General features: G+C 46.1%; 1 protein-coding gene across 1 annotated transcript; it reads left to right on the plus strand.

The window, feature by feature from the left end:
• Positions 1 to 16,328: 16,328 nt before the first annotated feature.
• On the plus strand, positions 16,329 to 78,242 carry LOC128332382 (uncharacterized). Its single transcript, XM_053266667.1, has 16 exons — positions 16,329 to 16,431; positions 19,400 to 19,553; positions 65,017 to 65,339; positions 65,572 to 65,733; positions 65,965 to 66,129; positions 66,345 to 66,472; positions 67,316 to 67,447; positions 67,889 to 67,968; positions 68,606 to 68,705; positions 69,188 to 69,385; positions 70,741 to 70,845; positions 75,666 to 75,801; positions 76,286 to 76,380; positions 76,859 to 77,011; positions 77,125 to 77,221; positions 78,096 to 78,242. The coding sequence occupies exons 1-16, from the start codon at positions 16,329 to 16,331 to the stop codon at positions 78,146 to 78,148; spliced, it is 2,184 nt and encodes a 727-aa protein (XP_053122642.1). The 3' UTR covers positions 78,149 to 78,242.
• The last annotated feature ends 65,937 nt before the right edge of the window (positions 78,243 to 144,179 follow it).

Consider the following 144,179-nt stretch of genomic DNA (forward strand, 5'->3'; position numbering starts at 1 on the left):
AGACTGGCCACTGCTGCTGCCCTTAAGGGATTATATGCATTTTTTAAAAAAAACCCTCCTGTTTTTGTATGCTTTTGTTTTCAAACCAAAAGGTACCCAAGTTGCCTTCAGCCATATGGGCCTGATGACAAACGTAATCTACATGGACCAATAAAAATAAAGCCAGAGGCAATGTGTATCAAAGGACATTAAAGTCTGTGACAATTGCCTTGATCATAGATCTAAAATCTGGGTTTAAAAAAAATGACAGCCAAGACCAATGTTCAAAAACAGATGGAACAAATGCTATTCAGTGTTGTAGGGATGCAATGTGCCCATATATGCCCTGATGTGCTCTTTTTGGATGTTTTGATTTATTGAGCAGATAAGCCAGATGCCAGCAGTTGACTAATCGATGCAGAATTAGGGCCAGCTGCTGTCCCACTAAGAAATGAGCCTGGCCATTGAAGTCCCAAGAGCAGAGCTCTCCTCTCTCCTCTGCCTAAGCCAAGGAGCTGCTGACCGATCCACTGTATGAGGCTATCGGTGGCTTTTTATAGGGCTGAGGAATTAAAACTGGGGATGGATTGTAGAGAGAAAAAACCCGTGAGCCACTCCACTGCTAATGGCCTAAGACCTTCATTAGAACCGGAGGGCCCCCTTGGCCTTTAATTTATCATTTCCTGCATTAATATCAAATAGCCTTTGGCTTCCTCGGGTAGATTACTATTTCTGTCAAAACTGTCCCATCTAATAGAGAAAATGGATAAATAATGAGCATTTATTCCAAGCTGGTGCATTGTGATTATGGTTTTAAAAGCTCCCACAGTAGTGGGTGACTTCTCACCTATTCACACTGCTGGCCATGCCCATTGTTTGCATCAGGAGGTATGTAGGAGAGTCATATACTTGCTGGTGCTAGTTTTATAGTTTTACCTGCTTTGGGGTGAAGGTTTGGACACCTCCTTTCTAAGTGAAAGGCAGAAAGTAGCTCAGTGAACATGGGAACCTATGAATCTTCCTGTTGGAACAGGCCACCACCCTTCCACTCCAGCATTCTCTTTCCCTCTAATGGCATCTTATTGGGTTTCCATGGAATATTCTCCATTTCTGAAATTTTCACCAAATCTAGAGATTTTGGAAGAGTGGACAATTCTTCTACAAAATACTTAAGACTGTGCAGCCTTGCTTTATCCTGCCACCATTGTTTCCCTTTGCCTTCTGCTTCTCTGATGCTCTGCTTTCCATTGCCTGTTGCTCAGGGTGGCCCTTTGATGAGGCAAGGTGAGGCAATGACCTCAGGCAGCAGATTATTGGAGTGGTGGCAGGGAAGTAAGATGCTCCCCACAGTCTCCATCAGAGCAGCTCTTTGGGACTGATCCGACCCTTGCAAGCTTTACGAGGCACACCTCTCCTCATACACCTTGCAAAGCTTGCAAGAAGCAGAAGTAAAGAAGAGGAGGCTGCTAGGACCTTCCCTCCTTCTTGCCCCCCCACCCCCACTTTCAAAGCTTGCAAAGGTTACAAGGGTTTTGAAAGGGGGCTGAGCTCCAGCATGTGCATGGGCAAAGCAGCATTTTGTGCTGTGCCTCAGCAGCCACAATACTGTAGGCCACTCCTGCTGGTTCTATGAAACCTTTTATTCAGAATAACCACAGAGGATCAGCCAATCAGAGAACATTTAGAGAAATGGAATGACATAACAATGCCAGACTTGACTGTGTGTTGGTGTCACTGATGGCAAATGAGGGTGATCTTAATGAATACATTAATATTTCCACAAGGAGTACAGAAAACTGGTTGGAAAGGGGGAGGGTTGTTTTGTTTTGTTTTTTACCGTATCGAGAATGTTCCCCAAAACAGTGTTTTTTCTCTCACTCACTTTTACATCCTATGTAGGGTGGATCCATTATTCCCACATGCCGGAGAAGCTGGGAAGAAGAGGACAACAGCAAGCTATTTGCATCTGTTGAATCCATGTCCTAAATTTCTGGATTAGACCTATAACCAGACTAGCCTGTAATGAGCAGCAGCCTGTGGTCTGACAGATATGCAGCAAATTGCCAAGCTCAAAAAACACTGCATTGTTTGGTTATGAAATTAATGGGATGAGTTTTTCATTGTGTGCAAGAAAAAAACAGCAGCCACAGTTTTTAACTTGAGGAGCTGAAGAAATGCCGTCTGACACTGGCGCCCGTTCTACACTGAGTGCTTCCATGGCATAGTCAAAAGCTGTCTCAGGGATGGTTCTAAAAATATACCATTTAGGCACAAAGCTCCAGGGAAAATCCAAATGAAGAACAAGTGCAGCAGACACAGAGAGAGTGTTCACACATGCATGTTTGTCAGTTGATGGCTTGCATGTGTGAATGAAACATCATAGATCAAATAATACAGGTAGAACTTTCATATCCTCTCATATACCTTTGAATGTAATGCTTTTCAAGGGAGTTAGTTAGTTAGTTGTTTATTTATGATCTTAGATCAAACATACTTCCCTTTTCAAGGGAATCCATTCACACATTCAGCTGTGAACCATCACATGATGAGAAACTGAGTGACAGACCACCTGGTGTGAAAGACTCTCGAAATGCTAGAAATGTAGTTTTGTTTTGTTTCTAACATTTTAAAAACATGGCAAATGTAGTTAATGCAGCATGTAATATAGGAAAATAACCCCTTGCCATGAACAGTCACTTGAACTGCGGCTATTTCATTTGAGAGATCTGGAAGAAACAGACTTTCTTTCCTGTAAATAGTTGTCATCTGAAACGCGTGTGTCACCACTCTCCAGGTGCTGTTTGTTACCATATAGAAAGATTGCAGCTAGATTTTCCTTGGGCGGGGGCGGTGGGGGCTGGGTGAGGAGTTTGAATCTCTCCCACGTTAGGAAACAGTGACAGAGTATTTTTAAAAGCATGAAAATGTTAACAAAACTGTGTAATGCAGGTTACCGTGATTTCATCAAGCATACACAGGAAATGTAAAAGCCACTTTCAGTGCATCTTATGAAAACAGACGTTGGAAGAAAACCAACCTAATTTCAAGTTCAGACTTTGATGTGAAGGCACATCCCTTCTTAACATACCTTCTTAAATTGGGCTAGCCTGGTTCACATAATTATTCCAGTCTAGATTTAAGTGTGTTACTGATGTTAGTGTGATTGTGTGAACCCATGCCAAGGTGGCTTATAACCCAAGATGAATCTGAGATTCCTGCCTTGGCATGGAGTCACACAACCATGGTAATGTCAGTAATGCACATTAAACCTAGATTGGAATAGTTGTGTGAACCAGGCTGATATCTTAAGTCAGCACCATGATTATATGCAAAAACACAGATCTGTCATATATTTTTAGGGATGGGGGTTAGATACTATTGTGCTTTTCAGCCATTTGTTCTACCATCCAGGGTAGAGAATATTCATTCTGCTACCGACCTCAGGGCAAATGCATGCTAGGAATTCCCCCCCACCCCGCACAGGCCTTCTGACCTGGTTCAGTCATGAAAGAGAGGGAATAATGGGTGCTTGTTGTATTCTATCCAGTGAGGCTGTACACATGATTGATGTGTAGAGCCTTACCGGGCTCTGCGGGGAGAGCGGGCTAACTGCTCTCCCTGTATACAAGCAGGGAGCCGTCCCTGGGCATCTGGTTTGACTGCCCACATGACTACCAGCTCCGTCATGGAACTGGTAGGGGCAGCGGGGATAGGGGGCCGCCCGGCCCCTGGAAGTCCTAGGATGGCCCTTGCAAGTATGCCAGGCATTCTGGGGAGACCCCCAAGGCCAGAAGGTTTGTTTTAGCCTCCCAGTCAGGGGTGTCCTTGTGAGTCGCCGTGGAGCAGAGCCGCGGTGCGGCATCTCACAATCAGAAGCATGAGGTTAGCAGAGCGCTTGTTCCACTAACCTCGTTTAAGGGGAGGGGTACTTACTGTGGTTTGCTGCCGGGAGCCATGTGGCTCTTGTTGCAGTACATGCAGTACAAGGCTAGGCTCCCTTAGCCCGCTTTCCTGCGGTTGTGAGGATAGCCTCAGGATCTTTTATGTTTTGTTGTTTAGAAGTTTGTCCCAGTGGGGGGGTGGGTCCTGGAGAGAGAGAGAGAGAGAGAGAGAGAGAGAGAGAGAGAGTGAGTGTTGGGGGGGTGGAGTCAGAAAGGAAAGGGGAGGAAAAAGAGAAAATGGAGTTGTTTCTGAATAAACTCTTGGATAAATTTATGAAAGATTACTTTGTGTTTGTCAGGGAAGCAGCTGTAAAAGTGCTGCTATTAAACAATAAGATCTATTTAAATAATAATCCATGAACAAGAGAGAACGATACTGTGTGTAGGGATGTGAAAGCCAGCTCGATTTGAATCACAGTTCAAACTGAACCAGCCTGGTTCGGCTAGTCTGAGTTTGAACCGGACCAGCCCTGTTCTGAACCAGAACAGTTCATACTGGTTTGGGGTTCTACTGGTAAAGGGAAATCCGGTGAGGATTCCCCTTTAGCAGTAAAGGGGCAGGGGGGCTTCCCTAAGCCTAGAGGGGGCAGGAGGGGAGTCACAAAAAGAATTGGCGGCAGCCCCAGAGGGGGCAGTGGGGAGTGGCAGTGGCTTTTCCTCACCTCTGCCAGCCTACCCCAGAATAGCCTGGGCCAGTGGCGGCCTCATTTTGGCCTTCTCCAACCCAGATTGGACCTCTGCACACACATGGAGGCCATCTTCGTGACCTCTAGGCATGCATGGAGCCCATTTGCTCATGTCTCTGTGCATGTGGGGAGGTCACTATAATGGCCTCCACATGTGCGTAGAGGCCCAAACTGGGCTGAAAAAGGCTGCCCAGGCAACTCTGGGGAGGCCAGGGAGGGGAAAGCACCCCGACCCCACCCCCAGTGGCTGCTGCCGCCAATCCTTTTTGTGAGTACTACTGACTCCTTTCCTGCCCCCTCTAGGCCCAGGGAAGCCCCCCTGCCCCTTCACTGCTAAAGGAGAAGCCTCACCAGATTCCTCTTTACCAGGAGACCCCTGAATCGGTTCGTGAACCGGTCTGGACTGGTCCTGTGGTCGAACTGGACTGGGTCCAGTTTGACCAGAATGGGCCGGGTGTGTTAAATCCAATTCAGTTTCAAACCAAACCAGAAAATCCAGTTCCATGTACACCCTTAGCTGTGTGCTGTATAAAACAGCTCCTTCCATACAGAAACTGATGAAGCTTTTGAAACAGTATCAGGTTGTTCTCATGACATGAGCTCTCTGGGTTATCCCAGCAGCTACTGGCATCTGGAGCGCCTGGAGCCTTCTGGTCCCAGCTGCTCCAGACCATTGGAGCCCAATTTTGCTACCTGGCTCTTTACCAAGGTAGAATGAACTGATGGTTTGTTCTACCCTGGTAGGCAATCATTCGAACCATCGCCCTGAGTACAGGGCTCTTGACCGGCCTGCTTCCATTTTAGGGCGGAAGGATAGAATGAACAGAGCGGAGGGGTTGCTATACTAAGAGCAGCTGCTCCACGGCTCACGGGCTGACTTCTGGGTCCATGGAGGACGCATGTGTGTGGGTGAGCAAGCGACAGAGGTTTGGGAAACCTCCAATCATCTGTGGGGAGACAGGTAAGAGCCTGCCTCCCCGCCCTCCCTCTCCACCTCCCAGGTAAGAGGTTGTGAGAATGACCTTTAGGTCTCAAAGTAACTAACATCCAAACTAGGGTAGATGTCTATTGTATGCTTAGGGCCTGTGCGTTTATTGTTTAACATGTAAACAGAAGGTGTATGAGGCCCATCCAGATTGGGACCACAGTGGGGTGAAGAAGCACTTTGACCCATTGCCACCATGCAGTCCAAATCTGGATCAGTTCCCCTGCCACTGTGGCTGCTCTTTCTTCAATACAGGGGAGGGCAGTATCTGTAAACCCCACAATAAGCATAGCATACAGGCCCTGTCCAGGCATTGTACAAAGTAGGGACATTGTACTCAGCATACTTGTCAATCCCATCCCTGTGCTGACACACTCTGAACCCCTTGCCCCTGCTCCAGGCTTACAGCATTTGTCTGAAGAGACTAATGCTGTATGCAAGGAGAGATCTCGAGGTGAGAGTGGTAGAAGATGTCTGATCCCAGGTCAGGCAAGGCTGGAAAAGCACAAGCTCTGAATGGGAGTCCTTGAACCAGTAGAAGGCTGGTGCCAAATGAGGACTTACGTAGCCACCAGCAACCGCATCACTTCCTGAGAACCTGTTCCTGAGAACCTGAGTTGGCTTCCCCCTCCTTCTGAGGCCATCAGGAGGGAGGCCCCAAACAGCCAGGTGAACATTCAAACTTTAGAGCCAGAGCTCCACTCAGGTGCAGCTTCGCCTCCACCCCTGGGGACCAGGGAGTGATGGATGGGGTTCCAAGGAAGGGGCAGGAGCTCTGCTGGGGGGCATTGGGTCTTCAGGGCTTCATGATCCTCTAAGGAGGTGACCAGCTGCTCCAGCCCTGAAGGATCTGGGGGGAGGTAATCGGGCCCAAGAGCAAAGGCTGGGGTGTGTTCCTCCTCCTCCTCCTCCTCCTCCTCCTCCTCCTGCTCTGATGGAGTTTCCTTCAGTCTATGTCCAGGCAAACCTTGACAGGGGATAAGAGAAATGGCGGAAGCTGCTGTGCTACCACTGGTTAAGGATAGGAGGGCACCAGGAAGCCGCAGACCAGCAGACATGGTGTGGCTGACAGACACAGGATGGTCAGCAAGCAATGCATGAACTGAGGTAACCACCTCACCCACCCTCATTAGCAGGTCAGCCCGGAATAGATGTATTTAAATAGTGGCCTCAGGCCATTGAAGTAGCCACCGGAGCAGGCAGATGACATGCAATGGTTTTGTGAAGGCGCCCTGCATGCAAACCCTGGTACAGATTCATTAAATCATGGATGGGTGTTTATATTCTGCCCCCAGATGCTCACCGCCACAAGTAATTTCCATTGATTTCAACTATTGTCTTAGAGTTAATTGATCCATGCTTTGTGCTTGCACACAATAAGTGGCAGAATCTGGCCCTCAGCCAAAATGTGAGGGTATGTGAAAGGCAACAAAACAACCGCTGAAACAAAAGGACCCAGTCCAATCCAGCAGCAACGGAGATAGCCTATTATCATGTAAATGTTCTCCATGTGCCTCATCAAAGCATGGGGGGTAAAACAGCTGTGAAATGTAGCTCATCTCTTCAGTCATTAAACACACTCAACTTCAGGCTCTTAAAACTATTGATGGGAAGATTGGGTTAGATAAAGCAAGAGCCAAGGAGAACCCAAACTTCTCACAACAGCAAGCACTCAAAAACTAAGCAAGTGGGGAAAGATTCAAAATGGTTGTTTCTGGTAAACAAAGTTCAGCTAACCTTCAAGTAGTACAGACTTGCAAGTGGAAATTTCCCATCCTCTGCTTGTTATTTTCAGCAGCATCAAACTGACATGCGGAGCAGGCTATCCTGTCTATGGGGTGCAGGAAGCACACTACCTGAGGACGGCCTAGAGAAGGCACTTGACACCAGCTGGGCTGAGCACGATCTTTGTACTAACTGGTTCAAATGCTGCAAATGTGGTGCGGATCAAGTCAGCTTCCTACACTGATGGTGAAGTTGCAGTCAGATCCAAACCCAAATTTTATAGATTGTTACACAAATTACTGGGATTGCTTTGGTTCCTTATCCAGTGACTGTTTTATTGAGTTGTGTCAACAATCATTGTCTCCCACCATCTAGATTACTTATTATCAATCTGTTATTGGCAACCAAAGCAGTCATTGCTAGACAATGGAAACCCACAGTCCTTTCCTACAATTTCAGAAATATTAATTAAAATGTCTGAGATCACTGAAATGGACAAACTGACTGACACAGTTCAGAAAAGAATCACCAGCTTTCCTAATAGCAAAACGCACTCTGCTCTTAATTTATTGGAATACATACTGTAAAGTCATTTTACTGTTCTGGATTGAAATGTCTTTTGAAACATGGCTTTTGCATATTCTTCGTTTTGCATATGCATAAAGAAAAAGAAAAAGATGTCAGAGAATTCCATTCCTTCTTATGTGCAATTGTGGCTGCCACACAAATACAACAAACACCTGTAATCTTGTGCACTCCCCCCCCCCCGCAAAAAAACCAATCGCATGCCAAGCAGCATAAGGATGCATGGATAATTGTTCTCAATGGTTGTGAACACCCAAGAGGCCTGTAGAGAGTCTTTATCGTCTCTTTTATTGACTGTATATTGTATTATTGACTCTTGACTGTACAACCCTTTACTGTTCACACACAGTCTCTTTTATCCACCTGTTCCATTTAGTCATGCACTGGTACTTTGATGGTTCTCTTCTATCCACAATGTACTCATTTGTGAGACCACCGTTTCTTAGTGTTTGCATAAGGATCCTGATTAGGATCCTTATCCAAATCCAATATTCACTAAAAATTCACTGACTAGAAATTCAACTCATGTGCAAGGTGCCTCCATCTGATTTTGGCAGATCTACCGTCACTCTGTAACCTCCCATGCCACATGCCGTCCTGTTCTCAAGGGTCTCCCTATCCTGAAGAATGGCTTTACAGTGGTTTCAGGGGGCAGCTGTGGAGAGGAGCAGTGGGAGTGACCCCTTCCATGAGCTTCCTTCTGCTCAGTCTTCTCTGGATCCAACCCATTAGTCTTTAAGAGAGTTGGATGTTGTTTAAGATAAGATTCACTTCCCGGGTGTGTAGACACATATTTTCTTTGTCACACTGTCATCTCTGGTCAAGTAGGTGTTGCAGGTTTTGGAAACAGTACAAAACCTGCAAAACCTGTTTACTCGAGGCAACATTAAAGTGACTGAACACAGCATGGGCGGGCAATGATCCCTCTTTCAAAATGCGTCAACTCTGGACAAACTACCCTCTCTCTGCAGCATGCATTTCTTTAAGGCCATCAGGTAGAAAAGGGGCACAGTGAAGGTCCTGGCTTTATATGTACATGGGAGGGAGGATTTGCTTTGGTAAATCAGATTAAAAGATAAAAGGAACATAACTGATGACAAAAATGCTTTCTATCAGGGCTGATTTGGAGTACTTTGGGACCCTTGAGCAAACACATAATGAGCCACTTAAAATATTAATTCTTTTCAAAACTGTGCCCACCCATCCCAAACCTTATGGCCAAATGAGGGAGTGGTGGAGGAAGAAGAAGGAGTGTAGCTATAATTGAACAGGGGCACACAAATATCACTGGGCCCTTGTGGGAGAGGGGCCCCACTGGCTGAGCAACAGCTTGCTTTTCACTCTCCACCTTTTGCTTCTCCGAAGAAGAAGGCAGGGAGGTGGGAGGGCAGGGGCCCATCTTCACTTTATATCCAGGGCAAATCCAGCCCTGGGAAGCAAGCTGAGTGATGAAGCATCTGTCATGGAGAAACCATCTAAGAAATGGCTCTGAAATTTCTCCTTGGGACCCCCCCCCCCCACTGAAATATTCTTTGAATTTCTATTTCTCTGAGGGAGAAGCACTTCACTGTTTACTTTTTGCACCTGATGACCATAAAGAAGCACATGCTGCAATAAATTAGGCTTTAGAGAGAATGGCCGCATTTACATGTAACACGGAACTGCGGGTCCAATGGACCACAATTCTGCACCCCTCCCTCTGCTCTCCTGTCTCTCCTGTCTGCACTCAGACATTCAGGAGAGTGACCTCTCTGCAGTCAGCAAAACTGCAGAGAGGCAGGGGAGATGGCTGTGCGGGCTTCCTTCTTTATAGAAGGACAGCCCACACAGTCAATCAGGGAGGGAGAGAGGGAGGACTTCTCTCCACCAACTTCAATCCAGCCACATGCAGCTCCAGTGCTACATTTGGATGAAAAAGAAGCTCCCTGGATCCTTGGTTTGGAGCAGCAAAACTCACTCCAAACCAAGGGCTCAAATTAGAGTCTCATCAGCACAACCTTGGGCTGCGCTGCTGATGGGACCAGCGTTGGCTGGGTTCAGATGTAACAGTATGGAAACTGTGGGTCCCTCTAACTCCAGTCCCCCATTACATGCTAATGCATCTAATCTCTGAGAGATGATTGGTTGTTGTTGGTTTGTGGTTTTTTTTTAGGGTTGAAGAGGTTTGAAAGAGGGACTGTGTTTCTCCTCCTCTTCTGCCTCCACTCTGTTAGCTCAGTCACCCTCACCCCCACTCTGGTGGAAGATATGTAAACAAGGGAAGGAGCAGTGACAAGGAGAAGGAGGAAGAGGAGGAAGAGGAGCACACATTAATATTTTAAAACATATGTATCTTGCCTATCTCATCCCGAGGCACCCAATAACCAAAAGAACAACATAATCAATTATACTCTCCTCCTGCACCACCACCATCACCACATCCACAACAGCACCAGCACCAAAAGACAGCAAAATCAAAACCAGCAACCTAAAACCCCAACAGAAACAATACCGTAACTATCTCAGCCACATTCACAATGAAAAAGCCACATTTTGACTTATCTGCCTGAAGGAGCACAGGGTGGTGCCCAAAATGTGATTTTTGGCTGCTGCTGTTGTTCTTCTTCCCCCTCACTTTTTTGCTTCATTTGTTCACCTGCCCCCTGCGGGTGCAAAGGCCCCGCTAAATGTTGGCAATGCTGGGTCTGCAATCCATCGCCATCAACAAAATCCAGTCACCCAGTCAATGAGACTATTAATGTAGATGGGCTTGTGGATATAGATTTCACATACAGTTGGGATACAGCCTTACCCCGAATACATTAAGCACTGGCACACAATCGGCCACCTTAAATTTTAAACAGCATTCAATCATACCTAATGCAAAAAGACAGATGCTCGTTTATATGGAATCAGCATTCAGGATCCTTGCTCAGATGTGGACCTGCTCTCCACTCACTGGCTCTGAGAAACAATACAGTAGTGGCTGGATAATTTCTGGCCAGCAGTTGCTCCTGATGAGAAGTCGCCCAGGGCCAATGAAACAGTTTGACCCATGTTTACCGAGGAGGAAGCAATTGTTTCCAGACATCACACATTTGTTCCCAAGTGACTCTGTGTTTAACAAATGAGTAGCTCAACCTGGGCTGATTTGGCAATGCAAGAAAGTGCTTTAAATCAAAACAGACATTCTTTTTTCAGAACTGGATACCCCCCCGCCGCCCATCTCTCTCTCTCTCTCTCTCTCTCTCTCTCTCATACACACACACACACACACACACACACACACACACACACAATTTTAGCTTCTCACCTCTGCCTGTGTGTTTACAGATAAGCTGTAAAAAACCACAGCCGAGGAATAAGGGGTGGGTGGGAGTAAGACAGCCATTTCCAGGACTCAGTCAATGTGCTGTAAGCAACATGAAAGGACTGAGCACCAGAGCTGGCCCATAGGTGAGCCACTATCTCTCAGTTGATGAGGACAATGCTGGCCAACCTCACAGGGTTGTTGCAAGGACTGCTGATGTTATGTATATGAAGAGCTTTTTGAGCACTTAAAAGAAGATGCTATATAAATAGGAAGAGCTACCATTATGGTTCACTCTCTACCTTTCGCTCGCAGCAATTCTTTTTCCTCATCCCAGCTCTCTCCTCCAGATGTCAGCACAAGACTGCCAAACCTCTCTCTCCTTTCCTCCCCCACCCCCAAATATCCATTCATAAAGTGGAGACTGATTTGTGGGGCCTCCTCCCCTCCTCCGCGCAATTGTGCCGAAGAGCAGCCACATCTTTGCTTGTCTACCCCATAGATTTGTTTTCCTAATTTCTTTTTACTTGAAGGTTTACCAACTGCTTTATTGCCAGACTGAGCTCTCCTTGCCGTCTCTCTTTTTGTTCCTGGAGACAATCTCTGTCTCTGGTCCCAGCTGCCACTGCTGATTTTTCATTACCGTTTAATTTAAAACTGGGATTGGAATGGAAATGTCTTTTTGCCATTTGGGGGTTGTGAGGCCTGTGGTTTTATTGCCAAAGTCACAAATGTTAGTTACTACTGTTTTTCCAGCATGTAAGTGATCGGCGAGGGGGCGGGGGCTGCAGAGGGGATCGGCTAAACAGGGGAATCCTATTGGGAGCTGGGGCAGGATGAAATATGGGGTAAGGTGAGAATCCTGTCACAGATGACCCATAACTGGGTTGGCTCCATAAGCACATATGCTTGTGTTGGGGGTAATTACTGGGAGGGAACTGTAGAGTCCAAGGCCAGGACTGGATGGTGTAGCAGATGCATGGTTGCTGCTGAAAAGAATGTCTCTTCTGCTCTTCTCTCCGATGACGGCAAGCAATATGCTCTGCTTCATTGGCTGCTGCTTGTGGGGACAGAGAAACAAATAGCACAATGTTGTCATATAATGAGGCAGGGGCTGCAGCTCAGTGGTACAGTATTTGCTTTGCATGTAGAAGGTCCCAGGTCCAATCCCTGCAATCTCCAGGTAGGCCTGGGAAAAGACCCTTGTCTGAAACCCTGAAGAGCCATTGCCAGTCACTGCAGACAATACTGATCTAGATGGGCCAACAGTCCAACTCAGTAGAAGGTAGAGTTGCCAACATTCCATTGCCTGAATAAGGGACACAGGTCAGGGGGGTGTCTGGAGTGGGGCCATCTCAGGGACGGGGCCATTCATAAAAAACAAGTGCAACACAGCATTTTTAGGGGGGGAAATTACACACGCCGGACTGAAAGTACAAACCAGACAGTCTTGATTGGCCCTCCTGTCTGCCCCCAAGTAACCAAGCGCCATGTTGGAGCAACCAAGCAAGCAGCTTGCAGACTCCCCTCCCTTCCCCACAGAGGCCCTCAAGAACGTTGAGGCAAAGTGCGTCCCACCTTGTTCGAAACCTCATCAGCTCATAACAAAGCACTACTGAACTGCCCCAGCATGCTCCTGCCACCCCAGTGATGGAAAAATGGGCATCTGTGAGCTCGCATTGCACTGCGCACATGCGCTGCCAAAATGTCCTTCCTCCTATTGATGGTGCGCTCAGGGTGATGGAAAGCTGTTCCATCTCCACACCCTGCATCTTTTGCATTGGCCAAGGAGTCGAGGGGAGGAGTGGAACGTATTGGTCCATCCCTCTTCTCTCTTCAGGACTCCAGGAGTATTAGTAGTCATCTAGGTCAGAGTTGGCTTGGCTGTGTAAGATGCTGGGTGAAAGCAGCAGGTGTGGAAGCCTGAAAAGTGAAGCTGCCATATACCGGGAAAATGGTGTCCCAGACGGGATGACCACTTTTCCCCAGAAATATGGGATGCTCCAGCTAATCCCTAGCAGAAGGTAGGTCCATACATTCATGCATTTTGTATCACCAATTATTACCACAGAAAGAGAAATACAAGGTGTGGGGCTGCCATTTTTGATCGAAATCCTGCATCTGTTGCAATGTCTAGTTCCTTCCATCCAAGATAAACAGCTTTGTGGGGGTTTTTTTTATTAAGAAGCTGGAAACAACATTCCAGTCCAATACTAGGCTATTTTCCATGTAAAGTTTGCATTTTAAATAGCTGCCATTCAGTCTTGATATACCATGAAAACAGAACTTCAACTGAATCTGTGTCCAGAGCTTCCAAGATCCACCTAACTATCTCATAAAAGTAATGTTGTGAGCACGCCTTTGGTCTCATTCCTGAGCCTACCACAGTGTGAGGGAGATTTTAAGAGCCCACCCCATGCCCTTTATGGAGACCCCATAACTCCTGCTAAGGGGCTAACATAGATAAATCAATGATGTTCGCTGTTTGCTTGGTATGCCTTTGAATTTTTCTTTAAGGTTTTTTCTCTTCTTTTTCTCTCATCAGCCAATCTATGCTGAAATGATCACAGGGAGGAGGAAACGGCAGAACTATCTCCAAGCTTAAAATTAAATTAAGCTAAGAGGAAATTCAGCATCCCCAGGGGATGGATGGATGTATGGATAGAGGAGGAAAAAGGTTGGGCAGTTGTATTCTGCAATTTAAATATTTAGCAGCAGCAAAGGAAGCTACTGTTTCCAGCATGGCAGATCATAGAAGGGAGGCCTAATCTCTTATCTGTCACACTAAAAACAATTATTGTCTCCCCTCCCAACAAGAGCCTTATCTTTTCCGGGCACTGCTGTTTTGGTTGTCAAACAGAATTCTCCGCTATCTGTATGGATCATGCTGACTCTTCACACTTCTTACATTTCATCCTTCTCTTCTTTCCCCCTCCTGCTGCCAAAGCTGGCCTTGGGCTGCTTGGGATCTTGAGAGGTTGTCTGGTACTGATACAGTGACTCATTGCCAGTTCTGGAATGCATTGTGTGTGTGTGTGTGTGTGTGTGTGTGTGCGTGTATTTGCATAGAGACAATAGCTCTTTCTCCCGTTCTCAAGCATCTTCTTCAGTTGCATCTCTCATATGTGAAATATGTTTTCAGTTACTTTCATGCAAGCTCACTTCAATCAGATCATGCGGCTGTAAAAGCAGATTTGGCCACCAACCCCATTGTATCAAGATCAAACAAAACGCTGCATAGTTTCCTTTGAAGTAATGAATAATGCCTTTATACCCAATGGGCTAAGCAGACATTTGAGAATCATAGAATTGGAAAAAGAGACCAGAGGTCATCCAGTCCATTCCCTCCGAAAGACAAGACCATCCATGCATCATTATCCCTCGTGCATTGCCTGGTGTACTTAAAAAGTAACATGAGAAATGGCCCCAGTTATTATCTGAGATCTCTTCCTGCTTGCAAAGAAGCCCTACTCAACAGATGTATCAACACCACAACTTAAATTGGTTTAATAGGTCAGGCTTTGCATATGGCCACCATAAACTAAAATTGTTGTGTAAACAGAATTTACACAACCATTTTAATGTGCTGGTCTCAGCTATCATTGACTGAGTGGAACTGACTTGTACATACATATGTGTCTTGTAGCAAGCACAAATTGTCCCCTTTGCTAACTGCTGGCATTGGTCCCGATCCTGTTGGGGCAGCACCACCTAGCCTGGCTTTTTAGCCCAGCTGCTAGTCTGGGTTGAGGGAGCGAGTGCTCCCTTAACGTGGGCTCTGTGGTCATGTGTCTCCTTGGGCTCCACATTGCCTGAAACGACACTGAGATGGGTGCCTAGAGCGCCCGTCCCCTGCAGGATTCCCCCAATGCACTGCACTCAGTGTGCACTGCATTGTGGGATACCTGAAGGCTGGAATGCATCATCCTGGCCTCCGGAGCTTCATGCTGCCCGGCACAGCGCTGCTCATCTGGAAGCACTGTCCACGATCCGAGCAACCTTCAAGGGATCATCTGGGGGGAAAGTAAGGTTCGCAGCCTTCCCATCATCGGACCTCCCGCCTTGTCATGTGAATACCCTCAATTTCTAAACAGTTGAGTCTTTAGAATTTTTGGTCTCTGAGTCCTGTGGCCCATGACCAAGCAAGAATCATATCCAAACTTTTCTATACACTTTGCCAAAGTAAATTCAAAAGAATATGAGGATTGAATGATAGTTGTCCTGTTTCTCATTTCATCTGCTTCATAGCAGATATTTCTCTGGTGACAGCATACAAACCCTTCTATATTTTTGTTTTGATTTGCATTGGAGAGGGAGGGAGGGGGCGAGAGATCCATGGACTTGGTTGGGCTTTTGGAAACCATAGAATACAAAGTACAGTTATGATATATAAGTAAGGGCTTTTTTTTTTTTTCTGGGGTGGGGGGAGGTGTTAAATCATGTGGAACACTCAGATTTTTTTGGCAAGAAACCCAAGCTGCCCTGCTTTCCTCTTGTGCATAAATGCAGAACAGCAAGCCATTAGAGAAAGGTCTCACGCAAAGCAAGGCACAGGAACACCTATGAACTCAGCTGATTGGATACAGATTGAGCTTACCACATCTTCCAAAAGGCACTGAATAAGTACATACACATGTAAATACACTCTCAAAACGTTGCAGAAAACTGCACAAAAAAGCTAAAAGCTTTAGGAGGCTATTAAACAATCACACACACACACACACACACACACACACACACACACACACACACACAGTGGTGTTTCAGTTCTTCTACAGCTGACAGCCCTTTTGCTCTCTGGGCATCTACAAATATATCACAGTTTCCTGCCAGTTGCTGTTATGGCCTCCCCCCAAAATCCTGGGAAACTGTAGCTTGGTGAGGGATCTGAGAATTCAGCTTGCCCTGCCACCCTCAGAGAATTACAGTTCCCAGAGTTCTCTGGAGGAGAGGAGATTTCTCTGAAGCCAGTAAGTTGTGGTATAGATGAGCTCATTGAGTTGGGCTTCTTTGCAAGTAGGGAGGGATCACAAACAATAACCTGGGAACTGAGAGTCCTTTCTCAAGTTACTTTTAAAATACACCATGAGGCTCTACACACGATCAGTGAGTAGAGCCTTACTGGGCTCTCCCTGCAGATGAACAGGGAGCTCGCCTGTGACTACCAGTTCTATCACAGAGCCAGTAAGGGCAGCGGGGATGAGGGGCCTCCCGGCCCCCAGGAGTCCCAGAACGCCCCGTGTGAGTGTGAATAGACTCAATGGTGTAATGCACACCTTAAACTGTGGATATCCACCGGAAGTGCATTTCATAGGCCAGGAACAGCTACAGAGAAGGCCCAGCTCCAGGTTGCCACCAGACATACTGGTGGTAACTGGAGACGGACGGACCTCTCCAGATGACCTCAATGTGCGATGGGGAACATACAGAAGAATGTGCTCTCTAAGGTAGCCTGGACCCAAGCTATTCAGGGCTTTAAAGGTAATAACCAGCACTTTGTATTTCGCCCGGAAACATATCGGCAGCCATAGCAACTGTTTTAAAACAGGCATAATATGGTCTCTCTGGGTTACCCCAGAGACCAATCTGGCTGCTGCATTTTGAACTAACCAAAGTTTCTGAACTACATACAAAGGCAGCCCCATATAGAGCGCATTGCAGTAGTCTGTCAGTATCGGGCTACCTGGCAGGGAAGTTCACAATACCAAACGGAGCTGCAGAAACAAGATACGGCTCGGACACAGTTCTTCTTTATCGGGCTTGGCTGCAAGCTGTCGACACGAAAGTTGACAAACGTTGCTTTCCAGCAGTGAATAGAAAGCGGGTGACATAATTTATAGTACAAGCGAGAGCTCCCAGCTGGCAGGAATTCAAGGTTTATCAGCCCTCTGCAAGAGCCGTTTACTCCTCCTGATAGTTTCTAGCTGTGTTCTTTGTCTTGTAACACGCCTCTGTTGTGGAGTCAGTGGAGGTTGCTTGCATAGCTCCTCTTCTGATTGGTCCGTCACGGTTTCTGCTGTCTCAGGTTGTTGTGCCTGCTCTGAATCATCAGCCAGATCTGCCTCAGCCATTTCTTGGAAGCTGACAGCCGGGCTCTGCCCCTCAGACACCCCGGCATCGGCTGGAAAGTTGACAGCTTCGCCTTCCTCCTCACTGTCTGCGATCGAAGGCGTGACATAGACGAGCCTGGAGGTTACCAGATGATACACCACTGTTTTGAGAGCAAAGAATGGATGCAGCTGTCAAGTCACACACACACACACACACACACACACACACACACACACACACACACACGGGTTTGGATAGCTGTATGGACATGCCACTGGTAACTCTACAAAAGCATGGTTTCTAGTAGTGTGGATAGAGCACTCCATAAGGTTCACATGACCTTAGCTTCTAGGGCTGGGGGGGGGGGGGGCGGGGAACAGTGTTCCCTGTAAAAGGGAATCCCAGATGTTGTTGTCTATAGCTCCCAGAATCTCTAGTTGCAGTGGGCTTTGGCTGAGGATGCTGGGAGTTGAAGTAAAGAAGAGAACATCCGGGATTTTCTGTTAGAGGGAACACTGCTGGGGGCAGGAGCTTACCTGCTTCCGTCCCTCTGAAACAATCTTTACTGCTCCCGGCCCCATTGCACTGCACACCCACACAACTGATACGTGAGCGCTCCCATAGTCGCAAGGCAAATGGGGGAAACCTAGCTGCATCCTCTGGGATTACCAGTGGATTCTAAAAGCTGGAATGGGGCAGTCCATATCGGGTAATCAAATATCACCATTTTGCTAGTCTGCATCATAAAAATGAAAAGGGGTGGGGGTGGGGGAGCCTGCAGTTTTCAGAAGAATGACTAATCCTACAGGATTGTTTGATAGCAAGTCACTAATTTCTTGTCTGAAACTGTAATACTAAACCCCAAAGAAAGTCTGGGGAAATGCCTGCTAATGAAAGTTTAATCCACAGCAATAAGCTAGAGAATTTTGCCTCCTTGGTACACTTTCGCCCAGATCCCCGTTTTTAGCAGTTATGTTTATTTCTTCTTCCTCTCATTTTAGCTGTTGCAAAAATACACAATATGCTTTTGCATATCAAGAAAGCTGGCCCAATCCAAGAGGCTAAGGCAGGACAGGCTGCTTGCTTCCTGGGCTAGCAGGATTTTAAAGATTGCAGAGAACATATTTTGGGGTGAACACAATCCTCTCCTGCCCAGGCTCTTGGGACATGGTCTGAGGCATTTGCGGGGGGTGTGTGTGCTTCTGCTCCTCTCTTGCCCAGCTGCACCCATTTCCCCTCATTCCATACAGGTGAGCAGAAAAAGTCCCCTCCTTTTGAAACAAGGAAAAGGGTCTGCAATTGGGAAAATTTTCCTCAAGGAGGAAACTCAACACATAAGGTTACAAACAAGAAAATGCATGAGGTGGGAAGCCCAATTTATATTTGCCTAGAGCAGCAAAATCACTTGAGCAGGTCCTGTGTATTAATGTACATCCACTTAGAGGAGCTTTTTTGGTCTTGGATTACCACATTCGGAAAGCTAGCCAGTTCCATTGTGACATATGCAACTTTCTGCCAAAGCAAGCAGCCCTTTCTAGTAATGTGGTCCAATGAGCACAGAGTTGGGGGACCAAAATTTGCCTTCTCTCTGAAGTGGGGTTCATTGTAGGTCAAGCCGAACAACACTGTAGTTGTAAAACTGGCTGCAAATTAAGGATATAATCCTGCTCATGGTGATGTGAAAATAAGTCATCCTGAAATCAGTGAGGTTTACCCAAGTTTACTTGTGAGCAGAATTGTGTCATCATAAGCTCCCAACTCTTATTTATTATGGACAGTCCATGCTTTTGGACTCTGTTCACGGCAAAGCACTGCCCCTCTGTTGTCCCATTTCCCCACTTGGGGATGCCTTGTTCAAGGCCTCGAAAAACTGAATCTCCAAGTGTGTGGGAGGTATTCTGTCTCTTGTGCACCTGAATGTCAATGGGTGCACAACACTAAGGTGCTATGCATTACACAGAGAGTAGAATCCAGTCTTCAGCAATGTGTAATAACAGGCCGGGGGCGGGGGCGGTGCTTGGGCAGTAACCCTTAGTATCAGTAATGGCTGGTGCAGGTGCTACGGGGGGGGGGGGGGGCACGGCAGCGAGAGGCACCTTTAAGTGTAAATTAATAGGTGCTTACCTCCTCTACCACCACATCTGAATGCTGCTTCTAGCAGCAGTGTACCGGCCAGCACCCTCTGCAGTGGGGGATGCCACTCACCTGGCCTCCACGGGGCAGACCCCTGACGGCAGCCAGGTGAGTGGCGGAGGCAATCTCCTACTGCAAGGGGTGCTGAGTGGCACACTGCTGCTCGAAGCAGCGTTCAGGTGAGGAAGAAAGGAACATAAACTCTGGCAAAAGAAATGCAAGGGCACAATAAGAGATGCAAAGAGAGGGTTTGAGGAGCATATAGCTAGAAGTGTCAAGGGAAATAACAAAAACTTCTTTAAATATATCAGAAGTAGAGAACCCGCCAGGGAGGCGGTTGGACTCTTAGATGATGAGGGTGTGAAAGGGATTATTACGGAGAATAAGGAGACTGCAGAGAATCTGAATGAGTTCTTTGCATCTGTCTTCACGGTGGAGGATATTGCCCATATACCCGCTCCAGAATTGAGTTTTTCAGGTTTAGCAGCCGAGGAACTGGGTGAATTTGAGGTAACAAGGGAAGATGTTCTAAACTGCCTTGAAAAGCTAAAAATTAACAAATCGCCAGAGCCAGATGGCATCCACCCAAGAGTTCTGAAGGAACTTAAATATGAAATTGCCAATCTCCTAGCAAAAATATATAACTTGTCCCTACAATCAGGCTCTGTCCCAGAGGACTGGAAAGCAGCCAATGTGACTCCAGTTTTCAAGAAGGGATCCAGGGGGGACCTGGGAAATTACGGGCCGGTCAGCTTAACTTTGGTGCCAGGTAAATTGATGGAAAGCACACTTAAGGACAAAATTGTTAAACATATAGAAGAACAGGTCTTGTTGAAGGAGAACCAGCATGGCTTCTTCAAGGGAAAGTCTTGCCTCACTAACTTTTGGAATTCTTTGAGAGTGTCAACAGGCATGTGGATAAAGGTGGTCCGGTTGACATAGTATACTTGGACTTCCAAAGAGCTTTTGATAAAGTTCCTCAACAAAGGCTCTTGAGTAAACTTAGCAATCATGGAACAAGGGGACAGGTTCATGTGTGGATCGGTAACTGGATGAAGGACAGGAAACAGAGTAGGAATAAATGGACAGTTTTCACAATAGAGGTAGGTAGGAAGTGGGGTCCCCCAGAGAGCGGTACTGGGATCAGTGCTCTTTAACTTGTTCCTAAACGATCTAGAAGTTGGGGTGACCAGCAAAGTGCCCAAATTTGCAGATGACACACTATTTAGAGTAGTGAAACCCACAACAGATTATGAGGAACTCCAAAAAGATCTCTCCAAACTGGGTGAGTAGGTGACAAAATGGCGAATGCGGTTCATTGTAAGCAAGTGTAAAGTGATGCACACTGGGGCAAAAAACCATCACATATATGCTTCACTTCACTTATATGCTGATGGGATCTGAGCTGTCGATGACTGACCAGGAGAGAGATCTTGGGGTCATGGTGGACAGCTCCTTGAAAGTGTTGACTAAGTGCGTGGCAGCTGTGAAAAAAGCTAATTTCATGCTAGGAATCATTAGGAGGGTTATTATATATTATAATGCCCTTATACAAATCTATGGTGCGGCCACATCTGGAGTACTGCATACAGCTTTGGTCACCCTATCTTAAGAAGGATATTGTAGAACTGGAAAAGGAGCAGAAGAGGGCAACCTTCCTTGTGAGGCTAGGCTACAGCATCTGGGGCTTTAATCTTGGAAAAGAGGTGACAAAGGGGAGACATGATCGAAGTGTATACAATTGTGCATGGAGTGGAGAGGGTAGACAGAAAGAAGTTTTTCTCCCTCTCTCACAACACTAGAACCAGGGGTCACCCCATGAAACTGAAGGTTGGGAAATTTAGGACTGACAAGTGGAAGTACTTTTTCACACAGCGCATAATTAACTTATGGAATTCCTTGCCATGGGATGTAGTGATGGCCACCAGCTTGGATGGCTTTAAAAGGGGTTTAGACAGATTCATGGAGGACAGGTCTATCAGTGGCTACTAGTCTGATGGCTGTGGGCCATCTCCAGCCTCAGAGACACGATGCCTCTCAATACCAGTTGCAGGGGAGCAACAGCAGGAGAGAGGGCATGCACATACCTCTTGCCTGTGGGCTCCCCAGAGGCATCCAGTGGGCCACTGTGTGAAGCAGGATGCTGGACTAGATGGGCATTGTGCCTCATCCAGCAGGGCTGTTCTTATGTTCTTGACATTGTCTACACAGACTGGCAGCAGCTTCTCCAAGGTTGCAGGCAGGAGTCTCTCTCAACCCTATCCTTGAGATGCCAGGGAAGGAACTTGGAACCTTCTGCATGCAAGCATGCAACTGCTCTTCCGGAAGCATCCCCATCCCCTAAGGGACATAACTTATGGTGCTCACACATGTCTCCCATTCAAATGCAAGCCAGGGCAGACCCTGCTTAACAAAGTGGACAATTCCAACTCTCCTATGGAATTTCTCAAAGCCTGTCAAGGGATTAAAGAATCTTTGCTGATTAACTGTAAATTAAATTTGCACATCACCATAAGCTTGGTACTAGAGGTTTCTTCCAACTACTCGATCAAGTGAGATAAATTACACTTTAATAAACAAAAACTACTGCTTATTGTTAGAAGGAGAGGTTATGGGCTGCCAGCCACTGGTTCCCAGGAAGCATGCGCTCCTGGTGCAAGCTGACAATTCTGGTCCTGCTGTGTCATGTGAACCTGCCAATGTCGGAATGCCAAGCCACATTTCCCTCCACCACCCAGTATCTGCCACTTGACTTCAAATCTGGGTTTCAGATGGCTGGCAAAGGGAAGTGCAGCTTGGCAACCCAACACTGGGGCATTTGCACGATACACAGGACCAGAAATTGTGACTCGTGCCAGCAGCATACACTCCCCAGGACCTGGCAGTTGGTGACAGCCCTGACACCGTCCATCTGAACTTACCTTATCTTTAATGTTTTTTCCTCTTTTTAATTCCGTTATATCAATTCACTTAAGACAGACCAACAAATTAAAATTAGTCCTAATTCAAAGCTTTAGGCACTGATCTGCTAACACTAGTTGTTACGATTGAAACCCATGGGGGTGGGGAAAAATAAAGTTAAATACAACGAATCTAAATCCCATTGTATTCATTGGGTGTTAATCACAACTAACTTTAATTGGATCAATCTGTTGCCTATCCTATTGATTGAAGATTTTAGCCTTAAGTGTTACAGATGGCATCCAAAAAAGCATAATAGGGATATAAAGAAAATGGGTGCCAAGAAGTGTCTCTTCACTGACCTCTGCTTCACTAGGAATACTGAGAGAATACACAGCCTACAGTCTCAGGTGAGATGTAGCCAGAAACTGCCAGCAATAAGTACTCACAGCCAGAAAGATTTAATTTTTGCTAGATTTTTCATCCCTGAGAAATTTGAACTAAGATTTGTTCAGACATCACCCTTAACATTTTCCCCATCCTTAGGCAATCTTTCAGCCCTGCTAACATAAAGTACATATTGGCCCAGATTACAAATAGAAATGAAATCTTTGGCCATATTAATTTGAGGAATTCCTTACTCCCCCCACCCCCGTCTCATAGTTAAAATGAAAATTACCTATTCACTTTAAATGCCTACCACATGTTCTGTCTTTTGTCTTTGCCTAGGAAAGAGCAATGCATTGTCATAACAAGGATGTCATAAGTGGGATTGAATTTCATACTCTAAAGATGAGATGGGAAAGTTGGCACAAGTGTTGGCAGCATTCTGGGTTAAAAAAACACACCACCAAATGTTAAGTCTGCTAAACATTTCCTCCCTTCAATGTTTTAGAAGTATGTTATAGGATTTCACTCCCTTCTGAGCAATAAAAGAACTGAATCCAAGGATGCCCAGCCTCCGCACATACTCTTTGTGCTAACCTGTGGGAGGACACACAGCTCAGTGGCAAAGCACATGTTGTGCATGCAGATGGCCCCAGCTTTCAATCCCTTGAATCATCAACTAACAAGAAAAGGCTGGGAAAGACCTCTTGCTGAAGCTCAAACTCCACATCATCTAAGGTCCATAACCATTTTTAGCCACTTTCCAGTAGGCTTATGAGATCACCTGGCTTTCCATGTGTGTGCGTGTGTGTGTGTGTGTGTGTGTGTGTGTGTTCCCATCTCCCTGTCTCAAAACTTTGCAGTGCCTGGACTTCGCTCTCAAATGGGACTGTGCGACCCTATTTGAGAGCAAATACCAGCCAATGCCACATTCACAGCGTGGTCAGAAGCTGCTCTCCCTGCCCCATTTGGGAGCGAAGCCATGGCCCCTGCATCTGACATCAGACGCAGGGTGTGTGGCTGGGGTGCCAGGCATGGCCTCTGATTGGCAGTGGCCCGGGTTCTTTGAACCCATCCGCTCAATGGTGGCTCTGTCCGAAATCGAGTACAGTTGTATGGACACAGAGGGACACCTCAACAGCATAGCTTGTGATGATGTCATCCACCCCATTTGAGGCGCAAGTGAGTTAGGGTTCCGGCGAAAGTTCCATTAGATCCAGAGTCCTATCGCGCGTGTGCGCGTGCCCAAGGCCCCAGTTGGGCCTGAGACTTTGGCAAGAGAGGAGCTCTGTTCGCGAGCTCCTCTCTTTTTTTGGCAAACAATGTGGTGAGCACTCGGGGGGGGGGGGGCGGCGGGTGGGAGGGAGGGGGCGGGAGGGCGGCAGTAGCTTTCCTTTGCCCCTAATCCGCTCGAGGGGGGGGCGGAGGCGGCTTGTTTCCAGCACCCCAATTATACAATAGAATACGGGCGCTGGAGGGGGCAAAGAGGCGGGAGGGGTAAGCAAGCCCTCCCCGCCCTAAAAGGAAGGCCCCCCTTCGGTGCTGGTCCGGACTGCTCCAGACCATGCACATCCCTAGAGACTGGGACACATTGTCCCGGCCTCCAGAGCTGCGCACTGCGCCACATGACGCTGCTCATCTGGGAGTGTGGTCTGCATTCCCAGAATCATAACACTGCTCATCTCAGGAAAGGTGAATAAAACAGGCCTTTCCCAACTGGTTCTTTTCCAGCAGCAGCAACAAGAGCAACACCTATGGCAGAAAAGATACCAGCTTCATAATTCCCCCTGTACCTTTTCCCCATGGGGCAAATAGCAGCTTTGCAGGGAGGTGATTTTGACTGGAACATACCAGGGGGAAGGGTTATACCCACCTCCAGCATCACGGCCCCAATCCAATCGCCTCAGCTGCTTTTAACTTTTTTTTTAAAAGACCATGCAAGACCATAATCATGCCCTTAGCTTGAGTCCTTAGGGAGCTGCTGCCAATCAGAGTAGATAGAACTGGGCCTGATGCCTAGACAATACAAGGCAACCTTTTATACCTTTATAAGAAATGTGTTTCTGTGTGTGAAGTTAGAAAATTTTTGAAAAATAGAAAAATAAACTGCTTTAAGTATTTAGCTTTACATCCCATGGAATAAGGGAAATGGAACAAGAGGTACAGAAAAGCAATGGAAGCCGGGGGAGGGAGCATGAAGCTGTCAGATACTGAAGGTCTTTCCTTATAAACACGCAGGGCTATTTTTAGTTTTCTCATGTAAAAAGTCAGAGAGATGAAGAATGAAGTGATCCGTTTCCAGCAGAAAAACCGGTTGAATCTTCATTAATAATTCCTTATAGGAGTCTATGTGTGCCTTTATCTGACAGCCTGACAAGCCATACTAAACAACAGCCACTGCAAAAATGTGAAAGATACCATCTCAGCACTGGGCCTCGCTGAGGTTCCATTGTCATGTTACATGAAGAATGGCGGAAAAGGACCCATCTTAACAGATAGACACCTTGACACAGAGTTATTCTATCCGGACTTTAAGTAAATGTAAGTGTGACATTACAGATTTAGTTGACAGGAGTGGTTCCTTTTTTTGCCATGGTGTTTTGGATGCTTCATCTGATAACCACCCTGTTCCTATTAAAGCTGTTAAAAACAAACAAACCACCCAAAATACTTCCTTTATCTTACCTTGAATCTTACCTTGAACTTTAGAAAGGGATCCTAGCTCTGAATAGAATATATACAACAGATGACTATGAGGCAGCATTGCCCAACAGGCAAGACAGTGGACTGGAAGTTGAATAGACCAATTTTATTTTCTTCTTCCCACCCTCTATATTGAGCATGGTGTTTCTCTACAATTTAGAATACTTTCAGACAGGTGCTATGCACCCAAGATGATCTGAGCTTCCGTGCAACACAAAGTGGTTCCCCACATCTATTTACACCTAACTCCTGACCTTGTTGCTGCATTACACCTACAGTATATGGATGTATAGATCCAGGTCTGTTCCTGGTTAACCAGAATGCAAAATTATTTTTGGTGAATTTTCTTCATTCTGTACACCAGCTTTGCACACCACGTTGGATAGTACAGTGCTATAATGTGGACATAAAGGAAAGGAAAGGTTGTGCTGTCGAGTCGGTGTCAACTCCTGGTGACCACAGAGCCATGTGGTTTTCTTGGTAGAATACAGGAGTGGTGGACCTACCCAAGTTAAATCTTATCTTAGCCATCTTGATGAAACACCTTAATGAAACAGACCGAGACAAGCAACTATATGCTTCAGCCTCAGGAACATACTGTGCATTAGAGGGGAAGTGGATGCTTTACACTTCCATTCTGAGTTTTGTATGCCACCCTCAGATTCTGGCACTGGTGAGAGGAGGGGGACTTTAACCCACACTGGTTTTGATCTGGATCAGCTCCCTGATGGCTGCTATTTGACAAGGGGGAAAAGCTCTTAGCATCAGTGACAAATAGCAGCTGTATGTGTGGGAGTCGGTTTCAGACTGGGACTGTGGCAGGGGTAGGATTAAAGTTCCCAATCCACGGGGAGCCAATCTGGCTGCTATTTATTCTTGAAAAACCAAACATAGATATGCTAAGCATGCAATAACTGTAAGATATAGTTACCACCATCGGCTAGGAGAGCTGATCTTGTGGTAGCACACATGAATTGTCCCCTTTGCTAAGCAGGGTTCATCCTAGTTTGCATTTGAATGGGAGACTGACTATATGTGTAAGCACAAGATATTCCCCTTAGGGGATGGAACAACTCTGTGAAGAGCATCTGCATGTTTGCATGCAGAAGGTTCCAAGTTCCCTCCCTGGCTTCTCCAAGATAGGGCTGAGAGAGATTCCTGCCTGCAACCTTGGAGAAGCTGCTGCCAGTCTGCGTAGACAATACTGAGCTAGATGGACCAATGGTCTGACTCAGTATACAGCAGCTTATTGGAACATGTTCCAATGTTCCATATGGAGTAACTGGCCTACTTCTTTTAAGAACTATTGTAATAATGCATGGGATAATATAATTATTATGGTAATATATGTGGAGAACTTAGGAAAAGCTGTATGTAAACTGTGCATTATTATAACTATGAGTAGTATTTTAATATGGCATCTATGGTCTAAAGCCAAACAAGAAACCCCATCTGACCATACAATGAGACGATTCACGCGAGCAGCAGAAATCGGACTAAGGGAGCCCAGCCTGGTTCCTGCTGCTTGTGTGCAGCTACAGGAGCTGTGCGGCTCCCAGCGGCAAGCGCACCTAAATGCGCCTCCCCTTAAAAGAGGTTAGCAGAGCAAGCTTGCAGCCATGGTGGACACAGTTGGGGAGGGGGGACCCCAGGAATGCACCGTGCAATCACACAGTGCATTACTGGGGCTCCGGGGGGCAGGGGCTGGAGCGCTGCATGGCAACACTTCCCTGTGCTTGACCCCCGGAGCTGCTGGACGGGCCACTGCCGGGCACAGAAGTGCCCGAGCAAAGCCGCTGCTCATCTGGGCGGCCGATTCCAACAAGAGGAGATCATCTGTGGGGAGATCATGATCATCTGTGGGGAGAGCAGGTCAAACCCGCTTTCCCTGCAAACTCCCTTACGGCTCTTCACACTAATTGTGCGCTCAATCCTCGGAGCTACTGGATAGGCTGCCGCTGGGAGCAAGAGTGCCCAGCAACAGGCTTCCCTGTGCTTCCCTGCACTCGATCCCCGGAGCTGCTGGACGGGCTGCCACCGGGTGCAGAAGTGCCCAAGCGAAGCCACTGCTCGTCTGGGTGGGTGATCCACCTGGCCAGCAATAGGCTGGTGATCATCTGTGGGGAGAGTTGACCAAACCCGCTCTCCCCACAAACCCCCTTATGGCTCTTCACATGAATCATGTGAAGAGCCTCAATGACTACTCTGAGCTTAGATTTCAGCCGACACTCTCAAGCCCAAATCCATGTGCACATGCTTTGTACAAGGTTGGGCCATGGCCTGTCTAGCCCAGTACTACTTATTCTCCCTGACAGTGGCTCTCCAGTCTTAGGTGGTGGAGGGGTGTCATTCCTTGAGATTTATTTTTTTAACTAAAGGTGTCAGAAATTGAACCTGGGACCTTCTGCATGCAAACTATGGCTTCTTCCATTGAGCTATGGCCTAGTCCTGTGTTTTCTAGACCACACTGACACCCCCATCTGACTGATATGCGGATATAAACATACTAATGTCATTACTTTATTCATAGTTCCTAGGGTTGAGACAATGCCCATTTTGTAGAAGTGATAAAAGCAAGGGATGACTATATAAATGTAAGGCTGAATTTGACCCAGTTTCAAAACGGTGCAGGTATCCTCTGCAGCAAGTGAATGGCTGGTTTCCTCCTGATCTTATCAGTATTTCCTAAGCCGTGTCTGTCATGAGTGGTTTTGTTAATAACCTTCTTGTGATCTCAGAGCAAAGGTTGCCTGGCAGCTTTCTCCTCTTCCTGCTGCCTGTCAGGATAGGAAATCACAACTTTTAGGAGACTATGACACAGAGGGAACTGGATATCACACAAGGGGTCAAGGGTAAGAATGCATGAACTGAGAATATGCAGACTTAGCAGCAGCTGCTGCTTCGACAGGAAAGGCAGGCCTTGTGTCTGTCTTCCTTTGTTTACTATCTTTGGATGTCCCAAGGAAAAAAAATGTGGCACTAAGTTAGACATCAGAGCCATGTAGCAAAACCAAAATAATTGATGGTAGACTGGACTTGTATCAATTTGGCATGCGGAAAAGCCAACAAAATGATTCAGACTGAGAGAATCATTCACTGCCCTGCCTTTATCTATCTATCTATCTATCTATCTATCTATCTATCTAGCACATTTTTATATCGACCATATGCAAGTCACTGAGCAATTCACAATCTAAAAACACAATTAAAACATTAACACAGTTTAAAATACAGATAAAAACTCTAAACTTTAAAACTTTAAAACTATAAACTTAAACCAATATGCTTTCAGGTTCTTTTTAAAAACATCCAGAGAAGGGGAGACTCTGATTTTGTTAGGAAGTGCGTTCCAAAGTCGAGTCATCACCAAGCGAGGCAGTGGCAGCTGCAACCGGACCTAGTCCCCACATGATCTTAGTAGGTGGCGGGGTTCATGAAGAAAATCTAAAATACCTTGGGTCCAAGCTATTCAGGGCTTTATAGGTAATAACCCGCACTTTGTATTTCACCCGGAAACTTATTGGCAGCCAGTGTCATTCTTTTAAAATGGGTATAATATGATATCTTTGGGTAACCCAGGAGACCAACCTGACTGCTGCATTTACCAGCTGCAGTTTCCAGACTAGATACAAAGGCAGCCCAACGTAGAGTGCATTGCAGTAGTCAAGTCTGGATGTTACTAGCATATGCACCAACCTTAAAGCCTTCCAAGGCTTCTTGGAATCCTATTGCTTCCGAGAGCCTTTGGGTGAACTATCCTAATAGGTCCTACACCCCTGCAGAGGACGGTTGCGGCTGTGAGTCCAACCATAACTAGATGGTGGTCCATCCATGACAATCGGGAAACTGCAGGAGTTCCCACCCATGGAGCCTGATCAGAGCAAAAAACCAAATTGAGAGTGTAATCAGCAACATGCATTGGTCCCGAGACCACTTGGGATAGGCCCATACTTTTTATGGCCACTATGAACTCCTGAGCTGATCCTGACAAATTGGTCCCAAAGTGAACATTAAAGTCCCCCAGAACTCAGTCTGGGAAGACTCCAGTGCCAGCTCTGCAACCAAGTCAGTCAGTTCGGGACTCTGTTGGGCAGCAGAGTGAACATTACACCAACAGATGTCCCAGTATATCCTTGGTCTCCAGGCATAGGTACACATACTTAATTTAGGCCAATTCCCTGACAGGAACCCTGGTAAGGGAGATATTATTCTTATACACCACAGCCACTCCTCCCACATCCCACCCACATCCCACCCACATCCTCTCACCTGCTCCACAACAAAATATCCTGCAGAGAGAAGCTGGGCCCAAACTGGATCTGTAGCCCCACCCCATCCACGTCTCTGTAATACATACCAGGTCAGCTCCATCATCCACAATCAAATCGTGGATGGTTTTTGTTCTATTTTTGAACTGACCTGACATTACAAAGAAGCAAGGTGAGGTTCTGTGGGAAGTTGGTACTGCTCCTCAAGGTCAAGGAGCCGGCAGGGGGGCAGGACTGGGTAAGAACTGTTAAGTTTATGATCTGCCTTTCCCTGTAATGGTCTGCTACGATGCAATGCCACATCCTCCTCTGTTCCCCACCACCAGTGGAATAGCCCCAGCTATTGAACACTGATCTCCAGTTACACTGAAACACACACCTGTATAGACCTAGTTAATACAAAGAGAGCTTTTGAAAACAACAGCATGGCTTGCCCCAGCCCTCAGATCCATCCCCAAAGCCCGCTCCCAAAGCCCAGACCTCTTTGGTGCTTATCTACAAGTGCTCGCATAGCGGCCCACTATCAGCTGTACTGATGGCTGTTCCTTTGGCACAGCCCTCACCTTTATAGCTACAATGGTGGCCAGCCCCTCTTTCTAGCAACAGAGCCAGCTGAAAGTTATTACAATTAGCCAGAAGATAAGTAGCCCACAAAGTAACAGCAAAAAGCACAGCAGAGTCTCTTTGCCGGCAGATCTTACAGTTGTCCTTGGTTGTCAGCAGATGAAAAACCAATAAAGATAAGCTGGTAAATATGGCTCCCAACACTGCTACCTGTTATTTCTTCTGCTCCCAGGTGTGATCGCTCACAGGAATTAAAATAACTTAGTTACATCTTTGGGGCATCTTGCTTATTATCTATGTATCTGTATTAGAGATTAAGACAGATTTCTGTAAAAAGGCCCCAGGAAAGCACATCAAGGGGTATTTGGGGTAAAAGGTGAGAACCTGACTTAATATATACAAAATATATACATAATACCAGCATGCATTTGGGTTTTACCATTTGGGAACCATGTCTTTTGACATCAGCCCTTCCAAATAATACTAAAAAGTCAGATTCCTCAAACATATACGTCCCTGTGATGAAATGGTGCAGGACTATTTTCATGCAAATTGGCTTAGAATCCTTTGGAGCTGTCAATCATAAGAGGCAGTAAGAGAGTGACAGACGGAAGTGAAATTCAGTTAGAGTGGGTATTTGAGTCTGGGTAAGAACAGTCTCAAAGAGGAGTTGTTCTGAAGATAAGACAGTAAGAAGTAAAGGGCTAGGTTATTTGGACAGTCTGTAATAAAGTCTGGGTTGTGAAGTACAGTTCTGGTAAGGAACTGGGTTCAAAGTCGAAAAGCCTTATTTTATGGGCTGATTTGTCATGATCTCTGAGAGTGGTGGCGGGGGGGGGGAAGCTCCAAAAATCTTATCTTCTCCCCAGACGATCAAGGCATTTGTGGTAGGAGCATGCTCCCACACAAGCAGCTCTGCTTTGTGAAGCACGGTGCAGGGCAGAGGGATCCTCCAGGGTCAGAACTTCTTGTTCTGGCCTCCATGAATCTCACAATGCAACACATGGCACACACATTGCATTGAGGGATTCTGCCAAGAGACGGGTGTGCTGGGTGCCCATCTCTGAGTCCACTGGGGCTAAACATAGCCCCAGCAAACATACAGGCAGTTAGCCCAGGGTAAGGGAGCCCGAGCGCTAGGCTAGGCGGCACTGCCCCACCAGACAATCAGGCATGGGCTTGGAGGTTCTCACATGCAGCCTAACCCGGGCTGGGCATCCCTAGCCCAAGGTAGGTGACGCATGAGAACAGCCTCATTGTGTGTAAGGTAACTGTTATTAGATCCACTCCAGAGTGCTTGGCTAGAACACGCCAAATATACTTTTAGGCTAATGTGGGGGATCAGTTTGACTATGGGGGAGAGTCTATCATAGTTTTAATTTGAGCAGAGTTTTGGTCTGAAAATAATAAAGAGGCAGAAATGCAGTTCAAGGATTTATTTATGGATAAATGGGGATACAGGAAATGAAAAAGGTTGGTGTGGCCAGCAATAAAATCTTAAGTAACAGTCTTAACAAGAATTTCACTAAGAGGAATTTTAGCTTAGGGTTCAAATTGTAAATAAATCAGCTTAAGGCTTGTCATAGAAAGGGCTTGGATTCAGAAATGGAGAGGAAAGAGAAGGGAGCAAGGAAATCTAGAGGGGCGTGGGATTATTTATTTATTTGATTGATTGATTGATTGATTTGATTTATATACCTCAAGAGGTTAGTATTACCGATTCTGATCTGGTGGTGCATCCAGTACACTTGTAGATGGGCAGCAGAGCATGTCTCCTCGCAGGGGGAAGGCAGCAGAAGAGCGGGAAGGAGAAAGGGCAAGTGGCATCGTAAGCTTGAGAACCAGTATGGTATAAATTCAGGCAGAGCACTGTGCAGGTCCCGATGCAGGTTCCAGTATAGATTCCAATACAGGTTCTGAGGGCATGTGTTTGGATCTGAGGTACAAGTAGGCAACTTCATGCCTGGGGCCATGCACAAGTCACACAACCTTGCTGGAGGGGATGAAACGTAGCTTGAACAAAGAAACTCGTGGCTGCATGAACTGATCGACTTGAGTGTAAACCCACTGAACAAAAGGCTGAAATGGCTTGGAGGAAGTCTTTGTGGAAGGTTGAGTGGCTGAACCTAAAGCTTTATCTGGGCAGGACGGAGATGTGTCTCTCCAGGTATAAAGATAAATTTCCTAAGTTTTAGAGTTTATCTCCTTCTAGTTGTTTGCAAGCTCATTAGCTGTTGACAGTGGGGTGGGGAGACGTTGTGCTTATATTGAGTTACTGCGGAGAAGATTAGCTCATGCTATTTCTCTTGTGAAAGGGAGTTTGTTACTTCCTTAGAGAGTTTTTTTGACTTGGGGGTCTACTTTGCCAACTTCCTTCTCTTTGACAGAGAGACAGACATGGAGGCTATTCACATGATTGCAGAAAATCGGGCTAGCCTCTGCTAGCCCAATTTTCTGCAATCGTGAGAACCACCAGGCTCGGCTGCAAGCCCACTACTAAAACCAGGTTTGTGGAATGAGCGCTCCGCAAGCCCGGTTTTTTAAAATCATGAGTAGCCACAGTGCGGCTACTCATGAGGAGACCCCTGGAGGGAAGGTGAAAAGCCGTCTCCTGGCTCCGGAGGTCTCGCCAGCATGCCCTGTGCACTCGCGCAGGGCATGCTGGATCTTCCGGGGGCCAATCGGCTCCCGCTCCACCCAGCCCCCGCTGGCTCCGTCATGGAGTTGGCAATCATGTGGGTGGCCAATCCAGCTGCCCAGAGCTCCCGTTCTGCTCATGTGCGGGGAGAGCAGGCTTAGCCCACTCTCCTCGCTCACTCTCGCAAACTGGGTCTCACTGATCGTGAGACCTGGCTCAAAGAGAGGTTTTGTGGATGATTCTCTTCCAGTCTCCATTATTATCATGATCTCGGGGTAGCATTGCCTCATGTTTTGCTTATGCTAAGCAATAGGGGTGTGCACGGAACCGCAGAGCTGCGGTCCGGCGCTGTGTGTGGGGTTCCTTTAAGGGTGGGGGGAGGATTTACTTACCCCTCCCACCGCTTTCCCCCCTCCAGCGTGCGTATTCTATGTAGTAATTGGGGCGGCAGGATACCTCCCTGCCGCCCCTTCTCCCGCTTGAGTGCAAAAGGCTGCACGGAGCCTTTTGTGCACGCGCATGCGCACATCGCGCACGTGGCCACACGCACGCATGCATGTCACGGAGACGTGAAGCGTGCGCACGACGTGCACGTGCGCAAAAGGCTCCGTGCAGCCTTTTGCACTCAAGCGGGAGAAGGGGCAGCAGGGAGGTATCCTGCCGCCCCAATTACTACATAGAATACGCACGCTGGAGGGGGGAAAGCAGTGGGAGGGGTAAGTAAACTCTCCCCCGCCCTTAAAGGAACGCCCCACCCGAACCGAACCAGCCAGGTCCAGACCGGTCCGGACGCCTTTAGAATGGCCTCCAGACCGGTCTGGGCCCATCCCTACTAAGCAACCATTTGCAAGTCTTGCCAAATATGGGCATGTGCAGAGTCCATGATCCCGTGAGCTCAGGCATCCCAAAATGGAAGCTGTGATCCCACAGTTCCAAGCATATGATGGGGTGCTGTTTGCAGCCCCAAAACAAAGCTGTTTTAGCAACATAACTAAGTGTTGTGAGAAGTTCAAATCATCAACTTCGTAACCAAGCAAGATTTTAGCCCTGTTAATCAGTAGTGAAACCAACCAACTTCAGATAATATCTTTAAATACATATCCTTCTTGTTTTGTTTTTAAGTAATCCTGACTGAGTGATTTTGGTAACAAACCTCACGTCTGCAAAGCCATGTTATCAGGGTAAAGCAACCAACAGAGTTACAGAGGTATCATTTTATAATTGGTGGCAGCAGAAATATAAGAACCCTTATACAAGCCAAAGTAACATCTAAGGTGAAAAACAACTGAAAATAAACTTTACTCACATCCCTGACTTAGACCAAATGCCACAATCCCTCCTAGAAATCCCCCCTTTTTCAGAAATCCTGACTGCCTATCATAAAAGAGCTTAAAATAGAACCAATACCACACAAAATTTCTCAACTTTTAGAATTAAACCTGAATTATACTTCTTAAGTTTAATCAACCACACATTTATAAGAGCAAAAATCTCTGTGGCACATTACAGTTTTTACAGGGCAGCATGGGTCTACTTCATACAGATGAAAGAATCTGGGCAGGGTTCAGGTAATGCTATAAGGAGGAAAGTCATTGCAGGAGACTTCCATTCTGGGAGAGGCTGCAGCATATCAAGGCATCTGAGGCAGGTGTAGCAGGAAATGTCTCCAGTCCTGCACACATGGAAATGTACTTAGAGGTTGTTTTCACACGCAGCCTAACTCAGGCTAGGGAAGCTCAACCTGGATTAGGCTATGTGTGAGAACCACTTGATCGGGCCTGATCCCAGCGGGCCAGTATCACCTAGCCTGGCTTTTTAGCACAGCTTTCAGTCTGAGTTCAGGGCACCAGCGTACCATTAAACCCGGCTCCCTGATTGTGTGCATGCTTGGGCTCACACAGCCTGGCCTCACACAGAGATGGTTGCCTAGAGTGCCCATCTCCGGGGGAATCCCCCAATGCACCACATTCAGTGCATGGTGCACTGTGGGATACCTGGAAGCTGGGACACGGCCTCCCGGCCTCCAGCGCTGTGTGTTGTTGGGCACAGTGCTGCTCGTCTGGGAGCGTGGTCCATGCTTTCAGCAACATGTGTGTGATTGTCTGGGGGGAAAGTAGGTTTGCACAGCCTTCTCCCTGCCTGCCCACTCCCCCGCCTGCCTGATCATGTGAATAGCCCCTTAGTGAAAGATTGATCTGTTGATTACAATGAGGGGATTCTCACGATTGGGCAAAAGCAGGCTTGGCAGCAAACCGTCCTAATTCTCCCTCCCCTTAGACGAGGTTAGCAGATCGAGCACTCCGCTAACACCGTCTTTTCGATTCTGTGTTGCCGCACCGCGACTCCACACCACAACAACACACAAGGAGATACCCCCGCCAGGAGGCTGAAACAAGGGGGTATGTGCAGCCCTCGTCCCCGCTGGTTCTGTGATGGAGCTGGCATTCATGTGGGCAGCCGATATGGCTGCCCAGGGCTACTTTCCTGCTCGTCTGTGGGGAGAGTGGGCTAAGCCCGCTCTGCCTGCAAACCCCTTCCCGGCGACTCTCACTGATCATGAGACTTGCTTCTATAGGCTACAGCTTAAATGTAGAAATACATGGAGGCTATTCACACAGGCGTGCAAAACCAGGCTAAGGGAGCCCAGCCCAGTTTTGCACATACGTGTGAACCACCAGGATCGAGCCGATTCCAGCAGCTACACGGCAGCAAACCTACCTATTTAGCCACCCTATTAAACGAGGTTAAGGGAGCAAGTGCTCCCTTAACCCCGTTTATTTGCTTGTGTGTCAGCCGTGGCTGGCACACTTGAGTAGGTGAGGGGGAATCCCATAATGCACTGTGCACTTACACGGCGCATTATTGGAGCTCTAGGGGGCGGGGCGGGGCGGGGCGGGGCGACACTCGGCAGCACGGCCCAACACCCCAACCCCCAGAGCTGCAAAGGGAGCCATCACTTGTCTGGGCGGACAATCCGCCCACCCAGGTTAGGAGAGGAAATTGTCTGCGGGGTAGGTAGGTTAAACCCACCTTCCGCACAGCCCGCCCACAAGGTCTTCTCACTGATTGTGAGAAGAGCTCAATGGTTTTTCTAATTCATCAGTCTTTTAAAATTGAAACATAAATTGCAGGGGGTGGAGAGCTGACATTATAAATTGACCTTGGCTGGTAGGGAAATATCATACCTTTTTTGCAGAAGTAGCTCTGCTGCTATGACAATATATGGACATCTGTCTGAAATATATTCACAGTTAGATTTTGCCATGAATTGTCTTGCTTATTCAAGGAAATTCATGACCGCAGGGCAGGACAGGAGATCCCCAAACAAGGAGGTAACATCTGAAGTGGGGGATGTACCTCCCTTTTCTTTCACTTGTGCAAAAATACAGATGTGAAATCAAGTTGGAATGTTTCCTTTCAAGTCCAATAAACTGATGAGAATGATAGGAATTTCATTTCAAACTATTTACTGAATACAATAAATTCAAATATTTAAAGGCAAATTCTTATCTGGGGAAAACAGATCCTGCCTTAGGAAAAAGATAATCTAGATTGCATTCTTTCCCAAACTGACTAGCTACCCAGTTTGAAGACTTGCTGCACCGGCAAATAAATGGCTAGCAGCAGCTGTACTCATTGCAAGGTGGTAAGTAAGGCTATGTACGTGCACACACTCTTTGACAAAGCCCAAATTGCCAAATATATAATCAGGGCAATCTGAGTCTGGAATCTGAATCCTTGACCTTGTTTGCAAAATAGAAGCAGGGATTCTGATCTTTCTCACCTGCTCCCCTACTAGTTTCCCAGCCAGGGGCGTAACTATGGGGGGGCAGGGGGGGCACGTGCCCCGGGTGCCACCCCGGTGGGCCACGTGGGGGGCGCCAAAAAGTGGCTTCCCCCCGCCGCCCCCCCTGGATTGCCCACTGAGTGTGGCAGTGGGCATGCGGGCGGCAATTTGGCGGCGGGTCGCCCACCGAGTGGCCGCGGCAGTTCACCCGCCGCGCCAAATGCGGCGGTAGCTAGTGTGGTGGCTGGCCTGGCGGCGATGGGATGGCCTCCTCAGCGTAGCTGTAGCGGCCGAGCGGCGGCACGGAGTGCAGGCAGCGACGCCGAGCCTGCCTTCTGGCCCGGCGTTGCTTCTGCGCAGGCGCACCTGGCGCGCCTGCGCAGTTGGGACGCCGAAGCGTCGCTTCACAACTGCGCAGGCACGCCAGGTGCGCCTGTGCAGAAGCGACGCTGGACCAGAAGGCAGGCTCGGCATCACTGCCTGCACTCCGCGCCGCCGCTCGGCCGCTCCAGCTATGCTGAGGAGGCCATCCCATCGCCGCCAGGCCAGCCACCACACCAGCCACCGCCGCACTCGGCGCGGGGGGCGACCCAGACCCGCCGCCGCCACTCGGCGGGCGACCCGCCGCCGCGGCCCGCCACATCGCCGTCGCACGCCGCCACCAAATTGCCGCCAACGCCGGCAATCTGCTGCCTGGGGGGCGCTGGTGCCGCCGCCGGCCCAGGTATGTGGTGGTCGGGGGGGCGGCGCCATCTCAGGGCGCTTGCCCTGGGCGCCGTTTCCCCCCGATACGCCACTGTTCCCAGCACTCCACAGCTGTAATAAATATATGGATACCCACATGTGTCTGACTAAGAACAAGCTACACTGCACCGTCACATCTCTATTTTCCTAAACATATTCAACATGCTTGCTCAATCCATTCTGAATAGCCATTGTACCAAAACAAACAAGGTAGTGACCCATGTTACACAGAGCCGAGAAAATAATGGGGTTATGTGCAGGAAGGCTGCATGTGGCAGCAAGCTCTCAACCTCTAAACGATGGAAAGTATGATACAGGAACCTATCTTTTTTAGGGCTGAACCAAATGTTCCTGTTTAACATGACATCCTTGTTTGCAGGCTTCAGACTTGTACTCTCACTTTGTTCATACTTCAAGAGAGTATGAAATTCACCCATGGTGCCATCTGACCCTCCCCTTCCAATTTACCCTCACTTGATTTCTCCTGTTTACAGCCATAATGATCACAAATATTTTGTTGATGTAAGCCTTTCCTTCCAGCTCTGTGCTTTGCAGCACAGTGCATGAAAACAAGAAAGAGACACAAGATTGCCTAGACAACTGGGTGGCTTTCTTCCAGCAACGAAATGGCCTCTATCACTGTGTCTGTGAACAGCCACAGAAGAAGCAAACTTCATAGTAAATTGGGTTGGGGGGATTTAACACCCCAGAAACCGCAAATTGTATCCCCTACATTTCTGCTAGGTGATACTTTAGACAAGTTCTACCTCCTTGGCTAATAGTGATATGGGGGGCAATTTTGACAATGGGGGAAAGGGTTAAGCCTTCCCCTCCCTTCATAGCTGTAACAATAAAATATTTGGGGTGTTTTAAAGTTAAATTTAAAACCTTAGGAGGTTCAATAACAGACTGCCTGTGTGCTAACAGTTTTGAGATTAAAAATCTGAACTTGCTTTCCACGGGACAGTGCTCTACACACACAATCTGGCACATTATGAGACTGCACGATTCTTCGGTTGATTAAATGCTGAACATCTGAGTGACAAATCATTGTTACCAGCCCCTAATAAATAAAGCCCAGTTTGGTTCTTCGGAAAGGAATGCTATCAGAAACTGAAGACTGTAGTGTGCTCTTTTTAGAAAGTCTGCCAAGCTACAAATGAAGAAAGATAAAAGTCTTTGAGTATAGGGAGGAAGGGAATTCAGTTCCTGCCGTGTAACACGTTTCTTTACAGTCAGTCTAATTCAACATAGGCTCCACTTTTACAATTAAACTCTTGTAAAGAGAACACATTCTAGCTAAACCAGGCCTTAGTGGGATGAGAGGAAATTAGGATCCAGAAAAGGGCCACTGGGAGACACTCCTTGCCAAAAACATCCCTTCAGGGTATTAACAATGGTATAATTTTTATTCTCCCCCCTCCCCGCCCATTAATAGTTTCCTATGTGTGTTTAAGACAAGACAGAGAAAAGAGTTCAGTTCCAAAGCAAGTGCCCAGCAATCATTTATAGGTTTCCATTTCAGGAATGTCATTTTGTGCAGAAAAAGAAAAAAGACAAGAAAAAGCAGAACATGTAAATGTTTTTGAAGTGGTAATTGTCAATGATCAAGTAGATAGTAATAATTCACCCAGCACTAATAGCACCTCTAGCCTTTTCAGCTGGGAGCTCTGTATAAGCCCCTTTGAAATAAACAAGTATCTCACAGATGGAGCACTTGTCTTGTGTTTAAAATGTGAAGTGTGGGTTTCTGCTTGCTCTTATTCAAGGAATTGGATGGGTTATTTCATGCTGATGGCAGACCCATGTAAGCTGTGCTGTCTCCCTGCAAGTTTCCAAACTTGAGTGCAAGAAAAAATATCCACACTTTCCAGAGGCATTTTCAATGATACAAGTTGTGTTTCACAGTCCTGAAATGGGAGCTCAGAAAGCTGCCTTGAGAAAATCTATGGACTAATTCTCTCAAAGAGCAGACGGAAAGGCGAATCTGTGTTTGTGATGCCAAATTGGTGTTGACTCCTGGTGACTACAGAGCCCTGTGGTTTTTCTTTTGGTAGAATACAGGAGGGGTTTGCCATTGGCTTTCCCCCCGCAGTGCGAGACGATGCCTTTCAGCATCTTCCTATATCGTTGCTGCCCAATATAGGTGTTTCCCATATTAGGCAAAACCTTCCAGCCAGAGAAGCTCTCTTCTTATGTAACCCCCCCCCTCCAAAGGGATGGAGTAGGGCCATGCCCTAAAAATGCAGGGCATTTGTACTGAAGCACCCATTGACTGTGACCTCAGCAGCCATGCATTTGGCTTTCAAGAGAAATGTGAGAGGAAACCTTGGGTGATCAAGGTTCTCGTTTCTGGAGAGTACACAGGTAGAGACCTTCCTCATGAAACCCATACACGTGGCTGCAGGGAGTGAGTATGCTGGCTTCAGAGGATGGCAGGCCTGTAACCAGCCTCAACATTTTGGAGGTGGGATTGCAGAAGTCAGGGGAGGCAGGTTATACAATGTTCAGTGAAAACAGTCAGTGAGGCTGGGGAGGAAAGAGAATTTTTTGGTGTGGCAGGTACACTCCATGCCACCAGCTGGCTACGGGGCCTGGAGGATGGTGCCAGAAGACCCAATCCCACCCCCACCCCCATTCAGTAAGTGCACAGGGGAATTATGTGAGAAGAGAGCTAGGACAAAAATTAAGGAAGAGGAGTTCTAAGTCTAGCCTTCTTCCTGAAATGCTAGCTCTCTCTGGTGCAAGGATTTTTCAGTCACATGACCCTACAACTACAGTCTGAAATGGTACAACATAAATGGCGGGACAAACTACCCCGCCTGTGATCTTCTGCTGCTTCTTACATGCGTATGGGACACAAGGGCAAAGGGTATCCCATTAATTACATATGGGTAAGCCTTATAGCTATTAAACATTTGAAAAAAGCAGCATATACTAGACCTCTTTTAATAAACGACTGACAGAGCTAGGGTTGCCATGTCCCCCGGAATTAAGGGTAGCGCCTGGATTCTAGTTCCTCCACCTGGCTGCTAAATTCCACCCAGATTTATACAGATTTCAAATGTGCTGCCTGGATTTTTCGGATTTTACTCTGGATCCAATCACATGGGAGGGCGGGGAAAGTATACAAATCTGTCAAATCAATAAATGCAAATTAGTTGCCACGCAATTTGCATAATATGCAAATTAGGCCACCCAGATTTGGGAAGCTTGACTGTGGCAACCCTATGACAGACAGACCAATTGATTGATTACAACTCACTGGTAAAACCCAGTACATAAAACATAGATTGGAGGAGGAAAAAAACGTATTAGGTGGAGAGAAAAATGTTATTTAAGGATTATCTGCCATCTCGGCCTAGAACTGTATGGGGCCCTGAAGAGTTCACACAGGCCCAACCTACTCAGCCAAGCTTTTGTGGCAGAACTGAAACTGTTTCCTCATTTCTCTCACATGGTTTCCCTCATTTTCGGGTTGTCTTGGCTTGACTCTTAAAGAGACAGTACACAAGAACAGCTTCCTAAGTCAAATGGCAGAATGAACTGTTTTCTCAGCAGTCGATCCACTGGAAAGGCAAACTCACATGCAGCAGGCTGGAGCATTTGCCTACATCAGCAAGCTTGTGAGAGATAAAGTTCCCTTTGACTTAGCTATAACTTAAACCTGACTGGAGCCCTAATCAGGAACTAGGGTTGCCAACTAGGGACATTTCTTTCTTTCTTTCTTTATCAATCAAATTTGTATACCGCCCCAAAACTTTCATCTCTGGGTGGTTTACAATAACATAGAGGACATGCAACTATTTTTATAGAGGACATGCAACTATTTTGGGGACCAAACAACTTTGGTGGGGGGATAGTGGTGTGGGGGTAAGGTTGCCATGTCCCCTGGAATTTAGGGTAGCCCCCGGATTTTGGCTTCTCCATCTGGCTGCTCAATTCCACCCAGATTTACATGGATTTCAAATGCTCTACCCAGATTGCCCGGATTTTACTCCGGATTTGATCACATGGGAGGGCAGAGAAGGAGGGGAAAGTATACAGATCTGTCAAATAAATAAATAAATACAAATTAGCTGCCACATAATTTTCATAATATGCAAAATAGGCCACCCGGATTTGGAAAGCTTGAATATGGCAACCCTATGCGGGGGGCAGTGAGAAGTTAGCAGTTACCCCTGCTAACTGAGCAAAAAGTCACAGTTTAAAGTGGTGAATCTCTTCTATTTCTCACGAGGAGAGCAATTGGCCCTATCCAACCTGAGCATAGCATTCCTTCAATGAGTGTTGCTGGTATTACCTTGTGTTTCTTTTTAGATTGTGAGCTCTTTGGGGACAAGGGTGCATCTTATTATTTATTTTTCTCTGAAAACCACGGTGAAACCTTCTGTTGAAAAGCCATATACAAACATTTGTAATTGCAGAGAACAGCAAGTGAGTGGGAAACCATGCATGCATCACTGTGCCAGCATGCAGAGAGGCTGGCTTGGTAGCTAGCTGGCTGCCCTGAGTCAAGAGGTGAAGTTGCTGGCCTGGCTGAGGAGAGCAGGCTGGAGGACCCTTGGGGAGGAGGACAGTGTGTGTGGTAAACCTAACCAGGTGAGGAATTTCAGGGGCCTTGAAAACCCAACACCTAGACAGCAGACTGAGCAGACATCAGCTTCACAGTGGTGAGCTGTATTTCTTCTCAAATTATCCAATTTTTAAATCAAAATATGCATATATAATACCAATAACCACATGCAAAATTTATGCAAAGTGGAGACTTTTGTGTGTGTGAAAAGCATCTTCTATTTCAACTTTTTTGATGATGGATATTGACTTTTTTCACCATCTGGATCTGGCAACCCTATCAGGAACACTACCAAGGATGAGGTGCATGCATACTGCATCAGCTGTTCAAAAATTAGAAAAAATATGGTGGGATAAATAGTTGCAAGCATACTCCAAGGTGCTACTCACAGAAGCAAACAGCTACTCAGTACAACATGAACTGTGCAATTCATGACAAATAGAAAACCTAGGGGAAAGCCAGATTAAGTTAGTTAGGATTAAGCGCCATTGAAATAAATGAGAGAAGATGCTGCTTCTGTCTAACATAAATCCCATTAATTTCTGTGAGACTTAGTCATGGCTAACGTTTTGATAATTTTAACTGGGAAATACTAATCAATCAATACATTGAAGAAAGAGAAGGAAAAGCCCTGGAAAGAGTGTTTCCTCCAACTTGATTTCAAAACTCACTTTAAATGGCAATCATGGGGATGGGGGCGTGATTTTCAAGAGAGCACAAGGCTTAGAATGGAAAATGCAACACTGCACTTGCTGACCAACACTGAACTCGACAAAATAAGAGCCAACTATTTTCACAACAGTATATAATTCAAGGACAAAACAGGCCCCAGACATAGTGAAATCCCAAACAGCAATGCTGCTCCCACTGAAGTTAATTATAACACTCCCCTTGGATTCAGTCAGGTGCAGAAGGGGCCGAAAGAGGTTATGTGTCTGCAACTCCTCATTTATGTAACACTCACAGCTATGCTCCATCATGTTGCTTCTCTGTTCATCAGATTAGCGATACTTAAAATAAATCCTTCAGTGTTTTACATTAAAGAATTGCAGTCCTTTTCCTTAAACAGAAAACAGTTGGCATTGAGTGGTTATCCACAATCTTCCACCGCTGTGCAGAAGAAAGGGCGTGCTGGGACAAGCATTGAAGGTTAAATATGTATCTGAATGGCCTCTCTAGATTGCTTTTCTGAAAGATGCGGTGCAAGTGTGAGACGCAGAATACCACAGTGGATCTTCATCTCTCCCAGTTGGTTTGTTTTTAAACCTTGTGACGCATGCTAACTTGGAGGAAGTAGAAACCTGTCATATGCTTCCCTAATTCACACACAGTAGTCCTATGTAGATTTAACACATATTTATTCAGAAAAACCTCAATTTTCTCCTCCTTTCCCTTAATTTCCCTTTCTGTCTCCACCCTGCCGATACATAAACTCTACAGGATCACCATGGGGACAAACTTCTCAACAACAAAACAAAAAAGATAACTAGATAGAATACAACATGTCCCTACCCCTTTTAACAACCAGAATTGAATTAATTTAAAATTCAGTGACAAAGTCCTGAAGTCTTTTAGTTGGTTTCTTGTCCTGGACAATTTTCCTAAGGTTCTCTGGCACAGGAGCTGTTAGTCATGCTTTTTTCTGGTACAGAAAGTTGTCCATCACTTTCATCAGCCTCCTCTGAGGGGTCAAAACTGGAGGCAAGATCAAAATCCTCTCCAGTTCCTCTCTGGAGATCAGACTCCCTTCCCTCTTGCCTCATTGTATGCATGCTGGAAAGTCTCAAACTATTCATTTCTTTCTATCATCCAAAATGACAGAATCTCCTCGGATTTTCATTGTTTTGGTCCAGAATATAGGGAACATCCCTTTCTCACTTTATAAGGTATCCATACTCGAACAAAGTCCCCCACCTGAAATGTTAGCTGTTTTGCACCCTGTTTCTGATCCACATATAATTTGTATTTTTGTTGCTTCTCCCTTACATGATCACGAATCTCTGCATCCTCAGGGTGAGATTGCATGGAAAGCCCTATAGGCTGTCACCATTGGGTAAGTTTGGTGGTAGCTTTGCGTCCTCTCAGCAATTTTAAAAGATGGTTTCCCATAGTAGGATGAGTAGTTCAATAAGCAAATAGGGTTTCACAGATTGTCTCTTTCCACGGTTATTGATATGTAGCAGCCAGTTGTAAACTTTCTTTCACTTATCTGTTCATTCTTTCTACTAAGCCATTCCCTTGATGATGGTACAAGGAAATAGACTTGTGTTTTATCCCATGGTTATACTATTGCTCCATTTCAGATGAGGTGAACTGTGTCCCATTGCCAGCCACTAGTTCTTTAGGAAGACCTTTGAGCTATTCCCATGATCAGGCAAAATCGGGCTAGGGGAGCCTAGCCCGATTTTGCCTGATTGTGGGAGCCACCGGGCTTGCAGGCGAGCCCAGTGGCTCCCAGGCGGTTAACCCGCCTAAGTACCCCTCCCCTAAAACCGGGTTTGCGGAATGAGCGCTCAGCAAACCCAGTTTTCAAGAATGTTAGTAGCTGTGGCGCAGCTCCACAGCATGGCTACTCATGAGGAGACCCCTGGAGGGGAGGTGAAAAGCCGCCTCCTGGCTCCGGGGGTCTCTCCAGCATGCTGGAGCTTCCAGGGGCCGATCAGCCCCTGATCCCCCTGGCTCCATCACAGAGCCAGCAATCTTGTGGGCGGCCGATCCAGCTGCCCAGGGCTCCCTCCCTGATCGTCTGCAGGGAGAGCGGGCTTAGTCAGCAAATGAATGTTTCCAGCAAATGAAAATTCTGTCCACCTGGTCGTTATTCACACTTGGCTTCAGGCTTCGGGGTAAGTGCTGAGTGAAGCCACTTCAAAGTACACTCGCGGCATTGAGGGAAGCATCCCCTCACCTCTGCTCTCGTTTTTATTTTGAAACAAGTTCACATGACAAGTGTCAGTGTTTTCCTTCTAGCCAATGGGAGGGGTGGGGAGAGAGAGAGCTTCTGCAGAGATAGATCTGCATTTCTTAAGAGAGTATGCCTCTTATCATGCTTATGATTGTAGGTCAGTGCCTCTCCCATTTGCTCTGGCATTTTCAGAAAAAGTAACTTAAAACCAGCATTTAAAAAACCCGGACATACATTGAGATAAGCTAGAATTTGCATCACAAACCCTGTTTGTGTGTGGAGTGGGTCCAAAAATCTCAAAGGGACTTCAAGGTAAGTTTGGCTGGTGTGTGAATGCACACTCTCTCTTCTGAAGGAGATTTGGGGCAGAAGCCCTGTGTGTAAAGACTCCTGGGATAGTAATCCATCATCACTATGACAAATCTTTGTTTTGTGGGTTGGTTATCAAAAGGCCCAATTATTTCCAGAGCAAGTTTTTCCCAGGGACCACTGGGATACTCCACTAAAGTCAAGGGGATGGTAAAAGTCTTCTGTGAGTTGTAAAAGTCTCCTGCGATTTGTATGGCTTGTGCTGCAACTATATATGAAACTATCTCTATATATAATTCTCTAAGACGTACCCATGGCTAATCCCATGTGTGGCAGCTCTCATAAGAGTTCCCGAGTGAGGGGCAGGAGAGAGGAAAGCAACGGTGGCATGGAACATAAGACCAATGGACAGGCCAGCGAACGAGCAGGCAGGTGGGCTGGCAGGCGGGGAGAGAAAGCAGCAGCTATGACAGTAAAGAGAGAAAGTGAAAGTGACGAGGGAGGGGGAGAGAAAGCGGTGGTGACTGGGGGGAGAGAAAGTGGCAGCAGCGCGGGGAAGAAAGTGGCAGGTGGGTGGAAAAAGCAGCTGGCCAGGCAGTCAGCCAGAGAGAAAAAACTTGGGGGGGGGGAGGGAAAAGGAGTAGGTAGGACGGAGAATGAGCGGCTGAAAATGAGGGAGAACTAGAAGCGCAGATGTTCTGTGACCAGGCCAGCTAGTATGGATTATATGTTCAATGTTTTTGTCCATACCTGGTCACCAAAAACTTTCTCTGATTTGCCTTTTAGTCAAGCTCATGCCCAGGTGACCTTCATGGGGATTTTTGATCACTTTTTCTTGTAAAGAGGATTGTTTGCACCACCAAACAATCAGTCCTCAGCACCAGCTCATTGAGAAGGGACAGCTCACTCACTACGTGCATGTATGGTTGAAGATGTTCAGGGACCTGGTTTTTGCATGGCCATCCATTAGTTATGTAAGGTTTAAGTTCAGTAAGCACTTGATCAGCACCGAGGGCCACTTTCTGTTCAGGAGATGTGATCACTCCATCAGTAGTGGTGTGCGAGCCGGCTCGGTTCGAACTGGGCTTGATACTGAACCAGATCATCTTGACAGTTTCGGACCAGATCAGCCTCTGCGAGTCTGAGTTTGAAATGAACCAGGCTTGGATCCAGTGAGGATTGTCCTTTACCAGTAAAGGGACAGGGGTGCTTCCCTAAGGGTAGAGCAGGCAGGAGGGGGGTAATTTACTAATTACAAGTCCCATTGATGGGGATGGCAGCAACTCCCCCCGCCTCTGTACACACATGGAGACCACTTTAGTGACCTCTGCGCATGCACAGAGGTCACTAAAATGGCCTTGAGATGTGTGCATAGGCCCAAACTGGGCTGCTGGCAGTCCTGGATACTCTAGGGGATGCCGGAGGGGTTGGGGTGGGGAGATGATGCCACCGCCACCAATGGGGGTGCTTCTAGATCTGAACCTCTCCCTGGTGTCCCAGGTTTAGGTGGTGGCCAGAGAGGTGCTTTTTATCAGCTTTGGCTGATACACCAGCTGCGTCCATTTCTTGAGATGAACGACCTCAAAATGGTGGTACACATGCTGGTAGCCTCTAGGCTGGATTACTGCAATACGCTGTATGTGGGGCTGCCTTTGTACACAGTCTGGAAACTACAGTTGGTCCAGAATGTGGCAGCCATGTTAGTCTCTTGGTCATCTAAGAGAGACAATATTACTCCTGTGCTGAAAGGACTACATGTAAACCGCCCTTAGCCATTTTTGGAAGGGCAGTATAGAAATCGAATGAATGAATGAATGAATGAATACATAAAAACACACTGGCTGCCAATATGTTTCTGGGCAAAATACAAGGTGCTGGTTATTACCTATAAAGCCCTAAAAAGCTTAGGCCCTGGGTATTTAAGAGAATGTCTTCTTCACCATGAGCCCCACCATCTGAAGATAATCTGGAGAGTTTCATCTGTGGTTGCCACCAGCTCATTTGAGAAGGAGAAGGCCTTCAGGAACAGGCCTTCTCTGTTGCTGCACCTGGATTTTGGAATGCGCTCCCTGTTGAAATAAGAGCCTCCCCATCTCTGGAAACTTTTAAAAAACACTGAAGACACATTTATTCACCCAGGCTTTTAATTAGATTTATGGTTTTAAAATTTCAATGTTTTAAATTATTTTAATGTTAATTATTTTACTGTTTAAATGATTTTAATTGGATAATTGATTTAGGTTTGATTTTAATTGTTTTGTTTTTATTTTGATGTAAACCGCGCTGAGCCATTTTTGGAAGGGCAGTATATTAATCAAATAAATACATAATAAATAAGATCATTTTGAATATTATTCCTGTCTTCTGTTTTATTAGCATCCTACTTTTGTGTCATATGTAAATCTGATTAGGATTCCCTCCACCCCTTCATCTAAATCAGGGATTCTCAACGTTGGGTCCCCAGATGTTCTTGGACTTCAACTCCCATAATCCCCAGCCCCAGTGGCCTTTGGTTGGGAATTATGGGAGTTGAAGTCCAATAACATCTGGGGACCCAACGTTGAGAATCCCTGATCTAAATCATTGAGAAGCATGTTGAAGGGTACAGACCTGGGACAGTGCCCTGCAGCACCCCACTTGAAACCTCCCTCCAATCTGATAAGGGGCCTTTGATGAGCAATCTTTTAGTTTGGGTTTCCAACTGGTTGTGAATCCACCTGATGGTATGATCATCTAGTCCTCCTTTGATTGATTGCTAACTTTATCAAATGCTTTGTTGAAATCCAGATAAATAACATGCACAGTATTCCCACAAGCTAGTAACCCAATCAAAACAAGAAATTGGGTTATCCTGGTAGGATTTCTTCTTGACGAATTCATATTGGTGTCTACTGGGATGGAATACTAACTCAAGGAGGAAGGCAGGTCCATGAACCATTTGGGCTAGGAAATGTAAACTGTGCATGTGCATAGTGCTCATGAGCCCAGAATGTATGTATGAGTATTCTTGTGCAAAACTACATAAGAATTCTCATTCATATTAAAAAGTTGCTATTTAATATTGTCCTCCTAAAGAGGAGAGAGATGTGCAGATGGTGGCACACATAACAAGAGTAAAATAACTGATCAGATAGAAATAGCTCAGTCCTGTGGTATGTTGAGGATCCATACAATTTACTGTCATAAAACCCTGCCACACTTTTTATTTGGGCAAGAGCTTATTTGTTGAAGCTTATGGCAGTTCAAGCAGCAATTATAGCTTCGCACTAGAAACCAGAGTGCAGACAATACAGTCAATGCCCAGCGCTTCAGTTTAAACACAGTACTGGCTCTGCAACTAAAGTTCAATAAAGAGAAAAACTCCAAATTCTCTCTCTTCTCCAAACTGCAGCAGTGGTCTAGTTGACAAGATGGGTGCATCTCTATGCTTCTTGCATGCCCCATAAGAATATCATAAATGCAGACATATGAGGCCAGCACAAGCATAATCTAGACAATGGACCGGGTCTCACGATCAGTGAGACCCGGTTTAGAGCGCTGAGCGGGGAGAGTGGGCAGGGACCCCTGGGTGGCTGAATCGGCCACTCACATGATGTCCGGCCCCGAGATGGAGCCGGTGGGGGCTGGGGAGCTCGGGGGCCACGTGGCCCCCGGAAGCCCCAATATGCCCTGCGTGAGTGCGCAGGGCATACTGGGGAGGCCTCCCGGCCGGGGGTCTACTCACAAGCAGATAGCCCGGGTTTGCGGAGCACTCGCTCCGCAAACCTTGGCTAAGGGGAGGGCTACCGGAGCGGGCTAGCCACTCCAGAACCACCAGGCTCGGCTGCGAGCCCAGTGGTTCTTACGATCACAAAAATTGGGCTAGGATCTTCCTAGCCCGATTTTTGTGATCGTAAGAATAGCCCCACCGTGTTACAAGCACAAAACAAGAACTAGAAATGTGTGCAAAGCAAATAATTCAAGCACATGATCTCATCCACAGACAAGCCATCAAATCACAATATATAAGCCATCCCCAAGCCATCAAATCACAATATATAACAAGCACATATAGAACATATGAAGGAATTAAGCATTTGTAAAATGGGTAAATGTTCCTAGACTGTCTAGACAGGCTAGAAAAAGTTACCCATTTAAAAGATTAAAAAACAATGAGGCTAAGATTAATTCTGAGAACAGCGAGTGAATAACTGAAAGAGAACTGAGTCAAAAAAAAAATTGCTGAACAGATCAGTCAAGAAAAGTGAACCAAGCCACAAGTTACAGGTCACACACAAGCATTATATGGACAAGGAATTAAGCATGCAGACAACAAGACCCAGTTCTGTGAGGACATTGGAGTGATATGTCCGGAAGGAAGTTCATCTCTCCATGTCTGTAGGAATTTAGAGGCATGTTTGTGAGGACCTAGTGAATCTGCCTGAATTTTTCATTTCACTGTATGAACATTTTTGCTGAGGCCTCACCTACTAATTTTATTTAATTTTATATATCTATATCTATCTATCTATCTACACACACACACCACCCATCCCAGAACAGCTCAGGGCAGATTTTGCCTCCCTCCTGCAAGGGGGCGGGGCATGTTCAGCTGCAATATTCCTATAATGCAACCAGGTCTGGGAGTGATTTAAAATACAAGGAAGAAATGTAGTTAGTACTCTAATGAGGAAGATCCAAACAAACTAGGGAAGCAACAGTTAATGCTTTTTAAATGGTTGGAAGTGATACTATCTGTTGAATAGAATGGGCAGGCTTTCTGCACCCTGGATCAGGCCTCCACTCCAGGCTGCTGTGACTTTACAAAGAGGGAGTCCAGGACAGCAGCAAGCCTACCTGAAATCAAACATCTCTCAGTCCAGACCTCCCAAAAGAGCAACATACTTCCTTGAGAGTCATCCTTCTATCCAGGCCCTTTAAACTCCAACCACTTCTTTACCCCTCCTACCTCAAAGGCAGGACTGGGGAGGAATGGGGAAAGTTCCAGTAGAACAGGCTGATGGAAAACAGAGTTCCTGACTCTATTACACCCCCCTTCCAACCTCTGAAAATAATTACGGCCAGCATCCAGACGAAAGAAGTGCCAATGCTATGTGAGATGTGACTTACTTCTGCATGGCATAGAGTGCTTCCAGAGAAAGAGGAGGTCATCGAAATTTGACACTCACATCCGCCATGTGTGAGCAATGGTGCTGTGTTAGTCAAACTCCTCAGTAGCACTGGCGCATCTTACATAGCACAAGCACTTCATTCGTCTGGATGTCGGTCATTTTAATTAAAAATATTCACAAATTAATTTTTTAGGGATATTCAACAGAGAATGTTGAATATGCTGTGTTGAATATTCTCTTCAACAGAGAAAGTATGGATCTGAAAATAATTCCTCACAGGGAAGTAAAGAGAAAATCCACAGGCACACAAACTTACTCTATCCAGACTTTGCAAATGGGAAACAGGTTTTTAGCCGCCTTCGGATACAACACGAAAACGGGGGCAACCATGGCATAAGTTCAAGAACCTGGTCATCTGAATATGTGAAACTGTGGTTTTGTCACCAAACCACGGGTTGGTTTTAGCCCCCAGACATGAATTGGAACCTTGGTTACCTTTAAGTTTCACTGCCAAAACCTCAGGTGAGAAAGCAGCATTGTGTCGTCCAAAGGCTGCCAGCGGGGTCAAACCGGTGGAGGGCAGGAAGCTCGTCCCTCCCTCTTACTCTATTGGCTGCCACTGTTTTCCTTCATGAGTCAGAGGAAGCCTGAACAGCCAGTGCCTCCCCCATTGCCGTCTCCCAGACTACAGATCACAATCATCTGGGAGTTCATGGAGGGGAGTGGATCTGCAGCTTGTCATTATGTGCAAAGGAGGCCTTTAAGCATGCTGGGTTCCCTGCTAATTTCCTCCCTAGACAGGCCAGCAAAGACCTGGGGTCAAGACTTGTTTTAGCTGAACAGCATCTAGGCTGATTTTTTAAAAAACATGAATTCATTCTATTCTAGAGTAAGCTGTTGTCTCCCTCAAGTAAAGGATCCAAGAGTGCCACAGACCATGAACAGCTCTGAGTGCAGGGAATCAGCACCTTGGCTGATGCTGAGCAGAATCAAAGTAGGTGGCTAAAGTAAGACTAACAAAATGTTGCCCCAGCGGCTTCTTGAATTTTCTGCTTTGCCCCACAGTGTGGGGGCAGGCCTCGGAGTCGTGGTAATGACAGTTTTGGTCACTATTTCTTTTAATTGTGTGTTCATTTTGTAATGACTTTAGAAGAGCCTATGCAACAATATAATCCACAATTGAAGCTCACCAGATTATTTCATTTTGCAAGGAAAGAGATTAAGAATACATACAATGTGTACTTCTTTATGTGATAGATCACCAGCTGATTGTGCGATCAGTGGAAGTAAGGATGGTGGAGTTATGTTTGAATGTGATTCCATGACCACTCTTAAAGCAGAAGTGCAATGATAATCCGGAACATTAAGGCCAAAACCAAAAGAGTGACGCATGGCACACCCCAGATTGTTGGTCACATTGACAACAGGTCAAATGCTGGGAAGTAAATGAGTGGCTGTGGTGTTTCACAATGGGAAGCTGAAGTGTCTTGTGTGTTTCAGAATGAAGACACTCGCGTGCAAATAACAAGAAATGTGTTTGTCAAAAGAGTAGGTGGAGGGAACAATTGAGCTGACAGGAGATTCCGAATCAGGCTAACACAAGTTGGCACAGATTGTTTCAAACTCACATTGCAGCAGAGCAGATGATAAGATGCAGAAAACAGAGGACATTGTTCTTGCAGATCAATTATTGATCCAGCCCTAAGTGGCTGGAATCTTGAGCAGGATACTGGCAAAGGAGGCATGGGGAAGCGGCTGCTTAACCCTTTCCCCTTGATTTTCTCCCATTCAAATTGCCCCAAAGTCCCCCCCCCCCGGGAAGGAGAGCAGCATCTTCCTTCCTCCACTCCCAGGGGAAAGTGACACTCAGCTGCTTGTCACATATTACTTAGCCGTACATCTAGACACTCTTTTCAGTACAGAATTATAGCTTTATCAGCACAAAAATGACAGCAACACAACTGTGCTGACTCTCATTGTTGAAATGGAATGGTACATTTCCTGAGCAAAGAATTTTTCAGCCATTGTTCTGTGTTTTGTAGGATGCCATTTAGCAGGCAACACCCCATGGAACCATCCTTTCCTATAGTGGAGCCCCTGGTGCAAACTGCCCCTAAATGACCTTCTTATATATGTAAATACCATCTGAGACATTTAGGGATAACAACATTGTTTTTGGCTCTTTATGGAGGCGACGAATGACATCTGTGAACTGCAATGTGAATGAAAGCAGAAAGTGCTATAATTTCAAACAGATTTTTTCTCTCTTCCCAGCCCCCCCACTGCCCCTGCCCCTGTTGTATGTGGGGGTAAATGTACATTGCTTGACAGTTTTTGTGGTATCCTCATCAACAAGAATGAAACACTCATTTGTCAATTCCTTGGCCTGACGAAAAACCAGAGTGTAAAGAGGAAAGGGGCCCATTTCTGTCAGTGTGTTTTCCCATTCCACATGAGCTGTCAAAATAGCTCTGAGGAAGCCATTCAGCGAGTGCATAGATCAAATGAGATCAACCAGCAACAGTCCACAGCGGTTGTGGCAGAAATCTCCAGTAAGGTTCTCTCCATATCACTCGAGCACTCTGGGAGCCTTCTCTGCTTGAGCAGTTTAAGATGCATGCTGTGTGTTGCTGTGTAGATGGAATGCAAATATGTCATTTAAATTTCCAAATGGGATAATGAAAACTGATAAACATATAACTGCATCTGTGGTGGCCCCTATATTGACTGGAAAAAAAGAAGTCCCCGAACACATTTCCAACCTAATAGGACTAAATGAATCCCTTCAAAAGCGTTGATACATATTGCCCTGGAAGAGTGGCATTATTTTCATATTTAGTAACATGATAGGGGCATTTTGCACTGCCATTAGGATTCATTGAATGTACTATTATTATTTCTTCTAGATTCAGTTTTTCCTGGAATTTAACTATTGCTTGGCTTTGAAAGCTGGCGTACTTCAGTTTGATGGCTAAGAGTGTGAGTTAGGCCACTGGTTCATTCACATCTCACCTCGGGGACAAATGACATGTCACGCAGGAGATCTGTAACAGGATCTCCAAAAAGAAGTATACTCACAACGGTTCTCCCTCATGTTGCATGAATAGATGAGGGGGAAGCAGGAGTATATCGGCTGGCCATGCCTCTCCAGTGTCCTTGCATTCAGTGTTACAATAACAGTGAAAGCACACATAGTTGCATGTATATAGGGATCCCCCAAGCAGGGTTGTAGCTCGGGGAGAGGGGGCCTGTGTTCCCCCCTCTCTCTTGCAGCCCCTCAGAGTGAGGGAGATAATGAAGAAAATAGGAAGGGGTGAAGCTGGGGGGGGGGGCCCTCAGGAGCTGGGGGCCCAGGTTCTTTGAACCCTTTTGCTCAATTATAGCTACACCTCTGCCCCCAAGAAGCTTCCTCAAGGCTCCCAGTTGCAGAGAGGGGTGCTACACCTATAGGGCTCCTCAGTCACACATGCTAGACATGCAGCCACCACCAGAAGGGTGCAGTCAGCAGATGTGACCCTGCTTCCCCCTCAACACAATCACTGAATGTGGAGGGGGAGGGTCATGTGCACATCCCCTATGGTTTTATTTTTTATTTTTTATTTAAAGCAGATGCAGGAATCTTAGAATTGGATCAGACCAATGACATTCAGCCCTTTCCCTCTGCGCCGTTTCACACACAACTCTCCCCTCAAAGCTGCTCCTACACTCACAGGGGAAAGAGCTCCACCCCCACTGTTGCATTTAAATAAAAAGAAGATGGCCCTCAGCAGTTACCTTGGTGGGAGGTCTTAAGGAAACCGCTGTCTCCCACAATTGCAGCTTCCCCTCTGACATCTGCGATGGCCGGATGTGAGTCATTACACTACCCTATCTTTCGGGGTCATTGTAAGGATTACAATGTACACTTTGAGCACTATAAAGTAAAATGGAAATGCTAAATAATTAAATATAAATGCTGGTCTCTGGGAAGAAATGTATGGCAAGCGCAGGCCCCAACCTCCTGCCCTCACTCAGCACCGTCATCTGCTCCAGACTCACTTCTGGCCTGGTGGGGGGGGGCAGGGGGGAAGCAGGCAGGTGCTTCCAGAGATGGGTTGCTTTTGGTCCTACTTTGCTAAGACAGTCATGACATTTATTTCTGACAACAACCTTGTGAGATAGATTAGGCGTGTGAGGTAAATTATCCTACCTTGGCTGGCTTCACCGTATACCTAGATATGTGAAGGCCTGTGAAAAGAAACTCTGGGGGTAATAGTCCCCCCACCCCGGTTTTTCCCCCAGGCCTTTACATATCTACTTATACTATACTGGCTCTCAAGAGCCATTAATTAATCTCTAACTGAGGAACAATTACTTTTAAATACCACCTAATTCAGTCCAGATAATGATTTTATAACAAGTACAAGTATCTTGGTTTATTCAGGTATGTGGCCCCGTCTAATGAATGGAACAGGAAGCCCACAGGTAGAGCTCAACCTTCTGATGCCTCTCACAGCTAGGATTAGATTCTCTCTTTCAGTGTCATGGGCTATCAGCTTTGGATGACTCTGTTACCCAGCAAGGAATGAATTAGTTCAAGTTCAAGATGAAAGAGCATTCACCATTGAAGAAACAGATATTAACTTATCTTAGATTAGGTTTTCATACTCATCTTAATTTAAAATCATTTTTCTAAATCCTTCATTTAATTACAAATTACAGCAGAGCAATTTTATATTCCCAGTAATTAGTATTTTAAGGTCATAAGCTGATTGGGAAGAAAAGCTGATTGGGAAAAAATGAAATATGAATATACATTATATCTGTCTGCATTAGACAATGTTTTAACCACTATGAACTGCTCATGAGCTGCAGACAATGTGAATAGAACTCAAATTCAAGATGTTGGTGTTCCTTCCTTTTTCTCACACTGCTGTCTAGAGAACATTTGAATTGTGCCTGAATGCCCAGTGCCCAGGATTTTATACATTATGGAGAATGGAAAAGTAATATTAGCTTTGAAAACAGGAGCTCATCTCAAGAGGATAGTTTTCTGTGCACTCATCTAACCCCAGTGTGAAAGAGAAGAAGATTGCCCCTTCAGGAACCAGAGAAGCAAATCAATCACTGACAAATGTGTAGTCGGAGTGAATATTGTAGTAGCGTGTTGGAGAGGTTAGCAAGTGACATGGAAGGGACAAGTAGCATAAAGCAACTGCAAAACGTTTGTCAAAAAACACATTCTCCAAGCCTGCCCTGCCTAAAGTAATTTTACTGACAAGGTGACAGAGGTAGCTGGTAGCATTTAACTGCACCTCAAATGTTTGGGACAGGTTAAGGCTATACTCACAATCCAAATGGGGGCGGGGAGGGCGGACAGGTGTGAGGAAGGCAGGGATGGATCTACCTTCCCCCAGATGATTGTAACTCTCTTCTTTGGTGCACCGCTGTGTGCCCACACGATTCACGCTTAGGGGTATGCATGGAACCATCTGGCCCAGTTCAGTTTGAGGCAGTCCGGTCCAGACCCGGGCCTCGCAGAGGGCATTTGCACATGTGCGGCGGTGGCCAAAATGACCGCTGCTCACTTTACGGAGGCCCGAAAGGGCCAAAAAGACTACCTTTACCCGGCTATGGCAGTGATGAGGGAGGCCGGCAGGGGGAGAGGGAACCCTTATGGAACCTCCCTCCCCCGCAGCTACAGCAAGCCCCCCGAAGGGGGTACAGGTAATTACTTTTAATTTTAATTTTATTTAAAAAGTTCGTGGACCTGTGCTGGACCAGACCAGTGGTTCAGTTCTGGTCCAGACGGAACCGGGGTGGGGGGTTCAGTTCAATCACAAACCCATGAACCTCTGGACTGAACCATCAGACCGCAGACCACCGGACCAGTTCCGCACATCACTATTCACGCTGCACAGAGCAGCGTAAATCTCTGGAAGCTGGGACTCATTTTCCCAGCCTCTAGGAATCCCACGAAGTACACCGTGAGTTGGACACTCCCACAAAGTACCCTGGGAGTTGGACACTCTAGTCGCCCAACTCTGTGTATGCCTGGGCTATGTGCAGCCCAAGCATATACTGGAGTAGAAGCACCAGGATCAGGAGGGATTCTGGCACTCAACATGAGCAGCCTAACCCAGACTGGGCTGCCCTAGCCTGGGTTAGGCTGCTTGTGAGAATAACCTTGCTAATGTTGAGAGACAATTCAGTTTAAATTAGATAAGCAATTCATTGGGGTTTTTGTTTTCATGTTATTTGTTGAAACTGTGCTGTGCTCTGTTGAGTTGTATTCTTCATATTTGATACTTCAAGACCAGCGCTCTCTCTCTCTCTCTCTCTCTCTCTCTCACACACACACACACACACATTCTGTCTCACCATGTGGGGCTGAACTTAAGAATTCATCTCGACCTCTAGTTCAGCTATAAGCCTCCCAAGAAAACTAGTAGGAGTGCTTGGTGGGGGGTTCAGGAGTGTTGGCTTTCGGCTTGTCAACCCCAGATGATATGTTCTGCACTTTTTACTTACTTGCAGTCTCTTTGGGGAAAGTTTGCCATGAGAATAATGCCTTTTTCATATCCTCAAGGTCAACAGCTCTTTTATTCTGGATGAAGAAAATGTGTTCCCTATATATTTTTTATTAAGAGTAAATGATAAAGGAGAGAGTTTTTATACAATGAATATCAGCACAGCTTTGAAGATATAATTTCACAGAACAAGTAATTTTAGAGCTTCTGACAGGCCAGAGCAGAAAGGAAGGGCAGATAGAAGGTGACGAACACTATAGTAACTAGATGAATATCCTGCTGTTTCAATGAAGTTTATAAAGTGAATAATAAGAAACCCTCAAAAATCCATCTGTTATCCATACAGGCTAATTCAACATGAACAGAACATATTTTTAAAAGTAGAGAAAAAATTAAAGGAGGGTAGACATTTGATTGGCAAATGGAAATGGAATCTGGAGAGGTCCAGTTATGGTTGCCACCAGCACATTTGGTGGCAACTTGGGACTGGGCCTTCTCTGTGGCTGCCCCTGGGCTTTGGAATATGCCCCCTATCAAAATAAGAGTAGCTCCTTCACTGTTTACTTTTAGGAAGACCCACAAACACACCTGTTTTCTCAGGCTTTTAACTGAAAATAATTTTAAACTGTTTAACTTTTTATTCCATGAAATTGTTTTAATGGGTTTTATTCTGTTTTTTATTGCATTTTAAATTGTGTAACCCTAGCAATAAACATATCAGGCGGCATATACAAACAAACAAACAAACTGTAAATAATTCCAAGCATTAAAACATCATGAAGGGATGTGAAGTCAAATGGTATTCCCTTTTTGACATGGGCTTTTCTTTGAGCTGCAAATGCTCTAGAGGAGAAGATGTTATTTGTCAAATATGCATCCCACTTCCAGCTTCCTTCAAGGAGCTCAGGGCAGTATTGCATGGACCGTGCTGATTTTATTGTAACCTTAGTTTAGGCTAAGCAATACAGGGTCTCTCAAGGTCAGTTGGTGACTTTCAGGGCTGGGGAAGGATTTGAATGATGTCTCCTTGCTCCAAAACCAACACTGTGTTTTGTTGTTTTGTTTTGTTTTACGGTCGCTAGCGAGTACATCATGCTGGGGAGAAAAACTGTGGTTAATTTTGCCACAAACTCATTTGGAAAGCACACAGCCTTTGGTTAGCAAATTCCCTAACAAAGAAAATATTTTATGTTTTCATGCAACATAGTGATTATTGATGCTCTCACTGTCCAAGAGCATAACCACATAGCACTGTACAAATATGCAGCTCTGAATATCCAAAGCTGAATTATCTGCACAGTCTACCCCTTCCCCTGCCCCCTAACCCCAGCACTGAGCTGAGGTGACTGTTCCACCACTCACCTCCAAGCACTGCTGTGCTTTTTAAAGTGCCAGTAGAGGTCCTTTAAAAGAGAAACGAAGCCCTGCCAACCCCAACAGAAGGTGTGCTGGGATCAGGGAGTACTGGGAAGTGGAGTCCTTTCTAGCGCTCTCTCCATAAAGCTCCATAGGCACCATTTCTCGTTAAGGGGCTTAGTTGATTTATTATTTATTTATTCACTAGTTTGCCAGTGCTAGGTAGGAACAGCACAGCGTTGCACAGTGATGAGTGGTGAGAATGGTTGCTTTCGTGTAGTATCAGGGGACCTGTGCATATTTTTCAGCTTTGGAAATTCAAAGTTGAATATTTGCATAGTTCTATTAAAAATGCAGCTGATTTACATTTCTTCTAGTTACCTCTAAAATAAAATCTTTTAGTTTCTGACTATAATCTGTATTTAAGTGTTCCAAGGAAAGAGGAGGAAAATGAGTGCAGCGATAAGACTGACCGAGGCTTCCCTATCATGTGGTAAAAACACACCCACCCATGATTCAATGCCCTTATGCTTCTCCATCTGAAAATAATGTGCATAAATAAAGAATACCACACAATTTGTTTTTTAAAAAACTATGCACCTTTAGGGTACTGTGATGTGTATTTAATTTTCTTTGTCTTGCTTTTTTGTTAAACGATATTCCCAACCTTTACCTGGCTTTGCTTTGGCCTCTTCTCATATTTTGCATGCGTCTAGGAAGAGGTTTTATCTATCTATCATATTTTATACCGCCTGATCAGAGGCGTAACTATAGGGGGGGCAGGGGGGCATGTGCCCCGGACGCCATCTTTTCTGGTCACGTGGGGGGGGTGCTGCCATGACCAAATTTTTTTAATTTTTTTTTTAATTTTTTGTTAATACAAATGTTTCCTGCTCAGTGCAGCAGCACTGCAGCAGTCAAGGGAGTGAGTCGGTGCCCCCTTCCCCACGAGCGGTCCCTTCCGCGCCACCTGCGCCCCCCTCCCCCATTGCTTTGCTGGCGCCTGGCAGCCAGTCAGTGGCCTGGCTTGGCGGCGCCGGTGGGCGCTTGTGAGGAAAAACCTAAGTATAATGTAGTATGTTGTGGGGTCGGTGGGGGGGGGGCGTGGTGGGGGGTGCCATTTCAGTGCTTGGCCCGGGCGCCGTTTTCCCTAGTTACGCCTCTGCGCCTGATATGTACATCTCTAGGCAGTGCACAAATTTTAATATTAGAAATAACAGATTACAATACATAAAACACAACAAAAACAATATAAAACAAATTATTAAAATTATTAAAATTAAGTCTAATGAAGAGCTTGAGAGAACAGAAGGATGTCTTGAGGGTCTTCCTGAAAACAGAAGGAGATGTTCTTATTTCAGCAGGGAGCATATTCCAAAGCCCTGGGGCAGCCACAGAGAAAGCCCGGTCCTGAGTCGCCACTAGACGAGCTGGTGGAAACAATAACTGGACCTCTCCAGAAGATTGTAAAAGGTGGCAGGGCTCATGACAAAGGAGGCACTGTCTTAAATAGCCTGGACCCAAGCCATTAAGGGCTTTATAGGTAATAACCAGCACTTTGTATTTCACCCGGAAACATATCGGCAGCCAGTGCAGTTCCGGAGACCAATCTGGCTGCTGCATTCTGAACAAATTGTAGTTTCCTGACTACATCCAAAGGCAGCCCCAAGTACAGCGCATTATAGTAGTCAGGTCTGGAGGTTATCAGCACATGTACCACTGTTTTAAGGTCATTCACCTCTGGAAATGAACATAGCTGAATATCAGCTAAAGTTGATAAAAAGCACTCCTGGCCACTGCCTCAACTTGAGAAACCAGGGGGAGCTTTGGGTCCAGGAGCACTCCCAAGCTACATATCTGATCTTTCAGGGGGAGTGTAACTCCATCCAGAACAGGCAGATCTAAATTATCTCTTGGGTCCCGACCCCCCACAGACAGTATCTCCATCTTATTTGAATTCAACCTCTCAATCAAGAACAGGTTGGTTTACCTGTACCATCCCTGAATCAGCAGACCTCCTGACTGGAGAATCTCCATCATGACCATCTTTAATAGGGGTGTGCAATTTGGATTTTCGGTGTTTCGATTGGGATCCGAATCAAAACACCCCCGATTAGTTTTGTATCCGAATCTGGCCCTTCCGAATCACCCCCGATTCGATACGGATCCGAATTAATCCGAATCCGAATCAATTCGGATTTTAAAAATGGGTCCTGGGGCCAAAAGAGTGGGGTGGGGTGGTAGTACCTAATGGGTGGAAGCTACCACCCAAATTGCAGAGTGATTGGGCAAAGGGCTGATTATTGGTGAATTGTTGAAGCTTACGCGTCTTTAAGGTTTCCCCCCGTTAGGTATAATGGAGGGTGTATCGCTTCATGTCAGGGGGAAAGGGGTGGCCTAGAGCAGTGTGGGGTTGGTGGTAGTGCCAGGTAGGGGCAAGGAAGCTACCTGAATTTTTTCAAAGGATTTGGGCAGAGGGCTGATTTTTGGTGAATTGTTGAAGTTTACGCGTCTTTAAGGTTTTTCCTCATAAGGTATAATGGAGCTTTCAGCAGCCCCATAAGTGCACTTGGGGGGTGCTGGGGTGGTCCAGAGCGAGTGGTGGTGTAGTGCACATAGGGTGCCAACCACCCCCATGGGTTTCTAACCCATGGGGAACAGGGTTCTGTTGTTTCTGAGGTGTTCTGAGTGTAGATTCTATGATAGCAAATGAGAGTCTCATTTATCTGGGTCTAGATAATCAGTTTCCTCCAACCATCTGGAGCTGGGAGGCCACCACCCTCTCAATCACCTTGCCCAGCCACGGAAGGTTGGAGACAGGCCTGCAGTTACTCAGCTCTGAGGGATCCAAGGTAGGCTTCTTCAGAAGCGGTCTAATAATTGCCTCCTTAAGACTAGGAGGCATCCAACCTTCCCTCAGAGATGCATTTATGATCTCTACCAGGTCTTCTACAACAACCCCCCTGCCTGATAGTATAAGCCATGACAGGCAAGGGTCAAGAGGACAGGTGGTGGGCCGCACCGTTCCAATCAGTTTATCCACATCCTCAGGAGTCACAAACTGGAACTGATCCAACCTAACCACGTTAAGAGGAGTCGCTGGATACTGCCACAGCAGATACTGAAGTAAGTGTGGAGACAAAATCCAAGTCGGCCCGAATACAAGAGATTCTTTCCACAAAAAATTCATTAAACACATCACAGCGGGTAATCGATGGTTTCAGATTCCGATTCAAGGGAGGAGCGACACATACTAGCCCTCTCACAACCATGAACAACTCCGCTGGACGTGAACTTGCGGATGCAATACGGGTAGAAAAGAATTGCTTCCTTGCCGCACATATCACCTGAGCAGGTCTTCAAATGAGTTCTATGTTGCAATCTGTCAGATTCAAGCCGAGTCTTTCTCCACCTGCGCTCTAGGTGTCTACCTCGCTGCTTCAGCCCCTGTAGTTCTTTCGTATACCAAGGGGCCAGTTTTGGAGAGGATGCTTAGGAGCGATCATGTCTACCGCCCCGGTGAGTTTGCTGTTCCAGTTCTCCACTAGGACATCAACAGGATCACCAGCAGAGCCAACACTTCTTGAAATCCTATGAGATCCAATAACCTTCTCGGGCGGACCATCCTAATAGGTCCCTCGCCCCTGCGAAGGTGGGGTGTGACTGTGAGTCCAACCTTAACCAGATGGTGGTCCATCCATGACAATGGGGAAATCACAGGAGTCCCCACCCACGGAACACCACCCTGATCAGAGTGAAAGACCAAATCATGCGTGTGACCTGCAATGTGCGTCAGGCTCGAGACCACCTGAGATAGGCCCATAGTCGTCATGGCCACTATGAACTCCGGAGCCGCCCCAGACAAACTGGTCCCGAAATGAACATTGAAGTTGCCCAGCACCACAAGCCTAGGCGACTCCTATACCAAACCCGAATTGGAGTGGATGATATTCATTCATTCATTCATTCATCCGATTTCTATACCACCCTTCCAAAAATGGCTCAGGGAGGTTTGCATGGACAAATAACAAACAAATAAGATGGAACCCTGTCCCCGAAGGGCTCACAATCTAAAAAGCAACACAAGATAGACACCAGCAACAGTCACTGGAGGTACTGTGCTGGGGTGAATAGGGCCAGTTACTTTCCCCCTGCTAAATAAAGAGAATCACCACGTTAAAATGTGCCTCTTTGCCAAGTTGGCAGGGGGATGCCATTTGGATGCCATTTGGCATGCCATTTGGAAATCCCTATGTGTTTCAACAGCTGTAGCAAATTTGGTTCAAAGCGGTTAGGCGGTTCACAAGTTAGCCCACATGAGCCTAAAGGTTTACGTGTCCTCCATCCTTGATTGGGGGGGATGACATCATCTCAGACTATGCTGTTGAGGTGTTCCTATGTGTCCCTACAACTCTACCCAATCTGGTTCATATTCGTCCAGGCGTTGCGAAGTTGATGGGGAGTGGGAACACACGGATGGACAAACACACAGACGGACACACAGACACAGACACAGACAGCCGGGTGATCTCATAAGCCTACTGGAAAGCAGGCTAAAAAGGTTCTAAACCAGATCCTTAAAATTATAGACTCCGCATGGCATCAACCTTTTGCACCAGTAACCCTAATGACAACTAGGGCATTGGGAGTAGAGATAGTCAGTTAGGGTCTCCTACTCTTTCCTGATGATCTCTGCCGCTATGACCCCTCAGTTGATTGAATGTACTCAGAAACTTCCTGGGAGTGACTTCCTCCTTCTCCACAGAATGCTTCTAGCTTGCTCGCTCAGCACCATGTTTCTATAGGTCTCTCACTGACCAACATGTAGCCAGAACCTAGACATAGGTTCATTTCATTGCAAGTCATTTCCTCCAACACAAACTCTATGCCATACATCTTAATTAAAAATTAGTTGAGGGGTGAAGTGAATAACATCTTTAGTACTGAACAAAGTGCATTCTGAAGGGGCCACTCCACTTTAGATCATGCTACTGAAAGGTTCTGGAATGTAGGGGGTCGCCCTCAACCCATATTAGCATGCTGGTGTCTACCTTATTTTCCTGTTTAAATTATGAGCCCTTTGGGGACAGGAAACCATCTTAATTTAAAAAAAAAAATTCTGTGTAAACTGCTTTGAGAACTTTTGTTGAAAAGTGGTATATAAGTAGTAGTAGCAGCAGCAGCAGCACACTTGGACTTGTGTGAGTTGGGGGCTCGGGTACTTTTATTTCAGGCATCCAGCCTGCCTGGAACTGCTGGTGGTAGCAGAGAAAACCCTTCTTGGAGGAATCTGGGGTGTAAAGGCTTGGAAAGTAACATTTCTCACATGGCTGTTGCTGGTGTTTCAGTTGTGTTTATTTTTAGATTGTGAGCCCTTTGTAGACAGGGAGCCATTTTCTCAATGATTTTGCTATGTAAACTTTTTTGTGCTCAAGTTAATTCTCGACTCTCTGTGGAAAAGGAAAGCTATTACTATGTTAAATTCATAAGAGGGTTGCACAATGCTGCATATAGCTTGAATCTGCTATAAGCAGCACTAATCATATGCCCCAGAGGGAAGGCAAAACAAAGTAATGCCATGCAAATAGGTGTTGTGGCCTTGTCAGTCCATTAGCACTGCTTTGAAATGCCAACTTAGAATTGTGGGTAGGCCAGTTAGCCAGGGCCGGTGCCAGACTATTTTGCGACCCCTCTGAGGTTCTGCGCCCTAAGCGGCTCCCTAGTTGGCCTGATGGTAACACCGGCCCTGCAGTTAGCACTGAGGAGTGACTTTTAAAAATTGGACAATCTGGGCAGGAGCCCAAAAATGCCTCCAAAAATAAAGAGAGAGGGTTTTCTGATTCCTTCTCATTCTTATTTCTCTAGTCATAAGTCTAAAGTATTTTGGTTATCATGGTTATGGACAGAGGCGCTCTTACCCCTGGACTTCCGGGCTGAAGTCCAGGGCATCCAGTCCCCTTGGGGGTCCCCAAATCCTTTTTAGTCTGTCTCAGGTGGTGTGGTCACGTTAAAAATGTGTGTGAAATAGTGTTTGTGTGTGTGAGAGGAGCCTTCAAAAACCTTTAGGTCTATGCTCCAAAATTCCCTAGGTGCCCCTCTGATTATGGAACCGGTTGTCCAAGAGCCATTGAAAACATATCTAGCAAATCAGAAGTAAATTCAGAGGCTCAACATAGATTAAAAGCCACTCAGAGAAATGTCACAATGGAACTCAGGAGGAACAATGGTCCACTGGGACATGACCTCACTTGTTACACCTCCCCCTGCTCACTCATCGGTCACATGAGCAGAGGTGCTATCTGGGAGCAGGAGCATATGCTTTTCTCTGCCATGTTATAGTGTTGTATATTGATATATACAACATATATAGTTGTATTATATTATTATTAAATTACATATATAGTATATATGTTGTATATACAACATATATAGTTGTATATAGTGTATAATATATTGACAAAAAGAGAGAGAAAGAAAGCGTGCACACGTACATCTGTGTTTGTGCTTGAGCTTTCTGTTAGTGAGAGAAACAAAGGGAGCAAGATGTAAGTAGGATTTCATAAAGGTTTCTACTTTCTGATTCTATCATTCTCTTTGCGATTTCAGGACAGCCTTGGGGCTTCCTCCTCTCTATCTAAGGCAAGCATCTTTTTAATAGAGGTTGTCCTCAGGGCATGCTCTATTGCTTCAATACACCTGTGTGTGTATCTTCATGAGTCCAGGTGCTGGACCATTTATTTGACCCTTTTAAGCAAAGGCTAGTGCCACCTACTGGCTGGACATATTAGAGCAACATTTCCTAACAGGTGGCCCAAGCTCAGTCTAGGGGCAAAGAGCAGGAGGACCCTGCAAGCCCCACCTCTCATCTTCTTTCCACTCGGTTCTAGGCTGCAAAGGCTGCGGACCCTCCTACGTAACCGGAGGCCCAAGTCTGGTCCACCAGAAGGAAGCAGCAAGAGAAAAAAAGAGAGTGCCACAGTTCCCATGGCTGCTCATCCCAAGAGCTGGCACTTCATTGCCTGCTGCAGAAAACCAAAAGAGCAACAGGAACCTGAGCAGCAGGGGGGGGTTGGTATCAGCACTCCACCAGCCCCTCCCAGAGCAAAATGGTATCATCTCTGCAGGAGGAGGGAGGCTGTTGCTGTCAAGAATGGGAGGGATGCACACAAACACAGGCAAAGCTCAAGAGGACTTGAAAACCTGTCTGGAGGTAAGGAGATGCTCAGGATTGAGGGGGCAGGGTGGATTTAGGGGTTGAGAATCTTAGAAACTGAGGCCAATAGGTGAGGCTGGGAGGTAAAGCAGGTTCCCAGGTCGCTATACTCTTCCTAAACAAAGAGGGATCCAGTGAGAAGAAACTGGGTCCTTTTTGGAGGAAGGACACAGATGGGTGCATTAATATGTCTGCACATTCTTCATGTTCTTTCCCCCATATTCATCAGTGAGCGGTATGCACTGCTCCCTCGACTCCTCAGACCAGTCCCAGCTGGAGAACCTAGAACTGGTTGAGGAGGTCATGGTGGACCGCTCAACACAGACTGTCTGGGAAGACCAAAGCGATGCCGAGAGGCAAAGCTCCAGAGCAGATTGGAACCAGTCTGGAGGTGAGGAGATGCTCAGGATTTGGGGGGATTTAGGGGTTGGGAATGGAGAATCTTAGAAATTGATTCCAATAGGTGAGGCTGGGAGGCAAAGCAGGTTCCCAGGTCGCTATACTCTTCCTAAACAAAGAGGGTTCCAGTGAGAAGAAACTGGGTCCTTTTTGGAAGAAGGACACAGATGGGTGCATTAATATGTCTCCACATTCTTCATGTTCTTTCCCCCATATTCATCAGTGAGCAGTATGCACTGCTCCCTCGTCTCAGACCAATCCCAGCTGGAGGACCTTAAACTGGATGAGGAGCTAACCGTGGGCAGCCCAAAAGAGCGGGTCTCCAGATGGGAAAACATGGGCTACACAGACAGCCAAAGCTCCAGAGCAGTTTGGAACCAGTCTGGAGGTGAGGAGATGCTCAGGAATTGTGGGGATTTAGGGGTTGAGAATCTTAGAAATTGAGGCCAATAGGTGAGGCTGGGAGGCAGAGCAGGTTTCAAGGTAGCTATACTCTTCCTAAACAAAGAGGGTTTCAGTGAGAAGAAAATGGGTCCTTTTTGGAAGAAGGACACAGATGGGTGTATTAATATGTCTGCACATTCTTCCTGTTCTTTCCCCCAGATTCAGTGGTCAGCAGCATGTACTGCTCCCTTTTCTCCTCCAGCTCCTACCACTCTGAGGTGGAGGACTGGAAAGTGGATGAGGATCTCATGGAAATCATCCACCGGCATATGGAGGACAGAGAGGAGGTACAAAACCCCACATCCCAGGTGCTTCCTCCACAGGTTGCTTCCATGTTCTGGACCTTTACCTTTCCAATTGCTTTTCTGCCATCAGATGGAAGGGAGGGGGGGTGGGCACGAATGGTGGTTCCACATGACATGTCATATAGGACTGTCACGGTGATATTCCCTGTGAAAATCAGCAATGCCTCTCCCTACCGTCATGATCTTACTGCATGATGAGACTCAGAATTAAGCCCCATTCAGCACCTGCTCCTTTATTTCATTTCTGCCTCCTCAGTCCTCACTCCTTTCTTTCCAAGTGGCTTCTGCAACTTGGGCTGATTCAGAGGCACACAAGTGAACAGGAAACAACTGAGACAAGTGGCAGAAGCCTATTTAAGGATTTCCTTTAAGGGACGGAAGTCCTGGGAAGCCTCCAGAGTGCCGTGCCTGGAAATTCTGGCTCTGCCCTTGCATTTTAACTCCCAAATTGCACCACAAAGAGGGTGTGGAAAAAGACAAGAGGGCATCATTGGAATTACTGGAAAGTGCTGGGTTGCCCTGCCCTCCGTGTCATCTGGATCCCCTGAAAACACTGAATGGAGGAAATGTGTGCCTCTGGGGGGAAATGACTGGAGCAGAAGCAGCCACGGAGCCCAGAACAGTTTCCATAGTAGCCTACAGGATCCCACCCCTTTTGATTCCATCCCCTTTTCAGTTCTGCCATCTCTCTGTGCACTAGCAGAATGCTATGCAGGGTGGGAAAGTCCTCAATTCCTCTCTCATTCAGAGCCACCGCGGGATGGGTGCTGGACTCTATCAGAATGTCCTCTCTTACCTAACTGCTTGACTCTCTTGCAACTTCAGAGAGCCAACAATCAGGATGAGGATGTCCATTTCCTCGCAGTCCTCTGCGCTTGCTGCAAGGCTGCATATAAGAGCGGCCAGGAGAGTCTGGATCTCCCCTACAGCAAAGGAGAACTGATAAAAGCAATCGTGGTGAGTGAGAAAGAGGACCAGAAATCGAGTGAAAAGATGGAAGTTAAATAAGGGGTGGGACTGGGAGGTCAACACATTTGTGTAATCAATATAGATTCCGCCTTTTAACACCAAACTGCTCCCAGGGCAGCTCACAAGCTTATCTTGAGAAGGTTCTGTAAAAGAAAGGCTTGCGGATTTGCTAGAGAGTAGGACAATACAGCCTTTTGGAACAGGACCACTAAATTCACTTAAAAACAGCCACAAGACTGCGGAGTACTTATAATTCCCACTCAAGGGAGTTAAGTGGTCGATCAAGATATAGACAAGTGCTTTGGAAGGAAGGTTGGAAGGTTGGGTGAGGTTGGAAGGAAAGCTCAAGAGTGGGCTGAAATAACCCCTACTAGGAAGCATCATGAATTGATGCTTCTCTGCTCTGTTTTGGCCCTTGGTCTTTCTCAGGTGGTGATGGAGAAGTCCCCTGTGCAGGCTGGGCCTACCATTCTCCTGCTTTATGCCATGGCTGCCGTCTCCTGCCTCAGGTATCTTTTCTGGGAGAAGGGGGATCTCTCTTCACAATAAGCCAAGATGACTGGCAAAAGGGGTGCAGTGAAAGGGGCGAGTGAGTGGAGAAAACCTTCAGACCTGCTCAAAAGCCCCAGAGCAGTTAAAATAAAGGGGAGAGACACGGGCAGAAAAGGAAACGGAAACTGCCTATAAAAAAGAAGGGGTCTTCCCTTTGGCCCACAACACTATCAGTACAAGTGGCTGGAAAAAGAACGGGGATGTATTGGCTCTGTGATGGCCCCAGCGGAGTTTTGATTCCTCTGGAAGCTGCTGAAAATAAAATATTTTTTAATGCTGGACATACAGTAATTTGGGCTAAGTCAGAATGCGAAGCCATAATTCGGGAGGGAACAGAGTCGTGTCTGAACTGGCCCGATAGCCTGCAATGACTTTGGGGTAAATCCAGCTGATATGTGGACTTACGCTCTCTATTCTGGAGGATATTCGAACTAAAAGCCATGTGTGTAAAAGCTCCAGGTAGGACTTGGGGGGGAGCAAGGTGTGGCAGCAATTTGCGCCTCACCTCAGGCTCCAAAATGCCTTGGGCTGCACCTGAGGATGACAGCCTCTCCCCCACCCTGCATAACTTAACTTCCCCCTCTACCCTGCCAGCAAAATCAAGCCTCCAACTGACCCAGAGCTAGAGTCTGCGATCCTGCGCTTCGCTGTTCGCGGGGTCATAAAGGTGCAAGCAGGACATGTCCACAAACAGGTACATTCTTATGGAATTCATCAATGTTCCGGCAAACACACCTCCTGGAGCCATGATTGTTAATTCCCTGAGATACCTTCTATCTTCAGGGGTGCAGTGGGCAGACAAAGCAGAGGAGGTGATTCACGGGTGCTGACACAGTCTCTTTCCACCTCCTTCATTGCATGGCCCGTGGGCCGCTGGTGGCCTCGACTTTCCTGTCCTCACCCCCGGCTGACGAGGTGCATGCTCCCCCATGCCTTCTGCTGTGCCTTCTGAGTAGCAGCGAGAGACGGGAAAGACAGGAAGGTGCCTGGAGAGCCCCCTCAGTGTGCACACTCCTCGCTCGCCACTGGGTCACATGCTGCTAGGGGTGGGGGCACTGGACCAATCACAGGCCTGTGGCAGAAGAATGGGCAAGTGCCGGCAGCCTCTGCCGCATAACCAGTGAAGGTCACTGGTCTATTTTGTCATCCGGATCCATGGAATGGCTTTGATGGAAGGCTCTCGCCTTGACTGTGCTGAGCTCCTCTTTGTTGACATGCTGGAGGGCGGGGCCCGGGGGGAGTGCCGCAATTATACACTGGCTCTCTCTTTTCCTTCAGGCTCTGCACAAACTAGCAGCAGACAATCTGGAGCTGATGCTTAGGGGGTTTTTGTCAGAGGCCCCAACCACACAGCATCTCTTGTCCCTCCTGGAGGTAAGAACATTGAAGAGGTGGTGAGGTGGGAAGGAGAGCCCGGCAGGGAGAGATGGACACCTGGGCCACATGTAGTCAGCGGGAATGCCCACCATGCACCACTGTGGCTCTTCTGTGATTGGCAGCCCAACGGAAAAGGCAGGAACATCATGCGCAATCTCATACAACATGCTGTTGAACAGCATCACATATGCTCTACACATCCCTGAATAAAAGCTTGATCAGGAACAGTAGCCCCAAATCAAAGAGACGCAGGAGAGGAACAACTGAGCAGACTCACCTGTTCCATCCTAGAGATCTCTGGGAAGCCACTCACTTCCTCCCCTGGACACAAAGGGCTAGACTATACATGCACAGACTCAAGAGGTAAAGCTTCTCCTTGAAAGCACCACTTCAGGGAGCAGGTGGCTGAGCAGATACTTAAATACTCCCTGTGGCAAATCAGCACTGCCCTTGACCCTGACTCCCCCCAAAAGGAGTCTCAACTTGACTCTTAGCCAATATAAGGGCATAGGGGAAGAACTGCCACCAGCTCTGTGAAGAAATTCTGCTCTACGTGTACAAGAGTGGCTGGAGGAATAGTTTCAAATCCAGGCAAAGGGGCATGAGAAAGCTAGATAGGTCCCTCACAGGTGCATCACACAGGCTTCTGACACCTCAGTATGAGCAGTTGACAGATTCCCACAGAAGAAAAGAGGGCAGAGGAGGAGAGGTGAGAATGGGAGGAAATCCAACTCCTTCCTTCCAGACCAGAGGCTTCACTGGAGTCCCTGACTAAGTCCATGCGGGAGGCAGTTGTGTGATGAGGCACGGGGATAGTCAAGAGTTCAGAAGGTGTGACAGAGACAAAAGGAACTTAAAAACAGGACTATGAGTTTGTTTCCTGTAAATAGCCCTGAGAAGCCAAGCATTCCTTGAATACGAAACATACCTGTTTGTTTGTTTGTTCAATTTCTATACTGCCCTTCCGAAAATGGCTCAGGGTGGTTTACACAGAGAAATAATAAATAAATAAGATGGATCCCTGTCCCCAAAGGGCTCACTATCTAAAAAGAAACATAAGGGAGACACCAGCAACAGTCACTGAAGGTACTGTGCTGGGGGTGGATAGGGCCAGTTGCTCCCCCCCTGCTAAATAACGTCAGGCTTTTGGTTTATCATTTTAAAGTTTTAGGTTTTAGAGTTTTTAATCTGTGTTCTAAACTCTTTTAATTGGGTTAATATTTTAACGGTTGTGTTTTTAGATTGTGAACTGGCTAGGGACTTGCATCTGGGGCGGTATTAGACCATGTTAAATAAATAAATAAATGTTAGCTGCATGTAATGAGATTCTGCGCTGCTGCTTCCTCTTTCAGCACATCAACATCTGGATCCTCTCCAGGAATGCCCAGGAGAGAGCACGAGCCAGCAAACAATGCGCCAGCTTGCTCCGCTTTAGTGTCATGATGCCTGATTGTGATGTGAGTATTACCACACACAGGTTGGCATAACTTGGTTTTGAAGGCCAAGAGAGTCCTTATTTTGGGAGGCAACCATAGCAAGAGAAGCAACTGGAAATCCTTATTCTCTTCTTGCTTTGTGGAGTGAGTCTGAAGGCTGGACTCCTTGAATCGAAGTGGCCTGAAGACTTGTCCCAGTCTCTGGAGCTGTTTCCTTTTGAGCTCACATTTGAAGGGAACAGAGGGAAAGCCAAGAATCAAAGTGGGGAAGTGAGATTGGCCTTGTCTGCACCTTCAGTCTCCAGAGATGCATTTCATGGAGCTCTGAAACCAGGCACAGTTCTAGCTCAGGATAGCGGGACTCTGTGTACTAAATTCAAAGCTAATCAGTCACTTGGCTGATTTTTAATATTTTTTTTCCCTGACAGGGAGGGCATTTCACTTTTTTCTTTTTTAATTTCCCCGTTGATCTTGCACAAGACTGCAATCAGCCACCAGGTGACAGCCTTGTGCAAGAGCAACAGGGAATGCACCCTCCCTGTCTAAAAAATTATTAAAAATCAAACCATTGTCTCAAGGGCTTCAAATTTAATACACAGAGTCCTGCTATCCTGTGCTACAACAGAGCTTGGTTTCAGAGCTCCATGGCCAGCCCTTCCCAACTTAAGAATTTTTTTATAATTTTCCATTGATCCCTATGTTAAAAAAACACACACAAAACACCCTTGTAATTGGCAATAGAGACATGTCGCAGCTTGGCCAAGATCCATGACAAATTAATTTAAATTTTTAAAAAATGAGTTGAGCTTTTCAGGAAGGAAGAATTTTTAAAATTAAAGAAAAAATAGAAATGAATGAATGGAAGTTGATTCCAGGGCACAGGAAACAAGTCTGCCCAGAGTGCTATCATGTCAGCAAAGACTCAGCAAAGCCACACCTCCATCTCATCTTGATCCACTTTATCCGTGGGGTCTCTCCACACATCAGCATCGTATCTGCAGAATGACAGAGTATCCCAGGAAAACATTTTAGAAATTACAACTATTTTTGGATGCAGATACTCTGAATTAAGCTCCATTTGTAAAGATAAAACCTGTATAATTCCGCTTGCTAGGTGAACAGTACCTTGCTGTCTCAGTGATGAATTTGGGCTAAATCCACACCCCATGCCTCAGTGTGCAAAAGCAGTGTGAAAGCCCCATGTGGAAAAGCTCCAGGAGGGGGCAGGCAGAGTAAGAGAGAGGTGATAATTAAAAATCAGTTGGATGACAATTGGTCAGACAATGAAGAGGAGAGAAGCTAAGCTGGAGGCTTGGGTCAAGAGAGGAGTAGTGAACAGGAGGAACTTTTCTGGAGAAGGAAGAAGTGAGGCTTAAGGAGAGGCAGAGGATAAATCCAGAGAGGCGGAGGGTAGATCTGAGCGTCCTGAGAGGGGAGGCACATCAAGAAGAAAGCGATCAAGTTAGGCACCTAACCCCTATGTGGAGAGGAGGAAAGAAAGAAACTTAACTCAGATCATTTCTGTAAGCTGTAAGTTATAAGAATTTTAACATCATTCTGAAACCACTATGCTAATGTACATCTGAAACCTTGTTGTAACCATCACGCTTAGATCCCCCCCCCAAACAATAAAACCTGTTACTTAGGTATGTTTTATTTCCTCTCCCTCAACACCAGCAGAAGGACTATGCTATCACACAAACAAGATGGGGAAGAAGTGAGAGTTGGTCTCAGATCCTTTCTAATTAGGTCTGAGTGGTGGCAGCAAAGTTACTCTTGGCAGCAATGTTACTCACAGGCCCCTCATCCTTCCATCTCAGAGCTAAATGTGCTTCTTTCAGCCTGATGTGCGGCAGAGTTTGCTCTCCTGGCAATATACCTGTAGGTCAGGGGCGTAGCAAGGTTGGAGTGGGCCCAGAGACGAGATTTTTAAAAGCCCCCCCCTCAAAGTCCAGGGCCTCCGCACACCCCAGGCCCCCAAGGATTTAAGTCTGATATATCAAAATAAGTATGCTGCCTAGAAATACATTTCACTGAAGACACACACATACACTTCACTATATATATATATATATATATATATATATATATATATATATATATATATTTTAACACATTTCTATACCGCCCTAACCCAAGGTCTCAGGGCGATTCACAACAACAAATACTAAAAACAATTTAAAACAAATAATAAACAATCAAAAGTTTTAAAAATTTTAAAGTTAAAAAGTTAAAAAGTTAAAAAGCTTGGGTAAAAAGATGAGTCTTTAAATCCCTTTTAAAAGCCACTAGAGATGGGGAGACTCTTATTCTCACGGGAAGTGCGTTCCAAAGTCTCAGGGCGACAACAGAGCAGGCCCGTCCCTGGGTGGCCACCAAACGACATGAAGGTAGCCACAGACGAGCCTCCCCTGATGAACGTAGTGGACGATGGGGATCATGCAGAAGAAGACGCTCTCTTAAATACTGTGGGCCTAAGCTGTTTAGGGCTTTATAGGTTATAACCAGCACTTTGTATTTTGCCCGGAAACCTATCGGCAGCCAGTGCAACTCCTGTAATATAGGAGTAATATGGTCTCTTCGAGATGACCCGGAGACCAACCTGGCTGCCGCATTTTGTACTAATTGTAGTTTCCAGACTACGTACAAAGGCAGCCCCACATACAGCGCATTGCAGTAATCAAGTCTGGAGGTTACCAGCAAGTGTACTACTGTTTTGAGATCATGAACTTCAAGAAACGGACGCAGCTGGCGTATCAACCGAAGCTGATAGAAAGCACTTCTGGCCACTGCCTCAACCTGGGAAACCAGGGAGAGGTGTGGATCCAGAAGCACTCCCAGACTGTGTACCTGTTCCTTCTGAGGAAGTGTGACCCCATCTAGAACAGGTAGATCAATATCGCTTCCCGAGTGACGACTGTGCACAATGAGTACCTCCATCTTGTCTGGATTCAGCCTCAGTTTGTTATCCCTCATCCATCCCATTACTGCTTCCAAGCAGGCATTCAGGGAGGATATGCCTTCTCCTGATGATGTTGACATGGAAAAATAGATTTGGGTGTCATCAGCATACTGATAACACCCAGCACCAAATCTCCGGATGATCTCTCCCAACGGATTCATGTAGATATTAAAGAGCATTGGAGGCAATATGGAGCCCTGAGGGACTCCATATAAAAGCTCAGATTTTGAAGAGCAACAGTCTCCAAGCGACACCATCTGGAATCTGTCAGAAAGGTAGGAGCGAAACCACTGCAAAGCAGTGCCTCCCACACCCAACACTCTCAGACGTTCCAGAAGGATACTATGGTCAATAGTATCGAAAGCCGCCGAGAGATCCAAAAGGACCAACAGAGTCACACTTCCTCTGTCCATTCCCAATTGGAGATCATCCATCAGGCTGACCAAGGCAGTCTCCACCCCATAGCCCGCCCGAAAACCAGTTTGAAATGGGTCTAGATAATCAGTTTCCTCCAAGACCGCCTGGAGCTGGGAGGCCACCCTCTCAATCACCTTGCCCAACCATGGCAAGTTATTTATATTTTATATAGTGATTTATATATTTATATAGTGATATAAATTGAGTAATATATATTTGTGCTACTTTTAATGCCCAGAACACACTAGAAACACTAATTATTAAAATGGGACCCTCGCTGCAGATTAGCAAAGGAGACTTTCAACCATGCAGTGTGAGCCTATGTATGTTTTCTCAGAATTTTGAACATATTCAGTAAAGTTTGATTGCAGGAGATTTTTCACAGGAGGCTTTTAAAGCCCTTTTACACACATCTCCTCTGGAATGGAGGACCTGCATTCACATGTTGGCCAGATTGACCCTGAAGTCCCTGCAAGTTATTGGGGAGCAGTTCACACATAAGAAAAATAAAATAAAAGCATAACACATGCTTCACAGTTCTCACTCAGACCTTCTGGGTTGCAAAACAACTTGAGCATAAGTGCATTTATAAATGAATGAATGAATAAATAAATATAATATTGTTTGTTCCAGAAGTTTTTATAATTTTCTGCCATGAAACAAGCCACTTATAGGACTTTTTAGATAGGTTTTTTTAAGCCAGTAAATTTTCCAAGCTGTTCTAAATTAAATATTCAGAGACTTCTCAGTCTCTCCCCATCCACATCAAAGCCCTATGGCAAGCAGATCCCTATATATGGGCGGGGGGGGGGTGACCACAAAAAGGAGTCCACCTTCTACCTGGCAAATGCTGGCCTGGGCAGAGGGGTCTGCTGCAGAGAGCTGTGGGGGCCACTCTGCCTGCCTGCCTGCCTGCCTCCTTCCTTCCTTGCTTGGGGCCTCCCTTTAAGCCAACTCCAGTTCAGGCTTCACTGAGGCCTACACGGAGGCCTCCCTGCAATCCCCGCCCACCCGCCCATCAGCTGAGAGGCGCCCGGGAGAAAAGGAGCTCTTTGCAGCTGGCCTGCTGCTTCGATGGCCCCCCAGGAGGACAAGCAGGAGAGAGGCAAACAGGGCAATTGGCTGAGGGGTCTTGGGGCTGGGCAGGGGACAATGGGGAGTCATGTGAGGTATCTCGGGGGGGGGGCGCCCAAGGCAGTGGGGCCCCCAGGCAACCGCCTCCCGTTGCCTAATGGTAGATATGCCCCTGCTGTAGGTATCCAGTTCATCCTGTCACCAACCCCTTGCCAAGACAGAGAGGAAAATGCACCCTCTTGGAGGGGCCTGCTTGTCTATTCACGTTAGGAAGGGAAGAGATGACTGGTCTACCCAACCCAGGAATATCCATTGCCCATGAAAGAAGGGGAAGGGCTGACAAAGCAATGTGGATGACAGAGATCCCTCTCATTTTCCTTCCTGCTAGAACTCTGCAGAACTCCCCAGTTTGGGCCACCATGTGGCGAAACTAGGAATCTGCATAATGGATTCCAGGAAGGACGTGAGCAGGTATGCCAGGGAGGGAATCTACCGGCTCCTAGAGGTGCTTCTCCACCACAAAGGTAAGGAAGCTGGTGAGACCAACACTGCTTTCTAGATTATTATGTGTTCTATAACAAATGCCTTAGTTTCAAATACCAGTAAATCAGATTATAGCCCCTGGTCTTTTGTCTTGGTCCATTTATATCCACTGATTTCAGCCGAGTCCCTCGAAAGGTGCTTCAATAAGGGTGTGTCCTCCACAAAGATGACTCTGCTAGTGAGTGACCAGCAGCTGATTCAGCTGGATTTCCTCATCTCCCCTTCTCCACTAGACCCCATCCTATAAGCAGACATGGAGACAATGAGTATACAGGCCCTCTCGTAAACCAGACTCGAACCTCTTATTTCTCAAGTCTGGCTTCGGACCACTGCTGCAGTGAGCCATGGCGGGGTTCAGGAAATTCCTCTTTGGGGGGAATCCGGAAAGACTCCCAGCCATTCTGTCAGAAACCCCCTGTGTCATCAGGATGTATAAATATTTAGCCCCTGATGTTTCTTTCTCAGGCCAGAGCAGCAATGATGCTGCGGATCTGTGGAGCCGGAGATGGCAGGAGGATGAAAGAATACTGGCGTATCTCAACACAGCCAGAGTTGGGGAGGTAAGAAGATCCCTCTGTGTGGCTCCCTTGGGGGCCAGAATGGCCCATTGTCCCCCTTTTTGGGAGTGTGAGAATGGGCAGAAGCGTCCTTATCACTTTCTGCATTCAAGAAGCGCCAGTATCAGCATTAGGACTTCTTGACAGAACACTCTCCAGAGACACAGTGGGCTAAATAACTGCAGTGCAACTTTCAACCTGCTGTAGTGGCATGACACCTTGATAAGATAATGATGGTTGCTTTAATTTGGAATATCTACATCTCTCAATGCACATGGTCCTTTACTGAGTAGCCTGAGCAGAAGAGCAGGTCCTTCCTCAAGCAGCTTGCCATCTCAATTCTGACTGTGGAAGAGATCAAAGAAGGAAGGAATGAAGAGGGAGAATAGGAGAAGCAGTGCTTATGAGCTGAATGCATGTGAATCAAGTTGCACATCTTTGGGCTTCAGGGGAATTAATTGAGCCTGATTCTTGATTTTAGGTTTTCAGGGAGATCTTCAACAAAGATCAGAAAAGATCCTTCCTGAGGACCACTCTTCGGGCCATTAATCATCCCCTCCACAGATTTAAGGAGGCTGGTTTGATTCTCCTCTACTCACTCTTTGGCAAGGCCGATGCACTGATGGGGTATGAGGTGAGCCACTGGTTAAGCTGCATGGCACTGGGGGTCACACAGCCCCAGCCCTTTCATGTAATCAAAAAGGGTCTCTGATTCGGGTGGGTTGGGCATTTTCCCCATCTCCCCAGGAGGAGGAAATCCGGAGGAAAATCTGGCGTCGTCTCCGCCAAATCAAAGAAAGCAAAGGGCTGCCAGAAGAAATCGAAGGTATCTTAAAAAACCAAGGTAATCTCTATTTCCAAGGAATTGGGGAGGGTAAAACCACATCCCTGGAGTCACAGTGCAGGTAGAAGTCCTTTCCCCCACCCAAAGCCATCCCCTGTAACCTTAGCTGGTCTCAGGCGTTAAAGGTCCCAAACATATTGCTGTAATGTGTGTGACCCAGACTTCCCAAGGGATCATGTCTTGATTAGTCAGAAAACCTTATGCAAGTTCTTGCATTAAGTCAATCCTTTTAAGGCCACATGCACATGTGCAGTGCATCCTGGGAAGATGGAACCTTTGGGAGAGAAATTCCTATAGGTCCTCGCTTTTTCAAGGACTACAGGCTCAAGGCCACATCCAGGGACCTCAGATCTAAATATAGTAATCCTATTATGAATGTCACCCTCTCAGCCACCCTCTCCTCCTGCTGCCAGGACGCAGAAATTCAATGTGGACCTAATGCAGAATTCAGGCAAAATTTATGAATGTGGATGCTTATCTAGAAAATAAATCCACTAACGTGGGATTATTTTCAGAGCCAGTTTTGAGCGGCCCACCTAACTTCCATGGCACTTAATACAAGCTACACCTATGACTTGCTTTCTAGCTGCATCTTTTATATGTTGTGGCCTAAAATGATTACTACCACAGTATTATTCTAGAAAAAATACCAGCCATGACATAGGTCCAACAGGGTTCTTTCTGTGAAAGAACCTACTGCTTTGGAAGCAGACGGTACTATTTGCTTTGAGAGCCTGAATGCTAACACCAGCTCCACATACAACTCCTCCACTTAGTACTTTAGGAGTTCTACAGCGATCCCCATCCCTAACACTTTCCTTAGTCAAATGGTGCTGGCATCATTATATTTTTCCTTCTCTTCTCTCCCATTCAGGTGACTTACTGATGGACCTTGGCAGTGCCGCTAAGCCGACTACCCTCCCATGACACCTTTCCTTCCTTCCCTCCCATGACACCTTTCCTTCCTTTCCATATGAAACACTCAAGTATAAACATACCAAGAGAAAAATCATATAACATCTTAATTAAATGTATTATGTATTATCATAAATGTATGTATCATATGTATCATATCATAAATGTGTTAATCATGATCAAAATTCCTCAAAGGGATCAGGAAACTGAAATAACACCTTTTAAAATGTGGATACCCTCAAAGATTACAACATCAATAGGACATCAGCCATATCAAGAGATTCTCTACAGAGGCAAAACAAATATGCAAAAAGAAGAGAGGGTCCCATTTTTGGTAGACTTTCATCCTGCCTCACCAAACTATCACCAGGCAATAAAAAGACAGCCACCACCCTGAGAGCTTTTCCCAGAAGTTCAGAATTTGCTTACAGCAATAGCTGTCAGAACATCCATGTGTTGCTTTCCATCAACCACCTAATCTATACAGACGATTACTGAGAGCTGTCCTAAAATCACTGATCAGCAATCCTGGATCACACCACTGTCAATCCAGCCGCTGCATTACTTTCACTTTTCTAAAGGATACCATCACTTTTAGCAGTACCACTACCAAGAAAACCTATTACGTCTGGGGGAAACTCATCTGTACTTCCACCTGTCGTATATATTAAAGAGCGCAGATGTCCAATTTCACCCTGTTAACCCACTTCATCCTTCACTGCATCTAGGTACTGGTCCAGAACATTCACTGCCACTCCAGCTGGAGATGGCATTGCAATGTGTACTTGAGTGTCATCAGCATATTGACAGCAGCTGACATCAACTCTGCTCCCCCCTGGTGATTTCATATAGGTATTAAACAGCATGGGGAACAAAATTTGCAAAATATACAAGAATTGCAGCAACAATTCCAGCACCAATTATAAAAATGATAAAATGTAATACCATAATTTTGTATTACTTGATTATCTATCAATAATCCATTACTTATCTGTTAATTATAATTAATTATCAATAAAATAAGTATCAATCTATTTATAAGATATTTCAGAAGTTATCGGAACTATTACTAATAGTCATACCATTTGATACCACAGACATATTCACCCACTTTTGCCCTCCTACAATTCATTAACATGGTGTGGTGGTTTTCACACTGGACCTTCAAGCATTTCAGCTCAGCACTACATACAAGCATGGTACAGAATGCATTTTAGAATCTGAGGCCTTAGATTTAAAGTTTTGTTTTCCAAAGCCTACTATACAAGTGCTAATTATTGCCAGAAAACAAATCTCAACATTATGTAGAAGAATTGTTTGTTCCATTATCAAAAGATAGGGGAAGAGAGACACATGAACCACAGCGACATCAGTGGGCTTGCTCCAAATCCCGGCATACGTATGTACCCAAGCTTTAGAAAATTTAATTTCTGGATGCAAATCTTTGGAACTTCATGTATTATGTATGCAAAACCAGACTGTTCTGCACAGGCTATCCAAGGACAAGGAGAAATCTTCATCTCCCTTCTGCGCATTGCTTCCCTGAGCTCATAAGCAAATCTTACATTCCTTCAGTACACATTTAACTGATTTGCCTCTAGGCAAAGTTTACACATTTGACAAACTTTAAGCCAGTTAAATATTTCCACTTCTCTTAAGAGTTCCACGGAGGGTCTTTTTTTGCATTTTGCTTTTATTAAACCAGCCAAACAGCCAGCTTTAACCTTTTTAAAAAAAGAAAATCCACTTGCGTACTGCTTAACCACAGGTCATAGCTTTGCAAAGGATACCATCCTCACAAAGTTAGCACAGTGTTGCATTCATGTTGTCAGACAGACTTGCAAAGTTATGACGCAGGACAAACAGCACTCAGGAGAGTTCCTATGCTAGCAGCCTTGGCAGTTCTCTGAGCACAGCAGATATACGGTCTGGGTAAAATCAGCAGGAGATGCTTGGCATAGCTCTCCTTAACTGCTGCACTGGGTGAAATGTATGCTATGCAGAAACCTGCCCTTGCCTTACATCAAATGAATTTAACTGGCCAGGTGGGTCCAATGCCATACAGCAAATTTAGTTGCACTATAACATAACATGGCTGCTCTGTAGGCTGCTATATATAGCAGCTTTTTATGTATACTTAGTTAGGAAAGTATAAAATGTAGGGATGGTGCAGAAGAATCTTCCTAAGCTTTCAAGTTTTTTAAAATTAAAAAACAACAACAACTGAATTGTGCTCACAGAGCATTGGGAAAGGAGGTGGGAACAGCCACCAATGTATTTAAAAACCATACGTATTAAGGCTTAGAGCTTTAGCTTCCATTAGGGATGTGCACAAATCGATTTTTTTGATTCGAATAGCATTTGGCATGATTTGAGGGGTGATTTATTATGTCTCCAAATCAGCTAGATTTGGGTACAAATCAATTTGTAACCGAATCGATTCGCACATCCCTGGGCTCCATGACTGCTCTGCCATCTTCTCTGCTCTTCGTTTCTCCATGTGAAAGAACAGGCTGGAATTAGTGGTGAACGAAAAGCACTCCATGCATGCTCCGAACTTCTTTGTGTATGCTTAAAACAGGCAAAACATGGGAGAAACACAGGCATGCTTTGCAATGAATTAGCAGCCTTGCTCTCTGTGCATACACCTGTGTGGAGGTGGCTGGTGGCCCCGACATGCAAAGGTACAATTCATTTTAGAGCCTTCTCCCCATTGCACCAAAATGTCAAAACAAAATTTTGCTAAATCGAGCCTTTGAAAGAGGATACAGCTGAGGTTCAAATATTTATTTATTTATTTAGATTTATATGTCGCCCTACTCCCATAGGACTCGGGGCGGCTCACAAGCAATAACATACAAAGCAACACAGTTCTATAAAATACAACATACATAACATCATAACCACAACCCCATACAGAACTCATTACAAGACATATTAACTATGGATTACCAGATCACTCTACGACCAGATCACTCTACGATAATATAGTGCTATTATCTAGAGGGCGGGGAGGAAAAAGATTAATTGTGTGGGAGGGACTTTATATTTATTTATTTATTGAAAATATTTCTATACCACCCAAAACTTGCATCTCTGGGCGGTTTACAATTAAAATAATTTAAAACATTAAATCAATTAACTATTAAAATCATTTAAAAGATTTAAAACATTTAAAATCCAGTATTAACATTATTTAAAACTATAAATCTAATTAAAAGCCTCGGTGAATAAATGTGTCTTCAGCCAGAGATACTATACTGACATAAGGGCAACAGAACATTTTGCAGAAAAGGTTGGCAATTTTCTGAGGAAGAAGAAGGCTCTTGCAAAGCATTGCTAAAACTAATGAGATTTACCTCAGGGATGGGCTGCAACACCAAGGCCCAGAACTTCACCTTGTGTGATTCACAAGCCCACTGGAATTTTGAGTCCTTGACTGCAGCAACCCAAGATGCCTTGAACGAGATATGGGAGTAAGGTGTGTATGAGCCAGAGGTGAGAAATTGTGTAGGGGAGCATGTAAGTCTGTGGGGAACTAAGCAAGGAGATAAAGCAGGTGTCGGGATAGGTGGGTGTACCTCACCATGAGGTTTGAGGATGGTGGTGGAAACAGAATATTTAATTAAAGGGCAATGGCCACAAGTTAGGCCTGCACTGAATATTATTGGGCAGAATTTTTTGGTATGGAAAGGAGGATTTGGGGGATCTGAAATGTTCCCAAAATTACTCCCAAAGGTAATTTTCCTATTCTGGGCCTGTTTGCTGACTTTTGCAGCAATGGCTTCAGTGCCATTTAGGGATGTTTCCCCCATTGGGCTTCTTCTGCTACTTCAAAGGATGAGCCCAGCTAATCAGGGATCACATTGTGAATGTGATGACACTGTGATCAGGGGAGCACCTAGGCAATCTTGCCACCTGGATTGCCCTCACCATGAGGCCCCCCTGAACAAGGCCCCCTAAACCTACTTTTGGGGGGCCTCCTTCCACGCCACACCTCCATGGTTTTTTAAAATTCCAGCCACTTCGTGGCCAAGGGGTGGCTGCCGGGGGGTGAGCCCAGCAGTCCTTCTCCCCCCCCCAACTCCGCCCCCTCCAGCCATTTGGAGGTCCCCCAGACCTTGGTGGCCACAGATCGAGACCCCAAGGTCCAGGGGTTAGAGCGCCTCTGGTTGTGATGCTATACAGCCAAACGGATCTGGTGTCATCACTGAGGGGAAATAAAGCCAATTCCTCGCAGGCAATGTTTCAGGTCCCCCATTGCCTTCACTCTGGGTGGGTGGGGGTAGTGCTGCTGTTCCTAAATGCATGTCAGAGTAGGAAAGGGAGTGCAGCTGCCATGGTAACCAACACCTGGGCAGCTGCCCACAAGCACCACTGGTAGTTTCGTCTCCTGCAACTTTGCAATCCACACCAGCAGCAAGGTGGGTGAATAACCTGTTTGCAGGCCATCCAAAAAATGGCTGAAGGGGAGTCCTTTCATATAGCCTCAGGGCTGTGGTGTTTAGGGGGTTGTTTCCACGCAGCACTAGATAAAGTTTAAAAAAATACTGCGTTAATGGTACAATACACTGACGTAAAAGCAGCACACTGCCTTTTATGCATTATGTAAATATTTTATGCCTTAAAAGTACAACCCTTTCCTGAAATACTGCCTCACGAAGCCCTCTGGATTGTGATGGAGTCCTCTTGGCAAGATTTTCTTAATGGCAAAGCCCCCTTAAGGTTGCTATTTATGTCCCACATTGCGTTAAAAATAAATGTGACTGTTGTGCTGTCTGCTTCCGCATAACTGAACTGACAAGCCTTCCAGTTAGCAGTGAACATATAATCACACTTCGTAAATTCGTTTTCAGCACTAATGGCTCCTTAAACATTTCTAAATGATCTAAATGAGACTATTTGGGCACACTGACTGCCTTGCAACACTATTTGTTCTTAATACATCATGTACACAATGATATCTTTGGTACTAAGGTACTATTGTAATGACGGCCTATATAAGACTGTAATTGTCCAACAAAGAGAATTTGCAGTTCAAAATGGTATTCAGAAGCCATTAAGGCTACAAAGGTTTGCTTGGTTATGCCATAGGTCCATGAATACTGTGTTAATTGGTAGCCACAGATGTGGGCAGTGACAAAGACCGCAAGTGGAGGTTGGGTGAAAGACAAGCTGACATAATTAGTGTAGACTGCTAAAGATACAGGCAGAGCCTCCAATGAAAAAGCCTCCATTTGCCAACTTGAAACATTCCCTGTTTCTTGCTGGAGGGGACACATATTTGACTCATGCAGCCATCAGATGGAGCTCAAAAGGTGCCAGACCAAATCCTACAATCAGACACAACATAGTGCTCCAAGAGCGAAGAAAATCGGTGGGAACAAACCACCCTGTAGTGAATGGAGAGACCAATTACTCTGACATCAAATGTAACAGAGCACAAACCACTTAATCCAGAAGAAATCACTTTAATTAGGGTGCGTTTTTGCACACATATGCATACACGCACGGACAGCAGCGTCCTTGATTGCAAAGAGAGCATTCGCACCACTTTGCTGTTCACCAGAGGGTGGAAATTTGCTGTCTGGGAACAACGCTGGTAAGAATTTCTACCTTCAGAAGAGTATCAGAAGACCCCTGCTGGATCAGGCCCAAGTCCAACACCCTGCTTCCCACAGTAGCCCACCAGATGCTTCTGGGAAGCCCACAAGCAAGAGATGAAGGCATCCCACCCCCTCCTGCTCTTGCTCCCCTGAAACTGGTAACCAGAGGCATTCTTGGACAGCAAACCGAATTACTGGACTACCCCAGTTTTCCTGCATTTCTGACTGAACATAATTCTTATATGACAGGATAGCTTTGAAAAGAGAAGCATCTTGCCATACATTTCTCTACCAAAAGATATCAAGGGCTCAGCAAGCAAAATAACCTGGTTGTGTTATAGCAGAGCACTGGAAAATATATCAGAGCACTGGTTTCGGTGGGCTCTGAGCTCTGAAAATATGGTTCTATGCCTGAAGGCTTGCACAGACATCACAAATAATCACAACAATTTGAGGTCCCCTTCACACAAAACATTTTTAGGTGTACACCAAGGATATTCAAATATCCACCTAAAATTGTATTAAAGTGTTATTGCTACAAATATGTATATCATACAGATGTCTAGTCAGGGGAACCACCAGGACTATTTGACTCAACAGCAGACCTAGGTTTACCTTAATAATGTGGGAAATGGCCAAATCACGGCTTAAACAAGGCAAATTCAAGTTTAGACTTCTGCATTCCATAGTCTAAAATAGTGTGTATGCTGTCATGCTGTAGACTTACATTACACTGTAGCCCAAAATCAGTTTTTTCTAGTGATGAAAATGCACAGGCTCTACGGGGAAGCTAGGCTATCCCAACGGAACCCTTCAGATTCAGTACCTAGGAAAATATTAATATTGCACCAAGTTTCCTATTTTTCTGTGTGCCAATCTTGGCAGCTTGTATGTTATTTGTCCCTTTGTCTTTCAGTCTCTTTACAAATAAATAGAAGCCTATTAACAAAGCCAAAAGGCTATTTGCAGACCTTAGAACCATAGAATGGGAGGAAGAAAATGAACATGTCCATTTTGCTATCTCTGTTTAGAGCCATTTCACAGAAAACCAAACAAAAAACAAATCTTCCTCCAGGCTAGAAATTTTTGAACATTCTTTTCCTACGTGACCTGCAGCCTCTAATGGGTCCCAACTGTACAGCTTCAATCACTTTCAGGAGGTCTTTCCTGTCAAAGCCGGGTAATAGAATCCAGTAAAGGCAATGCTAGACACAGCTATTAAAGTTACGACCTTTCCAGAGGGTTGTATTACTCATGGAATGTGCAGGTATTTCAAAGGGGCTTACATGTGAGACCTTCTCAGTGGAATGTGCTCAATATGGGTTGTGCATTTTATCTCATTAAAAATTAGTTGAGTGCATTAATTGTTTTCAGTCTATTTACACTACAGGGAATTGGGGTGGGTGGGATAGTTTCGTTTGACTAATCATTACATCTTGTTCAAAACACAGGACATGAGCCAGATATTCATGTAGATCCATATTTAGCAAAACATCTAGGGATGCAGCTGCATCTTTTAAAAGGGCAGTTCTAGAGTGCATAAATGACAGCTTGTGTCATTTGGGAGGAGGCACAGCACAGTGGCAGAGCACCTGCTTCACAAGCAGAAGGCCCAGAGTTCATTCTCCAGGCAGAGCTGGGAAAGACTCTTGCCGGAAACGCTGGAGAGTCCATTGGTCCAACCAGCTCAGTATTCTCTAGACCAATGGGAGGTAAGGAGAGAGAAAATACTGAAAGAAGAGCTGTACAACTGTTTTCCAGTTGTTATTACAACTTCTGTTTTCCAGTAGTTATTACAACTACTCTAGGAGCGAGACTGCAATGTTATCATACTGATCTAAAGTTTGGTGACACTAAAGTTCAGCCAATACTGTCTCAGTCAGGATTGCCATTTCCCCAGATTTCCAGGTATTTCATGGATTTTAGGCATGTCAGCTGACAACCATTTAGCCCATTAGCTAGCCTGAATTCCCAGCTTTCATTGAAAAAAAGAAAAAGGGAGGGGAAAAAAGCTCTACCACTTGCAGAAGCTCAGATATGGAGCAAAATGTGCAAGCACTATGCTGCTCAATCTTTGGACTTGGAGAAAAAGTCCGTGACTGAAGCAAAGGAGACTGGCTGGGAGAGGTTCACAGTAAAGAGGCCCCCTAAGGAATGTGGCCTTTGTTTTGTTTTGTTTTGAGAAGGAGATGCCTAGAGAACAGTTGAGAAGATAGCTTGCACTTCGATGTAAATCACTGCCTACCTGTATATTTTAATCTGTGTGGCTTTTTGAATTTATAGTGCAATCCTATGCAGGCCTACTGAGAAGTAAGCACCATTGGTTTCAATCAGACTTTAGACCATTCTCATGACCGTGCGGAACAGGGGTAAGGGAGGCCAGCCCGGTTCCGCGCAGTTGTATGCTGCAACAGGAGCTGCATGGCTCCCGGCAGCAAACCTGCAAAAATACCCCTCCCCTTAAACCTGGTTAACAGAGTGAGCCCTCCATTGACCTAGTTTTTCCAATTGTGAGATGCTGCAGTGCGGCTCCACACCATGGCAACTCACAAGGAGACCCCCACCAGGAGGCTCCAACAAACCTCCTGGCCTCGGGGGTCTCCCTGGAATGTCCTGAGCACCTGCCCTGGATCCCTGCTGCCCCTACCTTCTCCGTGACGGAGCCACTAATCGTGTGGGTGGCTGATCTGGCTGCGCAGGGACGGCTCCCTGCTCGTGTGCAGAGCCTCTTTATCGGATAGTAAATGTGCATAGGATTGCAACCTTAATGGGGAAAGTTCAGTGTATTTTTTTGTTCTCTTGCTGCTATTATTATGTCAACATTAGTGTAGTCTCTGTGTGCATATTTTGCTTTAAGCCACCATGAATTCTCCCTGCCCCCTGCTCCTTTCCAGCCTATACTTTTGAATACTTCAGAAAGTATTCTAAATCAAAATGAATCATTTTGGTGTTACATTTTATGTGCGGATCTCAGGATGTAAATGATGACAAGACTCAAGCAAACTGAAACCCTTAAGCTCTAGTTACCAGTTTTGTAGGGTCAATTGTAGAATACGGTAGCGATGAAAATGCACTCAGCTGCTCCTAAGCATAAGCTTTGATTGGGTATCTTCACCAATAAATAGCATGTTCAGGTATTGGAAAAATGGAGTGGGGGTGGTGGTCTGTAGTTAATGACGAATCCATGACAGCACTGCACACAGCTAATTAGACAAGATTAAAAACTGGTCATGAGAAGCGGCGGGATCCCTGCAGATCCCGATGCTTCCTACCTGCCTAACCCTCCTAAACAAACCAGCTGTTAGCCGAGGTTAAGGGTGCCCTCACACCTTTAACGTAGTTGCCATGTATTGTGTGCCTCCTTGGGCTGAGTTCAGCCCGAGGAGACACTGAGATGGGAGCACAGAGCTCCTCTGTGATGGGGGAATCCCCCAGTGCAGCACACGACACGTGTCATGTGTTGCATTGTGGGATGCCTGACGTTCCAGCCCCGGATTCCTCTGCCCTGCTCCGTGCTTCAGGGGGCAGGACTGCTCCTGTGGGAGCACAAGCATGCTTCCACCACCAAGCCTAGTATTGTCTGTGGGAAAGGTAAGCTCTTTGGAGCCTTCCGCCCCTCCACTCCTGCTCTCAGCGATCGTGAAAAGCATCCCTTGGTGTTTAAAGTTACATTAAAAGGCAAAAAGATCCTCCCCAACTATAGTTGGTAGATATCTAGAGCAGAAACAAGCCAAGTGGACAGTGCATCAGTTCAATTGCATAGTTTACAAAATATTTGTGGACTAATAAGCACAGTTTGCATAATATACATAAAAAGCAAAATAGAGTGCCCAGATTTGGAGAGCTTGATTACAGCACCCGAATCCCAGTCCATACGATCAGGAAGGGGATATGCTGAGAACACCAAAATGTTCAACTGTCTCAACACCAAAATGTTATCAAGTTTTGAAATCACAAACATTTATCACGTGTGTGTTCATTTGTTTAAACAAATATTTGGTGCACGTACAGAGCAGCCATTTAGGTGAACAACCCCACTTGCAATCAAGTGGCATGCTTGGAGGATGTTGGGACATCCACAGAGGACATCCCAACAGACACACACTTGGTACATCCACTTCCCAATTGCATGAACAAGGACCGTGTTGTCTGAACCAGGGCAAGACCTGCTTGTAGTTATCTCAACATTTAAATGTAAGATGACAACCTTGCTAAGTGGTTTTGCAGGAACAATGAATTCCAGCATGACTGACCAGTGCCTTTGCACTTTCGCAGGTCACTGTGCTTCTCAACAGAATGGTGATCACAACCTACCAGCAGATAATAGTGCTGCTGTTGTGATGACTTAAAGTAGGCTTGAAAGAGGGGCTGTTCAAGACCTTTGATTCTCACCAGTGGTTGCTCAGCCTACCTCAGGCGCTGATTTATTGCTTGAATATATGAACAAATCTGAGGCTGCATAAAGCTAGATTCAGGGATAGATGTTCCTGGATGACTGATTCCATGAACAGGACTAGTATTATCATTGTACATCAAAGCAGGCACGTTCTGCCTGGTTTGAGGCTCTGCATGTTGCTGCCCCTTGTGGCAGCTTGCTGCACTGCAGCAGGTATTTAAGCCTTTAGACCAGGCCTGCTCAACTTAGGCCACCTTAGGCCACCTGCTCAACTTAGGCCACCAGCTGTTTTTGGACTACAATCAATCAATTTTTATTACAGCCATAGGCCATGCAAAAGACATAAAAAGCATTAAAACAAAATATTATCTATATTATTTTATTTTTGGACTATAACTCCCATAATCCCCAACCACAGTGGCCAATAGCCAGGGGTTATGGGAGATGTAGGCCAACATCTGTAGAAGGGCCGAAGTTGAGCAGCCCTGATCTAGACTCTGGACAACCCCCACCCTGTGGGATCCGCTACTGGCTCCTCCTGTAGTAGGAAGAGTATAAGAGACTTGCCTCAGTATCAAAGTCTAAGTTCAGACGTAGGACAAAACTGAAGGCTGGCAAACCTGCAGTTTCAATAGAAAACTGCAAGTGGCACTGCAGCCATTCTTCAAACCTCCATTTGCAGGAAAGGGGAACCCCTCCCTGCTTCTCAGCTACTGAGGCCAATCCCAGCCAGCTCCATAGCCAGACTGTGGGCAAAACACCAGCATATGTCAGTGGAGTGGCTGACATTGACCTAGAAAATCTCAAAAACGGCATGCTGAGCATGATCGTGGTTTTTGGAGCAGTCTGCCACCCTCCCTTGGCATGGAAAAAGCATTTGAACCCCTTTAAATACCATGCCATGCCAGTGCCTCTTCTGACAGCGATGACTGTCAGAGGAGAGCTGGTTTTGTGCTGGCAAGCATGACTTGTCTCCTTAGCTAAGCAGGGTCCGCCTTGGTTGCATTTGAATGGGAGACATGAAGTGTGAGCACTGTAAGATACTCCCCTTAGGGGATGGAGCCGTGTGGGGAAGAGCAGAAGGTTCCAAGTTCCTTCCCTGGCATCTCCAAGATAGGGCTGAGAGAGATTCCTGCCTGCAACCTTGGAGAAGCCACTGCCATTCTGTGAAGACAATACTGAGCTAGATAGAATAATGGCCTGACTCAGTATATGGCAGCTTCCTATGTTCTTATGACTGTCCCCCAAAGAGCCCCACCCCCACATAGTCTCACACAAGCACGATTCCACAGGGGTCCGGGGGGGGGGTTATTTCTCTGTTACTCAGGAATGGGAGGGAAATAGGAAGACATCCTAGGAGGGGGTATGTAGATGAGGGAGGGCAAAGGATCTGGGGGGAGGGTCTGTCCCACCATAACCTAGGATGGGACAGAGTGTAACCTTGGCAAAGCAGTTCATGATGACCCAACCAACATCCAGCTCCACCGGCAGCTTACTGCTGGTGGGCTCGCCCTCTCATGAGAGGTCAGTCTGCTGAGGAGGACCATGCGGCTGTGAGGTCCTATCCTCGGTCTGCATGCACATAACTTGAGCCAACCCACTTAAGGGGGGCCCACTTGTGTGGGGTCCCCAACTCTCCATGGTAAAAGAGAACAAAACCGAATGTCTGCAAACCCACCCACCCCCAATTCCCTGTGAAGCTTTGTGCACACCCAAGGGGATTTTGACACTCCATGTCCCATGGACTGTTTGCTTGTGTGGACAGGAGAGATACTGGGATGGACCTTTAAATCCATTCAAAATTCCCAGGTTTGGTCTGGCGTTGAGCCATATGCAGATCTGCTGGCATGGGGATTCATTGGAGACGGGAGCCCCGAGTTTCCAGTGACCCCAAGACAGCGGGGTAACCATTTCCAGGCAAGGGTGCTCATGTCCACAGGGGTGGCCAGGCTGGCAGGGGCCATGCTCTGACAGCTACTTGGCAGCAGTCACCAAGACTAGAGAGTAGTAGCTGGGGTACCTGTCCCCACTGCTTTCCTCCATACAGCAACTTGACTCAATATCGAGCCCCAATGGCCAGTCACTCTTGTGAGAGAGTGTTCCATGGGAGAAGGAGATGTTTTGCTGCCGGGCATCAGTAGAGTTTTTGCTTGGCAGGTCTCTTCTATTCCCTCCCCTTGGATGGTTCTTCTCATGTGTGGGAGTATTCTCATGGCCTTACACTCCCATTATTGAGTAGTGCACCATGGGTCGGATGACTCTATCTTCACGGTAGAGAATCCCTGCTTGGGGCTGCCTTTTAAACCTGAGCCCGCCCCCCACTAACCATTTGCTTCCCTCCTGGCACTGCGATGGAGTGCCCTGCTCATGTGCCTTGCTGACAGCTGGCTTTCCCTCTCATGATAGGGCCGGTCCAGTGGGGAGGACCAAGTGTTGTTTGCCCCAAGTTTCCCTTCAGACTACACACTCATGGGTAAAGCAAATCCATCCATAAGGAGCCCCGCTTGCATGGGCCCCCCACTCTCAATGACAAAAATTTAAACTTGAACACTGCTATCCCCCCTTCCCTTGAAGCCTTGTGCACATCCACAAAAGACGCACAGGGCGTCAAAACCACAAAGGGTTTTTTGACGCCCCTTGTGTCAGGGCCTAGCCATGTGCATGGATAGGGGAAACACCAGGTGCATGGATAGACCTTTAAACCCATTCAAACGTTTGGTCCAGTGTTGTGCCACATGCAGCTCTGCTGGTGTGGGGATTTGCAAGAGAGGAGAGTCCCAATTTCCAGCAATCCTAGGACAGCAGGGTCTCCATTTCGGGGCACAGGCAAAGGTACACATGTCCACATGTGCAGACAGGCTGGCAAGGGGCACACTCTGACTTGGTGGCAGTGGCCAGGACCAGGACAGCATTTGCCTAGATACCTATCCCTGGGCTTTACTCCATAGAGCATCCTGGCTGGATATCGAGCCCTGATGGTCTGGCACTCTCATAAGAGAATGGTCTGTGGGTGAATGGGGCAAATTATGAGAGTGCCACCTAGCAAATTTGAACCAATTCTTCACAGACAATTCTTCTCATGAGTAAGCCTAGGGACCATTAACCCCCAAGGAGAAGGGGCTGGGCCTCCTTTCCCCAACCTTTCTGTGAAAAAGTCCCTGGTGCTATCTTTTGGAACGGCACCCCTCCTCCTGCTTCCAAGTGTTCCCCACCAGGCATTAACCCCCTGCTAACTTGGCAAAGAGGCACCTTTTACCATGGTGATTCTCTTTATTTAGCAGAGGGAGAGTAACTGGCCCTATCCACCCCCAGCACAGTACTTCCAGTGACTGTTGCTGGTGTCTATCTTATGTTTCTTTTAGATTGTGAGCCCTTTGGGGACAGGGATCCATCTTATTTATTTATTATTTCTCTATGTAAACCGCCCTGAGCCATTTTTGGAAGGGCGGTATAGAAATTGAATTAATATTAATATTAATAATAATAATAATAATAATAATTATTATTATTATTATTACATGGTGCCCTGCTCCTGCAGTCACCTGGAGCATTTGTGCTTCTGAACATATATCACCGTCGCTTTCTTCTCTGGGAGCAAGGCACTTAATGCCCGTCCTGTCACTCCGTCCCCTTTCCCTCCAACTTGCCTGGCACGGGGGGTGGACAAGGGACAGAGTCGAAAGAGGGAATGCCCCTCTTGAGAGGATGACAAGCCTGCAATGTAACGTGGTGGCATCCCTATTGCCAGGCAACTCAATAGCTGCATAGATGACCGGGATGCGAGCTGGTTTTCAGAGAGGTGGCCAATGAGAAGCACCACTAGCTGCCACATCCCTTGACAGGTCTTTGCTGCTGCCTCTCTGATAGCGGCTTAAAAATTGGCATGAAACCATGGTTATGGCTCCATAATGCTTTGACAGCCAAACCAGAGGTCTCGGCGTTGCAACTTTGTACAAACCAAAGGTTCACTATGGAGTTTGGCGAGGCAAACCAGAGATTGCTTTTGCTGTGAAACTATGCTTTCACATGTTCTGACATACTGGAGTTCCAACCTCTGCCCCATTTAACTCTTGTTTTATGCTAGGTCTGAACTCAGCCTATGTTTACTTGTTCCTGGTTGCTATGTCTGCTTGGCTTGGCCTCTGGTGTGTTCCTGACCTTCAGCTACTGGTTCAACCCCTGATTAATGCCTGTCTGCTCAGCTTGATGTCTGACATGTTCCTGATCTCTAGGAACATAGGAAGCTGCCTTATACCAAAGCAGACCATTGGTCAGTATTGTCTACAGTATTGTCTACACAGACTGGCAGCAGCTTGTCCAAGGTTACAGACAGGAGTCTCTCTCAGGCTATCTGGAGATGCCAGGGAGAGAACTTCGAACCTTCCGCATGCAAGCATGCAGATACCCTTCCCAGAGTGGCCCCATCCCCTAAGGGGAATATCTTACAGTGCTCACACATGTAGAGGCTCTTCTCATGATCGGTGAGAAGAGTCTGGATGGGGTTTGCGGGGAGAGCAGGCTAAGCCCGCTCCCCCCACAGATGAGCAGTCAGTCTGCTCCAAGCAGCCGAAGTGGCTGCCCACACAACTGCTGGCTCCATTAAGGAGCTGGCAGGGGCTGGGAGGATTGGGGGCCGAGTGGCCTCTGGAAGCTCCAGCATGGCCTGTGCAAGCACGCAGAGCATGCTGGAGAGACCCCCAAGCTGGGAGGCTGCTTTTCAGCCTCCCGGTCAGGGGTCTACTCGTGAGTTGCCACAGCACAGAGCCACACCGCGGCAACTCACAATCACAAAGCCCAGGTTAGCGGAGTGCTCACTCTGCTAACCTGGACTTAGGGAGGGCTACTTAAGCGGATGACCCACTTTCGTGAGACTGGGCTCGGCTGCGAGCCCGGTGGTTCTCACGCGAATGCAAAATCGGCCTAGGCTCCCTTAGCCCGATTTTGCATGACCGTGAGAATGGCCTCATAGTCTCTCATTCAAATGCTAACCAGGGTGGACCCTGCTTAGCAAAGGGGACAATACATACTTGCTACCACAAGACCATCTCAGACTACTGGTTTGATCCCTGAACCCCAAATAGTGGCCTGACTCTCTGGTCCTGACTCTAAGCCCTGTGAAACCTCATGCCCATGGCTCAGTCCTGATACTGTTCAGAAGACTCCTGTGTGTCTGGCCTTCAGCAAAGACTTGGAGGAAGAATCTGAGGGTTCCCTGCTTTCCCCTTGACTTGCTTTGCCAGAGCAAAACCCTGCAGTGGTCATGTAAAGTGTGAGTAGGCGCTATACTCTCAAAGCTGGAGAAATGTTTGTCCAGCTCAGCCTCTAATGCTAACCTCAATCTGAAACAGTATTCACTTTAAATTCACTATGCCAAGGACTGCTTCACACATTACATGGTGGAAAACCAGGCCTATCACTGAGTCATTAGTGAATCCAAGCTGCCTATCAAGTATACACATATGATGCACACGTTAGCAACACATGCACAACACACACATGCATTCACACTTACAGAAGTATGCATTACCTCTTTAACAGCACATTGAAAATCCCATAACACTGAAAACCAGAATGTGTGAAGAGGCCCTGTCAGGATTCCACGTTAACTGGCTGCTTGGGTGGCCGGAGTCTGGAGAAGGGCGTGGCATCCCTCCTGTGGGGCTTTTGTTCCCTTCAGAGGGCAGTAGGGATGGTCTAGGATGGTTGGATCTCAGTGGGGTTGAGAGGAGAAGGCAGGGAGAGCTGCAGGAAACAGCTCCAGGGAGACCGCTAGGCTGGACGGGGCAGGAAACAGGAAGTAAGGTCAGGAAGGGGCAGGGCTGGAAGTAAGCTATAAGCCCTGTCATGTCTGCCCTGGGGTATTTAAAGCCAAGGCACCTGCTGATGAAGAGCTGCTTCCGAGTAATGGCAGCCAGGAGTTCTCCAGGAGAGGGAACTGGCTAAATGCAGCAAGCCAGGAGGAGGAGGAGGACTCAGGTGACAAACTAACCTCCTCCCCTGGCTGTTCCTGAGGCTGACCCTTTTTTGGAGCTGACCCAGTCATTCTGGAGTCTAAGAAGGGCTAGGAGTTCACTCCATCCCCTGGGAATCTGACTGGCCCACAGAATAGATCAATATACTGTGCTATTAAAAAAAAACCCACCCTTCTTCCTCTCTCTCTTTGTTTTCTCAGACATTACCAAAAAGAGCTGCAAATTTCACAGAAGTCCCACTTCTTTTAAGCATGTAGCTGTAGCATACATCATGGAGTCTCTTATAAAATTACCGGCTGTAGTTCTCTGTAACCCTTAACAGTGCAGTTCAATGAAAGACCTGTAATTACCATAGCAACTGCAGCATGTGGTGTATATGGTAAATCTGAGAAACAAGACTTTGTCTTAAAAGGTACTGTATATTAATTTGTGATAGGGAATGATGCTTTTTAAAATTTGTAAAATAAAGCTTTTTCGAGGGAATAGCTCTCTTTCTTTTCTTAAGTCCCCTCTGCCAGCTTTTCCTTCTCCCTTGCCTCCCATTTTCTCATCCTGCTTCTATATATTATTCAAGTATAAAGTTGTGGGGAAAATGTTATTTGGACTAGCAGGTACCAAGAGAGAGCATGCAGCGTGCTTTCTGGGAAGCCATCACAAGATGTCTGTTTCCATCAGTTTACCAGAGAAATTAAGTACAGTTTTCTTGAGCTAATCAAGCAAGTAGCTCATGCAAGGGTGGACTTTCTCTAATCCTGACAACTGGACAAAGCTGGCCACAGTTCTGTGCATATGTGAGCTGCTTTGCACCTGGCATGGGCTATGCTGGGCTGGGGGAAGGGACATTGCACAGCAGAAATCTCCTGCTAACTGAGCAAAGAGGCACCTTCCTAAAGTGGTGATTCTCTGTATTTAGCAGGGGGAGAGCAACTGGCCCCATCCATCCCCAGCACAGCATCCATGCAGTGGCTGTTACTGCGGTGTATCTTAGGTTTCCTTTTCAGATTTTGAGACCTTTTGGGACAGGGAGCCATTTTAATATATTTATTTATATCTGTGTCAATCACTTTGGGCACTTTTGTTGAAAAGCAGTATATAAATATTTGTAGTATCTATATTCATAAATGGTCTGTAGGAAAGGCAACTCTGATCCAGCTAAAAAGGGTTTCCTTTCATGATGGCACCACACCCTTCATGATCCTTTATTCCTGTACATGACCTGAGAGCCAATAGGCTCTTTCACCTGATCTCCATTTTCCAGCCAGGGTAGGAGAACTGGGCATGCTCCCAGTAGGTGATCATGCAAACCCAAACAACCTGGTAGGAGGGTGGGAGAGGGATCGTGAAAGCAAAGCTGGGTAAGTCACTTGATGACATCAGGCTTTTTTCCATGATCCCCATCTGGGTAGGAGGCGTGCCCAACCTCCCCATCGGTGGTCATGTAAACCCAAGCAATAAGGGAGGAGGACAGAAGAAGGATTGTGAGGCAGGCAGGAGCTGGGTAGGAGGTTCCCTCCCACCCTGCCCAAATTCTCTCCATGGCATTTTACTGAGGGAGGAAAAAAATCTATCCTACCCAGGTCCCCCCTCCCACACAATCACTCTCCCATCCTCCTACCTTGCTGTTTGGGTTTACACGATTGGGTTTGGGTTTACACAACTGCACACCCGGCTCTCCTACCCTGACCGGGATCATGTGAATGAGCCAGATATCATCAGGTAACTTATCCAGCTTTGCTTTATTTTTCCATAATTTACCATTGTCTCCTCCCGCACAGTCTGAGATGATGCCTTTCAGCACCTCCCTATATCGCTGCTGCCTGATATAGGAGTTTCCCATTGTCTGGTAAACATACCCATGGGGATTCAAACCGGCAGCCTCTTGCTCACTAGGCAAGTCATTTCCCCGCTGCACCATTAGGTGGCATAACTAAGTTAATTTCACAGTGGAAGTATCCAAAATGTTTTCACACACAGACACATCAGACTTTTAGGTGGGGCTGTGTTTATGTAAAAAAAGACTTCAGGGCCATTTGACACATTACACAGAGCCAAGCCCAGGTTTGACCCCAAGTATCACACAGCTCTCCGATACATGTAGCTATGCAGTAAAAGCATTTGCAGATACATGTTTGACACATTCACATTTAACATTTTAGGTATACACTTAAAATACTTTAGATGGACATACGCCTAATGGTGTGTGTGTGTGTGTGTGTGTGTGTGTGTGTGTGTCCCATAGGGAGTCTCACTTACAAACTGGTTTTCAAAACTCCTCAAAAGGGAATAGAGATCTCACCTGAGTGTGCTCCAAATTTATGTCAGGTTCTATTCTTAACTAGTCCAAGGAAGGGTAATGGGAAGCTTAGCTATGCATGAGTTTCACCCCAACCATAGTCATGAAGCCTAAATTCTGCTTTCAAAATTCATAAAAACCAATGCCTACTTCTCAAAATTACATTTCTGACCATTTTTATCCAGAGCAGTTAGAGCATTCATAAGCATTCTATGACGTCAAAGCAGCTGACTTGGTTGCTGGGACAGGGGGAATTGCACAACAAACTAAAAACTTACCATAATAGAGGTCAATCTATTTTAATGTATAATATGAGTAACATCTGCACGTTTACTTCATATTGCATTAAGCTTTGGTTCATTATTTCCAGCCATTAAAGAACAACTGATGTCTGGCTCAGGAAGAATCCTGCAGTCCAGAAGTCACCACACCCAGCCTTTAAAAATGGAGCTCTGAAACAACTGATGTTATTCCCAGCTTTTAATGAACCACTTGATGCTCGGAGAAGTGGAAATCATGGCACTCAGCACTTCAGAAATGGGAGTGGTTGCCAGTTGTTATTTTATTCCTGCCTGAAGACAGCTCTCAGGATATGAAAAAGCATGACTTAATACTTTAACTAGCAATTCCTTTAAATAAAAGTAGGGCAGGCAGACATCAAAGCAGATATATTTCTCTTACTAATACTGTAAAAGCAGGCTAGCACTACCAATCTGATCTGTATTTATTGGGGAAGTGGGTAGGGGTAGCTTTGTTTTCTTTGAAGCACATTTAACTTGGCCTTTAATCTTGGAAAAATCTTAGACTAAGGGATACAATCTATGCTATTGTATTCCAAAAAGTATTCCTTCTGAAAAACAACCAGCCTCAAATCATCCCATTTTTATTCCTCCTGAGCTCACTCACTCTTACGCACATTCTCTCTCTCAATTTGGCTGTGTCCAACCACTAGATAGCGCCTTCTGCACAGCGATAAAGCAAAGCACTTCAATTCCAGTTTGCATGAAAGAAAACTGTGCTGAGAAGTAGGGAATTAAGTGATACCAGGAATTATTGCACACTCTTTGCCAACGGCTGCCAGTCCAATAAAAGGCATTGCCTTATCTACTTTATGTCTCTCATTCATTTGTTTGCAATTTAGCGCTTTCAGTGTAACAGAAGCACAATGTATAGCTTGGCTACCAGGGTGATTTACAACCTACTGAGATTAAAAAAATATTTTCTTCTCCCCTCCTCCTTTAGTGCTGACATAAGCAGATATGAGCGTGCATCTCATAATGTGACATCATTTCCAGCAAATCAATACCAGCGAGAATGCTGAGCACTCTACTCAGCATTCTAGTTACAAATATCACGACAAGAGGGAGGTTGATGCTGGACTTCGGAGACTCCTCATTCTGTGTTACTCCTTGTGGATCTTGCCTCTGCACCTGCACAGAGTAAAGGAACAGAGGGGCCTCTATTAGTTCATCATTTGTACCATATCCTGCTAGGGAACTGGGAGTTTCCTCGTGCTTATGCTGTGTGGTTTGGCATCTTTCCCTACTGGAGGGACAGCTGCAAATTGACCACAGGCACGGTAATTGCCTGTAATACATGGGGGCCCATGGCATGTAATGGTTCATCACCTGAAACCACAGGTTGTTCACCCATGGCTGCTTGGGAGATGGGCTGGGATGTGCGCCATCGTCCATTCCAAGCCTTCCTCTTTCTCCCTTTAGGGACAAACCTGGAGCTTCCCAGAGAGTGGGCTTAAACGCAGGAGGGGGTACCCGAATCTTAGCCAACCTCCCAAAGGTTGCAAAACATGGGTATTTTTTACCCTGGGCATAAATCGGGCTATGCTCCAATAAGTAAGGGGAAATCCAAATCATGTATGGCGTGCTCTCTGATATATTGCACAGACTTTGGGGTAAATCTGGCCAATATGTGAATGTACACCCACCCTCCTGGGGATGGAGCAAAGTAAAGTTGTAGTCTGGGAAAGCTCCTGCTGGGAGAAAAACCATGTCTCCTTCTCCCCAGGAGCAAAATGGCCAGGGACTGCTATCTATCTATCTATCTATCTATCTATCTATCTATCTATCTATCTATTTAACATGTTTTTATACCGCCCAAAAACTTGTGTATCTGGGCGGTTTGCAATTAAAATCATTTAAAACATAAAAATCATTAATATTAAAAGCATTTAAAACCAACATAAAAAATTAAAACCATAAATCTAATTAAAAGCCTGGGTGAATAAATGTGTCTTCAGTGCCGTTTTTCTTCGCCAGAGATGGGGAGGTTCTTATTTCAACAGGGAGCGCATTTCAAAGTCCAGGGGTTTTTACACAAAGCAGGTTTTACCACAAGTTTACTGGGAGGCTTTACTGCGAACTCAGTAAATTGTGTGTGAGCTACTCCCCGATGACTCGCAGGGACTTCGGGGTAAATCTGGCTTATATGTGAATGCGCCCTCTCCATTATTATTATTATTATTATTATTATTATTATTATTATTATTATTACATTTATATCCCGCTCTTCCTCCAAGGAGCCCAGAGCGGTCCTCTGGCTTTAAAAGTGAATGCGCCCCCTCCATTCCAGAGGAGATGCAAATTAAAGGGATTATTATTATTATTCTTCTTATTATTAATATTATTACATTTCTATCCCGCTCTTCCTCCACGGAGCCCAGAGCGGTCCAGGGTTTTAAAAGTCCCACGTGAAAAACTTCCAGCTGGAAGCTAAATCGTGATGTTAGGGTCAATAGCGAAGCCTACCAGTGGACCTCAGTGGACCTAGCAGCATGGAAAACTGAGCCAGCCAGCTCTAGTTAGTTGTAATTTAACACAGAAAACAGATGTTAGGGAAGAGGTAAGATGCCCTCATTTACCTTACGAATACAAAATACAATGAATATTTATATACTGCTTTTCAATAAAGGTTCCCAAAGCAGTTTAATTAATAAAGAAAATGGCTCCCTGTCCTCAAAGGGCTCACAATCTAAGAAAAGAAACATAACATAGACAACAGCAGCAGCCACTGGAGGGATGCTGTGCTGGGGATGGGTACGGACAGTTGGTCTCCCCATGCTAAATACAGAGAATCATCACTTTAAAAGATGCCTCTTTGCTCAGTTAACAGGGGATTCATTTACCTTAAGGGGGCCAAAGTAATTGCATATTTTGTTTAGGCTGCAATGAAATGCACCCCTGAATTACTGCCTTGTTAACAGTCCTGACTGCCCCTGAGGCAGCATATTCAGTGTGTGTGTGGGGGGGGTAATTTCAAGCACTTTTTCAGACTGGTGAAAAAGCAAAGGACTTTGGGAGGTTTACCAGGGTGGTGGCAGCCATGGTGATTCTCTTTTTAAAAACTGGGGTTTTTTTTTGTTGTTGCTGCTAGTTGGTGGTCACCATCCTCCCCCCACCCCCAAATTCCCCACTATAGTGTAACATGAACACTCCACTGGAATGTCCCACTGACCAAGAGATTGTGTGGTCTGGGATTGTATAGCCCAGATAAGGCTGTTTGTGTGGAAGAGAGCTGGTCTGTGTGGAAGAGAGCTGGTCTGTGTGATAGCAAGCATGACTTGACCCCTTAGCTAAGCAGGGTCCGCCCTGGTTGCATACAAATGGGAGACTAAAAGTGTGAGCACTGTAAGATGTTTCCCTCGGGGGATGGAGTCGCTCTGGGAAGAGCATCTAGGTTTCAAGTTTCCCTCCCTGGCATCTCCAGATAGGGCTGAGAGAGAGATTCCTGCCTGCAACCTTGGAGAAGCTGCTGCCAGTCTGTGCAGAGTAGACAATACTGAGCTAGGTAGACCAATGGTCTGACTCAGTATATGGCAGCTTCCTATGTTCCTGTGTGTGCAGCACTGGGATGCCCACCTGCCTAACCCTGCTTTTAACCCCAGCCTTTAGCTGAGGTTAAGGGTGCAAGTGTGCCCTTAACCCTGGTGCCAGGATCATGTCGGTGCTCAGGCTTCTTCTTCTTATTGTTGTTGTTGTTGTTGTTACGATTTCTATACCGCCCTTCCAAAAATGGTTCAGGGTGGTTTACACAGAGGAATAACAAACTAATAAGATGGATCCCTGTCCCCAAAGGGCTCACAATCTAAAGAGAAACATTAGACAGACACCAGCAACAGTCACTGGAGGTACTGTGCTGGGGAGTGGATAGGGCCAGTTACTCTTGCCCTGGGGGAGCTGGCTTGCAGCCAGAGCACACACAGAGTTGGGTGCCTAGAGTGCCCGACACATGGGAGATTCCGCAAATGCACCCCAACCTTCAGAGACCCATGCTGCCAGGAGCAACACGGTCCATGTGGCATGCAACGACACACCCACGAAGACTCACAGGGATCATCTGGGGGGGAGATAGGTTGAACCCTGCCTTCACCCCCGCTGTGATCCCCACCCTGGCGGGGATTGTGTGCATATCTTTTCTGTGGAGGCTATTAAAGTCAATATATGGGCATGAATGAACTGGTTATAGCCCTTAGGTAGCTGGGCTTACACTCAGTACACCTCTGCACAGGAAGTGAGGTGAACTTGCTTCAGTTTGAATGTGATTCACTGCTTGCCATTCAAAGCTAACTAAGAGGAAGCAGGTTGTCTATTTCTTAACTGGAACCAGAAGGGCAGTACCTCTGAGCTGGCCCACCTCTGGGTGATTAGGGTTATGCATGAGCATATCCTGCTGTCATCTCCGGGAGTGCCTCCCCCTTCTCCTAGGCCTTTGGGTGTCGGTTCACACACTGATGACATACTACATTAAAGTAATATTTACATTGCTTGTGGGGGGATAGTTCCCCCACCCACATTTTGGAGGGGAATGCTCACCAGGAGGGGGAAGGGGACATGCTCATGCCCATCCCGAATAATGCGGAAGATGGGGCTGGCTCCATTGCATTGTCTGAACTAGCCCACTGTCTGTATATAGCTGGGTTATTTGGAGGTAACCAGATTGTCTCCACTTGTGCTTGTTTTCAGCTTCCTCCTCAGCCCTCCTCCTTTTATTTCTTTTAAACATCTGGCAAGAATTGTGCAGTCCTGATTTTCTCAGTTTTCTTTCTCTCATGAAAAAGCTGGATTTGTGCAATTCAAGGGAAAAGAAAAACAGCAAGAGCATGGCAAGATTGATGTTGCACCTGCTCCTTTTGTCTTTATAAATATAGCATCATGATGATGATGACTCTACTATTGAATTGATACAAGTTGCACAAAGCAAGTTCTTCTAATCAAGACAAGGATTTCTGAAAGCCACAAACCTCTCCTATTGAGCTGCGGGTGGGGAAAACAAGGATGAAAGTGAACCTAGGAACCTCTTTCCAACTCTACAGCTCAGCTCCAGAGCAGACACACTAGAATATTCAAAGAGCAGCTATTTACTGAGATTATTTTTTTTTCTGCACATGCAGTTCTTCAACGTGGACCACAAATCTCCCTACTCTGCATATACAGGCTTATTCCCAGTTTTCTTTTCAATGCCTGGCTTAAAAGGAGTGTAACAAAAATTTCCATTCTGAAAATTCATTCTCTCTCTCTCTCCAAAACAAGAGCTGATCCATAAATTATCTTTCTGTCAGTTTTGATGAAACTGGAAGCTGTTACAAACTTTCAGGGCAATTTCAGGGGGTAGAAATTCTTTAAAGTTTCAGGCGGACTGCGGTTACCACTGTTTGATGTCATTTTTTTCTTTTCTTTTTTTACTGTCTACACTGTGCCTCTGCCAGCAACAGTGGCAGCACTAGACATAGCATAGTGTCATTCTGAGGAGGATTCTGGAAACAAAAATGGCCATTGCTAGTAGGCTGGGGGGGGCGGAAGCCAGAGTTTCTCAGGCTCATCCAGAAAATTGCCATAATGGCTCCTTATTGACACCATCTGAAAATATGGTGAAGAAAATGGGAGATGCACTTTGTACAAGAGAATATATCGTGGTGCAAATAGAAGGGACATTTTGGGTTGCTCCACACATAGCATGTTAATTGCTCAAATGTGCAGAACTGGTTTCCATTGCAAACAACCCACCTACACATTTGACCAGGTTTGCAATTTTGGCATTTTAAAGAGCACAGTTCTCCATTTACTTCAGAAAAGAATATGCTCATAAAGACACTAGCAGCAACATCTAGATTGCATGTTTTACTGATGTTGCAAAATGCTGTAATTACCTGGTTTAGAAGATGAATTTGAGGCTCTCATGAAGTGCACCAGTATTCTGAATGGGGTAATTTCCTATCCCAGTTGTTTTCAGTCTGGCAACTGTTGCTGTGATGATGATGGTGGCAGCGAGGCCTGCCCCTTGCCCCTGGAACTTTGAACACTGCTATCACAAGGGATCCACATGTGCCAGGGATGGAGACAGGTGGGTGAAAAGAGGGGTGGGGGAGGAAAAGAGAGAGGCAGGGGAGGGAAAATGGCAAGCAGACCTCCCTACTGCCCTACATGTCACTGTCACAAAAAGGGCTTTGGAGGCTCATGGGAAGTTGGGGACTCAGAGGCAGGGGTGTAGCTATAATTGAGCTAAAGGGTTCAAAGAACATGGGCCCCCAGCTCCGGAGGGCCCTCCAGCTCCATCCCTCCCTATTTTCTTCATTATCTCCTGCATTCTGGGGGGCCACCAGAGAGACAGATGAAGACATGTCCCCTCTTCCCTAGCTACGCCCCTGTGTGCCAGAGGCGTGTTAACAGGTGGATTCAGACTCCATCATGCTTCTGAGGACAACACTGCGAACTTGAAAAGGCCTGATTTGGAAACAAGATTGACAGAGCTATTTCTGACCTTTTGCTCCTGCAAAATAGATTAGTTTGCCACACCCACTGTGTGGGGTGTTGCCTATCAATAATATGCTCAATTTGCATGCTTTGCACTATAAAAGGAATCCAACATTTTGTCCCAGGTTAGGCAAGTCCCATGGGTGCCATGCAGCCAAAAAAACCCAAAAAGTTATCTTAGAGAGTGCCTTCTTCTGCATGATCCCCACTGCATGTTAAGGTCATCTGAGGAGGTCCGTCTCCAGTTGCCACCAGTTTGTCTTGTGGCAACTCAGAGGTGGGCCTTCTGTGTAGCTGCTCCTGGGCTGTAGAATGCACTCCCAGCAGAAATCCGTAATTTGAGTTCATTACTGTCTTTCAGGAGAGCCCAGTTTGGCCTGGCCTTCCAGGGTTTTTAAACTGTTTTAAATTGTTTTAAATGGTTGCCCTGGTTTTCCAGGGATTTTAGCTGTTTGAATGTTTAATTGGTTTTATTCTGTTTTTATAGTTTTGATTTTAATTGTTAACTCGTTTTAATTGTTTTTATCCTGTTGTAAACTGCCCTGAGCCATTTTGGAAGGGTAGTATATAAATCGAATGAATGAATGAATAAAACGCACACGCGCGCGCACACACACACACCCCAATTCTCCCAGAGAGGTTTGTCCCCTTTCCCTTAGAATCGTTTGCTGGCCAATGAGTCAATGCAAAGCAGCAGCATAGTGATGCACGGGGCTTGTAGGACTGGATACAACCATAGACTAGAGACAGCTCATAAAATTATAGAGCTGGAAATAAACTTGGAGGTCTTCTAGTGCAATCCTTTGCTTAGTGCAGGAAACTGCTACAGCTTCTGGTAAGGGTGGCTGCCCAGCAGAGTGCTGATCTAACATAATCTTCCCATACTAGAGGTTCTTGTAAGTAGGGAATTTCTTCTGGAGTCTCTTGGATGTTGATGTCCCTGCTGTACAGATTTCCAGTATACTCCTTCCATGTCTGTTTGATCTTCTCTGAATCAGTTACTATCTGTCATCCCTTAACAGATCAATTCAAGATTGGAACTTCCTTCTGAGTTCAGAGATCTTTTGGAAAACTTTCCATGTTTTTCCATGTCTATTTCCATCCTCAAAGTCTTTACAGATGTCATTGCAGTACTGCTCCTTGTCTCTCCTAACAGCTTTCTGAAATTCCCTATTAAGTTCCTTCCTGGGGTCTTTATCTTTCTTGACTTTGGCTTCTCTCCTCTTTTTGACAATTCCCACCATCTGTTCTGACATCCATATGTCTTTCTTCTGTTTCTTGGTCTTTGGCAGTCTCTTTCCACATTCATCCTTAACAACTTCTTTGATTTTATTCCACAGTTCTCCTTGAAAATGGTGGGTAAATTCTCAAGATCATATCGTGGAAGCTGGATAGCTTTGTTTTTCCACTTTAGCTTGACTTGGAACTTGCACATGAGCAGTTTGTGATCTGTTCCACAATTGGCCCCCAGCCATGTCTTTGCTGTTATAACTGAGCTCTTCTACATCGTTGCACCAATAATGTAATCAATTTTATTTCTGTGTACTCCATCTGGTGATGTCCATGTGTATGGGCACCACTTTGGTTGTCTGAAGAATGTGTTAGCAATGAAGAGATCATTGGCTTGGAAGAAACTAACAAGTCATTCTCCTGCTTCATTTTTGTTTCCTAGGCCATACAGTCCAACTGTGTTTTCCTCCTTAACTTTCCCAACGTTGGCATTTCACTCTCCAACCACCAGCAGTACATCTTGCTTGTATGTTCTGTCAGTTTCAGACTGAATGTAGCAGATTAAAGTCTTTGTCTCAGAGCAAGCTCATGTAAGGGAAACCATTTAAAACAATATAAAACAGTTTAAAAACTCTGGAAGGCCAGGCCAAACTGAGGTTTAAAAAACCCCTCAGGTAAAACCCCAAACTTTTAAGGGCTCTCCTGAAAGACAGTAATGAACTTAAGTTATGGATTTCTTCCAGGAGTGCATTCCACAGCCCAGGAGCAGCTACACAGAAGGCCCACCTCTGAGTCGCCACCAGACAAACCGGTGGCAACTGGAGATGGACCTCCTCAGAAGACCTTAAAGTGCGGTGGGGATCATGCAGAAGAAGACGCTCTCTAAGATAACTTTTTGGGGTTTTTTGGCTGCATGGCACCCATGGGACTTGCCTAACCTGGGACAAAATGTTGGATCCCTTTTATAATGCAAAGCATGCAAATTGAGCATATTATTGATGGGCGACACCCCACACAGTGGGTGTGGCAAACTAATTTATTTTTGAATCACCCCTGCTGAGGTGCCTGGCTAGGCTTCTCCTAAAACTATTCTGTATTATTGGTAGGGTTCAAAAAGCTGCCGCCGCCACACCTTTTGTTGACAGATACTCTCTGGGCTTGGGGGTGGGATAATCCATTAAAAAATGCTTAATTTTGCTTTTGGACAAAAATCTTCCACATGCAAGCCTACATGTGGTGAGAAAACTGATAGCTGCTGAATGTTTGAGGACGTGTTTGCACCAGGGAAATCCCCCTTTGTCTCCTCTTTTCCTGAGTTAAGAAACAGTTTGGAGAGGCTTGTAAAAAGGAAAGAACTAAAAAAAAAAACCCCATTTTTATTCAATTACTACATAGGAACATAGGAAGCTGCCATATACTGAGTCAGACCATTGGTCTATCTAGCTCAGTATTATCTTCAGAAAGAGCCCCTGGTGGCGCAGTGGTAAAACTGCCGCCCTGTAACCAGAAGGTTACAAGTTTGATCCTGACCAGGGGCTCAAGGTTGACTTAGCCTTCCATCCTTCCGATGTCGGTAAAATGTGTACCCAGAATGTTGGGGGGCAATATGCTAAATCATTGTAAACCGCTTAGAGAGCTTCCAGCTATAGAACGGTATATAAATGTAAGTGCTATTGCTACTATTGCTATTCACAGACTAGCAGTGGCTTTTTCCAAGGTTGCAGGCAAGAATCTCTCTCAGCCCTATCTTGGAGAAGCCAGGGAGGGAACTTGGAGCCTAGATGCTCTTCCCAGAGCGGCTCCATCCCCTGAGGGGAATATCTTACAGTGCTCACACTTCTAGTCTCCCTTTCAAATGCAACCAGGACAGACCCTGCTTAACTAAGGGGACAAGTTATGCTTGCTACCACAAGACCAGCTCTCCTACAGACTGCTTCTGTCTGAAGCTTTCTCATCTGTTGTCTTAATGCACACTTAAATGTTTATAGAGTCTTTTGCAACACCCTAGGTATGGTGGGTGTAGGCTAGTGTTTCTTATTTTAACAGATCAAATTGATCTTAGTAGGTCACTGACCGCATTGTACCCAAGTACTGTCATTGCTATATCATCCCTGACTATGAAAGCAACTCCGTTCCTTCTTTGTTTTTCATGTCCTAAGTAGTAAACGTTATGATTTTCTGACTTTAAGTGTCCAATTCCAGTCCATTTTGACTCGCTGATGACCAAGATGTCAATCTGCAGTGGATTCATTTCATCTTTCACTATGTTGAGCTTTCCCATATTCATGCTTCTTACGTTCCACGATCCCATTGTAATTCTGTCTTTGCAGCTTGCCCACATGTTTGCCCGCATGGCAACATCAGCCACTAGACAACCATAAGGCTTTAGCCTGTGTCATAAATACCATCGGTACTCTGAGAGATCCTCAGCTCTTCCTCAGTAGCATGTTGAGTACTATCTGACCTGAGGGGCCCAGCATCCGGCACTACATTGACAATCATTCTATCTTGTCTATCTCCGTGATTTTCCTGGTTAAATATACAGGAGTGGTTTACCATTGCCTTTAGTATGAAATGATGCCTTTGTCGTTGTCACTAAAGTGACTGTCTTTCTTATAACGCTGCTGCCCAATATAGGTGTCTGCTTGCTTTAGCTGAGCAGCTGGGATGACCTTTGTGCCTTGGGTGACCCTACTGGGAGTATACCTCCTGGCGTACTTTGCTCATCCCTCCAAGGAGCACCCCACCACCACAATGAGGCAGCATAGCAGGACTTGGGGGGAGAAATACATACAATAGAATAAAAATAAGTACATAATTCATATACTCACTTTGAAAGGAACATGTTTGATACATCCAAAGAAGTTACACAGGGAAAAACAATCCGCTTTGCCAAACCTTCTTGCTGCTCTGATGCTGTGCAATGCCCCTGCTGCTGCTTCTTTTTGGCACAATTGTCATTCTTCATTCTCACAGTCCTTGGCCTCCTTTGCCTTCACTGCCACTTAATCCTATTGGCTGTAGAGACTTCTGTGATTTTGTTTACAAGTATTCATGACATCATCATGTGAGATGCAGTATCATGAGGTCACTGACAAAATCATGTGGGATGATACAGCCAATAGGACTATGCAGCAGTGTGGGCAAATGGGTGAAGGACAAGGGGAAGAAGTGAAGGTGAAGAAGAAGGAAAACAGCACTAGGCAAAACAGCATCAACTTATGAATGTGTTCGCAACAAGGGCAGAAAAATAACCCAGGCTAGAAGGTGCTTGTGGAATCTTGTGTCCATTTATGCCAAACCTGGGAAGTGGAGGGGTTCACAAGCAGTAGAAGAGGAGGACTCAGTCTCAAGATCAGGCCTAGCAGAGGAGGTGGAGTTGTAAGGCTGTGAGATACTTCTCTCACAGAAACACTGCACCAGCAGTTAGCAGGCAGAAATCAAAGGGTTTTGTTATGGAGCTGGTTGCTCCACACCTTCCTAGATCACAGCTGGGTCTTGATCCATAGGAGGCACTTGTGCTTACCTCCACGTCCTGAACAGGAAGGGAGTGGAAGCCTTGGGCAACCAAATGGGAGCTGCATCACCACTTTCAGGCATCCACATGAGGCTCTCATTGCAGCTACTTTTGAGGGCAATGAGAGTGGGGGTCCTAAGGCCCATCTAGTCCAGCATCCTGTTTCACACAATGGCCCACCAGATGCCACTGGAGGCCTACAGGCAGGAGTTGAGGGCATGCCCTCTCTCCTGCTGTTACTCCCCTGCAACTGGTACTCAGAGGCATCTGGCCTTTGAGGCTGGAGGTGGCCTACAGCCCTCCAACTAGTAGCCATTGATAGACATCTCCTCCATGAAGTTATCCAAACCCCTCTTAAAGCCATCCAGGTTGTTGGCTGTCACCACATCTTGTGGCAGAGAATTCCACAAGCTGATTGTGTGTTGTGTGAAAAAGTACCTCCATTTGTTGGTCCTAGATTTCCTGGCAATCAATTTCATGAGATAACCCCTGGTTCTAGTGTTATGTGAGAGGGAGAAGAATTTCTCTCTATCCACTTTCTCCACTCCATGCATGATTTTATAGACCTCTATCATGTCTTTCCACAGTTGTCTTTTCCCAAACTAAATAGCCCCAGGTGTTGTAGCCTTGCCTCATAAGGAAGGTGCTCTAGGCCCCTGATCATCTTGGTTGCCCTCTTCTACACATTTCTACAATGCCATTTTTTAGATGTGGCGACCAGAATTGTATGTAGGACTACAGGTGTGGCCACACCATAGTTTTGTATAAGGGCATTGTAATATTAGCAGTTTTATAAATATACCAAAATACCAAACTCTTTTGGGTAGTGTAATCCAAAACAGTGGAATCCAAAATGGTGAAATCCACAGGTTCATGTCGATCCATCCCAACATTCACAAAACTGCACAAAATGAGGTAAGTAGCTTGACTAAGCTTTACCTGAAATCTGACCAGTTCCTGAAAAGAAAATGGGCAGCCATGACATCATTTGGGATTGGGCACAGTGCCCTGTTGAGTACCACGTCACACCAGGCTAACTCAGAAGCATATTCCCAGGCAGTGTACTGACACTGGCTCAAAACGTAACAAGTGTTTCTAGATTTCCAGATGGGCTCACATTCCAGGAGTGGCTTGCAACATGTGTATCATGAAAGATACCCCCTAACTGGCATTCTTCTTGGCAGTAACAGAATAAAGCCACTACTTCAAAAACTCAACAGATGTATGCCTACAAGCAACAGGACAAGGATCCCAAGGGCTGCCTCTAACTCTGATCTAATCACTGCTGTTGCACTGGCAATGTGCCCTGCATCCATCTGGATACTGCTCTCTATTAGAGCATGCCCATTTATAATGGCATCCCATAACCTCACAGTGCATGATAAAAGCAGCTTCAGATGTTCTAAGAAGCACGGGAGGACAGACACAGAAGTGCACACACTTGAGTTTCTTTCTCATACTTGCAGGGTTTCGAAGCACCAATTCTTCCTAGTTCTGGAGTTTGTGTGATGGAACTCTGCAGTTATTGTCCTTACATTATGCCAGAAATGTGGAAGGAAGATGTGCAACTTACTTGCTGTTCTGCTCCCCTGCTTGTTTCAAATTTCAGGGCTTAATCAAAAAGGGCAAACCAAGAGTGGTGGTGGTATGAAGAGTCAGTGTTCCTTTGTTCTGGATTTGCCTTACATTCTGCTTCCCAGACAGACATCTTTCATTGTAGCAATGGCTATCTTTATTCATATGCCACTTCTCAACAAGAAGTTCTCAAAGCAGTTTAGATAGCAATTATGCACGTAAACACAATTCCTAATAAGGCTGGAATCACTCTGCTTAGTGGGAGTGACTCCTTACTTACATCATTTTAATGGACCAATGTTGGCTCGGCTCGGTAACTTTTAGAAAATTGGAATGGCCGTCTGTTACTTCTACTGTCAACTCACATGCACACACACATAGTGAGTACAGCAGAAGGAGGTACAAAAGAAGGATATCCAAAATGGCAAAGGAATGAAAATAGATGAAAGCTTTTGCAAAGGCCTGAAATTAGATTAAAACGATGACAAATGGAGGTGCAGCTCCGGGGTCATGCTCCTTTTAATAACAGGATCCAAGAGTTCTCAAACATTTGGTTTCTGTCAGTAATGTGGGAGCCTTCTGGTCTCTTGTGACTGAGGTTTTTCATTGCACTTTGCTGAAAGGATAAAGGAGAGAAGCTAAACAGGATAATTCCCACATTCTGCCGGGTGACTCATTTCCCTCACGCTTTTCAAACGCTGCCTTAACAGGCCAAGGGGAGCTGTGCTGCTGACAAAGCAGAGGAAGTGCACTTTTTGTGGGGGTGGGAGCGGGGAGTTTCACAGGGTGCCTGGTTCAAACATGCGTCGTCACTTCAGAGAACACCTGCAGCCCAGTTCAGGAATAGTCTGGCAAGCGCAGCATGACAGTTCAGCTGGGCCCTTCTGCACACAGAAGTTTGGTTGGCGCCGAGGGCTTTGAACCATCCATCCGGGTAGTTTGACAAAACCTTTGACTGTCTTCCAAACTTATGCATTCCCGTCCCTTTCATAGTATGGAAAGAGCCGGTGACTGAATTAATGAAGCTGCTCAGTGCAGAAATGGTCGTATATGGTAAAGAGCCCTGTTGGGATCACAGGGAGGAGAGAGACAGACTAATGCTGATGGGGCAAAATTTAGCTGTGCTGCGGTGGCAGGTTGCAGCTGCAATGTTAATGCAAGCTGCTGACAGCCAACACACGTCATTATTGCTGGCTTGGATTAAAGGTGCAAGGTGAGAGCCTTGTGACAATCTGGAGCCCTATAGTTAAGGACACAGCCTGGTATGGCATGGAGCATGACATGTTGAGCTTCTTCTTGCTGTCATCTGGAAAGGGCCTCAGACTTGTGCATGAGTGTCCTGCGTTATCTTACATATCCTGCTTGTCTATTCTTGTGCCGTAGCTGTAGTTCTAAGGGACTATTGATAGGTGCAGGCCAGAAACTTGACCCGTGATATCTGAGAGGAGTCCCCAGTGTGACTTACATGTCAGAACACTTGTTTGGTGCCTTAAGCCATATCATCTCAGGATGTGATCTTGTCAGATCGCATAACTAGAAGAGGGTTGAGTTGGTTAGTACTTAGATCAGAGCAGGATCTTAAGAGGAAAAGACAAGGGCTGTTGCAAGAGATGCTTTTGGTGATCCAACATACTGAATCTCTTGTAGAATAATTTGCTGCAAGTAGATTGACTTCCTTCCTTCCTTCCTTCCTTCCTTCCTTCCTTCCTTCCTTCCTTCCTTTCTTTCTTTCTTTCTCTCTCTCTCTCTCTTTCTTTCTTAAAGCATAAACTCACCCCACTGGTCTAACTGTGGTTATTTCATTACACAACACTGGTCTTGATATTGCTCCTACAGTCTGGGAAACAATCAGTCAGCAGCAGGCAAAGTCCATTTGCAAGAAGAGTCAAAAGATTCCACCTCCATTTCAGTGAGCTCTGTGTCCTGACTTGAATGAAAACTGCCTAATGTTTTGAGAGCTGAACAGCCAGAGCAGCTGCCAGAGTCGCAGCAGGCTAAAAAGAAAAAAGAAAGAAAAAGAGAGAGAGAACTGTCAGTCTCAAACCAGGCCCAGCTTTATGCATCTGGACATCATAAATGCCAACAATGGGCTGCCTGCTTTCCCTGCTCCACATTGTCTCCACCCTCTCTCCATGCACCTGTTCTTGCCTATGTGCCTCTCATTACCCCTAGCCATGCCATGGACTGCAGCAGCAGCAGCAGCAGCAACATTTCAGCCCTGACCTGGCAAGGCACAAGCATGGGATGTGGTGCAAGTACCCCTTTCTGTGTCGATCCACCAGAGATGATGTCATGGGCTTGTGACTCTCACACTTCCACTGCGCAGGAGTGCTCATCGCCCAGACGGACAGACCCACCAGCAGCTGCACCCACCTCTGCCATCACCACAGATGAGGCCAAGGCCTGCTCGGCTCACCCCCCACCCAGCCCTGCCGCACACATGGCGGTGGCAAAAATGGGAAGGTGCGGTGCAGTGGGGCAGCGGTGAGTGTGGGCAGAGGTGGGTGTGGGGTGGCAGCAGGAGGTCCCTCAGGACATTTGGAGGGCCCTCCCAAACTCAGGAGGCCACGGGCCGGGTCCCCAAGATCTGGGGGTAAGAGTGCCTCTGCCTGAGGAGTTTCTATGGGTACTTTACTGCATTATACAATGTAATACATTTTGGAAGTAACTTGTAAACAAACAGCTTTAATGTGTCCATGCAATGATGATACAGTAAGGAGCTAGACAAGGGGTTCTCAACCTTGAACTTCAACTCCCATCATCCCCCTGCTCTAGACAGACAGATATGAAAACACAAATCACACTAGATTCAAGCCATGCCCTGAGGTTATATTTCACATATTTGACACATCAAGGATCCCTTACCTGTACTGGCTGTGGAATGCCAAACATCAGACCTGAAGCCAATCTCATTTTTTTACATTTGTCAATGCCCCCCCCCCAGTTTAGAACCAATGGCTGACATCCCAACTAATGAAATACCAGAGCTTTATACTGCTGCTGCTTTCTATACTAAGGCAACATGCAGACTCACTTGTATGGGTTGGGTGTGTGTGATTTTTACTGGTTTCTCGCATCCTTGGAAAACACTATGTGATCTAGAAATGGGTTCCTAAGGGTTGTGCAGCCCTTGAGGACCCACTTCAAGGGGCAATGGCAATTGATAAAAATCACACACATACCCATGTTTGGTCAGCAGAACATTGCTAGTCGCCAGTGTTCCTCACAGTGCCCTGGCTCTGGATGTCAGCCAGTAAATTTAATTTTAATGTTAAATTTAGAACATTCAGTAAATGTCGGATTCTGGCATGGCAGGCACCCCCGCTTCTCCCTGCCCCATAAGACACCCATGCTGAAGTATAGTATTTCCGTGTGCCTGTTTCACCCAGTGGCACTTTTGAAGCATTCCCTTTGGATAGGTACAATCTGTCCCTACAGCACATGGAAGCTATAGTTACCCTGACAGATTCTTGGCTAACCTCCCCCACTCCAGATAATTACCTCTAGCTATTGCTTAGTTAGCTTTCTAGAGGTTAACATGTCAAAATTACCTCATGTTTAAAAAAACACAGGATGAGAAACCCTGAAATTGTACACAAATTCTGTCATAGTGAGCTTTCCTCCACACGCAGACACACCACTTGTATATACCTCCCAATAGAGGCTGTCAATATTTTGACAAACCAGGATTTGATATATCAAAGAAAAGGGCAGGAACAAGAGCAATATGAGCCATTGTCATATTCTGAAGTTTCCCACAAAATGTGGCAACTGGTTACCTGTGCCGGCAGCCACATCTGAAACTTCCAGCCATATTTGGCCAAAAGGGGCAACGGCTCAGCAGAGAGGTATGCTGCTGCCCCAATTAGGTGCTAGAGAAATGGACCCTAGTGGGGGGGAAAGCAGCGGGAGGGGTAAGTGCACCCTCCCCAGCACTTAAAGTGGCCTCCCCGCCGTCTTCGAGCTTCCCTGCTGTGGTTCCGTGCACATCTCTACATGGGGAGGGGCATTCCTCCCCCACCTCCACATCTGGCCCTGACAGAGCTCGGCCAATTGAAAGCTCTGTCAACAGTGTGCGCAGCCAGTTTCCTATCCGTTGGCAGTGGGCAGGCTGGCTGACTCAGAGGCAGAGCGGCCTGAAGCATACCGTGTGTGCTTGTGTGCATGTGTGTTGCCACTGCTTTTCTCCAAGGCTCCTGGTCCTCACCAAGGCTCCTTGCTCTTCCTTGTCCCTGTGTCATCCTCTACCAGCCTCTGCCAACCTCCTTTCTCCTTTTCTCCTCTCCCCTCCTGCACGTGCATGCGTGCTTGCCTCCGCCATCACTCCTTTTCAAGGCTCCTTGCCTCTTCACGGTTTTCTCATTCCTGCATCCTCTCTGCACCCTCCTCTGCCAACTTCCTCCTTGTCTCCTCTCCTTCCACTTGTGTGGTTTGTAAATATTCATAAAGTTAGTGGTCTTTGGTCATGGGTGGATGGAGGGTAATCTTGGTTGGGGAAGCCTTTAGCAACTCCCTTCTTACAAAATATTGATTGTGGCTGTGATCTGTTATTTGGGTGGAGAGAGGGGAATGGCTGTCACCCTAACTGTAATGTGTGCGTGCGCACACACACAAAATCTCCAAGGGGGTACCTGAGCTGAAGGTCTGCAGCAGAAGTGGCACACTTGTTTAGAAAGGTTGGGATCCCCTGCACTTGGAGAACCAGCCTAGGGGGAAATGCACAACGCACAACCAGGCATCCAAGGTTTGCAGCCTCATGTCTTTGACCTGCTCATTGATCACTTACTTCAGCTATTTGTTCTGTTCCTTTGAATATGTAAAATTGCCTCTGTGACAAGCAGCATATCTTCCATTCAAGGACAGCCTGAATTTGAAAGGAGCCTTTCTGGGTGTTTCTTTCTCTCCTTCTTTATAGCACTGGCCTTGTCACTATCACAATGTACCAATCCCTGCCAAAATCAGACACCTTTGGACTTCCAGCCCGAAATTTATTTCTTTCCCTCCAATCTTTTTTCTGATACACAGACTTATCCTACACTAACTCAGTTTAATTCACTCACTAATCAGGACAGCAAGAGGCCAACGTGACTGAAAATCAATGCCCATAGCACACCAGTTAATAGTACTGAAGTTGGAACCCACTATTCTGTTTCTACAATAACCCAATATATATTGCCGAAGTAGGAAGTCTGATAGCAGTAAAATACAATGGATACAATTAAGCAAAGGCCTTCCTGGACTGCCGCCATATTGCTGATGTGATTCAGAGGTCCTATATAGGGCCACTCAGGGTCCTAGGAGGAAAGCTGTCCTATTAGGTACCTGAGTCATCCAACTGCTTCTGGGTTTTCCTGGGCCACTCAGCTACCTATTTGGACAGCTAAAGGGTGAGGTGATTGCTTTTAACAATCAAGCCTCTGATGGCAAGGCCAATTCAGTGCTCCCTCCAGAGTGAAGAGGAAGCAAAGCAGCCTGTCCCTTGCCCCCGCCTAAGTCTCAGGTAAATGAGGGGGAGTAGAGGGCTGGGCAGGACAGGAGGATCATGGGTGGGGTCTTACAGACAACGAGTCCCAACCCAACACATACAACATGACAATTGTGGTGGGGGGACATGGTCCCTCCTGATAGTCTCACTCTTGGGTTGGATCAAAACCTATTTTGTAGTATGAACACATGGGATGCTGGTCAGGCAAACATACACAGTCTGCCTGAGCAGTTTGTTCAGCAGCCAAGGTGGCTCATCTTGTGGAAACTGTCTAGACCAGGGTTTCTCAAGCTTGGGCCCCCAGATGTTGTTGGACTACAACTCCCAGAATCCCCAGACATGGCCTTTGTGGCTGGGGATTCTGGGAGTTGTTGTCCAACAACATCTGGGGGCCCAAGCTTGAGAAACCCTGGTCTAGACCCATAAGTCCCAATGATTGACTCTTAAAGCACTAGGGTCCTTTGTCTGCCTGAGCAGTTTTCAGCAACACCACCATTTGGGAGGAAGGCAGAGCACTTACACTTAAACACTAAGCAATGCATCATGGCACATTTTTCAGAGAAGGGGAAAGCGGGGGAGGGGGGGCACCATAGAACATCACATAATCACTATGTATTATTGTGGTGATGATCCACCTCAATTACCAAGTAAGCTGATATATCTGTGGCAACTAATGTTGCCTCTAGCACCGCCACCACCCTGGCACATATTCCCATAGTTCCAAAAAGTAGAATTTTCCTGACAACTTCACTTATTATGTGAATAAGAAGTCATTTATGTAGGGACATGTGCTACGTACAATTCGTAAGAGTTGGTAATATGGGTGAGGACAGTTACCACTCAAATGCTTTCTTAAACAGAAGGGGACTTGTCAGATGATGACTAGCTTTGATGCCCTGATGAGTTGGGAGCCAGTCTAAAGAAGACAGCGCAGAAGCAATACGGGTTAATTAATTTGATCACCACAGCAGGAAGTCCAGATGATACATTTTGGATCTGCTGAAAGGGAAGCACAGCATTCGCAAGGGGTCCAGGTTGCAATAGTCAAGTCTGTGTGTGATTAATGTTTTTGCCTCCGCTTCATCAACATGCTGACAAAGAGAACACCTTACTCTGGCACAGTGTCCATGGTGACAAACAGCTGGCGAAATGTACTTTTAGAGGCTAGGATCAAGAATCATCCTGACATTCTTTCCAGACAGGCTGGCGCCAAGATGCTTCCCGCTGAACTGGAAAGCTGTACCTTGGAAGGGGCCTGCAAACCTGGCATCATCATTATACAATCTGCTCCGCTTGAATGTGCCGCATGGGGAGGGCGAGTGGCCATCAGGCTCTGCTCAGTTGTGGAAGAGGGCAAAGTTCAAGAGCAGAGCAAAGCACTCTAGCCAGCAAGGGCCATAAAGAACAGTTCCCTTAGGGAAACACACAGTGCCAAAAAGGGGTGCAAATGTCAACTGAGCTGCAAAAGCAGGAGCTTCAAATGCACAGGTAAAGCCAAAATGGGTTATTAAGGAGGAACAACAGCAGCAGCAGCAAATATTTATATACTGCTTTTCAACAAAAGATTCCAAAATAGTTTTCATAAAGAAATAATACACAAATAAAATGGATCCCTATCCCCAAAGGGCTCACAATCTAAAAAGAAACATGATAGACACCATCTGGGTGGTTTACAAGAAGATAAAAACAACATTAAAACATTAGTTAAAAACAAAAACAAGAAATTAAAAACACAACAATTAAAAATTTTAGAATCATCATGTTAAAAAGGTGCCTCTTTGCCCAGTTAGCAGGGGAAGCAGACTAATGTTGTTTAAAAGGCTCATTCAGAGGGAGGTGTATTATGATTTTGTTGCTTCTGGGGAAATGGTGTCCTTGGATGTTGAGAGGAGGGAATCATTCCTTTAAGGTCTTGAACAATGTCAATTCAGACTGAATAAGGTCTCCACCTGGAATCTTGCCCTAGTCAGTGTCTAAGCACACACACACCCCATCGTTTAGAAATTTTGCAGTTGCCATTTATGCAACCGCAATACAATGCAAAAAGAGGCAACAAGCCTATCCCCAAACATCACTTCTACGTTCTGGGCAGATAAGAACAGGGTCTTTTGCCTGGCTGCCTCTGGTGCTCCGTACACTCAACGAGTACAAGATTTAGAGCAACCACCCAGAATCACAGCATGAGCCTGTCATCCCAGCTCCGAACTTAAGAGAGAAAAGCTAGGAGGCATCTCCCAGCTGTAGAAATAGGAACTGAAGACAAGGGAACCCATGCTGGGCTATAATGTACTCTCACTAAGTCGCACAACAGGAGCTCAGAGAGTAACTTATCTCCTTTTGCTAGCAGAGAGCTAGCCAGAATTTTAAGTCATATCCCATAATTAGACATCTCTGCATTTGACAGAAGTTATTCGTAAAATCTGAATATTTAATTCAAGCCCTAGAGACAATTCCTTCATTACCGTGCCTTTTAAAAGGGCTAGCACAAAAATAAATAAATAAACCCTAACCTTTTCATCGGTCACTTCCTTTCTTTGCTAGCCGACTAGATTCCGCTGTCCCCCTGTCCCCCGAGGTCTTAATCAATTGCCATCCCACTTATTGTATGCAATATGATGGCTGTGCTCAATTAATTCAAAGATGCATTAAAGTGAAAGGTTTTATGATTGAGATGAACGCATCTCCCTTTCTGTCATGTCTTGGGCTCATGAATTAAATTTAAAGAAATGTTAACGGAATTGTCAATAGCACACCGCAGGGAGGTCATAGTGGGTTAGCTTTAATAAATGGGATTTGTGTATGTGTGTGTGTGCTTTATTTCTTTATTATATTAGAACATATTTTCTGCTATTGTCTTTTGCAAGTGGTTGAGAACTCTTTCCACCCATTAGTGTGTCTGTGGTGCTGTCATAATTGAAACCTCTGCTGCACTGCATTAAGATTTGGGACCCTCTCAGCAAGCACAGTAGAATTAGATTTTTTTTGTTGCTTCTCTCAATATGTGATTACAATTAAACCATCTTGGCTTTTGATGTTACATCAGAGAGGTGAACTGTGTAGTGGTTAAATGGCTCATTAGAATGATTTGAATAGGCACAGCCAAGATTTCTAATTCAGCAATAAATACCTTTACAGAGTTGAGATTTCAGCCAGCTGTACAGCTTACAATATGTACAGAAGAATCAAGTCATGATCCAATACTAAGTTAAATTCACAAGCTCAGTGATTTCAATGACGAAAAGCACACCAAACTCTCTGATGGATTGTAACTTCCATCTCTAAAAGATAGCCACTTTCCCAAAGTGTCTGTTGTACTGTATGTTTTTCTCCATACTTTCAATCAACTTAATTCTTTATATTAAAATTTATATATAGTGAATACAAGAACTTGGGGCAGGTAAAAGCATGTTAACTAGAAATGCCCCAATTACAATGATTTTATTCATTCATTCATTCATTCATTCATTTGAAACATTTAATATACCGCCCACTCTGAAGACTCCAGGCAGTGCACAAAAACATGCAAAACAAGACAACATTAAAAATTACATTTTAAATTAAAAACTAAAGAAGAAAGAAACAAATAGGTAAACTACAGGGCAAAAGCCTGGCGAAAAAGACAAGTCCAATAGAGATCTGAAAATCAGTAAGGAAGGGGCTAAACAAATCTGAAGGGGAAAAGAGTTCCAAAGAAGTGGGGCAGCAACCGAAATGGCCCTTTCATGGGTCCTAGTGCCCCGAACCTCTCGGAAATCAGGGACTGACAAAAGGGCCATCTGAGATGATCTAACCAGACGGGATGTAACTGGATGGGAGAGGCGGGTCTGTAGGTAGACAGGCATCAAGCCCCGCAAGGCTTTGAAGGTCAAAACCAGGACCTTAAATTAAACTCGGAAGTGAATAGGCAACCAGTGCAATGACTGCAGGAGAGGTGTGTTACCCTGTCATATTTTCTGGCACCCATGAGTAGGCGAGCAGCTGCATTCTGGACCCATTGTAGCTTCCCGATCGTCCTCAAAGATAACCCTAGATAGAGAGTGTTACAATAATCTAAGCGGGAGATAACAAGGGCATGGGTCACTGTCATTAATGCCTGCCAGTCAAGGTAAGGGCGTAATTGGCGAACCAGATGAAGCTGGGCAAAAGCACTTCTGGCTGCAGCCTCCACCTGCTGTTCAAGTAGGAGGCGCGAGTCCAAAAGGACCCCCAAATCACAAACAAGCTCCTTTGAGGGCAGCGCCACCCCATCTAAAACTCCCATCTCATCCTATTCTACCCTTTTCCTGACTATCAATTTGAATTTGCACTGCTTCTAGAAGACATCTAGACTTGGGCCTTAACAAGGGGGGGAAATTCCAGAAAATATGCTTCTCAGGACACTTTTGTGGGCTTTGCAAAGACACTGAGTTCAAGAGGGAGTTCCCAATTGATCTTAAAGGACATGATGAAATATCCTCATCCCCAAAATCCCGGACCTTGGCCACTTAACACTTTGTACCCCTACTACCTGAGCAAAGAGGCACCTTTTAAAAGTGGTGATTCTCTTTATTTAGCAGGAGGAGAGCAACTGGCCCTATCCACCCCCAGCACAGCATCCCTCCAGGGCCTGTTGTTGGTGTCTTTTTTATGTTTCTTTTTTAGACTGTGAGCCCTTTGGGGACAGGCAGCCATTTAATTAATTAATTAATATGTGTGTGTAAACTGCGTTGGGAACTTGGGTTGAAAAGCAGTATGTAAATACTGGTCGTATTCGTACATCCGCAGCAGACTTTGAACTAAGCCCAGAAGGCAATAGGGAACCATTTCATACTGTATGTATGTACCACTTCCTCTTCCACAATATTGCTGTGTCCCCTTGGTGGCTGTTAGTTCAAATGACTCCTGGGCAAATCTGTTAAATGAATGACTCAAACATGCGCACACCCTTCCAAGGGTTCCCCAGCTTCCTCACCCCCGAAAGAGCCAGTCTGTACCTCTAAAAACTGAATGGTAAGGAAGAATTCCCCAGGCAAAGCTTCACCGCATCACCATCACAGGAAAAGCTTCACCAGGAGCATTTTTAGACAGCAGTTTACTGTGAGGCTTTACTGCAAGTTTGAAATTGAACCCCCCCCCCGCCCCCACAAAAAAACCAACTCAAAAAGTGGATCCCCCCCCCGGATATAAATCAGGCTACATTCTAATGCGCAATGAAAAACCCGAATTGTGTGCGAAGTGCTCCCCGATAACTTGCTCCCCAATAACTCACAGGGACTTCAGGATAAATCTGGCCGATATGTGAATGCACCCCCTCCATTCCAGAGGAGATGCGAACTAAAAGCCTTGTGTGAGAAAGCTCCTGCTGACAGGGGCATTGCAAGGTTGGAGTGGGCCCTGTGACAAAAAGTAAAGATAGGCTTCTGGGGCCCATCTTCTCTGCCTTCCCTGTGCTCCTTATCTTTGCTGTAGAAGAACTGTAAAGACAGAACATAAAACAAAATGTTCTCAGCACACCCTTTTCCTCACTCTTGTGCAAAGAATACCACACGCTCCCCATGCACACTGACTCTCCCTCTCTCTCTCTCTCTCTCTCTCTCATTTGCTCATCCTCACTCACCCATATCCCAGTCAATGTTTTCCATGAAAAATTGAGTCCCAGATTTTGCCACAGGATTTAGGGGTAAACTGAATCCCGTTGCTTAGGAATGTTTAGGAGAGGAAGCAGAAAAAGGGAGCATTATGGTTTTACGCTGTTATTTTTTAATGAGGGCAGGATTAAAAAGGGATCCCTAAGCTCCTTTAGAGCGACCTAATGGCGCAGCAGGGAAGCAACCTACCTAGAGAACAGGAGGCATCTAGTTCAAATCCCCACTGGTGTGTTTTCCAGAATATGGGAAACTCCTATATCGGGCAGCAGCAATATAGGAAAGTACTGAAAGACATCATTTCATACTGCACGGGAGGAGGCAATGGTAAACCCCTCCTATATTCTACCAAGAAAACCACATGACTCTGTGGTTGCCAGGAGTAGACACTGACTCGACGGGACAAAAAAGGTCCTTTAAGTTACAATATTTTCAGCTCCAGGAGGAAAGTGTGAGGGAGAAGAGTACCCTCCAGGGCATTTTCACACACAGGGCTTTTAGCTCACATTTCCTCTGGAATGGAGTGTGTGCATTCACATATCGGCCAAATTTACCCTGAAGTCTCTGCGAGCTATCGGGAGCACTTGATCCACAATTTGGGTTTTTCATTGCACGTCAGAGTATAGCCCATTTTATATCCAGGGTCAAAAATCCACTTTTTGTGTAGGTTGCTTGGGGGGGCAACTTTGAACTGGCAGTAAAGCCCAGGGGCGTAGCTAGGGGAGAGGGGGCCCGTGTTCACCTCTCTCTCCCAAGGCCCCTCAGAGTGAGAGAGATAATGAAGAAAATAGAGAGGAGTGGAACTGCAGGGCCCTCAGGAGATGGGGGCCCTGGGTTCTTTGAACCCATTTATTCAATTATAGCTACACTCCTGGTGAAGCCTCACAGTAAACTCACAATAGAGCCTGCTGTGTGAAAAATGCCCTGGAGAGTAGGGGTGTGCATGGAACCGCCAACTGCGGTCCAGCCCTGGGGTGGGGGGGTACCTTTAAGAGCGGTGGGAGGGTTTACTTACCCCTCCTGCTGCTTTCCCGCTCTGGCGCCGTAATCCTAAGAGTAATTAGGTGCTGATCCGACACCTCCCTGCCGCCCCTTCCCTGACGTTGCTTGAAAAAACTCCAAGCAGTCCTTTGCGCACGCGCACGCACGTCACAGAGACGTGAAGCGCGCACTCATCTCTGTGAAGTGCGTGTGCGCACGCAAAGGACTGCTGGGAGTTTTTTCAAGCAACGTCGGGGAAGGGGCGGCAGGGAGGTGTCCTGCCACCCCAATTACTTTTAGGATTACGGCGCCAGAGTGGGAAAGCGGCGGGAGGGGTAAGTAAACCCTCCCGCCACTCCTAAAGGTACCCCCCCCCACCCGAACCAGACCGCCCAGGTCCGGACCGGTCCAGACCGGTCCGGAGGCTTTTTCAATGGCCTCCGGACCGGTCTGGGCCCATCCCTACTGGAGAAGACTCATCATGCTTGAAGCTGAGACAAGTCCTCTAATCAGGAGCCTGTAGTGTGCCTGTGAGTTGGGGAGGCAGGAGGGGGAGCAAGATATCATCGAGCTAGTTACTTTTACTTTACTGACTAGCGACTTTTACTTCCTCTAGATAGTCATGTTCGACCGTCTTCTCGGCGCTCCGCCAGAGCCATTTCTGACCCCGGCGGGGCCGATCCGAGCACCTCACTAAACCATCCAATCAGTAGTAGCAATGGGCGGTGTGTACAAAGGGCAGGGACTTAATCAACGTGAGCTTATGACCTGCACTTACTGGGAATTCCTCGTTCATGGGGAATAATTGCAATCCCCGATCCACATCACGAATGGGGAGAGGAGAGCTGGTCTTGTGGTAGCAAGCATGACTTGTCCCCATAGCTAAGCAGGGTCTGCCCTGGCTGCATATGAATGGGAGACTCGATGTGTGAGCACTGCAATATATTTCCTTCAGGGGATGGAGCCGCTCTGGGAAGAGCAGAAGCTTTCAAGTTCCCTCCCTGGCATCTTCAAGATAGGGCTGAGAGGGACTCCTGCCTGCAACCTTGGAGAAGCCGCTGCCAGTCTGTGAAGACAATACTGAGCTAGATAGACCAATGGTCTGACTCAGTATATGGCAGTTTCCTATGTTCCTATATCCCAACCTCCACCCACCCAGGGGCTGATGACACTCCCCCACTCCGTTCAGTTATAGCTATGCCCCTGCCTGCTGGATTTCTGCTCGCCATGCAGCTGGAAAATACAGAGGAACCTTGCCAGAAGCTGGCAATCCCATCCCTCCAGGTTGCAGCTCAAGAAGTAAATCATGTATATGATTCTCCCTGCCAGCTCCTCATCCTCTTCTGTCTGTCGCCACAGACAGCTGAACACTTGGAAGCAGTGCTCCACAGTGAAATGCTCAATGCCTGGATCAAATGCACCATTTGCCTTATGAGTGTGCAGGCCTGTGTTCTTTGCAATGAGTCCTTATCCCAGTCATTGCTTCGCTAGCCTTGGCCACATGTAAGTGTTTAGCGCTACGTCTTATAGCTGCCTGTTGACACTGGAATTACACCAGAAAACAGTCTGTTTTCCTTGGCAGAGCTAAGGCAGTCACAAGAACTTTACTGAGCAGAACATACGAGGTACCATTCCCTAGCAGAACAACATACGTTCAGGGAAACCAGAGTTGCTTGGTGAAAAGGGCTGGAAAAACCAAGATGCGGCTTATTATGCTTTCTGCATGAATTGTCAACACCTGGAGAGAGAGGACTGCTTCACGCTTGGAAGCTTATGTATTCAAATTTGCTTATCAATGTAATAAAAAGCAGCATATTCACTTCCTTGATGACTGGGAAATGTTTTACTGGAAACAAATAAAACCAGACAATCACAGTGTAGAATGGCCGCATACAATTTCATTCTTCAGGACTGCACATTTGTGTTTTTATGGCATGACTACAATTAGGCAGTCATTTTTGCTTCAGGTGGTACCAGGTGGGGGGGGGGAAGAGGGGGGGGCATGGAACTGATAGTATACGTAGACCATGTGGAGCGGGAGCGGGGAACCTCTCTTCAGAACCTCAGCTGTCACTTAAAATCAAAATCCCATGCACTTCAGCAGAATTACATCAGAGATATTAATCTTCCTATTGCTCAAGTAAACACTTAGAGGAGCTTACTTAAGGCATTAGTCTTCAGCCTTTCTGACCCAGACCCATTTTTTGCTCCAACCTAAAGCAAGGAAACTATTTTATCCTCTCTCTCTAGTAATTATTCTTTCCTAAGTTTTTCCGACTCTATCCTCTTATTCTCTGCTCTTCTCCCTTTAAAAGATAAACTCCAAATGAAAAGAAAATAAAGCAATGGAGAACGTATTTCAGACACACACACCCTGCCCATGATGTGGGGCATGGCTCACCGGTTAGAGGCCCATATTTCTGGAATGTTGTCAATCCACAGACAATAATGGACACAAATTATATAGCAGAAACTGTTGCTTCAAAATACCTCTAGATTTGGTTCTACTTGACTAGCGACCTTCTGTGGAGCTGCTCAGTCTGGAATTAACCTCTTGCATTTGGGCTTCTCAGAGAAATCTGAGGGGCCACTGTGTGAGACACAATGCTGGACTAGATAGGCTTTGGGCCTGATCCAGCAGGGCTGTTCTTATGATATGTAATTATTGGGGGGACCAAACAACTTATTTTGCATTTGTTGTGGTGTCCAAAGTTCTGTTTACTCAGTTACCCCTGCTAACTGAGGCACCTTTTAAAGTGGTGAATCTCTTCTATTGATCATGGGGAGAGAAACTGGCCCTATCCAACCCCAGCACAACACCCCTTCAATGGCTGAAGCTGGTGTTACCTTGCAATTCTTTTTAGACTGTGAGCCCTTTGCAGACAGGGGAGCATTTTATTATTTATTTTTCTTTGAAAACCACTGTGAAACCTTCTGTTGAAAAGCCATGTAGAAACGTTTGGAATTGCAGAGAACAGCAAGCGAGTGGGAGACTGTGCGTGTACCGCTGCACCAGCATACAAAGAAGATGGCTCAGTAGCTCGCTGGCTGCCCTGCCTTGAGCCAAGAAGCAAATAAAGTTGCTGGCCTGGCTGGGGAGAGCAGGCTAGGTAGGGTTGCCAACTGTCCCGCATTGTGCAAGATGCCCCTCTTTCCTGGGGAGAAATTCGCATCCTGTTCAGGACTCAATTTCTCCTGCTTTTTAAACTTCTTTAAAAAAAACTTTTAAAGATGCCACTGTGTTTCAGTGGCGCAGTAGGGAAAGATGGCAGCGAGAGCTCAGCCGTGGGCCAACCTGTCAAACCATGACAGCAGGTGGGTCACAGTGGGTAGCGGTGGGCAGCCGAGCACACTAGAAGCAGGGAGCAGGTGCACAGAAGCCTGAAATTGGCCACTCTGCCTCATTTGGGAGGAAGGCCATGCCGAGGGAGGGAGGGAGGAGCTCCTTCGCCGCTCTGAGTCTGCCTGCTCCCTTCTTCTAACATGCTCGGCCACCCGCGACGACCCACCTGCTGCCCCAGTTTGACAGGTGAGCACAGAGCTCTCACGGCCATCCATCCGTGCTACGCCACTGCTGCATGGTGGCATTTTTAAAAGTTTTTTTTCAAGTAAAAAAGTGGGCACGCCCTTGCCACCTGGGGCCAGGTCCCGCCCCTAGGTGGCCCAACCCCACTCCCTAACGTCCTGTCCCCCCCCCATCCTTCCTGACTTCTGTCCCAATTTTGGACAATGCAATGTTGGCAACCCTAAGGCTGGGGGAGGAGGACAGAGGACTGTGTTTGTGGCAGACCTAACCAGGAGCCTTTTCAGACAGGGTACCTATCTATTATAGATAGATAGATAGATAGATAGATAGATAGATAGATAGATAGATAGATAGATAGAAAAAATAGTGATAGAAATTGATCTGAAAACAGGCAAACAGTGTGGTAGGAGTTGTAATTTCCAAGGTGAATGATATTTCTTAGGTATACTGGGATATAAGAACATAAGAACCACACTGCTGGATCGGTCACAAGGCCCATCTAGTCCAGCATCCTGTTTCACACAGTGGCCCACCAGGTGCCACTGGAAGCCTACAGGCAGGAGCTGAGGGCATGCCCTCTCTCCTGCTGTTCCTCCCCTGCAACTGGTACTGAGAGACATCCTGCCTTTGAGGCTGGAGGTGGCCTTTAGCCCTCCAACTAGTAGCCGTTGATAGACCTCTCCTCCATGAAGTTATACAAACCCTTCTTAAAGCCATCCAGGTTGTTGGCTGTCACCACATCTTGTGGCAGAGAATTCCACAAGTGGATTATGCATTGTGTGAAAAAGTACTTCTGTTTGTTGGTCCTAAATCTCTTGACAATCAGTTTCATGGGATGACCCCTAGTTCTAGTGTTATGTGAGAGGGAGAAGGATTTCTCTCTATCTACTTTCTCCACACCATGCATGATTTTATAGACCTCTATCATGTCTCCCTGCAGTCATCTTTTTTCTAAACTAAATAGCCCCAGGTGTTGTAGCCTTGCCTCATTAGGAAGGTGCTCTAGGCCCCTGATCATCTTGGTTGCCCTCTTCTACACCTTTTCCAGTTCTACAATGTCCTTTTTTAGATGTAGTGACCAGAATTGTACGCAGTACTCTAAGTGTGGTCACACCATCATTTTGTATTAAGGGCATTATAAGATTAGCAGTTCTATTTTCAATCCCCTTCCTAATGATCCTTAGCATGAATTGGCCTTTTTCACAGCTGCCACACATTGAGTAGATACTCTCAACGAGCTGTCCACCACGAACCCAAGATCCCTCTCCTGGTCAGTCAGAGACAGCTCAGATCCCATCAGCATATACTTGAAGTTGAGGGTTTTCATCTTAATGTGCATCACTTTACACTTGCCAACATTGAACCGCATTTGCCATTTTGTTGCCCGCTCCCCCAGTTTGGAGAGATCATTTTGGAGCTCCTCACAATCCGTTTTTGATTTCACTACCCGGAAGACTTTGGTATTATCTGCAGATTTGGCCACCTCGCTGTTTACTCCTACTTGTAGATCATTTATGAATAAATTAAAAAGCACCGGTACCAATACAGATCCATGGAAGACCCCTCTTTTTACTTCCCTCCATTGTGAAAACTCTCCATTTATACTTATCCTCTGTTTCCTGTCCTTCAACCAGTTAGCAATCCACACATGTACTTGTCCCCTTATCCCATGACTGCTAAGTTTTCTCAGGAGTCTTTGATGAGGAACTTTATCAAAAGCTTTTTGGAAGTCCAGGTAGACTATGTCAACTGGATCACCTTGATCCACACACTTGTTGACACTCTCAAAGAACTCCAAACGGTTGGTGAGGAAAGATTTACCTTTGCAGAAACCATGCTGGTTCTCTCCCAGCAGGGCCTGTTGTTCTATGTGCTTTACAATTTTATCCTTGAGGATGCTTTCCATCAATTTGCCTGGAACAGATGTTAAGCTAACTGGCCTCTAATTTCCTGGATCACCCCTGGATCCCTTTTTGAAAATTGGTGTTACATTTGCTACTTTCCAGTCCTCCGGTACAGAGCCTGATTGCAGGGATAAGTTATATATTTTAACAAGGAGGTCAGCAATTTGACATTTGAGTTCTTTGAGGACTCTTGGATGGAAGCCATCCGGCCCTGGCGATGACAGGCCCAGACACTTTAGACCATCATCTCTTGTCACTTCTATCTGACTCAGTTCTTTAGCCTCCATCCCCAAAAAGCCTGGTTCAGGAACAGGCTTATGCTCAATATCCTCTGTCGTGAAGACTGACACAAAGAACTCATTTAGCTTCTCTGCAACCTCCATATCCTCCTTAATAATACCTTTCACTCCCTCATTGTCTAATGGTCCAACCGCTTTCCTTGCAGGTTTCCTGCATCAGATGTATTTAAATAAGTTTTTGTTATTCCTCTTGATGCTTTTAGCTGAATGTCCATCAAACTCTCTTTTTGCCTCCCTTATTGTCACCTTGCATTTCTTTTCCCAGAGTTTGTGTTCCTTTCTGTTCTCTTCATTTGGACAGGTTTTCCAATTTCAGAAGGAAGTCTTCTTCCCTTTTATGGCTTCCTTGACTTTACCTGTTAGCCATGCTGGCATCCTCCTGGACTTAGTGGTATCTTTCCTCCTTTGGGGTATACAATCTAACTGGGTTTCTAGTATTGTGGTTTTGAGGAAACTCCATGCATTCTGGAGTGAAATGACTCTTCTGATTTTCCCTTTCAGCTTTCTTTTCACCATACTCTTCATTTTGCAGAAGTTTCCTTTTCTGAAATTCAAAGTGTCTGTGTTAGGCTTCCTTGGTGATTCTCTCCACACATGTGTGCTGAATTTGATGGCACTATGGTCACTGTTCCCTAAAGGGTCGATGACACTGACATCATGCACCAGGTCCTGGATGCCACTCAGGATTAAGTCCAAGGTCACCTTCTTTCTGGTTGGTTCCAAGACCAACCGTTCTAGGGCACAGTCACTCAGCGTATCTAGAAATTTGACCTCTTTGTCTTTACCTGACTGTCAATTGACCCAGTCTATGAAGCTCTTCTCACGATCGGTGAGAAGAGCCTCTTCCGGGTCTGTGGGGAGAGCAGCTCCCTGCAGATGAGCAGCCGCTCATAGCTGGGCGGCCGGATCAGCTGCCCACATGGCTGCTGGCTTCGTCTTGGAGCCATCGGGGGCTTCAGGGATCAGGGGCTGTGCACCCCCGGAAGTTCCAGGATGCCCAACACAAGTGTGTGGGGCATCCTGGAGAGACCCCCAAGCCTGGGAGGCTACTTGCAGCCTCCCAGTTGGGGGTCTACTCATGTGTTGCTGTGCACTGTGGCAACACACAAACAAAAAAATGAGGTTAACGGAGCGCTCGCTCGGTTAACCTCATTTTAGGTGAGGGGGAATTAGGCAGGCTAGCTGCCTTGGGAGCACCGGGCTCGCCTGCAAGCCCTTAGCCCACTTTCCAGTGATCGTGGGAATAGCCTCTATCTGTGGGTAATTGAAGTCATCCACTATTACTGCCCTCCCTCTCCTTGACTCCTCCCTGATTTCCTGCTGTAACTCCCAGTCACTGTCAGCATTTTGATCCGGAGGACGATTCCATGTCCCCAGTAGCACATTCCCTTTCAGACCTTGTATTGTCACCCACAGGGTTTCTGTGGAGGACTCCAGTCCACCTAGGTTTTCTACCTTGTTAGATTCTATCCCTTCTTTAACATACAGTGCTACTCCACTTCCAAGGTGCCCGTCCCTGTCCTTCCTTTAGAGCAGGGATTCTCAACGTTGGGTCCTCAGATGTTATTGGACTTCAACTCCCATAATTCCCAACCAAAGGCCACTGGGGCAAAGGATTATGGGAGTTGAAGTCCAATAATATCTGGAGACCCAACATTGAGAATCCCTGCTTTAGAGTATATATCGAGGGATAACAGTGTCCCACTGGTTCTCACTGTTCCACCATGTTTCTGTTATGCCCACTATATCTATTTCTGTGTTAGCAACCAAGCACTCCAGCTTACCCATCTTGGCTCGGAGGCTTCTGGCATTGGCATATAAGCACCTATGCACTGAATCTCTTCCCTGGTATCTGCTATCTTTCTTTGAACTCTTTGACCAGCTGGCACAGCCTTCTGTCTGCTCTTTATGTGGTTCTGCTCTGTCCCATTCTGTTTTATCTGAATCCTTTGCACCCTCACACTTGTGGTGTCCAATCTAAGCACAGATTGGACACCATATTTCCTAGCAGTATTTGATTGTAGTTTGGTGCCAGACTCAACAGGGTCTCATCCACTTGCAACCCAAATATTTCTTAACTCCTGTTATCTGTATATTAAACATCTACCTTTCAATCAACCGTGAACTGCAAAAGATTTAGGCCATGGTGTGCTTCCAACTCACTCATGCCTCTACCAGTGCAGTGTTTTTAATGGGCATTTCAGTTTCCATGCAGAAATTGCTGTTTTTTCAAGCACCCCTGTGGCTGGGAATTGCACTGCAGGGATGCAAAATTCCATTTATAATGTTTTCAGTCAGTAAACACTATTTTAAAATGGTACACTGACTCTGGTTTTCATTACAGAATGTGGGTGGTGGGGCGGGGGACGATGACGGTGTGCTGCTGTTTTAACACATGCAAGAAATACACCTGCACTATGTAAGGGTCTTTACTTGCAACTTAGTTCCTGGTGTGGTTTTTGTCGCATCAAAAGGGTAGAGACTGCCCAAGTGTTTTAACAGGATACTTCTCAATTGTTGAGGAAATGAAAGGGGTCAAGTGGCCAGGTGCTGCAACCATCTACTTCCCCCCATGGATTGCCCCACACAATGGGGATAAATTTGCTTAGTGCTTGAAATGCATATTTGCCAACTGGGTATGGGGTGAGCATGCCAGAGGAAGAAAATGGGCAGTTTTGTGACTGGTTGATTACCCATTGTTATGGATGTGCGAGCCAGCTTGCCTTCAAGCTGCTTGGCTCAAAGAGGTTTGGGTTGAGTCGAACTGGGCCTGGTTTGGCTCAAGCCAGCTTGAAACTTACTGGTGAAGGGGAATGTGGAGGGGACAGATGGACCAGGAGGCTTAGATAAAGGGAGTTGTGGTGGGAGTGATTTTTTACCTTTAAAGTGCCACCAATGGTGGCTGCGGCGGTGGCTGTGGTGGCCTCAGGGATGGGCAGGGTGGAGGCAGGGACTCCCCCCACCCCTACCAGAGCAGGCAAAACTAGTTCAGACCCATTATAAGAGGTCAATAAAATGGCCTCCATGCATGCGCAGAGGCCATTTGCATGCTTTTTATTGAATTTTATTTATCTCCACGCACGTGCAGGGGCCCAAAATGGGCCTGAACTGGGCCCGAACCGGCCTTGCCTGCTCCAGCAGGGGTGGAGGAGCCCCCAACACCCGCCCCCTGGCCACATTTAAGGTAAACAATCACTTCCTTCCTACCACAACTCTCTTTAGTTAACCCCTCTGATCTGATACCCCTTCCTCTTTACTAGTAAAGAGGAATGGGGGATCAGATCAGAGGGGTTAGCTAAAGAGAATTACTAGTAAAGAGGAATTCTTACCAGATTCTACTGGTAAGGATTCCTTACCAGATTCCCCTTTACCAGTAGAGCTTCAAGCCTACCCAAACTGAACTCAGTTTGACCCGAACCAGGCCTGGTTTGAGTATGCACAAAACCGGACTGGACCTGGTTCATTTTGAGTCCAATTCAATTCGAGCCAACCCGGGTTTTCATGTTTTGTGCACATCCCTACCCATTCGGGGTGGGGATGGGCAGTGCCATGCAAAGGGAACAAAATCAGTGCAACCGTCTGGTTCCCCTTGGGGTGTGGTGTGCAGTTTATGCCCCAAGCAAAGGTGAGAAACTGGGGAAGGGCTGCAACTGGTTTATTACCTATTACGAGAGGTGTGGCGGTATCCAACATCTGAAGAGGAAAAACTGGGTAACAGTTGAAACTGCTCACTTCCCCATTGTGGTGTAGCGGCAGCATGCAGAAGAGATGAACTTTCCAAGAACTGTGAGTGCTTGCTTCCCCTTGGGGAGTGGCGTGTGGTTGTTCCCCACATAAAGGGGGTAAATTTGGAGGTTCCCCAAATGCTTTATTACACACAGGGGCCAGGGGCTGTCCCGCATAAAAAGGGGATGAACTGCGTAACTGCTGCAACAGCGAACTTCCCCATTGGGCTTGCTGCCTGCATTTTCTACCCCATCTAATGATGAGAAACCAGACAAGTGTTGTGCCTGCTTGCTTCCAGGGTGTGGGGGGGGCGGTGCTTTCTGACACATCCAAAGGGGAGAGACTTGTACACTGTGGAGGCAGCAAGATACTATGGTCTCTATGGCCCTTTCTTCAGAAGGTGCTCCCTTAGAGCACATCATCTGCCCCAAAGTTATGAGTGCAGCAGGGCAGTGGAAGGTTCAGTAAACAACTTTCCAAAGGGGAGGGCATTAGTGCCCCTCCCTGCCATGGAGGGGTTCCTATGTTCAAAAGTTTATAGGCTCCTTTTTCTGTGCTCACAGCTGCACAAAGAACAGGAAATCCATCTTCACACACACACACACACACACACACACACACACACACAGTAGGGATGTGCACAACACCAGAAAACTCAGTTCAGTTTGAGTGGAACTGGACTCGAACTAAACTGTATCTGGTCCAGTTCTGCACACACTAGAGTTGGGCTCAGTCCAGCTCTAGTCCGAACCAGTTCGGGTGGGAGGGACAAAAATAATTTGGGGGGAGAAATGGCAGACTTACTCCCATTGCCAGGCTCTGGGGGGTGCTGTCATGGCCACGGGGAGGGGTCTCCTGACACCCCTCCACCACCGGCCTCCCCCAGTCATTTTCGGCCCATTACAGGCAGCTTTGAGGTGGTGGTGTCCTCTACCTTGTGTCCTCTACCACCTCTCCTGTCCTCTATGCTCCTTGTGTCCTCTACCACCTCTTCTAATCTGCTTTTCAAGAAACTCACAGGGCACATGGGTCTGCCCACCCTCTCCTTTGTAGGAGGGGAGGCAATGGGCAGGTGATATGGACACTGTAAAATCTCTGAAGTGGTGACGGGCAACATCCACATCCTTTTCATCCAGTGAAGAAGATGTGAGCAATGGTGAGCAAAGCACCCAGCATGGCAGTGCACATCATCATCATGGAAATGGTCCTAGAAAACAAGGAGGAGGAAGTCAGAATGAGATTGATGAAGAGGCAGGTGATACTGCAAATTTTTGGAAGCTTTGGCAGCATGGGGGCAGCTGCTACCTGTGAGGAAGGTGTAAGGTTCAATGCTGCCATCAGATGGAATGGATTACTTGCAAGCTCAAGAGCTGCCATTGCAAGTGTGCAACAAAGTACAGGAGCAATCTCATCCTTGGCACACCTTCTACAGGAAGACTTGTCTGTGGACAGGAGGTGCGCACTACCAAGACATGGCAACACCTGGCAGTCCATGGAAGATGGGTCACAGTGGGATGACCAGTGGCAGCTTCAGAATGTCCAGACAGACCTTTGAGTTCCTTGGAAGTGAAATGGGGCCAATTCTCTGCCTCCAGGACACCACCATGTGCCATATTGTGCAAGTATGGAAGTGGCTGGCCATCATGCTATAATAATTGGCCTCTAACACAAACGATCTGACACTCAGCAACCTGTTTGCAGTAGGCATCTCCATGACATCTGAGATTTGACATCTGAGATTTTCCATGAAGTTGTTCTCCAGCTGAATGAGCTGTTCCTGGAGGATGTGATTTTGGAGGTCAACCCCCCAAAAGGTGATGGCAGGGTTTTGGGAGAAGGGTTTTCCAGGCCTTTTAGGGTGGAACAGCACACACATTGACAGTACATATGTCAAAATTTTGGCACCCCCTGGCTGCCATGATGAATACTACAACCATAAGCACTACTACAGCATGACCCTGCAAGCTCTTGTGGACTCCACAGGGTGTTTCATGGATGTATACACACATGGGCATAGTGTGCATTGGACAAGCAGGGACAAATGTCCCTGGGCCCAGAGGGTCAGGAGGCCCCCAAGGGCCCCCCAAGCAGGACACCTCACCACTGCCCCTGCCCCGCTGCTATTTCTTATCTATTGGCCTCCAGGGGGTGGGGTGGGGGTGAGCCAAGTGGGGCAGGCTACTTCCAGGGCGGCGGCGGCAGCAGGTGCTGTGGCTGGCAGGCCACTCCAGCCAAACTATGTGCCTGTGCAGTTCGACTATGGAAGTCATATGCCCATGATGTCACCGGCATGTGAAATCCATATTCAAACTGCACAGGCATGCAGGCCAGCCAGAGAGCCACGTCAGCCACAGTGCCTGCTGCTGTCATGGGGGGTGGGGGGTGGGTGGGGGTGAGGGGATGGCCTGCCCTGCTCAGCTCACCCCCCTCCCCACAGAGTCCAAGATAAGAAGCAGTGGCAGGGTTGGGGCAGTGGCAGCAGGGGCAGCCGAGGCAGCCAAGGAGGAGTTAGGAGCAGTGGTGGAGAGGTGCCCTGCCCCTTGCCCCACCCCTTGCATCTGACGTCAGACACAGAGGGTGTAGCTTAGGGCGCTCGGGCGCATACATGCAATGCGCACATGATGGGGGCACATTGTGCACATGATGAGGACCCCTTGCCCAGATTTTGCCCCCTGGCCCCCGAGGGTCTTGCTACACCCGTGTATACACAGAGGTGTCTGGAAGAAGCCACGACACAGTGATCTTCTGGATGTCCCCTCTTGCAGGTCTGGGACTTTCCTTTCTACACCACCACCCCCATAATTGTCAGTCGTGTTGCAGTCAAGCCTGTAGTATTTGGAGACCAGAAATACAGCCCTTAGAGGTGGTTCATCACCCCTACAGTGCACCACAGAGTGCCATGAAGAAGGAACTTCAACTTTCACCACCACAGTATCAGAATGGTCATGGAGTGGGCTTTTGGGAGGCTGAAGTCCCATTGGTGTGCCCTCTACAACTGGCTGGATGTGGAGCAGGAGCTGGTTGCACAGGTCATAATGGCCTGCTGCATCTTTCACAACATCTGCAAGCCAAGGGGAGATGTCCTGCTGCTGGACCACCCAGATCTCCCAGCCGCTCAGGCAGACAAGAGCAGCAGTGGCCAGATGTAGGAGCAAGACAGAGAGCGGCATGCACCCCAGTTCTGGCAGAGAGGAGTCAGAGCAGCACCAGAGAAGCAGGGTCAGTACGATCAGTTTTCTCAAGATTCACCTGGGAGCATTTTCCACCACCCCAAGCAAGGCAACAAAGCAGACAGGTGTGTGGTGATGAAAGAGGACGCCAGTTTCAAAGTGAAAGAGACTTGGATGCTGCATCCACGCACAGCGCTACTTCAATCAAAGCTACATCAGGAATGCACCTGCAGTAACCCCACCAGTGGCAACCTTTCTCTTGTTCAATCAATTAAAGAGATAACATTTGGCCTTACAAATGTGATCTCTGTCTCTGTTAATTGCCCCTATTCATTAACAGTGGGCCTTGTGTGCTGGCATGTGGTGGGAGGCCAGGAAGTCAGTTGTTCTGTGGTACTTCTCCTGTGCTGGTATTTGTAAGACAAGGGTTCTAAGGGGTTTGATGGGCAAAGCCTGACTTGCTCTGAAGAAGAAGGTGGTTGGTTTGTGGTATGCTTAGTTCCAAAAGGGATTGACCCTTGGATTGCCTGAGCACCCTGCAACACACCCCTTGGTGTGTTGCCTGGCATGCAGGACCTCTACTCAGCTGCGAATTGAATCAGGAGAAGAGGCACACATGCAAGGAACCCTTTCATTGACCTCACACCTGATCTAGGGCAGCTGCTTAGGAAGCCAATTTAGTTAAGATGTTGCATGTGTTGTCAGACTGGGCAACACAACATGGGGTGCCTTGCATGGCTGAACATTATCTGTATTTTTAAAGTGGACTTGGGCAGCCGTGTTCCCTCTCATGCTCATTAGAGCAACCTCTGCAAGATCTAAAATTCACTATGCGCACATCAAAAAGCTAATGGGTGTGCACACCTGCCCATGCATGAGAGGGAATACTGGTGGACAGGTAATAGATGGCTGCTTTAGCTGCCACAACTTGCAAATCAGAATCTGTTTTAAAGAGATCTGGATGTATAGCCTGGCCCCCTTTGTAAGAGGTATCCAACACTGGTGCAGTAGAATACGTTGATGCAAAGGAAAATTAACCATGAATGGGTTAACCCTAATCAGGGCCGGACTGGGGGCACTGAGAAGGCGGTGGAATGTATGTGGGGAGGGCGCCAGGTTTTTGAGCAGAATAGGTAATTAAGGGTGGGAGTTGGGGCGCAGGGGTACCGTGTGGGTGGGGCACATCAGGAATATGCCCTGTTGCCCTGTGGGCCAGTCCGAGCCTGACCCTAATTTGGAGTGGTGCATGCACTATTCTCTTCATTCCCTTCCCTTCCTAAATAACCCTTTACCCCATTGTCAATCTAAAAGAGAATGGTTGCTTGTATGGAGAAGGGAAGTCCCCAACAGGCAGGGGTGGTATCACCAGGTGCAGTTAAGGCATGTGTGTGTGTGCAATAGATTTTTTATTTGTCCACTTAGTTAATTTTAGATCCCACTCAGGAAGGCCCCATTCTGAATGCATGCATGCACACTGCCTTGACACTGATGCCCAGAGCATAACTCATTGTGTGCACAAAGTAGAGGCAACACTTGTACAGTCTATCTTTAACCAGAATAAGTGGGAAGAGCAGGGCCCAGTCTTCTCTTGCCAGGGGAGGGAGGGAGGGAGGAGCCTTAAAGTCCCTTCCTCCCTGATTAGAAAAGACAGTTTGTCTCTCCTCAGGGAGATTAAAAGAGGACCCCCACAAGGGGTATGCAGGGAGCCGCACAGCCAGAAGTGAAAAGCCATTTTTCTGGATGTTTAAGTCCAACGTGGCAAGCAAGTTCCCCCTAGAGAGAGTCCACTTGCTGGTTGTAGGCTCCCATCCAATGGCAGGGTATGGGTTTGCACTGCATTCACTGCCAAGCGGAGTCTCCATAACCACTCTTTTAAATTTATTTATTTATTTATTTATTTGATTTGATTTATTGATTTGATTTATTTGATTTGTATATCGCCCTTCCAAAATGGCTCAGGGCGGTTCAGCGATTGCAGCGATTGTTATTTTAGATTTATACATGTAGTTTCATGCATAAATCCCCCCCTTCTCTTTCAGTTTGGATACTTAAAATGTGTCACTTCTCCTGACCAAAGGTGGTAGTCACTTGGCTTTGCCAGGCACCACCTTTCCAAACAGGTAACAGATTCCAGAAACACCAACCGCAATTAATTTGCATGAGATCCACCCCAGGCTCCAGGAGCAGCTGCATGGATATGACACAGCATTTTTCTGGTGGAATATCCCTTTCCCCTCCCACCCAGGCACCAACCCACTGCCCCCCCTAACCCCAATTTCTCAGTTGCTGTTCTGCGACTTCTCCCCCAAGACCCCATTGCCATATGGAAGTGCCCCTTCCATCCTGGGGTTTCCATAACTGTGCTTGTGCATGACTGTGTAGCTTGGGAGTTCTTTGCAAAGGCAGTGGTGCAAGTGGTGTGAGGAAAGGGTTAAAATGTCTTTGACTTGCCAAAGTAAGTCCATTACAAATAGGTGATCCATTTTGAAAAGGTACAATCACCCTGAGCATGCCCCCTCGGACATAGTTAAAGTCGCTGCTTCACTGACGTGCTGACACAGTCTGGCGATGTGAGTTCTCAGGATGCAGCCGGGGCAGACTAGGACAAGGGAGGGGTTCCTCTGTCCACAAGTTGGAGGTTGCCAAACCGCAGTTGATCCATCATCTGTGGCATGATTCTCAGCTTCACAGATTTACCACAGCTTCCTTTACCCACGGTTTCGTGCTACGTTCCAATGAGGCTATACTCACACACTCATCATAAACACCAATATTGGGACAAGTATGAAGCATGGCAATAGGGTAGTTTTGTGGAGGGGGGGACAATATACATTATACTGCATAATATATATTTAGCAATGATCATTGGAGTTCTTGCCATCAAGATACAAATTTCTTGGGCATGGTGCTAACCGCTGAGAACATATTCTAAGGCTGATGACTGACTGACTCATTGGATTTTTTTTTTTGGAAGAGGCATCAGTTTTCCAACGCTCAGGAAGATTGCTAAGCATGCTGCATCAATAGTTCCCACTGAATATGGAGTTTATTTGGAATCTTTATCCCTTCACAGTTCTTGAGGATTAGAGCCAAATCTCATTCATTCAGAATCCTGTCCTTGGCTGTATTCTGAAACCAACTTTGCTTCAGTCTGGTTTGAAATACTGGGTTTGATATCACACCTCAGGATTTGGTTGCGAGCAGAAATAAATCTAGATTTATTTATTTATATTCTTAAAACCATCTGTATGCAAAAATCACTCATTACTATAACCACTTTTTTTTATATAAGCCATCACACAAAATGGCTGGAAGACTGGAAATATGGATTCAATCAGCAACTCCTGGCTATTTTCTTTCTGCTTCAGTTATGAAAGGAGATGAGGTGTTTAAATTACTAGATTTCACATGTGGAACAAATAAGTCTGAAGGAAATAGCATCCGACTCCATCCAAGTTTGAATTACAAATTATTCTAGGACCCGAGAGAGAGAGAGAGAGAGATGATTTCAGAAAATTCTTTGTCAAACACCCAGCCTTTCCATCAGGCTTTTAGCCACTTTGTGGGCCCCATGTCCTCTTTGTGTTGTATTAGCCAAGCAATGCAAAGGCTTAAGGGCTCTAGTTGGTACCACTCTTGATTACTAATTATATTATGTGCTGTTGTATTTATCCGGCAGCAGCACGTTGTTGACATCAGTTTCATGTGTGAGGTGGGTGGGTGTGGGCAGCTAACAAATGAACTATTTTCCCGCAGAGGCTATCCTCATTAATATGTGCCCTGTAGGAAAGACTCACCTTAAAGCCCATCTGAGACATTTTTAAGCACAGGTAGTTACCAGTGATTAAATGCTTAATGGATGTGAATGCATTCATGTATATCTCAGTCCTATCCTTCCTGCCACCACTTAGAGCCAGCCCAGTTATTACTCTCATCTAGTTTACTCACATACTTGGAAGCCACACAATTTAATATAATACATGTTTGTATCACAGAAAAGTCAGGAGTACTCAGGCTCTCAGGGCAAAGGGTCATATGCCAGGTGGTCTGTTCCCTTCCCTTGAAAACCTGTATGCTTGGAAAAAAGGTGTCCGCTTGGAGGTGATCTTTCCTCTAGCATCAAAAGAGCAAAAGATCACTTCTCCCTCTGGTGCAATGCAGCTTCCATGTCAATCGGTGCCAAGAGCATTCTGCAGAGAACCAGCAGCAAAAGGGAAAAGCAGCAGCCAAGTTACGGTATCATTTTTTCTCCTTACTAATTGACCTTGTCAAGATAATTATTGCAGATTGTGAGACGCTGGCAGGTTGGATGGAAAATTCAATGGCTCAGCGGATCACGCGCTTTAAAACAGGTTTGCTGAATTAAGTGGAAAGCTCTCTTGGACTGCTTTGAAAGACAAGCATTTTGATTTGAATGGGATCTGTTTTAACAGTATAGTAAATGAACATGTTGTTGTCTACATCTATTTTGTATGAAACAGGCATTGTTGCATATGACACGCCCTGCTGTCATCTTGAATAAACAGGCTTGGCAGATAGTATAAAACCTGCACATTCTGTTTGACCAGAGGCGGCATTATACCACCTCTTCCCACATGTGCCCCCTGTTATCTAAGATTGTCACTGAGCATCCTGTTTCCTGTGCCAGCATTGAAGGAGGTCAGGAGGATCTCTGCAAGAAACAGTTTTCTCAGTGGCTTCCCTTCAACTATAAAATTACCTCCCAGAAGGAGCTAAACAGAGCCTGTCTTTGCTGGCATTCAGGAGCTGCCATAAAAGCCATTTCAGCCTGGCTTTTCTCTTGTCTTGACAACTGTGCCACCAGCTGAAAGGCTGGCTAAGGCAGCAACAGTGAGCCAGATGACGTGCTCACGCTGAAGAAGGCTTCCAGAGCTCCTCGCCACTGGGCATGTCAAGATGGCAATTTTCATCACTCTCTGCTTCCCCTGAAAGTGTTCTGCACACTTGCTGAAAATGTGTCCCACAGGCTGTGCAACTCTAGGAGACAAATTGTCCGGGCATATCTGGAGAAAAAAGAGATTGGCAGAAATCCACACCCCACCTCCACCAAGCTGTGGCTGCATGCTGCAGAGCTAAGAAAGCTCTCCACTGTATGGGCACATTTTACCAGTGCAGTGCCGCTGCTGTAGTCAGCATGTCAGCCAATATTGCCACATATTACCTTTAATCTGTTTTATGTTCCTTGTTCTCTTCTGCTTTTTAGATTTTAGTGGTTTAAAATGATGTCGTAAACCAACTTGAGTGCAGAAGAGGCACTCAAGGCAGAAATGTTTTAAACAAAACCTTTTGTATTTATATAGTGGTTTTGAGTGCCCAATGCATTTCAATATATTATCTTGTAATAGGGATGTGTATTTGTTTTCAGAACGAATATGAAAATGAGCCATTTTTGTATTCATTTCCATTCCTTCCAAAACAAATGCACCATGGAATGAGTGGAACTAATGGCAATGAATGGCAGTTCCAGTTTGGAATCCTCACTGGTTGTCATTGGGGTTTCTTGCTCTTTCTTTTGAAAGAGGAAAAACAGTACAACCTCTCTTGAACTATTGACTCTGGACTGGATCTCCAGGTGTAGCTGCCTTCTTTTGCTGCTCAAGTTCTTTTATCGTCCAACCTGAAATGCAGCCTTGTCCTAAGCCATTTTTTTTTAATTACAGTGGTCAATTTTCTCCTTACTGACAGTGCCCCATTATGATACTGCATTGCAAGTCAGATGATAAAACAAAATGGTCACTTTGAGGAAGAAACTATGCCTTGGAGTGCCAGTCTGGACTGGAGCCAACAGTTCAAGTCAGATTACACTGGGCAGGATCCAGACTAAGTTAGTCATGATAAAGTCTCGTTGAAATATTGGGACTTCCGTTAGCTAACTCGTCTCATTTATTTCAGTGCTGCTTAGCCATAACGAACTTAGTTTGGAACCTGTCCATTATTTCTTTAAAAAGACAATGAAAAGAAAACAACAACAACAGAGGGGTGGGGAACAAAACAAAATAAAAATAAAGGGAGGGGGGAACACTGAATGAAAAGGGAAGAATGATAATGAAATGAGAACAAAAAAAATTGCAGATTCCTAACTCTCAAAACAACCCTCACACCTAGACCAGTATTGTTATCCCCAGATTCTTGATGGGTCTGGGGCTGAAGCTGAGAGTGTGTGTATCTTGTCTCAGGCTACCTAGTAAGTTCATCACAGAAGTGAGTTTGAACCAGGCGTTTGCTGATTCATAGCTCAGCCCCTTGCTTCTGTGTGACACCAGCTCCCAACATCAGCACTGCCTTGAGCAAAGATGCCTGGATATCTCACACAATAAATGAGCAGTAATTAGGCATATGTTATACTACACCTTAGATTGGGTGTTCTCAACAAGGGGTACCTGAAGGTCTTCCAGAGGGTACTCACAGCCCTCCTGCTTTCTCCTGCTGCAGCTGCGCTATTTGTTCCCCATCTGAGGATCACTGACTTGAAGCCAAGGCATCCGCAGTGAGGTGTCTGCTGCAGTAAGGGAGGGAGGAGAATGAAGACCCTCCTCCTTTACTCCTGAATGGCTAGCTACATACTGGAGCTCAGCATACCTTTCTACTCAGCGTGACTGACCGGCCCCTCCGATCATTGGCTTACATAAGCAGTCTTATTGAAATTAATGGGACATGTTTACTTGTTCCATTAATTTCAATGGGAGTCATCATGAATAACTTAGTCTGGATGCAAGTCAGTGACTGGAGTTGCTCATCTCATATCTGTAGTGTTTAAATGTGCATGTGCTTTCTCTCTCTCTCTCTCTCTCTTTGGGGGTAACTGAGTTGAAGGTTTGCAACAGAAGAGGTACTCTTGTTAACAAATGGGCATGTGGGCATGTGGAAAGACCCCTAATCTCCCCCTGCCGGTTTACTGAAGTGAAAACAAGCTGATAGTCTCACATTTGCATGAACTACTGGGCAATCTATCTGCAGCCTCTTGTATTGACCAATTTGTCTGCCTCTCTGCCCTAAAAAGAAAACCAAGGTCTCTCGAGGGACAATGTGCCAGAACATCTCTACAGAGTGTTCAGCAGTAGCCTCCTGCAAATTCAAGCCATTAACATGACAGCACATCTGATCTCGACAGTGCAGAACTGCTGTCATCTCTTGCTCTCTTCTTCCCACCTGGGAACAGCTGCTTTTAAATGGCAGCAGCCAACGCTTGGTGCATTGGCATTCAAGAGCTTAGCAGGCCGTGCTCCTCGCTGCGGCTGCAAAATCTAAGTGCCGTGACTAAAATAGAACAGAGAGATAAATTGTGCAGCCTTGGCCAAATGGCACATGCCTTTGATTCTGTATATGAGCTGCTGAAAGTTGCAGATGTCATTAGCTTAAAGTGGAAACAGGATGTATGTCAAACAGCATCAAAGATAATGTGAATTCAGCATGAAAACACCTCTTGGAGTTTGGCCTTAAGACTGTAATTTACTACAGCGAAGAGTGCACCCCTGAGTTGGGACACAATGCCTTAGCTACAGGAATGGCCTCTCTTTGGTCTTCCAGAGTGTCAGTTCAACACTGTAGGAATCAGCATCTGATGGGCCAATTTTCCAACCCTTTGTAGTTGCCAGTCCAGCAGTCAAGCCACTTGGGGAAGTGGAGATCAGTCACCCCTCCCTTCCAGTGTTTTAGACCACATATAATAGTTCTTCAGAAGCACTTATATATTTGGGTATGAGGTACGTAACAGTAACTATGCCAAATGCTCTTCATCCCCCACCCTGCATGATAAGTGCTGCAGAGCTTAGGAAGCTCTCCATAGCAGGGACGTAGCAGGGACGTAGCTTAAGAAGCTCTCTGTAGCAGGGACACTTCTTCCTCGTGTGCAAGCCTCAGGATGTCAGTCTGTATTTGCTGCTGATTTGTAGCTGCTTCTTGAGCTGTAGTTGTATTTTAGTGTCTTATGCAGATTTTATTGTACAGCTCTTTGAATCTTTTTCTACAAAAATGGTTTATAAATCAAATAAATAAATAGGAGCCTGTGACAAAATAACTTGCTAGCCAGGTATTGATTGTTTTCTGGTATTGAACATTGCTTGAATTTGAACTTGAATTTTGAATATTGAATATCAGGGAATGTCACTTATCAAGATATACATGAAATTTGATCAAGGATGGAATGAGCCGTCCATTTGCTAAGGTTATTTTGGGGCATTACTACCTATCCTGGGACTTGATGTTGGAATGTGCTTAAAAGATCTTGACCCAGATCTTGAAAGGCATGGTCTTTTAAAAAGCAATGCTGAAAATGACCCCGAGTTAAAGCAGTTAAAGTGTTGGCAGACCTGGTTGCTCAAGATATACAGAAGACAGTAAAATATTATACTTCCTTTAGGACTCAGCATAATCAAAGGGCAAGAAAGAAATAAACCCTTGACAAGAGGCTGATATGAAAGTGAAATGAGTTCACAATAAAGTGACCCTGTACAGTTCCTCAGTTAGGTTCCTCTCATGTATTCTTTGTATTCTTTCATTTGTATTCTTTCAGCAATTCAGCATCCAAGTGATTTTCCCTACCCCACAGTGTCTATTGGCTGTTCTGCTGCATAGTTGACATTTTAATGGTGTGTAACATTCTCATGCATGAGATCAAGTTCCTCCAAAATGAACTTGAGGCAGTGGTTGGAATGGGAGTTCTTCTGTGCAAAAAGTGCAATTACAAGTTTATGGTACTCTGAAAATTGCTGCATGATGTTCCCAGCAGGAATTAGGTGATCAACGGTGACCAAGCAGCAACGTGGACTGCCAGATTCAGAAAGCTATTAAAATATAAAAGCACTACTTAACCCAGAAAGAAAATCCTTCTCCTCTGCTGCACTTTCTGGCAATACTTAGATAACCACTCTGCATTTAAATTGAGATTCTTTAAGGACCTGCCCCCTGTCCATTTCTAGAAAGCTCCGACTGAAGGCCAGAGGCAGATGTGACTAGAGACCCAACTCAGTGACAAGTGCAGATGCTGAAATGCCAAGGAAGGCACTTCACACTTGAGAGTTCTCATTGCCTAGTCAGGAAAAAGTCCAGCCAGTTGGGCAGAGGCTAAGGGATGTTCCTGCTGCTCCATAAATGCACTCAAATACTCTGCTTGGTAATCATCATCCATAGTTCCTTAGATGGAGATTTTGCTTCTTGCAGACTTTTCACTTGGATTTAAGTTCTGCCCAGGCTCAAGGACTCAGATGGACTTTGAACCCTGATTCATTTGCTCAAGACATATTTAGCCTAAATTTTTCTTCACTGATTGCCTGTTCAATTTCCTGGGTCATTATTAATAACAGATCACACAAGCCATCAAGATTCAAAACTGGCAGACAATGCATCAGTGGGGTTCTCCTGAATTACTGCTTCATGGCGAAGACTCCTAACTTTTAGATTTCAGAACACGTTCAGCAAATAGGCCCGGAATGCTGTCTTCCATTGCACTGTATAGTGAGACCCACCCAAGAGCAGCCAGTTGATTCACACAGCGTACATACGAATGGAGACTTACCCAAGGGACTACCCATTTTCTTTTATAAAACAAACTGGCATAAATCAGGATAAAATAGGCACATGTAAGTCTTCAGGAGATAGTTCACATATATGGATGCCTCCAGACTTAAATGCTTGAAGTATCTGAAATGGTCCTCATACTTCCCATGCATTTGTATAAGTACAGTTTCCGATCACAATATTGGGCAGTTCCATAGTAGAGTACATTTTTCTCTCCTACTTAGTTTTATACTCTGCCTTTAAACCAATAACAAGAGACCACAAAGCCGTTTACAAAACCATCATCAACATTTTAAAGCTCTTGTTCTGCAGTTCCAGTCCACATCTTTAACATCCAGTGACTTTTCCCACACATTGAATTGTTTTCCAGCCTAAGAAGATGGCACTGCTGAAAGTGCTTTATAAAAGATAAGCTGAAGGTAGCCATGCCAGGAT

This window comes from Hemicordylus capensis, chromosome 1, assembly GCF_027244095.1.
Source record: "Hemicordylus capensis ecotype Gifberg chromosome 1, rHemCap1.1.pri, whole genome shotgun sequence".
In the NCBI taxonomy this organism is placed as follows: domain Eukaryota; kingdom Metazoa; phylum Chordata; class Lepidosauria; order Squamata; family Cordylidae; genus Hemicordylus; species Hemicordylus capensis.

Excerpts from the sequence above, each read along its gene's own strand:
- LOC128332382 (XM_053266667.1), top strand. The coding sequence starts at position 16,329 with ATGAACAGGGAGCTCGCCTGTGACTACCAGTTCTATCACAGAGCCAGT. Across the intron at positions 67,448-67,888 it reads AACTGATAAAAGCAATCGTG|GTGGTGATGGAGAAGTCCCC; the intron begins GTGAGTGAGAAA and ends GGTCTTTCTCAG. Across the intron at positions 77,012-77,124 it reads ATGCACTGATGGGGTATGAG|GAGGAGGAAATCCGGAGGAA; the intron begins GTGAGCCACTGG and ends CCATCTCCCCAG.